This window comes from Lycium barbarum, chromosome 4, assembly GCF_019175385.1.
Source record: "Lycium barbarum isolate Lr01 chromosome 4, ASM1917538v2, whole genome shotgun sequence".
Taxonomy (NCBI): domain Eukaryota; kingdom Viridiplantae; phylum Streptophyta; class Magnoliopsida; order Solanales; family Solanaceae; genus Lycium; species Lycium barbarum.
In genome coordinates, this window is record NC_083340.1 from 658,777 (window position 1) to 801,411 (window position 142,635).

Here is a 142,635-nt window from a genome sequence, read left to right on the forward strand (position 1 = left end):
CTTTTTTTGGGACTGAAGAACGCATCCAGTGGCTGAGATTTAAATCCGTAGATTACACAGACGGTTGTGATTTCGTCTTGCTTCCATTACTAAGGGCGCCAACTTTCAGTTGCAGCCAGCATTTTTCACAGGTCTTGTATCCCTTCTCTCTGAAAATTCTCTCCTCTTTCTCATTCCTTTTCTTCTCTCCTCACTCTAATCCTTTTCTACCTCTTCAATCCAGGAATTACAATTGAATAGAAGGAGAGTGATCGAGATCCATTTCAATGTGTTTTCTTTAATTCATTGAATTGTAATTTGTAGTTGACTGACTTGTAATTTGGATTGAGTCTAGTAATTCAATTTCGCACTGATCGGTCGATAAACCTACAATTCTGTTAAATTGAATAGCGTGAGCATAACAAACAACTATAAAGGGATTATCAAAACCAATAATCACATCCATAAACAACACAAATACGTGACTGGATTCCGTCAAACCCCTAATATAAAGGAGGAAAAACAAAAGAACAAACAATGAGTGAATACACACTGCGTGCAGCGGGCAACGTACCCCTTTCATTTGCCTCAAACTTATATAATTAAAACCTTGTAGTTTATATATACACACCAAAACCGCACCATTTTCATAAAAAAGAGTGGGTGTAGTGGTACTCTGCACTCTGACCTACAAACTTGAAATCCTGAATTCAACTATGAGGATGAAAGCTCAACTTCAAAGTTCAAAACAACAGTGAAAAAGGGGGCAAAAACGAACTTTTGGTAGAAAATAAATGCAGAAGTAAAGAGTTTGAAAGAATCACAGAAAACCCAGGAGAATCCAAGTGTAATAGCTTATATTACTAGATTTTCTTTCGTAAAATCTTCTGGCAATCAAGTAGGAGCAACGACGAGGTCAGCCATCTCTCTCTCTCTACCCGCCCACCACCCCTCTGTTGTTCTCTTGGAAGGTGGCGGTTGGATCTCTCAAACATCCAAGTCCAGTAACTTCGTCTGAGCCCTCATACAATTTGCTGTGTCCCGTACAACTTTTGTGGGTCTAGACAAAGGTACATCCAATACAGAAAGGGCACAGCAAACTGAGACATTGTTTTTTAGGTGAGAAGCAACTTGCTGAATCTATAGCAGTGAATTTCCAGTGCATAGTAAATAAACCAATAACATTCTGTTAAACAACCTAAATGAAGAAAAACCTCATGCACCTGTGTGTACAGTGGCCCGAGCCATAATTTTATAATCAACAATTAATCTACTGGTCCCAGAAAGAGAAGCCACCCTCTCTCGTAACTCTTCTAATTTCAGGTTTTTTACGGAAATCCCTTTCTTTATCAGCTTTTTCGAATTTGACCCTCTCTTTGTTCTCCTGACTACATGTTACATTATTCTCTTGAACCACCCAAGCCCGAAGCATTTCATCTATCTTGGGCTCTGGCAGTAAACCTTTTTGCTTCATTTCTTGATAGTATTTGTATGACTCCTCCAGTTTTCCATTCAGAAAGAGTCCATGTATCAGCACTATATATGAACTTCGATCATGGTCCAAACCAATCTTGCTCATCTCATCCCACAACTTGAAAACATTATCAAGTTGGCACCATCGGCAAAACTTCCGGATTAACATTATATAAGTGTCATGAGTTGGAATACAGCCCATTGAATTCATCTTTTGCAAATGCTCGAATACTTCTTCCCCTGTCCTCACGCTACGAAGCAATGCATGGTAAGTTCGGACAGTAGGATGTATGCCGCGTTCAATCATCTCATTGAAGACCTCACGGGCTTCATCTAGCAATCGAGCTTTGCAGAGAGGCATGATCAATGAATTATAAGTGACAGTGTTTGGAGTGAGACCATTCACTTCCATCGTGTTCATCACAATCCTAGCTTGTTTAACCAGCCTGCCTTTTGCAAGAGCATGAATCACAGCATTATATACTTTAACATCGGGTGCAACCCCACACAATTTCATCTCATCGAAAAGCTTAAGCACAACATTGAGTCTGCCAGCCCTCGAATAGCAAGACATGATACTACAATACGAAAAAACATCACGAGGAATCCCTCTCTCCTTCATCAACCTCCAAATCCTCTTTCCCTCACTTAAATCATCAAGGGCAAGACACCATCCACTGAGAATGATATTCAAACTCTTAGTATTCAACAGGAAAACATTCTTATTGCAAAAAAGCAAGTGCTCCGCGTCTTTTACATTCTTGTACCGACAAAGCGCAGACAAAAGGTCTTGAAATTCTGCAATTCCAACTTCCAATTTAAACCGTTTAAATGCGTAAAACGTACTAATAGCTTTTCCCACATCATGTACAGCACAATATTTCCTTATCATAATCAAGAGTGTCTGAGAATTCACAAGAGACGGTCTATTGTTTCTACCTCTCATTTCATCAATCAATGACCACGCAGTATCAAACTTCCTCATTTTGCCAAGTATAGATATCATAGAATGATATTGACGCACACAATGCACATAACCTGTTTGTTTACTTGCCCAAACGAAGAAAGTGAATGCAACTTCCCAATTATTCCGTACACGAGAAAGAACCACGGTAACCAGATTATGTGTGGGCCTTACACCACATTGCTCAAGTTTGTTATGCACTTGAGCAGCATGGATTCCGGGTTCTTTCAAAATGGCTTCAATGGTTTCAAGATCTTTAGCTGAGGGTCTGTCGGAAACAGTCTCTCTACACTCCTCAGACCCCACTTGCGGGATTACACTGGGTATGTTGTTGTTGTTGGTTTCAAGATCTTCTTGGGAAAAATTAGAATATGATTCTTTATAATTGTCACTACTATCTTCTTGATCATAATCACTTCCATCATTTAAATTGCTTGAGGAAGTAAAATTACAAAACCTGAGTCCAGAAATGAAGAAATTAACCCTATTAGACTTTGAGAGAGCACTATGCAGGAAACTCAGACCACTGGTGGATTGAGGAAGACAAATTAGCTTATTTCTTGGCAAATTGGGATAGTGGTAACTGTGAATCCCACGAAGGAAGCAGGAAATTACAAGTCTTGAGTTACTGTATTTCATCATCAAACTGTACGACGAAATTACTCAATGAAATTTTTTTACCATAAATGACTGCGCACTATGGTGAAGGCTGTGGTACCGCGGAAGCCCATGGCAGGTTGACTCGATTTACCAAAAACACACTCACCCATGTGATGTCCCAAAGCATTTCATTTTCCCCTTTTAAACCGAGACCTATTGACGTTTTCTTGGGAGGTTTTCTAGGGAGCTTTGGATAATACTAATCTAACCCGTGGCGCTTTGGATAACATTCTTTTTGGGACAGATAAAAAAAAATGTACCACATAAATGGGGTCAGAGGAAAAAAGAGACTTGTTGTTAGGAGTGGCTGAATATTATTTGGGGCCTAAAGCCAAACATCAATAAGTGTCTTAATCTTTTTTTTCACAAAAAAGAGAATAGAAAAAACTTTCTTATATATTTTTTATTTGAAGTCAAACTTTCTGAGGGTACAACAACAACAATATACCCAGAGTAATCTCACAAGTGGCGTCGGGGGAGGGTAAGATGTATTCAGACCTTATCACTACCTTTGGTATAAACGTTATTTTTGATAGACCCTCCGCTCAAAAGAAATGTATCCAACGCACGACTGTAAGAAAAGTAAAATAACAAAATAGCAAGATACAAGACAAGTGCAGCAACAGATAGTAATATACATTGGAGAATAAGAAACTACGTGATAACTAAACAAAGTTACAAAAAGAAGAGAGGAGAGGAGGGGCCTAGCACCCAACCTCTCCCACATAAAGTGCTACAACACTCAGCTACCTACTAATCTTCTATCCTAATCTTTGACCTCTATACCTTTCTATCTAAGGTCATGTTCCCAAGCAGCTGAAGTTGTTCCATGTCTTGTCTAATCACCTCGCCCAATTCTTCTTCGGCATATCTCTACTCTTCTAGCTCCTGCCACAGCCAATCTCTCACACCTCCTCACTAGCACATTTTTGCACCTCCTCTTCACATGCCCGAATCATATCAGCCTCCTCCTAATTTTGTCTCTCCTAGTCTGCTCACACATCTATATAGCATAAGAGGGGATTTTAGAATACTATTTGAAATAGAAGTTTATAAATGTTGCTAAGATTTAAAATAAAATACTAATAAAACTTATGGAAAAGAAGATAATAATTTGTATAAAAGGAGACTTCAAATGCCATAAAATTTAGAAAATATTGTTAAGGTTTAAATAAAAAAAAAGTGTTGTTTAAAATGAAATTTGTAGAAAACATTATAATTCGCATAAAAAAGAAACTGCAAATGCCATATAAAATAAACTTATAAATGTTACAAAGATTTTAAATAATGATGCTAATTAAAATAAAAACTCGCATGAAATGTATAAGCAAAAGAAGACGTGGGTTTGCATAATGCCTTAACAAATATTTGAAACAAACTAAACGATGATGCATTGATCGACTTTGCGTTTTAGAAGTTCAAAATATTCTTTAATTCCTATTTTTGCATGTTAGTGATATTTCAAAAATTCTCAAGATAATAATATGTGAATCCTTTAATTTAGAATATATACGGTCATGTCATTTTTTTTGCAAATTTATTATTTCAAAATAAAAGCGTGAAGAGAAGGGAATAATTTGTGAAATTGATTGTTAGTTCTCTCTTAAGTTAACTACCCATAACTAAGACTAGTCCACTAATTCATCTAAAAGTTCATCTAAATTAAGAAAATAACACAAAAAAAGAGTTAGTCATACAATACGAATTAAATGCACAAAATAAATAGAGGGATATATAATTTAAATGGGCTCGGCCCATTTTGAGATTGCTGTTCGCTGTTGGCTGCTGCTGGGCTTCGGCCCAGCAAATTTTTTGTTACTAGGCTGCTGCTGCTGTGTGGGCTCAGGCCCAATAATAGTGACTCGAGAGGATTTCGTTGGGCTTTAGCCCAACATCGAATGCGGAAGAAGACGAGTCCGAGGGACTCGTATGCGATGGTCATGCATAAAAATGGAAAGAAAAGGATTAATATATAATCCAGGAATAAGGTTAGACATACAAAATATAAATTTAAGCAGTTCAATAGGTTGTGCATATACTATGTATGTTTTAGGTATATCTTATGTAAAACATCTACTGCTTATAACGCCACATGCTGCTTGCATTCTTACTCCTACTTCCCATTCTAACAATTAAAAAAAAAGGGCAGAGTATATGAATATAGAGCAAAGACCTCAAATGCTTGCATAGATCAGGCCAAACCAGACCATACGTATTCAAATCAGAGGAATACAATTCAACATTAGAAAATAGGCAAACTTGCAGCACCACATTTACTAGCCTCAAAACAGATTAACAAAACTTTGCTGACCACAAACCAGAACAATCAAAGCCAGATAAAGTGATGACCAAAAAAAGCATATTGAATTTCCTTCAGGTAATATTGCCGAACAACTAATTTAGCTTCTTACGACCATGATCTATCTTCAAAATATGAATTACTCTTGGCCAGGCTTCAACAAATGGGTTTATTTTCCAATTGAAAAATCAGTAAAGAATAGTATAGATCACCGAATATTTTTTGTCCGAGAAGGTCTACATATTAGATCACTGAATATTATTAGCAGAATTGATTGAACAAATGTCACAACAAACATTACTCCTCGTGAATGGATATTGACAGACAAGTTGACTTATAATGTGAAATATTCTTGACGTGAGCTAAAACGAGCATTATGCGCACTTAAACCCGGAAGGAAAAAATAAGAAGATATCTTTTAATATATTGCAAACTAAAAAAAAGTGATTCTTTAGGAGGCTTCCTCACATTTTACTACTTTGGTCCAGATTTTATTAGCCTTGCATTTAAACTTTCCAAGTTCCTTTTTTACAGCCAAACACACACAGCTTTCCCTTTTATGCTTACTAAGGCTAAGAAAACACTTAAACTTTCAAAACTCCTAATCTGTTAAGAACAATGACATCCCCCTCAGACAAACAGGTCAATACCCAGCCACGAACCATTTTAACCAATCTTTTATCATAAACAATCAGCACCCCTATATGGATAAGCAAATCAGCTCTACAACAAACAATCAAGCAATGTTTTATTATCAGAGGTACTCATCTGATGTAAGCTTTATGCCCTTTTAATCTGGTTAACTAGTTATAGTTCAATCATGTTTTTGTCCATCCGATAGTCTCAAAAACAGATTCTCGATGCCATTTTGTAAGATAAGGAGAATAGCAAACACTTTGAACACCTACTGACAGTAAAACCATATTCTTTCCATGTTGAAGTAAATTTTCAGGAAATCAAAGTCATTTGTTACCCACAATTGACTGAAACAGACTGAATACTTAATACTAACGCGTTTAAACCTTTTATGGTATTAGTAGCTCTTTTGATCAGACCATAGTACCACATCTATCTTAATAACAAACCAGCAACCAATAACAAAAAAAAAACACATTTTAAGCAAATAATAGGCAGGAACTAGACTAATATGTGCCTTGCTGCCAATTAAAAAAAACAGCAATATCTAAATCTTACTACACAATAACTAACTGCTTAATCCTAACAAGAACACCATATAAATCATGATGAATTAAGCAAAATCAAAACAATAAATGCCTAATATAAGCAGACTAGGGCCAACATAATACCTAAGGCGTATTTAACTGAACCAGCTAAAAAAAAACAACTAAATCATGCTTAATATATTAGGCTATAATAACACATAAGACACATTGGACTGTATGAAACGAAGCTAAGCTAATATACAGGATTCAATAAACTAGGCTAAAACTAACATATAAAACAGGCTTAATTATTAAACTGAGCTGACACCGGAAAGCATATTTCTGGTAACCGAACTGGCACATAAACACATATGTATATAGATAACTAAAAAAGAAAAATGCGAAATGAATAGAAAGGGGGGGGGGGGGGGGGTACGGACCTTTTTCTGATGCAGCGAAGTGGGTGCGAAGTCTCAAATCTACCTTCGTACACTTCGGATCTACGTTGAAACAGACTCAAATTCTTGATTTGTATGTTCTCGGATCCGCGCACATACCAAGAGTAAAATAGAACGAAAAAAAAAGGTGATTTGAACTTGGATTCGATATCAAGATGAGATCACTACTGCTGGAAAAAAAAAAATCAGGGATTTTGGTTCAAGATCTGGTATGTTTTTAGGGCTTTCCCAGGCTTTCAATAATTTCTCCCCGATGATTCTTCTGTCCCCCTATCAACGAACTTGAAACGAGTATTTATACGAAACAACTAGGGTTTGCTAAAGAGAAAGGGTGTGAGGAGAGAGAAGAGCGGGGGACAACGTGAAGTGGGGGACAGGGCATGGTGGGGAGCGGAGAAGAAGGAAGAAAAGGGGGAAGTGGGAGCGCGACAGAGGAGATGAAGGGGAAAAGAGGGAGCGGGAAAGAGGGGTGCGGCGGTGTGGAGTGAAAGGAAATAAAGGGGAAACCCTAAAAAGGGTTTCCCTTATTTGGATGAAAATGGATCGGACCCGGTCCATTTGTGGACCGGGTCAAATTTTAGACTGGGTATTAAAAGGATAGACTAGTGAATTAAAACATGGACTGGTCTAAAAATTGAGATAAAAAATATGGTCTAGTCCAAAAAATATTAGGAGTTAATCGGACTTTGATTTGGGGTCCGGTAAGCCAAAATACGGACTGAGTGCAAGAAATAGTTTGACTTCTAAATTTGAATAAGAGACCCATTTTGATTAACGATGTACTAAGGGCGCCAGAATGTCACCTAATAGGAAAATGTGTAATTATTAGGACTCGGGTAATAAAATTATTTGATGTTGCAATAGCCGTGCAATAATATTTTAACAATAAACAAACGCTGACTTTAATTATGCAAAAAGAAATGAAATGCGATACGTATGCGTATGTAGACGTTGGTAAAAGATGCTGAAACGTAAAATCACACTGATACTAATAATAAAAGTAACGACTAATGATGCCAATAATAATAATAGTACTAATCGTTATAATGATAATAATAATAATAATAATAATAATAATAATAATAATAATAATAATAATAATAACGATAATGGTAATAATAATAATAATTGAAAATAATAATAAATTAATAATAATAATAATAATTAATAATGATAATAATGGTAGTAGTGACGGCAGTAAAGATAATGACAGTATAATGAAATGCCGGCATTAATAAGAGCTAATAATTACAGTAAAAATATAAATGTATATTTTTTAATTTTCCAAAAAATATTAGGAGCGTAAAGAGGCATTTCGGAGGAGAGGCGGGACAAAATTGGGTGTCAACAAAGAGTAACCATCCTAAATGCCCTGTAGCCTCCAGTTAATAGATGTGGCGCGCAACACACCATAAACAAGACTCTACTACACACGGCTCGTAGACACTTCCCAGGACTGAACTACTCTGATACCACTTTTGTCACGACCCGGCTAGGGCCATGACGGGTACCCGGGGCTAACCACCGAGCACCACTCGTTCTATTACTCATTCTGCGTATAATCGTATTTCTTATAATCATAATTGTAGGAAAACCATTTTCATTTGAAACATATTTACTTTATATCCATAAGCTCTTCGGCTATCAAAATCAAAATAATGTATATACATACGAGGAGAAACTGTGAGACCATACTACCCACACATACGTATATACGAGCCTCTACTAGAGTAATAGACATATGGATGGGACAGGACCCCGTCGTGCCCAAAACAGATATGTACATGAAATAGTAAATCCATGGCACCTCCGGGATAATGGAGTTCTCTCAATAGTCTGCTTATCGGCCTCTATAAATCTGGGCCGCCTCCCTGTCTACCTGTGGGCATGAACACAACGTCCAAAGAAAACGGACGTCAGTACGAATATTGTACTGAGTATGTAAGGCATGAATGAAATGAACATAATAGAGAAATCGTAAGATGAAAATATAACCTACGTGACTTTTAAGGGTGGATACCTTCCACGCCTATATCACATATAATCATAGTACATGTATCATCCTAGCACATACATCATCGTATCATATATATATATATCATAGTACCGTATCTGTTCATACACATTAGACATTATCCGTATTCGGCCACGTAGTGGCTCAACAATATCACATACACGTCTTTCGGGCTTTTCATATATTTAAATACATAGTAGTATCGTACCCGACCATATAGGTTCGGTATCTTACGTACCCAGCTATAATAGGGCTTGGTGTTATGCGTACCTGGCCCTACCAAGGCTCAGTATTGACCGTACCTGGCCCTACCAAGGCTCAGTGATATCCGTACCTGGCCCTACCAAGGCTCAGTGGTATCCGTACCCAACTGCAGTGGTGCGCGTGCATCATATATATATATATATATATATATATATATACATACATATTCTACCCGGCCATATAAGCTCCAGGTTTCGTAATAGCCATACATAGACACATATACATAAAAGCCCATAAACATCTTTAGCGTCATCGCTATCATCATCGTCATCATTATCGTTATCAATATTATCGTCGTCATCATTATCATTATCACTTCGAAAATCTTTTATCATCACATGCATCTCATAAGCTTATCATAACTCTTCATAGAGCATACATTTGAACTTAAGGACAATTTATGAAAATCATATCATAATCGTAGCATGAACTTCGTAAAAATATCGTATAATAGGTTTTATAGTCTCTAGACTTAGGCTCATCATCACCATTATCGTATCTATGGCATATCTCTTACCTTTATCTCATATGAAATCCCCTATGAACATAGACTCGTAATTTTTCGGAACATTGGTCCTAAGACATGCATTAGAGCTTATAGACAGTCTAAAACAATATCGGGGTGACATAAGGTCGAGAGCCCCCAATTATATTATGGAGTGATCGTATTTATCATATCCCACCTTGAAGGAACTAACATTTTAAGATGGGTGTACGCCATGAACAACATCAAGGGATCGTAGATAGGATCATTAGCTTCATAGACATCATATCTTGCTTTAGAATTTCTAGGCTTAAACTTATCATCATGATTATCACATTCATGACATATTTCTCATCTTTATCTCATAAGAAGCTCATTACCAACGTTGACTCATAGTTTCCGGAATGTAAGAAAAATCATGGAGAAGGAGGGAAAGTAATATCATAGGAATCATACAAGGATCATTAGCTTCGTAGGAATGTCATGTCATGAGCTTTAGGACTTCTAGACTTAGATTCATCACTAGAACTATACTTGGCATCATTAGTTTAATGAACAGCTTATATTACTCTAGGATTCTTCATACTTATACTCATCATCGTCGTTATCTTGCTCGTATCGTATCTCTTTTCTTTATCTTGTATGACGCTCTTTATAATCGTAGACTCATAATTTTCGATGTGTAGGAAAATCATGGAAAGATTGAAGGATTCATACCATAGGAGTCATGCCTTAGAAAGAAAGGGCTAGCCTTACATACCTCTTTCGTTTAACAATTTCCATTGCTTGATTGTTCTCCTTCAATGCTCACGTTTCTACCTTCAAGAGAATTCACATTCACATTAGCTAATCGATTATATGAACGTGCTTACTAAAACTAGGGAAAATTGGACAGCATTTCCTTTGTTTATACAACCTTTCCCATATCGTATATCAACTCCCAAACATTTATAATAACGTTCACAATATCATAACCAACAATCTTCATTCATCCACACTACCCTCATTTCACAATTCCACTTCAATTTATCCATAATCATGGTCATCGTATACTAGTACGTTTTCTTGCATATAATACCCATCCCGTGTTCTCAATAGCATTTATAACATACTTACAATCACAACATATCAATATTCACGACTCATTCCAAACTACTACTCAAAATCTCATTATTCTCATGTTTATGACCCATTTCCTATATCCTTCTACAATCCAAGTGTTTCAACTTTCAAACACCTTAAACAACATGGGAATACCATAAATCTTACCTTAGATAGTGTAGGAGCAAGTTTTGGATGATAATCTTTCACTTGAAGAAAAACCCTAGCTTCAATCCAATGGGGTTTCTTGCCTTGGATGAACTCCAATGAGTTTCTTACACTTGATTTCCTTGGTTGATAAATTTAATCACTAATATCTCTTGAATTCTTGTGGGAGAAGTGTTTTAGAGAGTTCTAGAGAGAAGGAGAGTGAAGGGGAAATGAAATGAAATGAAATGAACTTGGCCCCTTATTAAATACCCAAAATCTGTCCTAACACATTTATATGGACACACATACGGTCCGTACAATTTATACGGTCCGTATGTGTGACCGTATAATGGTCCCAGCGGAGGCTCTTCTATGGACAGGTTATACGGCCATACTTACGGCCCGTATCTTTTGTACGGTCCGTATAGTGGACCGTACAATTCGCAATTTTCCGAAACTCGTTCTCGTCGACTCGCTCGATCTCCAATCCTTATGGAACCTTCTTGACACTTGTTTAACACCTCATTACCAATCTAAAGGGCATTATATCTCTTCTCCCAAGCATCATTAAATCATCATTAACTCGTTACTCGTAAATCCTTTCCGATACATCTCGTATGTCTTGCCTCCTCTTGGCAACTTTCTTCTCTTACTTCGAATGTCTTTGAAATCTCATTTAGAATCATCAAATGTCATTTCTTACTTATGAAAACATCGCATACGTCGTGCCCTCCATCAGTCTATTCACTGTGCATGAACGAATTTTTTTTTCGAGGTGTAACAGTTATAAGGAGTGATGATAATATATTTCTGTCACAGGAACATTATGTGGAGAGACTTCTTAAGAAGTTTGAATGTTTTGAGGTGACAACTGTGGCCACTCCTTATGATGCTAACTCTCAATTGAAAAAGAATAATGGTGACCCAATTGCTCAGTTTAAATATGCGCAGATTATTGGGAGTCTGATGCATTTAATGAATTTTACAAGGACTGATATAGCCTATGCTGTGTGTAGACTGAGTAGATATACTCATAATCCCAATCGTGAGCATTGGTCTGCATTGATTAGATTTGAGAGGAACCATGAATTATGGTATTATGTATAGTGGATTTCCCTCTACTTTAGAAGGGTATTGTGATGCAACCTGGATCTCTGATTCAGATGAGACAAAATCCACTAGTGGCTATATGTTCACCCTTGGTGGGGGTGCGATATCGTGGAAATCAGCTAAGCAGACGATCATTGCCAGATCAACTATGGAGTCAGAGTTTGTAGCTCTGGAGTTAGCTGGTTCTGAGGCTGAGTGGCTGAAAGATTTCTTAGCGAATATCCCTTTAATAAAGGATGAGTTGCCTCCTGTGTTTATGCACTGTGATTGTCAAGCGACAATAGCTATTGCAAAGAATAAATCTTATAATTGTAAGAGCAGACACATGAAATTGAGACATGATGTCGTTAAACAGCTATTGAGAGATAGAATAATTTCCATTGATTATGTGAAGTCAGAAGTGAATTTGGCCGATCCTCTGACTAAACATGTGGGAAGAAAATTAATTCTTCAAACCTCAATAGAGATGGGGTTAAGGCCATTTGATTGTCAATAAAGATGGTAGCCCAACCTATGTGATTGGAGATCCCATGAAGTAGGTTCATACGGGTAATAACAAGTCAATATTGGCTTTGCGCACTTAAAAGAGAGTGTTTGAACTGCTACTAAATGTGAGGATGAGTTATTAACTCTTAATGAATTCATAGTCCTTATGGATGGTGTATTTAAAGCAGTGTACACTTGATGAATTCACCTAGATGAGAGTGAAGTTGGGCCGCTTCTATGAGACGTTGGCCTAGTCTCTAGAGCTCTCATGAATAACCAGGCACGCGCATGGCCTAGGGCGCAAAACCGCGTTGAACAGCAAAATTACGAAGTCGAAATGTGACAGATAAAGTCTCTGACTTACGATAAGAATTATTTGTTCATAGAAATTTTATATTTCAGCAGTAATTCTGTAAGTTAAATTTTATTGGTCTAAATTTGATTCATAACCCAAAAGGCACCAAACCTACTGCATTTCAGACATGCAAATCCAGCAAGTTTACTTTTTTTCCTAAAAATCTTTAAAATAGTGGGGAGATTGTTGTAATATTTTAAAGATTTTTTAACACTTGGCAAGAAAGACCAAGTGTCATTGGTATAAATTATGGTGACATGTTTTGTAATGCTGTCAAATTTACATGAATTTTACAAGGATGAGTCTCTATTTTGATGGTAACTTTTTGCCAAGTGGATGGACACTTGTCCATAAGCAAGTCTATCTTTAAGCCTATAAATAGGCTCACATTTCCTCTTCGGAAAACACAACCCAAGAATAAAAAGATATCCTCCTTTCCTTTCTTTTATCAACTCACGTCCTCTTCCTCTTTTCAATATTTCCCATAAAATATTAGTTGTTCGTTTTTTCTTACTTCTTTATCTATTAAGCTGGATTTATTATTCATTTTGCTGATTTCTGTATCCTTTAATAATTAAATTAGAGAAGAGCTTGTTTAATTCGGGGAGATATTTCAGATTGCTGAAATAATTTCTTAGGACAGTGTCTAGCACGACTCAAGTCAGACTGTATATTTACTAAAATATTATCGTAGTAATATTTAATTTTTAGTATTGTTATTTTGCTAAGTAAATAATATTAATTATTATTGTACCGGTTTTATATTGTGGTTTTCCCAACAAAAGAATCTTTAAGATTTTTTAATATATTTCTTGTGAGGTAGGTTAATACATAATTCTCTTAGTCTAATACATTCTAAATATATGTATCTAAGAACTTCTCTTTAATGACTTTTAATTTTCTTCTACTCAAATGAAAGAAATTAAAACGAAAAGTAATCAAACCAAAAATAAGGGGAAAAGGACTTCTATTTCATTTCCTTTCGTCGTTCTTCTTTTTCTTTCTTTTTTATTATTATTAACCTTCATCTTAATTTTTCATCATCTAAATGAACCCCATGACCCTCTTACCGACTTCCTTTTAATCCTCTCTTAAATATTTTTTTAAATTATTCTCTCCCTCTTTCCTGATGCTAGTTTTGTCTGCTACTTCCTTCAACGTTTTTTCAGAAGAAGCTAATCAGTGAATAGGAGATATTACTCACGTCATTTTTTCTATACTACTATATCCTTCTAATCTAACCAAAAGAATTTGATTGTACCTTATCTCTTTGTTCTATCTCCACTACATCCAAGCTAAATTTTTCTTGCAAATTTAATGCGACAATCATGTGGATAGTTCAGAATTTACCATTTGATTCATTTTCATTGAAAATGTGTAAATTATATTAAAAGTAACATCCGCACTTACTATTATTGATTTCTTATACCTTCACGATTAAACGATAAATATGCTTACACACCCAGGTAAAATATATGAAAGATATCAAAACTTCCATGCTATTTGTATATTCATCAAAAGTAAAGGAAATGAGAAGTATAAATTATTTATAAAACAAATAAGACAATTGATATCAGAATATACGTGACAAACCTGCTTTCTCATACCACTAGAGATGGAAAATGAAGCTCCACTTCCCGGTCCCAAAACAACATGAAACAAACAAAAAAGGAGAATAACATCAATTAAGACCCATAATTATTTGCCAAAAACAGCAAATTAATGAATTACCAAAGAATAAAAATAGTGTAAATAAATCTACATCCACCAAATCAGAGTAATATCCAAAGTATCAATGTTCTAGGTCAAATTATAAAAACACAAAGAACAGAAAAAGAAATCCAAAGGAACTAAGAAAACTGTTTGAATGGAATTCTTGGGTACCATATGCTTTTTAACTATAATAATGATATGTACTAAAGTAAAAGAAATCCAAAGGAACTAAGAAAACTATTTGAATGGAATTCTTGGGTACCATATGCTTTTTAACTATAATAATGATATGTACTAAAGAAGGTGATAAATTGAGTAACGGTAAGAAAAGAAAAAAGGAGAAACGCCTTATGCAATTCATTCTCTTTAGCTATTTATTTCTATCTTTTCCTCCCACTCTATCAGTTGCCTTAATTGTCCAAGAAATAATCCCAATAGACACCGCATTAAGAACAAAGAATGCTGAAAAGATATTGATAAGTCGCACCAAACTGGAGTTCTTTTCGTAACGTACATTAATACACTAAATGATGATCAATATTAATGTATTATTTCCATTTAGTTAGTAGATTATGTATTAAAAAAATGCAAAAAAAAAAAGGAGAAAAAAGATAAATAGAAATGGTGGTCATAGAGAGGTGTCACATCACGTTGTCTATGTCTAGCTTTATATTATATTTAGATTTAACGACAATAGAGAGGAGACTAAGTTTTTGTTAGTTTAATAATCATCTGGCATTTGAAATTTATTGGCCGGATTAATTTAGATTTACATGTGTTGGGCCCATTTATGGGTGAAATGCTCCCTATAGAAAATTATACATTCTTATTTTTCAAAACTCGAACCAGATATCTTTGTTTAGATTAATGAAGAGATCACATTCATCTCATTAAATTCTTTGATGATGAAGAATATATTAACTTTACAGATATATCAGTACAAGTTGGGAGAAAAGAAAATCCCCTCACCCCTCCACCATCCATAACAAGTGGCGTACCAACTTTATGTGTCCAATATCTTGGGTAGAGCCAAAAATAATGTGACCTAAAGTTAATTTAAAGAAGAAGAAGAGATCACCACAAATCATACAAATCCTACGTATACTTTATTACGTTCCTCCCTTAGCCTTAACATATGTGTCTACAAATAAAAAGAATAAAAACGAGAAAATTAGGTTGATAGCCCTCTTGTGATTTTCAATCACTAGAATTTACCATTGTTTATCCAATAGTTTAGCTAAAATCCAATTTCCGTCCACATTTCTACCATTTCCACCAGAAGAATTATTTTTCTTAAAAAATGAACCCTGAAGGTTGAAAGGCTTATAGGTAATTATGAAATTCGAATCCTAAATGATCCATGAACTGAAAGATGGTCCAATATACATTTTAAACGGACCTGATATTCCACGACCCACAACTTCAAAACAAGCCCAAAATCTTACTGTGCAAATGTTCTTGTATTATTTTTCCCTACGATGTTCTTGTATTTGCAGTGGTCTATTAATTGACATTTGATTATTGAAACGATAGGAGCACAAGGACCACAGACAATTATCTCTTTTCTTTTTATGGGAAAAGTAAAATATTTACATGAAAATCCAATTGACAAAAGAAAATTAGCAGGGAATCTACAATTGAGCAGCTAACTTAGTATTGCTCCGTATATCTAAAATTTTAATTTTAACATAAGTGAATTACTTCTAATGAGAGGTTTCAAAAGGAAAAAATTTGAGTTGACGGTGGTCTCCTCTTTCATGGTTCATAATCGGTGTTGTTGAGTCTGCAGTTAAGGGAAAATAGCCAATTCTTTGAAAAAGAGTTTCGCTCAGGAATCCCTTTTAGGGAGGTTTAAACTAGCCTTTAAATCCTATAAAAAATGAAGCTTACCGATCTGAAAGTTTATGGAATTGAAAAATAGATGTCAAATACATATTAAACAATACTAGTGGAAATCGTGATCCAACATTTAAAAACAAATTTTAAAGGAAGCGCTTCAAAGAAAAGGCAAAAGACATGTAAGGCTGCGGCCTAAACAAAAGCGAGTCCGGAGCCTAAAGGGTATAAAAATACACGGTATTTACCAAAAGGGTATTTACTAAAAATACCCTTTAGGCTCCGGACTCAAACAAAAGCTATCATAGTTATTTAGGTGATTTTGCACGAATAGTTAGCTTGATTATAGGCATAAACTTAATGACACGCATTGGATGCTTACATCAACCAATAGACGCATACATATGTTTGCGATATAAATTTTTATCACTTAACTATGACTACTTAATTTATATTTTCATCTTACTAAATCACTCGATCATGACAAGTTTAATTGATTTGTTGTGAACGCTCCGTGTATGTGAGTATTTATCATTAATTTTATTCCTCCACAGTTTACGCCAAGCACTGTTTAAGATAAATATAAATCAATTTTAATCCAATAGTTTCAATACAAGACTTCTCGAACAGTTTTTTGTTACTATTAAGTACTACCTCTATTCACTTTTACTTGTCCATAGTGCTAGGGTTTGTCCTGAATTTCTTATCTTATTTGAATTCTACCATAATTGTGTTTTACTTCAAAAGAATTTTTTGATAGAAAAGGTTTTCTTTATGGAAAAGGACTCTACTATATCTATCCTATTTTTCGGAGGAGAAGCTTTGAACTTCTATAAATAAAAGATTTATTATTTTAATACACAATAACATCCATAATGTAGTCTTAGAGAGTTTTGTTTAAAGGGAGATTTTTCTCTCAAAAGATTAATTTTATGTTTTTATATTATTTTTTCATACGTGGATCAATTGTTCAAACCATATCAATATATTATGCCTCTTTTTAGTATAGTTTTCGTGTTGTTCAAGTTTTGCAACTGTTAGCTTCCGCATGACGCCCTGTTATTTCGATCCAACACATAGCGGACTTTACACTTCTTTTTTCAAAAAAAAAAAAAAATGAATTGCATATTTTACTATAATGCCCGTAACTATTAGCATTTCAAAAAATCTTGAGAAATGATATGGAGATTTGTTTTTGTTTTGATTTGGAGATAGTAGTTAATATTAAGAATAAAGAAGAAAAAAGTTTTTTTTTTTATATTTTTAACATAGTGAACAAGTAAAACTGAACGAAGGGAGTAAAAAGTTAGTACTCTATTTATTTATGTTTCGCTCAATTAGATCATTAACTTTTCATCCAAAAATAGGGTTGTGTAAAGGGCCAAATATACCCCTGTACTATCGAAAAAGAGTCAAATGTAACCCTCGTTATACTTTGGGTCTAATTATACCCCTACAGTTATACTTTGGGCATAAATATACCCTTCCACCGTTAAAATTGACCAAGTTTAATATTTTTAATGAAGAAAATGGCATGTGGCATGCCATCTCATTGTCCAAATCCAATTTTAACCGTCCCTCTTTCCATGTCTTCTTTCACCATTTGCACCTCCCCTCCACTACTACTACACCACTATACCCACCACCATTTTCACAAATTCAAAAAGTGGAAGAAATCAAAATGCTTCAAATGACTCATCCCAATTAACTGCTTCATAGATGTACATATTTTAGTTTTTCAAAATTAGCTATATAAGCAGGGTTATAATCTAAAAGGGGTCAACTCAGCCGCAAGTGACCAGTGTTACGTAATCATACCATTTATAACAAGGATGAATCTAAATAATGTATGGATAAGTCATCCAACACAGATACCCTACTGTCAAAGGCAAAATTTATTTTAATCAGTGAAAATTATTGCTAAGAGATTTGACTTTGGAAGGCGCGTAAGATATTAGGAGCTGTCATATTATGTCTTTTGTCTAAGAGAAACGAACTTGATTATAACAGCGTTGAAAGGGGGGTTGATACTAATATTCGTAATAATATTTATTTAACAAGGTGAAAATGATATAAACTGCTTATACAGCTAATTTTGAAAAACTAAAATATGTACATATATGAAGCAGTTAATTGGGATGAGTCATTTGAAGCATTTTGATTTCTTCCCCCTTTCGAGTTTGCGAAAATGGTGGTGGTTATAATGGTGTAGTAGTGGTGGAGGGGAGGTGCAAATGGTGAAAGATGACATGGAAGGAGGGAGGTTAAAATTGGATTTGGACAATGAGGTGGCATGTCACATGTCATTTTCTTCATTAAAAATATTAACCTTGGTCAATTTTAACGTTGGAGGGGTATATTTATGCTCAAAGTATAACTGTAGGGGTATATTTGGACCCAAAATATAACGAGGGGTATATTGAACTTTTTGGTTACTACAGGGATATATTTGGCCCTTTTCCGAATTTATTATGCATAGTAAAATTAGACCACGTAAAAGTTACTTTCACTACTCTACAAGAGTATATGATTTGAATAGTGTACTACTTTTATGTTAACTGTTTCTTTAATCATTCCGCAAAAACCAAAACAAACTCAAAACAAGTTGCACATAAGTACACACCAAGTACAGCGTATATAGCCCGACCAAATTGTGATAACTTGCAACAACTTGAGGAACAACAAAGAAAGAGCCTTAGCACGCGGCATATCAAAACTCTGTTGGCCAATCCGCCTCCTAATTTGTCATCTTCCTTCCTTTTTAATTTCGGTAAAATTTGTCTTATTGTCCCCTCCACCTTCCACGTCCCTTTGCATTTTCTTTCTGCTGACAATTAGGGCCTGTTTGGCCATGGATATCATTTTTTGAAATGGTCTTCTGATATAGAATTGTTATTATTATTTTCTCCATTCTAATTTATGTGAAAGTGTTTGATTGAGTAAGTGATTTAAGAATAAAACAAAGGTTATTGAAACTTATGGTCTATAACAAATCACATATATTTGTGTGGCTATAAATTATGTCATTAAACGGTAAAATAAGAAGTTTAAAATTAAATTGCTACTCCACTAAATATGGAAATGTGTCATTTTTTTGGAATTGACTTAAAAAAAAAGTGTAATATGAATTGGGACTGAGGAAATATAATTTTGCGGAATATTTCAAATTCTGCAAATTTCAAATACTACATGTTTTATATTTTTCACTTTAAATCACTCAAAAAATTCAATAGTTTTCCAAGTTGTATTTATATCCAAACATTTTCTAATACTATTTTTGAACTTTTTCTAAATATGACTTCCTCAGCTCCAATTTATATGAGGATTGACCTATTTGGGGGAGTCAAACAACTTCTTGTTTGACTACGATTTTCTTTAACTCTTTTCATAAATTGTGAATTATTAATTACTTATAATACTTTTTATATAATTTTTAAATATGTAAATTTTATTATATAATACTCGACGAATTTATGTTTAAAATTGCGTCAAAAAACTTGTTTAGCTCAATAAATAAGTCTATCCTCATATAAATTGAGACGGAGGCAATACTTTTTTTTTTTTTTTTTAAAAAAACACATTTTTTTATATCCAAACGCGCACTTATCAAATTGTCAAAACCGTGTGCCCTCCAGTCCTCACGCCCCAAGATTCGTTCTAAAACAAGCGTCGCCCCCTTCCTTAGCCCCCTCACTACATAAAACCTCAACCTCATAAATTACGTATGCTTCATTCCACAACAACTAAACAAAAAAACAACTACTGAATTAGTCTCAATCTCTTGAACATCTGAAACAAAAATTAGTCCAAAATGTGTAAAGGGTTTCAGCCAAACGAGAAAGATCGCTTGAAAATCAAAGGCTTTTACCTCCATTTATCATTTTCATCACCTACAAAAAATGTCCCTGTACCCGATTATCTAACTCTACATTATCTCCCACGTATAAGTGAAAGTCCATTAGAGATTAACGACTCAAAGATCCGATCCAATTCACCCGGTTTCGTTACGCTCCACCGGGTCGTATCAGCTGAGAAGGTAACAACAAAAGGTGTAATTTACGGAAGTAGGGATAGAGTTAAAGCAAGTGAAGGAGTAAAATTCGAGATATTCATGGGTGATGTTAAGGTTATAAAAGGTATTTTCATGAAAGATTATGAGAGGATTGAAGAGAACTGGAGAATAGATTGTAAGTGCGCTTTGGAAAACGATGATTTCCAAGTGAAAGGCGCGGAAGTGTGTGTGGCGGTGGAAGAACACGCTGCTGTGATAGCGGAGAAGGTGGAGATGACGGTGAGGAAAAGGAGATCATCACGGCGGAGGAGCTGTTTTCAGAAATTGGAGGAGATTCCTGAGCAAAATGAGTTTGAGTTGGATACTTGTTGCTGCTCGGAGTGTGAAGGTGAAGAAGAGGATTCTGACGGCGGCGACACGGCGGAGATGGCGGAGGAGGGAGTTGGGTGGGCAGTAGATGTAGGGATATGGGTGATGTGTCTTGGAGTGGGGGTTGGGTATTTGGTCTCTAGAGCTTCTTCAAAGAGCTTAAGAAGAAGGACATTCATATTATAGACTTAGCGCATCCAACTTGTTTTAAGACGAGGATCCCAACTTGTTATTATTCATACGGTTTTTTCTTGTAATTTCTAACAATAGGATGTTGCAGAAAATTTTGTACATATTGAGAGTGATCTTGATATGGTTAATAAATCCAATTTTTAGGCCATTATTTACACTGATTTCACTGGCTTTACCATATTTAAGAGTTAATACTAGTAGTATTTTTTATCCATTTTGATTCTTCAAATAATTAATGAAAATGTATACTTTTGATTTTTTGTTTTTGAATGATCACAAACTTATCAATTATCAATTGCTCCACCATTTAATAGTTCATATCTAATACTGTAATTTCTTACATAAAAACATTTAAAATTAAGCATTTTCACTAGTTGAAGGTTAAGTATACTCAGTTAGGTATTAGTATAAAAATTAAAGTTTATTAATAATTGAGTGAGTAAAATTACTAGCCCTATTCGAAAGACATGGGCGTCAATCAGAGTTCGTTCGGTATTTCTTAAAAAATTATAATCCCAATTCTTGGGCGATTAATTTTCGATTAAAATTATAATCCCAATTCTTGGGCGATTAATTTTCGATCATTTTACTTTTAAATGTCACCTAGAATACAATAATATTAAAATGTCTCTTGAGATCCAACTCATTCACATACAAGGAAAACGCATTTCATTGCTTAAATTCTTCTACTGCTTTAAATCAATTGCAAGAAAGGCTTACGGTAATAGTACGATAAAATCTTGAACCTTGTTTCAAACTTTCAATAGGAAGGCAATAGTGAATAGCCAACATTAGGTTTGGCCGTCTAGTAACGTCTACTAATTGCTTAGTTACTAAGTGTAATTGATTATTCTTTTAAATTAAATTCAATCCACTAAAGGCCCAACGTTCACTGGCGAAATTCTTTTTTATATTCGAAACATAATCTATAAAATATATTTTATAGATGAAAATATCACATATTTATTAATACATAAAATATATTTTACACGTGTAAAATGGTTCGGTTCGAAATTTTTTCTACTTTTTACTTTTTATATATTAAAAAGACTGCCCTAATTGTTCGAGACGGTTATAAACTTAACTAAAAACCCACAATTTTATTGGAACACTATAAATCGGTTCCGTATGATTAAGCTCATTCGTTTTTTCAATTTTTGTTTTACACCCCTACGAAGAGCTAGAAACACATTATCTCGTTTCTTCTTGTTGTTCATTTCCTTCTTTTCGAATTCAAGGAACTTCTCATAATACTTCTTATTTTTTGTCATATAAAAATATATTTAGATTCTTCAATTATTCAGGGTGTATATGTAAATCTCTTTAATTGTAATTGAGCATTTTTTATTTCGGCAGACTATATGTATGAGTAATTTGAAATTTACAGATAAATTTAATTTTTTTATTAAAATAACGATGAGAATTTTCATCAGATAGTTAACGATCCGTGATAAATTTGAATCTTCTTCATCTTAAAATGCATTTTTTCTGCTTAAAATATTGTTGTTTGAACACTTGCAATATAAAATGGACAAATTCAGCTCTTACTAAAATTTAAAGGAAAGATTTTGGTATTTAGAGGAAAGATCAGATGGAGGATAAACAATGATTTTGATATATATATATATATATATATATATATATATATATATATTTGTATAAGTTTTACTTTTCCTGAAGTCAAACAAGTAAAATTACGAGTTTCAAAATTACGAGTTTCTTCACATACCACGTGGATCTACGATTTAATTGATTTTAACTTATCTAAAACTGAGACGTTATTATTTTGTACTTATGTATCTCTAGTTAATTTTTACATCTCCAGAAGTCAAACAGGTGAAATTACGAACTTCTTCATATACCACGTGGATCGATGATTTAAATGATTATGACTTATTTGGAACTGAGACATTATTATTTTGTACTTATATATATTCTAATTAAGTTTTACTTCTCCTGAAGTCAAACACGTAAACTTATGAACTTCTTCACATACCACGTGGATCTATAATTTAATTGATTTTAACTTATCTGGAATTGAGACATTATTATTTTGTACGTATATATTTATAATTATGTTTTACTTCTCTCAAAGTCAGACAAGTAAAATTATGAGCTTCTTCACCTACCACGTGGATCTATAATTTAATTGATTTTAACTTATCTGGAACTAAGACGTTATTATTTTGTACGTATATATTTCTAATTAAGTTTCACTTCTCCGAAGTCAAACAATTAAAAATTATACATACGCGATTAGCCAAAAGAAAATGAATCATTTCTTTCTAAGAAGAAGAATGTACAACAAACTAGCTTGGATTATAAGTGATAAATAAAATTAGATATTTGAACAAAAATGGTCACTAATTCACTACTGCACGATTGAATTCTCATTTTTTCTTTTCGTTTTTGCTGCTAATTCGAAACTCCTTTAATCACAGCACGTGGCAAGGGTCCACGTGTCATCACGATGATGCATGTATCCACGTCAGCGTCTCTACATCACCCAACTTATGATCCGTAGCTCAGACCCGAATTAATATCCGGATACCCGTATCTGATGTGCTCCTTCGTTCATACATATATTTCTTCATTCATTTTTCTATCTCTTTTCTCATGATAGTCAACAGTAAATTATCGCCTAAAATTTAGGGACCAAAAAAAAAAAAAAAAAAAAAAAAAAAAGGAAGAAGAAAAAACAAATAATATTAAAACAAAATATTTACCAATAATAGCCTAATAATTCGGAGATTTGTAATAGAATAGCTGTTTTTTTTTTTTCTGAGCTACATTTCAACTGTTAACACATCGCCGATGCTCTCCGTTAACTTTAACAGTCATTTCTACCGGTTTCCATAAACGGCGACTTATAATTCATCAGTTTCCATAAACGGCGATGAGAAACTTTTCGGCGAATCCAAATGATTACAAGCTTCTAGAAGAAGTAGGTTATGGAGCAAGTGCAACTGTTTATAGAGCGATCTATCTTCCTTTCAATGAAGTGATTGCAGTCAAGTGCTTGGATCTCGATCGTTGTAATAGCAATCTGGTTTGTTTCCTTTTTTCTCTTTTTTTTTTATGCTTAAGTAAGGTGTAGATATGTGTTTTTTTTTGTTGTTGAGTAATTTGACTTTGACTTGATGTTTTGCTTTTTGATGTTCTAGTTTAGATGCATTTCTAGTGTATATCTTAGTGGATATATGTGGTGAGAGGTGCAAATTTGGCTATAGAGATCATAGAGTTGAACGGACGAGGATTCAATTGTGATTTCCTTGTTTTGCTTTGCGATGTTCTAGTTTAGATGCATTTTTTGTTTATCTTAGGTTTATTTTTGTGGTTAGAATTGCAAAATTGGCTATGGAGATCATAGAGTTTTAAGGACGAGGCTTCAATTGTGATTTCCTTGTTTGCTTTGACTTACAGATTGGTTGATGTTTTGCTTTGTGAAGTTCTAGTTCAAATGTGTTTTCAGTTTATTATAGTGGAAATATGTGGTTAGAATTGCAAAATGGCTATGGAGATCATAGAGTTGAAAGGACGAGGCTTCAATGTGCTTTCTTGTTTGCTTTGACTTGCGGATTGGTTGATGTTTTGCTTTGTGATGCTCTAGTTTAGATGCATTTTCAGTTTATCTTGGAGGATATATGTGGTTAGAATTGCAAACTGGCTATGGAGATCATAGAGTTGAACGGAAGAGGCTTCGATTATGATTTCCTTGTTTGCTTTGACTTGTCATAGGTCCGTGTTAGCCCCAAGTGATGTTGATCAAACAAAGTCAATGATTTTGTTTTTACTGGCCTTGTATTAATATTATATTGTTGGAGCTCGTTGGCACTATTACACGGACAAATATGGAGCGAGAGTTGATTTACGTGTAACCAGATTACAAAGTACAATCAATTGTGATTTCCTTGTTTGCTTTGACTTGTCGTAGGTCCGTGTCTTTACTTGATTGAACAAAGTCACTGATTTGTGTATTTGTATTGGCCCTGTATCAATTTTACACCGCTGAGAGTTCTTTGGCACTAATGCATAGACAGAAATATGGAGCGAGAATTAATTGTGTAATCAGATTACAAAGTATAATTAATTGACTAGGCTTACGTCTGAAGTGGCAGCTGGTTTTATCTACCGATAACAATAACCGGCTTTGGAAGCTTTAAATCTTTTTCTTTTGATTGGTAGAAGCTTTAAATTCTCTTTTTGAACTCTTTTTGGATTGTGCTTTTATGTCAAAGATTCTGGTTAGCTAGGTGTTCCGCTGATGATGTATGCATCTGAAGTTCTCTTCAAGGGCATAAAAAGAACATATAAGATCTTTGGCTATTTTGAAATGCAATTTGTTCCACGTTTATGGCAATTCATTTCCTAATTTTACTTTCGTTGTTGGGGATCTTTTTAAATAGAAATAATATGCTACAAAACTATTTAGCAGGGGAAAAAAAACAATTCGCACCTAGGTAATTTTTAGTTAGATCAGATAACAAAGGATAAAAAGTGACAGAGGGACTTGTATTGAGTGACACATTGATCGACAATGAAACGGACAACAAAACTTTACAATAGTGACCTTTATCTGAGAAGCCCATGGATTCACTCTACAAATACCATCACATTCCAGTACTTAAAATGAAATCACATCATCCCTGTCACCATTAATCCTATTTTATGAGGGTATTCTAGCTATCAAAATTTGGTTAGCGGATTTCTCTCATCAAGTTCTTATTTGACTTGTCGCTAGTAGAACACGACCATATTCATCTATTTGGAGTTATTATATGCAGTAATGAATTGATCTTTGGATATCTTTTCCTTCTTAATAAGGTTAATACAGAGTTGGTACAAGCAATTGATAGTTCCCTTACTATAACCAGCCCGAGGAAAATATTTGAGAAGAAGTATCCCTGAAAGTAACCATGACCATCTGTGCTAGTTCTATTTTCGTGCCACCCTGTATTGTTGTGCTTCTTTCACTTGTGATAGTAGTTCATTTTGGTAGGTTGATCAATGCGTTCAATGTAAGCACCTACCAAAATTTATTAGGTCAACGTTATCAAAGGCAAAAAAGGTAGAAAACTGTCAAGTGTTTGCTGATGTTTTAGCTTTTAGCCAAAGCATGAGCTTTAGTGTAGTAAGGCGCCGACGAGAAAAAGTACAATATGAGATAAGTAACTAAACATATAAAAAGTAGTTATGTGGGCCACAGAAGTGGAAAACTACAATTACATAGAATATACAGAGTAAAAGCCATATCAACAAGTTCAAATCTATTTTAAAATGTATGATCTAGAAGCAAGCTTTTATTCAGATTATTGACAGATCTATTTTATACTAAAATTATGATTTCATAGTTTCTAACATGCTCATCCATAAGTTGCTAATATATCCTTGTGGCCAATGAAGTGGGTGCAAATCGCAGAGACCAGGATTTAAATCCTAGTAGAGACAAAAAAACACTAGGTGATTTCTTCTCATCTGCCTAAACTTTGGTGGTACCCGTGTTGAAACTTTGGTGGTACCTGTGTTGATGGGAGGCATCAGGTACCCGGTGGAATAGACGAGGCGTGCACAAGTTTTCCCCAAAACCTCCCTTACCAAAAAAAAAAAAAAATCAGATTGCTACTAATACTTTTTTATACTTATCAGAAAAAAAAAAAATTAACTTATAAGTTCACATAATATATCAATTTGTTATCTATTTTATCGTCATCTTTAAGACCATTTGGCTAAACAACATTATTCAAAATTCAATTAATTTGAATTTTAAGGACTAGATCATATATTCTCTAATTGGAATTCTATATTTTTACTTGATTCCTTAATTGTTTTTTTTTTTTTGGTGTGGGCCGGGGGGGGGGGGGGGGATCCCAAACTGGTTAGGATCAATTATATGACTCCTCTTTATTCATTCAACTCTATTCAGGCTCAGTTTTAATAAAATTTTTAGACAAATTATAGAGGTTATATTAAACTGGGTATTTTCTAAATCTCACTTTTTCCACTCGTACATGTCTCCACCGAAACAAAAAAGAGAAGTGAGACAGTAGCAATTAAACCTTAATCGCGCCATTTGGATCTTTTCCGTCCATAGTCTGTTTTCAGCAAGTTGCATGCATTCCGAGAGAACAATAACAGCAACAACATACCCAATGTCGTCCCACAAGTGGGGTCTAGGGAGGGTAGAGTGTACGCAGACCTTACCCCTACCTTGGTAGGTAGGGCGAGAGAGTGTAAGTCTTTTGAGAAAATTTCTCTCAACGTTATTTGGTCTGCATCAACTCCTTTGGAGGAATAGAAGTGTCAAGGAAGGCTTCTTATAGTTACAAGTTGAGGTGTCATGTTATAAAGACTGTTCTTGTAATTGTATTTCTATTTAGGTAGGATCATGCTGCTATTTTGCAATTGGGGGTTGAAAGAATTTTACTTCTCCACAGGATGACATACGCAGGGAAGCTCAAACGATGAGTTTGATAGACCATCCTAATGTGATAAAGTCATTCTGTTCATTTGTTGTTGAGAGCTACCTCTGGGTGGTGATGCCCTTCATGGCTGAGGGGTCTTGTCTACATCTCATGAAAATAGCATATCCAGATGGATTCGAAGAATCTGCTATTTGTTCTATGTTGAAGGAAACTCTAAAGGCGTTGGAATATCTCCATCGGCATGGGCACATCCATCGAGATGTTAAGGTTTGTTAAAACTGATGTTCCCTTGTTTCTGATCCTCAAATTGTGACACTTGTGGTTTCTCTACCACTTTTCTTATCGCAGGCTGGTAATATATTGCTGGACACTAATGGGGCAGTAAAGCTGGGCGATTTTGGTGTTTCAGCATGTATGTTTGACAGTGGTGATAGACAGCGGTCTAGGAATACCTTTGTAGGAACTCCGTGCTGGTGAGCATATACGCATCCTTTCAGTCAATTTCCATCAATAATTGTTTCTATGCTAGTTTTTTCATGTTCTACATGTCCACCAAATACTTCTATTTTGTAGGATGGCACCGGAAGTTCTGCAGCCTGGAACTGGATATGATTTCAAGTGAGTTTTTTCTGTCGCGGTGTAAGATCTTTGATGATTTCATATTTTATGATGTAAATTTTCAATTAGTGGTTGACTGAGAGCTATTTGAGAAAGCTGAAGTCTGAATTCCATTGGAAATTGTATCATTGGATTACGTTAATGAATTTTAGTGCTGAAAGCTATTAAGTATATGCATTTACTCCTGTCGCTGAATTCTAATCTGAATTATCCTCTTTAGTATTGTTTGAAACTAAAACTGGAAGTATATTAATTGGTCACTAGATAATGCTAGCTAGAGTTTACGTAGACTTATTCATGCTGTAATGATGAAGCTTCTTTCATTCCTGATGACATGTTTGTGAGCATTTTAATTCATGTAATAAGCAATTATGGTTGATTAGAAATTTGTTTTTGGATATGTGGTCTTTCAGACTTCTGTCATATAAATTTTGTTTAACTTGAAGTTGGGTAAATCAATTTACGTGGCACGTAGAGTACTATGTGATTTTTAGTTTATGTATAAACAAGTCTAAATATTTAATGACTTAATCTGGTAATTTTAAGTGCTGAAAGCAGTTATCAAACATGCTCTAAGATGAGAATTCTGAATTTTGGCATAAAGGTCTACATTTTTCTTCTTGTCTAAATGATATGTTTGTGTACTTATACAGGGTAATTCAAATATTTATATTATTGATGCTATTGACACTAATTTTCTTCCTTCTACAGGGCTGATATTTGGTCATTTGGAATAACTGCCCTGGAGTTGGCTCATGGTCATGCACCATTTTCAAAGTACCCTCCAATGAAGGTATATATTTATTTCGAAGAGGGGTCAACAACAATACTTTAACTTGGTGCTTGAGTATGTATTATTTAAGTTACCCTCGGTTCTCTTGCCACAGGTACTACTGATGACAATACAGAATGCCCCTCCTGGACTTGATTATGACAGAGACAAAAAATTCTCTAAGGTATTTGCATATGTTGCTCTGCCATTTCATTCAACTGTACAGCCCAAAGGAAAAAAAAATAATAAGTGCGGTTTCATTTGCATTTGTACATGGAGATATTTGCATATGTTGCTCTGCCACGTGCTTCAATCTCATCTTGTGTGTATGGAAAACAAAAATGGTTTTTACTTGTCGTAACAGTCATTCAAGGAAATGGTTGCAATGTGCTTGGTGAAAGATCAAACTAAAAGGCCAACCGCTGAGAAGTTGTTGAAGCATTCTTTTTTCAAAAATGCCAAGCCTCCAGAGCTTTCTGTAAAGAAACTCTTTGCTGACTTGCCACCTCTTTGGAATCGAGTTAAAGCCCTCCAGGTATTTTCATAGTATGGTTGTTATAAGGGTGCTCAATTTTCCTACTTAGCATCGTCTAATGTTGCTTGATGAAATTCTTGCAGCTTAAAGATGCTGCCCAACTAGCTTTGAAGAGAATGCCTTCTTCCGAGCAGGAAGCATTATCACAGGTTTGTGGCAATTGTTCTATCAATGACATTGTTCATTAGTGCTCAATGGCTATACCATCTAAGTTCGCGTGCATTTATTTGTTGCAGTAGCTGCAATACTATTCTTCTGTGAGCGAAAATGCCATTTTTCTCTAAACTTAGTTTTCCATCTTTGATGAGAAAATATAATCAGCCTCTCAATTATGAATTACATATCTTTGGATCTCCATTTTTCTCTTTTGAACTTTGTGCATTCCATGAAAATCAAAGATATCTAATTGGTTAGAGTGTATAATTGCTAATTATAACTGTCAAATTCATTCTTTTGGTTCTTTTATTATTTTAGGGAATGTTGTACTTTCTCTTCTTGTACACTTTTGATCCTTTGGACTTGGGGATAGTTTGTTGATGATGTACCTCCGGTTTCAAAAACAAAACCCAAAAAGGATGGTGACAGTGTATGCAAATAATGTTCTTATGTTCTTAGCCTAACGGGTTGCTACTTGCATTGTGTCTATGGCCCCTTTTTTTAAAATCTAAAAGCAAGTAAAAGCATTTCCTTCATTTTTTGCCCTTTTGCAAGTGCCTACTTTGTGCATGTAGGCTAGTCTTTCTCTTTTCAAGTTTCTTTTTCTTTGGCATCTGAAAGTGAACAAGGTGGGGAGTTGCCTTCTTTAGAATTTTCCTTCTGTTTTAACTTTTTGTTGTTCTTCACAGAGCGAATATCAACGGGGAGTTAGCGCCTGGAACTTTGATCTGGAGGATTTAAAGCTTCAGGCTTCACTGGTATGTATGTGAGAGGCATCTCTTTATGTCTGATAAAGACGCTCTTTCACTTTTGCTCCATGAATTTTGCCATCCATATTTAGTTGTCTCTTGTTTGCTGTGGCAGCTACAGGAGGATGATGAAATACAAGAAATTAAGGAAGAAAATGATACCATGAAAGCTTATATGAACTACAAGGTCTTTGCCAGTCTTTTTCTGTGATATTTTAGTCTATTTTCAATTTATTCACATCGGCCTGGAACTGTTCTCTTATTTGCAGGAGAAATCTATTGCCATACAATATGCTGGAAAATCAACCCCTAGGGAAGATTCTAATGCCAGGTATATTCCTTTTCGTTTTGGCCAGGCACATAGAGTTAGTCGTAGAAAGATATCAAATTAGTAGCTGTTAATTTCAAGGGGGAACTGACGCCTTGTTTTGAATTTCCAATTTTTAATGAGGTTGAATTCCCTGTATTGTTAGGTGTTAGAAATAGTTAAACCATTTTGGACTAACTATTCTACTCCCACTGCTGCATTTAATAAAGTTGTATTTTTTGGATGCGGAGTTTAAGATGTTAATTTGACTTATATATTATATTGATGGAATAAAGATTAAAGTAAGGCCAAATCCATCGGCAGCCCCTTGTGGTCGTCAAGATTTTTCACTTGAACACCTCAAGTACTCCTTGTTCCATCTGGACACCTCTGGTGGGGCCCCGCTGTGTCATTTAAGCACTTTTTGCACAATCAGCCAAATATGTAAAATGTGTGTAACACACTCGCCGATGACGTGGCAAAATGACAAATTAAGTTAGGACATGTGGTGTTTGATCAAATAATAATATTAAAAATAAATTTTGAGAAAAAAATAATATTTGAAAAAAGAAAAGAAAAGAAAAACTTATTTTCTCCCACCCAATCATATTATACACGCACCTAAATAATTACTACAAAAAAGGGTTTTGACCAATTAAACAGATCTATTTAGCATACTACCCCCACCCCCCATAGTCGTCTTCTCCGCCATACCCCTCCTTTTCCATCGTCTTTTCCGCCACCCCCCCTCAGATATGATCGTCTCCTTCGCCGCCCACCTCCTATTCCTTCGTCCTCAGAAAAAACAAAGGAAGTCCCCACCACAAAAATCATTTTTTCATTGCTCCAATGACCCATCTTCTTCTCCGTAAGAATATTTCCATACGGACCGCTGTATGAAAAATGAATTGACAGCATTGAATTAATCAATCTGAGAACTTTAAGAACAAAATTAATTACCCATTTGGTTTTCTAATCAACATGGGAACATTAACCAGCTGTAGTTTCAGTACGTTGAACTTAAGGTTCCGTATGAATCCTCCAATTAGTTGTAACTTCAGTCGAAGAATCCAAATGAAGCAAATGTTGAAATGGAATTTTGGTAGATTGATCATTAGGTATAGCAATAATGGTGGTGGAAATGGCAGCAATAGCGATGGTAACAGATTTGAGTCGGAAAATCCTTCCTCCATTGAAGGGGTAAGCTTGGTGATGGTAGAGAAAAAGAACGAAGAAGAAATAAAAGAAAAAAAAAATCTGTTTTTGCTTTTCACGCGCGTGTTTTCTGTGAAAGTCACGCAAGGTGCCAAGTCAGCAAAAAGTGTGTAAATGGCAGAGTCGGGCCCTACCACAGGTGTCTAAATGGAACAAGGAGTACTTGAGGTGTTCAAGTGAAAAATCTTGATGACCACAAGGGGCCGCCGATGGGTAGCATGATACTGAAAATATCATGTTTGGAGTTCAAAATTTGGATACACAAAACGAATCTTTATCATAGAATGTTGTGAAAGACTTATAGACTATATTACACAATGTGGTCAAACATTTTGGACTATCCCACAATACTAAGTGCGTCATACAAATAGAGGCGCAGGATGTATGTGTTTTCATGTTTAATATTGTTCTGAGAGTCCATATAGATGTTTTTAAGTTAGTTTGTTCGTATTTACGTGGAGAAGGGTAGAGGGGTGAGCCATTATCCACCGAGTTTCAAACCACGCGTCGCCGACCCTCAGGTGTTTCTCGGTTATAAATAAAAATAAAAAATAAAAAATTAGTTTATCCATGATATCCTCTCTTCTGTAGCGTATATGTTTTTTCCTGTGGAATCAAGTACAAACTAGGTATTCTCAATGTAATTATTTATCTTCTTCAGAAGATAAAAAAACATCAGCATATTTCATGAGAACTAACTGGTCTCTCCTGGGATGAGTATTAATAATGGTTTTGTCATCATCACCAAAATATGATAGTTTAGGTAATGGTTATGCATGGGCTATGATTATGTGAGCCAGTAGTTACAATTTTATTTTTGGTCAAGGTAGGCCTTGGAGTATTATCAATTTATCGTCTCAGTTTTAATTTTCGTTGACACATTTTGTTCCCAGTGAGCAAGAAAGTGTTGGTGAAGTGCCATTAGCTGAATATGAGATCAAGAAGGGAAAAGGTTTGGAAAGTAGTTTGCTAGATCCTGATCATTGGGAGAAAAATGGACTGAAGAGGAATACATCAAAAACGGAGTTGCCACCCCTAACCTCAGACAAGGATGCTTTACCGACCAAGAGTAGAACGCAAACACCAAAAGCTCGTCAAAGTCAAAGCGGACCGCTTATGGCGGGCGTTGTACTTAGTCAGTCGGCATCAGAAAGAGCTCGAAACTCCGAAAGGTTCTGTATGACTCATTGTTTTATGGTTCTACTGTAATCTTACATTGCACCAAGACAAATTATTTAAGGAAAACAATTGCCCCAAAACTTTTAAACTATGAAGCTTCATTAGTATTCAGGAACCGAATAGCCTTTCTTTCAGTCCATTTTCAACTGTAGGGTGAAAGGATATTGATGAGAACTGATTGCTCAAACTTGGTCTCTCTACCATATCTGGAAGGTCCCCTATTTTTTTTAAGAATTTTTCTTTGTTGGAACATAAAAGATTTCCATGACAGAAGGAATTCTCACAGGCATTTTCTCTAAAATTAGTTCGGTGGATACATTTTATGGAGGCTAATTGCAGTGTATAAATAATCCAATAACATTCTACTGTAGTTCATTGTGCTTTATTTGACCATTTGCGTATCGAAATATGACTGTTTGTTTGGGCTACTGTTATCAAAATGAGAACTTTCAGTGAGGTAGCTTATGTTTCTCTTGCAGAAGTGAGATTGAAAATCAACAACCAGGAGATAAAGCCCATCCAGTGCGAAGAGCACCCAGCTTTAGTGGCCCTTTAATGCTTCCAAACCGAGCTTCAGGAAATAGTTTATCAGCTCCGATTAAATCATCTGGGGGTATTAATGCTTTCAAGACAAGTTCATTTTGCTATTGTGTGTATGACTGACAATGGTTTATATGAAAACTCTAGGTGACATGCTAACTATAGGCAGAGTTCGCTTTGCAGTAATGATTATTTTTATCTGTTCAGGATTCAAAGATTCTTTGGATGACAAGTCGAAGCCAAACTTGGTCCAAATAAAAGGCCGTTTCTCTGTAACATCAGAAAATGTAGATCTTGTAAAGGTAAATCATATTTTTTCATACTCTTTTCTTTTGGATGACTATCTGCTAACTTAAATATGTATGTTAGGATATTCCGTTATGTACAGTTCCGCGACGATCTTCCCAAGTAAGTGGTGTGGTGTTTCCTTCTCAAAACAACTGAAGTATTTCATTCCTGCAGTATCTTTGACACAAGATTTCTTCTGTGATTCCCAGGGATCACCACTTAGGAAGTCTGCTAGTGTTGGAGAATGGCTGGTCGAATCTAAACAAATGGTGTGTGTATTGTCCCTTTCTTTGCTGCTGCAGTTAAATGATGTGAATATGTGAAAACTTGAGCCCCACGCTAGTGGTGCTATTTTGTCTTAACCAAGTGAAAAAAGCAGTGAAAAAACAAAGAACTTATTGGTTTCAAGACGGCCAAACTTACGGGGTCTTACTGGGTTCTTGAGAGCTATAATAATACTGCATTTTTCATAAATTTTCAGCCACCCTGTCAACCGCCCAAGGAACTTGGCCCTAATAATGTTCCTGCTTCAGTTCTCATGCCTCACCTGCAAAATCTCTTTCAACAGACGTCAATTCAACAGGTAAGGCATCAGTGTGTAATAGGGATGCAACATCTGTATTCCCCCCCCCCCCCCCCCCCCACCCCCCACCCACCCACCCACACACAGAGGAAAAAACCCTAGACAAAACAAAAACAAGAAATGTGTGAAATTCAAGATTAACTATCCAATTCTATTTCTCTGTTTGTTCTAACTCTTTATTTCTACTGCATTTGTTATCAGGATCTCATTGTAAATCTATTGAGTAGCTTGCAACAATCTGAGGCAGGAGATTGTAAGTAAACATTGAGGAAGAAATGTCTGATGTCCTTATGTAAAGAAATATGTCTACCAATAGTAACATGGATTCAGGTTTACTTAGATTGAAATTTCTTATTCTGTCTCAGCTTCTCAAAATGGAAAGTTATCTTCCCAACAGCGCCCAGAAAACAATGGAACTGTAAGTACATGCCTTTGATTTGAAAATATGCTAGCTTTAGGACTTTTAGAAACTGCAAATGTTTATGTGGAGCTACATAAACATTTGTCTTTTATCACACAGCAGCCGTTCATTTTGATAAAGACACTTCCGTTTGCAGGTTGAAGCAGCCGTTTCTGAGAGGGAGAAGCTATTGCTAGTCAAAATATCTGAGCTTCAGGCTAGGTCAGTCCGCTGTGACACAAATCAACTGTGGTGCATGCTTCTCACATTTCTATGTAGAATTTTTAATTAAAGAACTGTTCTCTCTACTTTGCAGGATGATTAATTTGACAGATGAATTAACTGCAGAAAAAACTAAATACTGGCAGGTGAGTGCATACTCAGTTTCTTTGATGCAAAGGTCTATCTAATTTTAATTGGATTGAATAAAAAAAGAATAGACAGAATAGAGGTGTGTTGGGTTAAACAGACACCAAATACTTTCAGGGTTAGGACCAATTCGTGGTTACCTTCACATTCTCCCATTCCTGATTTAGGTGTCAATTGGTTGAACTGAAGGAGAAGAATATTAAGGTATTAGTCTTTAGGCTTGGTGTCAGTTGGGTGAAATGAAGGGATGATAGAAAAGAAGAGAAAAATAAATGTACAATTGCCAAGAGCTTTGGGTACAACTTTGTTAGTAGAGGTAAAAAAAAAAGATACGTGAAAAGGAAAATAAAGATATAATTCTAATGGATAAAATTGGATAACATGGAGCGCAAAAATTAAAAGAGTGGTGAAGAAAAGAAAATCCACTGCTTTCTAAATTCGTGAGTACCAATTGGGTGAGATGAAGGGGTAGAGTGGGTAAAGCAGCAATTTATGATCATTTTCTTTCAATTTCCCGATCTTCCCAAAGAATATATCTTTGCAAAAATATGACTAGTTTCTCCATATATTTTTTAATATTTCTTTTCCTCCCAAACATGAGAAATAGCATGGAAATGTTTCCATAAACAATAATTATTATAATAATATTTATAATAATAATAAAGCGCCAATTGTGTGGAGATGTCTCTCTTTTCCTTGATGAGAATCAGGTCAAAAAATTAGGTTAACAACAATTGTGAGGAGGGAGGGACGGCTGAACAAGAGAGGTTTATTAGCAGTATCCAAGTGTGCGCTCATTTATTAACAATGATTTTTTATCTGCTACCAGTTGCAGCAGCGGTTGCAATGTCAAGGTGCGGAGAGGATGGGGACAGAAGAGAATTGGAATATTGATGACAAATGATACTTTTCATGTGTAAACACCGTGTATATTCAGGTGTCTATTTGATGTTGCTAGAACAGGCAATTTTGAATTCTTCACTCATCTTTACAGACTTTATCAGCGTTGTTCGCTTTTGCAGGTTGAAGTATAGGAAGAGGCAGAGTGTACTTATTCTTATGTCGCTGAATCATGCACTTGTCCTTGTTGAATAGCTCGTGTGGAAGAATCCATCTCCAAGTGGCAATAAACAAAATAATCAGTGCATAGATAATTTCTTCATTTGTTTGACGAGAGTACGAGCTGAAAACAAGCTTCTTGTGCATATTCACGTCTTCCAATCCGAGGGATTATTTACTTAGATCTAGAAGATTTTGGAGAAGATCTCAGCGGGGAGAGGAAGGCAGAGGGGTGGGGGTGGAGGATTCAATTCCTTCCAATTTTATTTGTAGATCCTTAGTTTATGTTGTAGTCAGTCTGAAGGTAACATTGAGTTGTAATTTTGTAACCTATATCATAACAAATGTCACCATGAGATGTGTTAAATAATGCTTTATAGCTTCACAAGCATCCCTCAAGCTGGTCGATGCCTAACATACTTGTGGCCGCTGCCAAATTGCCAATTGCATAAATGAAGAGATGGATCTATTACTGTTGGATCCCATTGAATCTAAACAACTATAGTCATTTGTGACTTGTGAGTATGGCCTTCTAATTCAAAAATAATTTTGTAAATATTGCCGTCTTAGAACTGTTTAGTATTACATTTTTGTGGAATCCCCGTTAAACTCATTAAAGTGTTCATTAGTTCTTTTTTGTCCGAATGCCATGTTTATCAGCTAGCTCTATGTTATCAAAATAACTAGGAAGCGATAGCCTGTGCTGTGTGCATGGGCCCAATATATTAATTTCACATAGATAACCTGTTTCTAAGTATTATTTACAATTATTTAGGGCACTTTCGCTTAATTAAATAATATAACAAAATTTTATTAATGAATTGTGCTCCAATCTTCTTCATTTTAGGCCTTATGTCAGAGGTATCTTTCTCTCCCCTGTTCTCACCAAGCACATCTATGGACCCACACGCCGATAATATATTTGGCACTCAAAATCATAACCGGAGAATATATATATATATATTTTTTTTTATCCTTAAGCCTTTGAATTTGAAAGCAAGACCTAAAAAGCTGGCTACACAGGAATACATGATATGTATAATGGAACTGCTACAATAAATTTATAGAAAACTTTATCTAATTATCTAATTAAGTAATCACAATTTCCTCAGACTTCTATAAAATAGCTGTAAAAAACGATAACAAGTTACAAGAATCAACTAACAATATCTATCTCTGAATCTTTAATGTAGTGATTTTGTTCTAATCGATATTATTAGACTTACCTATAAAAGAAACCAGAAAGAAAAATTATAAGCAGGTTTAGATGATTCTTGGAAAAGTAATTTGAAAAAACAGAGTACAGAAAAAGCATCAACAATACACCATCATCCAAGTAGTAGCAAAAAAGAGTAATACTGTGATAAGGAGTGAATAAATTTAGAAGGGGTATAAAAGTAAAGTGTAAAAGTTACTGCACAATACAAATACAGGTGAGAAGCCCACATGAAAAGAAGGTATTCCAAATGACTATAGTAGGAGACACAGAGAGTTATAGGCGGCCCCCACATAATCACAGGAAGTAGCCAATCCGTATTTGCCTAAGCAGGCATGTTGACGGAGAGGAGCTAGCAACTCCCTCTTATAAAATAAGGGCTCGTTTGGTACGATGGATAAGCAAAAATAGCCCTGAGATAAAAATTAGTGTCGCCTTATCTAACGTTTGGTTGGAAAAAAAAACTCGGGATAACTAATCCCGGGATTAGTTATTCCGGCGGGATTATAGTGTTTTTTATCGCACCTTGAGGGTGGAATAACTAATCCCGGGATAACTTATCATGGGACTAGTTATCCCGGGATAAGTTGTTTCCAACCAAACGAGCCTTAAGAGAATTTACATTTATTTCCCAGAATGCTGATGCTAAAATATGCATTTTGGGCTACAGAAAACTAAATGCTCTTAAACTAACAACAACAACAGTAATCCCACAAGTGGGGTCTGAGAAGTCTAGTGTGTACGTAGATGTTACCCCTACTTGGGGCGGTAGAAAAGCTGTTTCCGATAGACTCTTGGTTCAAGGAATGTTTTTAAACTAAGACAAAGATATAACTGTACATTTTAAATAGTTCAAGGGTAAATTGATCCATTTTGCCTTGTTTTGGAAGGGAGAGTAATTTTTAAGCTAGTATTTAGCACGTTGGAGGGCAATCTTTGAGCCAAATAAAACCGTAAAAGGCATTTTTGAGCCATAGACGTAACCGAGAGTAAATTTAACTCTTTTCCCTTTAGTGAATAAGTTAATTTACGTCGTAATGTTTGTTCAAAAGTTTATTTGTATAGCAGTGGACCCGATTTGGAAAATGAAAGGCGCCAACCAGGACCCATAAGATATTCCTTTTCTTATTAAGTTGGCACTGTTCTCAAAACGTACAGCATTCACGAATCTTTTCCTAATAATAAATTAATAATCCCATAATAATATTAATAATCCTAACCTAATCCCATTACCAAAATTGTTAAAAAAAGAAAATCCAATTACGAAACACTTGGCCGGTACAGATTAGATGCTGCAGTCGCCGGCGATGAAATCTGTGAGTTCCACGTCAGCAGCTGTACCTCTCTCTACTTGTCTCTTACCAACAACTCTGCGACCTCTATATCGAGCTCGCCTTCACAACAACCTTAATCGGGTAATTCACTTAATTATTATTCCCACTTCTATTTCTAATCTCATTTTAAGTTAGATAACAACTTGTTGGTATAAAAAACGTGTATTGGAATAAAAATAAGCTCAATAGAGCTGAAATATACTTCCCCCATGCCCAATTTATGTGTCCCTATTCGACTAGACACGAAGTTTAAGAAAAAAAAGAAAAAATTTTATGGTCTAAAATAAGCTTTACGTATTTGTGTGACCATAAATCATCTCAAAGAGAAATTTAAAGTTAAATTATTTTTAAATATAGAAAAGTGACCTTACTTCGGGGATAGACTAAAAAGAAAGGTGTGTTGTATAAATTGGTATAGAGAAGTATTAAGGATTCAACTAGTTTGAGATTAAGGCGAAGTATATTGGTTGATATATTGCTAATCTCAGTTTCATCGTGAAGTTTATTAACTTAATGATGATGTATTGTTTTTGATTTTTCGAATCTCATTTTAACTTAAATACCAACTTGTTGGGATTAAAATGTGTACTGGAACGAAAATGATACCAATAGAGCTGAAATATATTAAGGATTCAGATAGCAGACTTCAACTAGTTTGGGATTAAGGCGAAGGATGTTGGTTGATATATTGCTAATCATGGAGTTTATTAACTTAATGATGATGTTATTGTTATTGATTTTGTAGAGAAGATTGAGAAATGGAACTTGCAGGGCAGAGTTTGCAAACGATGCGCCTTATGCGGTCGCTATCGGTGCTTGCATTTTAAGCTCGTGGGTTTTCCCAACTAAGTACTCGGAGGATGACGATGGTGAATCTACGATTGATTCTGCTGATGCAAGGTTTGCTGTCATGGGAATTATCAGCATCATTCCATATTTTAATTGGATGGTGAGAATTTTCTCATTGCATATTTATCATCATTTGTTCTACGTTTCAAATTTAGGGTTTAGGGCTGAGGAAGGTGAAGAGTTGTGGTAGTTTGACAATAACTCAAAAACAATCAAACCATTTAGGGGATTGAATGATTCATATAGCTGAGCCCAACTAACTTGGGATTGAGGTGTAATTGATTGATTGATTTCCTGGTTTACTTTGTAGAGTTGGGTCTTCGCGTGGTTGGATACTGGGAAACCACGTTATGCTATTTATGCTCTTGTGTATTTGGCTCCATATTTAAGGTACAGAGCTCTTGTGTTTCTTGATGATAGTTTAATATCATGCCCTGTCACCATCCTGAATGTGTTTTAAGGAATGTGTTACAAAGATATCATTTAGTTGTATAGCATTTTGCTCAACTGGTTATTTAAAAAGCTAGACAACTTATTTGAACAGGTTAAAATTTGCTTATTCTGGATTAAGTTGTACAGCATTTTGCCCAACTTATTAGCTAAAAAGCTAGACAACTTATTTGAACAGGTTTAAAATTTGCTTATTCTGGATTATGCTGTACAGCATTTTGCCCAACTAATTAGCTAAAGAGCTAGACAACTTATTTGAACAAGCTTAAAATTTGCTTATTCTCAAAAACTTTTTGTCCTCTGGTTTCTATTTGCTATTTTGCAAAAGTTATTCTCACATATCTGTGATGTTTCTGTTGCTCAAATTAGTGTAGTTGTAATTATCTTGTGAACTTTCTGCTTCTTCCTCATCAAATGTATGATTTCTAATTTTCTAGAATATGAATGAAATATAACTTTACCTGATAAAAAGATTATGATTTCTAGAATATTTGGAAGTTCTCCAATAACAATTGCTTGAAGATTAGTTTAGATTTATTATTAAACCTGTTTCTCATGGAGCTTGACTCAAGATACGAAGAAAGTATATTATATAATTCCTCAACAAACAATTGACTAGGTTTTCGTAATGACTTCCTGTCAACTACTTTCTAAAAAAAGCCTCTCCATCCGACAACTGATGTGCCTAACAAGCTGAGAAAACGCTGCCTGAATACAGGCTCTGCACGGACCTGAAGATTTTCCATATGTTTATACAATCTTTAGACTGAACTATAAATCCAAGTGAACTGTTATAGTACTCTTGACTTTGATAAGCTAGTTTACATGCATTTGTTTGCTGGTATGAATCCATTTGGCCTTTATATTTATAACCAAGAATTTCATTCTGATGCTCTTTTATCATATGCAGCACCAATCTGTCTCTATCTCCTGAAGATAGCTTGGTACCCATTGCTAGCATCCTCTTGTGCATCTTCCACATTCAGGTAGTATATCTACACTCTCAAACTCGATAAATCAATTGTGCTGAGGTTCTTTGATACGATCCTGGATAGCCCTGCTAGCACAAAGTTTAGCGCGGGGAGAATAGAGCATCTCAACTGTAATTTTTGTTTCCTTCCAAAAGTGGGAGTTCTTGAATTTTATTTCATGTCCTTAGTTGGTTTAGTATTTCTTTCCAAAAAGGGACAACTTGTTTTTTTTCCTTGGTGGATTCTACTTTCCATATTGTTTCCCTAGTTTATTTTTTTGATGAAGTAAAATGTTGTATTGTTGGCATCAAGAAGATGCAAAGGTTACAAAAGAGATGTTAGCTCCGAAAACAATAGATTCTATAAGCATTGGGATCTAACCAAAAGCAAATGAAGGCTACGATGTCAAGCTTAGAAAGCCAATAAAATCGACAAAAGAAACTACATCATTTACAGGAGCATAATTACTCCCACTAAAAGCTGTAACAGACACCTAGCCTTAAGTACTGAGTTAGTAGTTGAAATCCCATCAGAACATCTTCTATTCCTTTCTATCCAAACACACCAAAAGATACAGCTAGGAATTATTTGCCAGATGTCTTGATGGCTTTACTGACTTTCCATGAGTTCCAGCTTTCAACTGCTTCCTTAATATTCAGAGGTAGTGCCCAATTAAAATCAAAAACTGATACGAACGTGTGCCAGAGATCAGCAGCCACAATGCAATGCAAAAAAAGATGGTTGATAGATTCTGAGCTTGACTGGCACATGTTGTTTTCCTAGTATAATAGGGATGTTCTTTTGCTTGTTTTTATTTAATTCCTTTGTTGATTCGAATAGGGATTTAATAGCTTATAAATACTTGGTAGTCTCACTGTTTAGGGGGAGATTGGCTATTGTGACTACAAACAAAATTGATTAGTTGGAGACCTTATAGTTTGAATTGAACTCGAAAATTACTTTTAAGTAGGGGTGTCAAACGGGCCGGTTGAGCTGAAATTGGCCCAATCAAAATGGGCGTTGGCTTAACATTGGCTCAAAAGTTACTTGGGCTGAACTGGGTTGGGCTGGGTCATGATCCGCCCAACTTGACCAGTTTTTTTGAAGGGTCTATTTTCTAGAAAAATATTTTTCGTGGAATTTTTTCTAGAATACATTTTTCGTGGAAAATATTTTGAGGAAAACATTTTCCGTGGAATATCAAACACACCACGTACTTATTAGATACATGATACAAGAAAAGTGAATACATAGAAAAAAAATAAAGTAAATCTCAAGCAATAAACCCAAATTTAAGTAAATCTTAAAAACGGGCTAGTATTGGGCTAAGTTGGAGATCAATTTAAAATGGGCTAAAATCAGCCAAATATGAAATCATCTTGAGCCCAACCCATAAAATTTTGGGCGGGTTGGGCGAGCCATCATCTTTTGGGCCATATTTGACACCCCTACTTTTAAGCTTGATTTTTTGATGGAATTGATTTCTTCCTGTAATTTTTGTATCTTTGGTTCTTTCTTGTCGTTCTTTTAGGTGTGATTGATTTCATATATCAACTGTTATCATAGCATTCAGTTAGGGTCTGAGACTCTTTTTGTTCTTCAATTTCTTCGGTAATTTCTATAATTCTATTTTATTAACTAGTTTATTACTCTGCTCTGTGTATCCTGAATCGTATAATCCTCATAGAAAATTTCATCTGGTTCCAGCTGGAAGCATTCAAAAAAGATGACTTCCAGGTATTGGATAAATTTACAGAGACTGGAAAGCATATGTCAGAAAAGGTATCAACCACGCGAAGCACTTACTGGCACATGTAAATGATTTAGAAGTTTATCATTCATATCTAATCTTTCAAATTGTCTTGAAGGAGGAAACATACGATCTTAAGAAGTTGCCTTCAGCAGATGAGATAAAGAGGTGGGAAATTTCTAGAAGACGTGAAAATCCTGAGCACTTGAATGAAGATGGAGAAGATATTAGTGAAAAGAAGTAGGGGTGGGCGTTCGGTTTTTCGGTTCGGTTTTATCAAACTTCGGTTTGGCTATTTCGGGTTCGGTTTTTTGAAGGTGGACACCGAATACTGAACCAAACTAGTTCGGTTCGGTTTCGGTTTTTTCAATTCGGTTTTTTATATAATATTAGAAGCGATTCCATCGACAGTAATTCATATTCTCAAAAGCAATAAAACATAAAATTGATAAATTGAAATCAAAATCAAACAAACAGGATACACAAGAACAGAAAACTATAATCATGATATAGGATTACTAGGTGTTATGTACATACCGTAAGAATAATTAAGAAGTGTTATATATATACCGTAAGAATAATTAAGAAAATACATAAAAGACATACATTAATTCTAAAGACACATCCTAGTTACCTTTCTTTGTTAAGGATATTTGATTTTCTCAATTGATGTGGAAAATTAGGCATACAAATGCAAAAGAGGACTTATTACAATTGGTTTTTTTTTGCTTTAAACTTAAATGGACCTGGACTATTTTAATTTTTTTTTAGTAATGTATTAAATTTCGGTGCGCGTTCGGTTTTTCGGTTTCGGTATTTTTACGGTGGACATCAAACACCGAACCAAACTAGTTCGGTTCGATTCGGTTTGTTGAAGTTTTGGTTCGATTCAGTTTTTTGATTTTTGATATTTATGCCCAGTCCTAAAAAGAAGCACTAAATTTGCCTGTTTAAGGCTGAGTTTTGACGAGCCCAACGCCAATCCTTGGAAGGAGCACTATCATACGCTGACTAAACAATAAGCAGTACACACAACGGATTGATCTTGACGTGCTATGATTCAACTCTGCACCAACTATCTAAATGGTCTCTTATCAAGATTGGACAAGGGTCTACTATCTTTTCGCAGCTGTAGTATGACTGCTTTATCTTAGTATTCTAGTGGTGTTGCTGGGTTTTCCCCACCTCGTGCTGTTTCTCGTCTTGGGTTCTATTTGGATCACTCCTGATGGTGACACAGCTGAGTGTTGTATTCTTAGTATTTTTACGCTGAATTGTGTAATTTCATTGTGAAGAGCATTTGTCAGTTGTATCTGGAGTATTTTGATCTGCAATTCCTTGATTCTCTTGCATTTGCAGAACATTATTTAGCACTGTTTCATAGTTATCAATAAGGTTTAAGAGTGATATGTATGGCTCTACTGAAGCATTTGCTTTGTGCTAGTGCAATAGAGAAGTTAGAAGACCCAAGTTTAGAAATATGGACTAGGATGAATATTATTATTAGGTTAGAAACCTTTCTTGCCCTTTCAACAGCAAAAGCTAGTGGAGTGGTTATAGATATACTTTTTAATCAAATAACAAAAATTTACACCGTAATCCCACGCAAAATATCTGTAGTTTAGGAAAGAAATTTAAGCACAATATATTTTGCTAATTGGAAATGTTTTGCGCCAATACAATGTGAAATTTACACTGACAACAAATCACCTATCCATAAGGGAAGGGAGTAATGTCAAGCCAATTCAGTTTGGTTATATGAAATGTAATTATATTCTTAATCTTGATATTACTATTAACTATGTATATTGTTTTGATTTATTAAAAGAGAAGAAATATGCCTGATAAATTGGATGATAACAATATACATTGGCAAGGTAATAATTAGTTAATGGAATCCATGTCTTGATCTAGAGATTTATGATACACCTTTATGAATGTCTAAAAGTTTTTCATGTGTAAATCCCGTAGGTGAATTTTGTATCTGACAGATGAAATAAGTTAACCGAAAGTCTAAAGGAAATAATTAATAAATTAAATTAAATTTAATTAATTAGTATCTGAATCTTAACATGGGGAGTTAGTAAAGTTTAATAGAAGAATTTCAAATTTGAACTGAGGAGTGCGATTACGAATTTTTAGTGGGATATTTGATAATTTATTATGGTAGGACTAATTCAAATATTTTGAATTAATTCTATAATAGGAAGGAGAATGTGTGTTTACTCATACTTGAAGGCTAGTTTCGTGGTCGAAGTCACGCTTCAAAAAATAAATATTATTTTTATGTTTGATTAAAATCTATATGCTATCTATGTTACATGCAAGCGGTCCTGGCTATTTGCTTTCGATATTTATGCCGGTACTAACAAATAAGTCTGCATTTGAAAAATGTGATTTAGAAGTTCTGTTTCACGTGTGCAATTTTGCATAGATAATTGAGCCTAAACGCTTTTCAGGGATGCGTTTATAAGTAAACAGCTACATTTGCCAATAAGACTATTAAAAGTTGAACCAAAATAAATTTAAACTACTAGTACTTTAGAATACTAATGATTATGATCAATCAAATTATAAATGATCACTTGCATCTTAATAATTAAAAATTAAAGTGGCAATAATATTACTCCCTCTTTTCAATTTATGTCATACAATTTGAATATGAAGAGGGAATAGTAATATTGTTGTCACTTTAATTTTTTAATTATTAACATCTAGCGTGGATAAATTTTGCATGTGTTCGAAATTTAATTTAATTTTATTAACTCTGAGCGCTAATTCAACCCCTCCCCTTCCCTCCTTCTTTTTTCTAAACACAAGGCGGGCCTGACAATTGGCCTCAGAAAGCTTAGTTACATTGCATTGTGTTGTATTGTATCGTATTACATTGCATTGTGTTGTATTATATCGTATTGTATTGTTTTGATCAGTGTTTTAAAAGGCGGGGACGCTAGGCAAGGCGTTTTACGCAGCACGGGGCGTAAGTCTCATGAATTACGGGGCGTATGTCTCATGTATCTTCAATTTTATAATTTTATTACTAAAAAAATAAGCAAATGTAAAGTTTTCATTAAAATTCTGCAAACAAATTCAAATAAATCACCAATAATATAAAAAGAATTATTATTTGACAAATGTCACAACACAAAAATGATAACAGCCTAGATAATCTTTAAAATGAAATATTCATTCACGTCATCATCAATCTCCAAATCTATTAGTCCTTCCCACCATCAACTTATATTGACACTGACTTTTATTTATATATTCAAACAAGGAGAAGGTTAAAAGCGTAAGAGCAATGACAAAAAAATGGATGAAGTTGATTCAGGAACATAGTGCTATGAATCTTTATCACATCAATTTCAGACATAATCATCTAAAAAAATTATTTATGGCCGTGTTATTTTCAATTAGAGTTGCTTTATTTATTTATATTTTTTTAAAAAATCACTACAACATGATAACAAAAAAGTATAAATGTCATTACAATAATAATAAAAATAATAATGTATAGCAAAATACTTTTAAAGCAATAAAAATTAAATTAACGCCCCAGGCGTATGCCTTTACGCTCAGGACTTAAGCCCTAAATTCTAGGGCGTATGTCCTATGGATCTACGGCTTTCATTTGCGCTTCGGAGAGTTTTTGGTACGCCCTGCCCCGGAAAACACCTCTGAAAACACTGGTTTTGATGAATACAATGTTTGACTAGATTGTATTGTTTCCCGTCATATCAACAATTTGAAAGATAAATCTACAAGAAAAGTTGCGTATGGGATAGAACTACCATGAAAAGGTAGGATAAACGATAAAATCATTAAATAATAAATATAGAAAAAATGAGAAAAAGAAACTAGTTAACGATGCCATAACACCAAATCGATGATATGACATTACATTGTGTTGTATTGTATCGTATTACATTTCATTGTGTTGTATTATATCGTATTGTATTATTTTGATAAATATAATATTTGACTAGATTGTAGAATAAAGAATAAAATAAAATAAAGAAAAAATGAGGAAAAAAAACTAGTTAACGACGCCATAAGAGAAAAGGACCAAAATCATCCATAATGTTTGGGTTTGGATCAAAATCATACATATTCTTTCACATGGTGCACTAATAGTACATTATGTTTGCATAAGTGGTGCACTTTTAGTCACAATCCCAAATAAATTTAACGGAAAAGAACAAAAATGCCCCTGAACTTTTAGAAAAGGTATAAAACTACCCTTTATTCATCTATTTTGCTAAAACTACCCCTCAATTCAACTTTTTGGCTCATTTATTCCCCTTGACTAACGGACAACACTAATTTTTTTTTTTTTTTAAAATTAAATTGCACATGACATTTTATTACTGAAAAATTGATTTATTCTTTTAAAAAGAAATCTGAAACCTTGGAATTTTTTTAAATTTGGAAAACTTTTTTTTAACGAGTAAAACCTTGACTAACGGACAACACTAATTTTTTTTCTTTTCAAAATGTGAAAAATTGGATTTTTATAAAAATCTGAAAAAATTAAATTTTTTATGGAAAAACTGTGTTTAAAAAAAAAACCAGAAAACTATATTTTTTTAAATCTAGAAGAAAATTATGGAGTATTAGTTTTGCACATTTTACTTAAAAAAACAATCAGTTTTTCAGATTTAAAAATTGAATTTTCTAAAAAAAAAATGGGGTTTCCACCCGTTAATTTTTTTTTTCCAAACTTAAAAAAATTCCACATGTTTTAATGAAAATCCAATTCTATTATATATATATATATATATATATATATATATATATATAAAAGGCTTACTACATTTGTTTTTTTAAAGAAATGGATGTTGAAAAATTATTTTTCCTTATTCTACAAATAACGATTTTTCAGATTTCTTTTTAAAAGAATAAATCAATTTTTCAGTAATAAAATGTCATGTGCAATTTAATTTTTTTTTTAAAAAATAAAAATTAGTGTTGTCCGTTAGTCAAGGGGAATAAATGAGCCAAAAAGTTAAATTGAGGGGTAGTTTTAGCAAAATAGATGAATAAAGGGTATTTTTATACCTTTTCTAAAAGTTCAGGGGCATTTTTGTTCTTTTCCGTTAAATTTATTTGGGATTGTGACTAAAAGTGCACCACTTATGCAAACATAATGTATTATTAGTGCACCATGTGAAAGAATATGCATGATTTTGATCCAAACCCAAACATTATGGATGATTTTGGTCCTTTTCTCACGACATAACGCCAAATCTATGATATGACAATAAAATTTTAAGTAACATTAAAGCAAACATTTGACCTAAACAAACAATATAATACGTAACAACCATCCAAACAGTAGTTAAACTCTTACATTTCCAGAAACCCTAAAAAGGTTCTTCATTTCTAAATCAATGGCGGGAAGCAGCAGTAGTAGTAGTAGTGATGCAACGGCAAAGCTAATACAAGAGCTTATACTATACGCTGCAAGTGCAGCATTAAGCATGGGTCTGTTATTCTATGGGCTTCGCAATCTTGACCCGAATCGCGAAGCTTCTAAAAAAGCTATTGAATCACGCAAACAACTCTCTAAACGCTTAGGTCGCATCCTTATACACACCACTCCTTATGAGGTATATACGTTACACATCCTCAATTTCACTATTTTTTTTTTCGGAAGAAAATTTATAACTACATAAAAAATTACTCCCTCTGTCCCAGTTTATGTGATACATTTTCATTTTTTAGTCTGTCCCAAAAACAATAGTACATTATTATATTTAGAAATAATTTAACATAAAACTTTTCCACGCAAATATCTATGACTTATTTTAGATAAGTGTATGCTGTAAATCATCTTATAAAGTTAAATTGTTTCTAAATATAGAAATGTGACGTTCTTCTTGGGACAAAATTTAAAAGGAAAGAATGTAGTATAAAATGGGACGGAGGGAGTAGTAAACAATTAATTGAAAATACTTAAAAGGGATATTTGTGAAAAAATATGCTTGATTCTCAAACAGTAGTAGTTTACAGTGACATTTGATGATGTAAATTGGGACAGAGTGGATTAAGGCTTAGTCGTGATACCGTGTGATTCTTTTTTTTGATAACCTTGGTGTCTGAGCCAGCTTGCACGCATTCCACGGAATACTTGCTACCTCCCACCAGCAACATGTACTGACCAAGGCTAGGACAGGTGAGAAGAAATCACGTAGTGATTTTTTGTCTCTATTGGGATTTGAACCTGAGACTTATGGTTCTCAACCCACTTCACTAACTACTTAGCCACACTAGGTGATATTGTGCTTAGTTATGATGCTGTGAGATATTGTGCTAAGTAATGATGTTGTGCTTACATAAGGTCTAGTGTTTCTAGGAGCCGTTAACATTTCTATAAATTTGCATGTCTTAGATAAATTAGGGGACCTCTAGTATCAGGGAACTAGAAAGTTACAGACTATCAGCATGAAATGTGCCCAAATAAAGTGGCATGGCAGTGTAGAGTTTATTGGGCGATTTGATCTTTTTGTTTCATTTATTGTATAAACATTTAATTTTGATCTCTATTCACGCTTTATTTTCACCAAAAAAAAAATAAAAAATCGAAACAAAATTTAGAACTGCCCAAAAAAGTACTTAACAGTTAATTGAAAATGCTTAAAAAAGATATTTGTGACAAAAAAAAAAAATGCTTGATTCCCAATCAGTAGTAGTTTGTAGTGTCATTTGATGATGTAAATTAGAAATGAGTGGATTAAGGCTTAGTCGTGATACTGTGGTTAGTTGTTTTTTATAAGCGAGAAAACACCCCGGGGCAGTGGCGAAAGGTTCAAAACACGATGGATGATGGACCCGCCCTTCTTCACTTAAATACCAGGATTTTGTTTGTATTGTGTTGGGGTTCGAACCTGTAGGCTGTAGTGTGCACCTAATCCACACATCACAAGTGGAGCTCTTACTACTAGAGTTATGATGTTGTGCTCACATAAGGCCTAGTGTTTCTAGAACCCTTAGCCTTTCTACAACTTTGCATGTAGTAGGATATTTGGGGAATCTCTAGTATCAGGGAACTAAAGAATTATAGAATATTGGAATGAAATGTATCAGGGAACTAAAAAGTTATAGACTATCGGAATGAAATGTGTCTAAATATAGTGACATGGCAGTGTAGATTCATGACCGACCCCGACTAGTTTGAGATTGAGGTGTAGGTATTCTTGGTAACATTTTACAGGATATGTTGCATCGTTTCTTGTGGTTTGATTTTCTTGGGGGATTTGGTCTTTTTTTTCCCTTCAATTTGTTGAGTTATTCTTTGCAGGATATGATTGCTGGGGATGTTGTGAATCCAGACCGCATAGATGTGGAGTTTGATTCGATTGGGGGACTGGATGGTATTAAGGAAACTTTGTTTCAGCTGGCCATTTTACCTCTGCGAAGGCCGGAGTTGTTTTGTCATGGGAAATTGCTTGGTCCAATGAAAGGGGTTCTATTGTATGGACCACCTGGGACAGGGAAGACAATGCTTGCTAAAGCGATTGCCAAAGAGTCTGGTGCTGTGTTCATAAATGTCAAGGTTTCTACTCTAATGAGCAAGTGGTTTGGTGATGCCCAAAAACTCGGTGAGTATTTCGAATTTCCTTGGCAAAGCTAAGTTCGTTTGAATTAGAAGTCTAATTGATTTTCGTTCCGCCTTTTAATTGAAAACTCCAAATTGATTTCTATGATCTATTTGGTTGGACAATAAGAAATTGGAGGGGTTGATTCAGCATGCTAATAAAAGAAAAGAAAATACTTTCCTTCCACTCCGAGGAAGAGATATATTGCTGAAACTAATTTTTTATTTTTTTTGGCTGGCTTTCTGATTTTGATTAAGGAGCTACTCCGCTGTGCCTTAAAGTTTCGTGGTGGCACTAAAAGGAAGAAAGCCGAGAGATTTAGGAGCTTTTGGAGGTGTTAGGTTTTAGGAAGTGGGATTATGGGATGCAACATGCTATCTTCCTTCATGAGTGATTTTGAACGAGGGCTTGACTTTTAATTGTTAACAATTGCAGTTACTTTAAAGTCGGAAGGAAGAAGAAGAAACTGGATAAGACTAGACTGCATATTCATTTTCATAAGCATTCACTAGCTCTAATGTCTAAGCATATGACCTTTGTTTTTCTCTTTTTCCCTTCCTCTTCCTTTTTACTTTTGGCAGTTGCTGCTGTTTTTAGTTTGGCCTACAAGCTCCAGCCAGCTATAATATTTATTGACGAAGTTGACAGTTTTTTGGGCCAGCGTCGTGCAACGGAGACTGAAATGCTGACTAGCATGAAAACTGAGTTCATGGCCTTGTGGGATGGTTTTACTACTGATCGTGAGTGTAACAATCTGCATTTGGTTTCTTTTTTGCCTTAAAGAAGATTTTAAGAAGTCCTGTGAATAGCTAGTTTCTTTTTTCCAACTGCTCATACACAATTCTAGCTTTACTCATGGAAATTTAACCAGTCTTTGTATTTGCACATTCGTGTCCTCTTTGTTTAAAATATTTCTGTAGTATCCAATCATGATGTTTTAGAAGTATGCTACATAATTCAGTATGTTGTACTTTGATTGATATACAATTCTGTTTCAGTAGTTTACATACTATCTTTATGCTGCACGATACGGACATATTTAGCTGCTCTGATAGCATGTGTTACATTAGCTGTTAGTACATTATATAACTTATCCCCTTTTTACCCCGTGGTTTTTGTATGAATTGTTTGCAGAAAATGTGGTCCTGAATCTGATCTCTCCTCTCTCAAACTCATCTGCTCTAAAGAAACTTAGGGAGTCTCTTGTTCAGCATTCATTTGACTAACATAATAGTCATTGAAACTTATAAAAATTTGGTGTTTGATGAAAGCTATACCACATATAAGTCACAAATGAACGAAATTTCCTTCATTGCAGAGAATGCAAGAGTAATGGTCCTGGCAGCAACCAATCGCCCAAGTGACCTTGATGAGGCAATACTTAGACGCTTTTCTCGGGCATTTGAGATTGGAAAGCCTTCTCCTAGTGATAGAACAAAGATACTGAAGGTAGTTTTGAAGGGTGAGAGAATTGAAGATCACATAGATTTTGATCGGCTTGCTGGCGTGTGTGAGGGGTACACTGGTTCAGATATTCTCGAAGCCTGCAAGCAAGCTGCTTTTATTCCTCTTAGGGAGTATTTGCAAGATGAGAAGAAAGGAGAGCAATCACAGGTGGCTATACACACACACACACACACACACACACTCTTCCGCAAATTGTTTTGTTCTTTGACTATTATTATCTGTGCATTTTATTCTGACTTAGAAAAACACATGTTTCTGTGCATGTTAAGGATTTGCCCCCCTTGATTTGTTGATTATGTTACAGGCACCAAGGCCATTGTCACAGTCTGATCTAGAGAGAGCTTTGGCTGAATCAAAGAGGACCAAGGTTGCTGCTAAGAAACCAGCTATTCTGAGCTTTCGGTTGGATGATTATGAGGTTCACTTCTACTTTTGGATTATATCAAAATGTTCATTTGTTAAAGTGTGGATCAATAGATGCTGAAAAGTGAGATTTTTGTTGTCAAGAGTATTTTTGACTATTCCTTTTCTTCAAATAACAAGATATTTTTCATCCTTTCAGGATTTAGACTGAGCCTGGCTCCAGCAGTATTGTGGTCAAGTTGATGAGATCATTCTTTAGGCGTTGCCCGTTTTTGAATATCAATGCTCTAACCCGTTTAGGAATATCAATGCTCTAACCCGTTTAGGAATTGGAAGATATATAGGTGATTTAACTTCATTGTTTCATGTTGTAAATACCATGAAAAAGTAGTCATGATTACAAGGTTCCGTTGCAGCACATTCATCTGGACTCGTCCCATAATTTTTTGAAGACTTTATCATGTACTATTTTTGTTGTCAAAGAGGAATTGTCTTTGGAAGTATCAAATCATTGCTTTATTTCTGATGAAACAAGTCCACTGTGAATGACTTAGCAATATGTTACTAGATTTATGGATAATTGCAGTGAATGTTGCTTACAGACAGAAGTTCCAAGTATAATTCTATTTAGAGCAATTGTTACAAAGTTAATTTACTGTATATACACTTACAAATAACAAATAAGCAACAAGGTGTTTAAATTTGATCGGTCTCTGAAATTGATCTATCGACGGGAAAGGGGCTCAAAATCCTCAGCTTAAAGCATAAATCCAGGCCAACTCCAGCAAAAAGGAAGATCAAAAGATTTTCCGAGACATAGACTGCGCCATCAAGAGCATGAGACCAGAAGCTGGCAGCATCCAACTCGAATGGTGGTCCACCCCCAAGTGTAGCAAGGCCTGCATTGAATGAAACAGAATCCTTTAACTTAAAAAACCAAATTATTGTCGAAACTTTCTTTGGCAAGACCAGGATCATATGTACAGCCCAAATCCAGAATGATTTATAACAAGGCAGCAAATTGAATCGAATAGTATGGGTGCATCAGTAGCACTGGTTACATCAACGGAAGTATCCGAACTCTTAAGGAATAACCTTGAGAACATCCTTTTTCAGCTAATTGAACCCTTGATCTAATCAATCGACCAATCGTGTATTCCTCAAATCTAAACTTAGTTGGGGTAGGCTATAATATTGGACCCTTAATCACAAGTAGGAGAGGCAAATTGGCGGGTTGGATCGGATATGGGTGGGTTGAAAGCGGATAAAATATCCGACCCCCTTCATTTAGTACGGGAAAAAATGGGTTAACCGCTGATAATATGGATATCCATATTATTCAGGTGAGAGCACAAGCTAAAAGCCAAATACGCTTAGACTTCCAAAAAGCAAGAACTCATGAAAAATAACAAGCAAATAAATGGTTATTGATAATATGGATATCCATTTTTAGTGGATAATATGGATAATATTCATATTTGATCCATTTTCAAATGGACGGTTATCCAATCCATATTTGGGTCGGATAGGATAGTTGCTTGTTTTTCTTAACCATTTTGCCCGTCCTAATCACAAGCTACAAAATTCCCAAGACTTTGGCTAACAATTCCTATGTTAAACCCTTTGAGAATTACCGAAGAAAATGGAAGGAGAAAGGCGAAACATTACAATGTCTAGCATGAGAGAATAATACCTTTGACAACGCCAAATGCTGCAGATGTTCCTGACTTGAGCTGAAAATTGTCCAAGTCTCTTCTTACAGCATAGCGGAAGGTTACACCAAACAAAGCACAACTAATAAAGGTGATTGACAGAGGGAGTATTAACTCCGAATTGCTGGTGATCCGACTTAAGGAAATGGGAAGACCTGCAAGTGTGCCAACAATTGCAGAAAGTGAAGCTGCTTTTATGGATTCAACTCTTTCCTCATCTCTATTCACTACATCCCCGTCTGTTGCATCTCTCCTTCTAGCATCACCACCAACGTTGAGGGAACGCTCAGCTTCTTCAATCATTACTCTTGCTTCTAAAATATCTTTCTGGCATTCTGCAATCTTCAATCGCATTAACCAATCAGTACCTTAACTATTGCAGAGAACATAGCAACAGTTGGTCAAGAAAAGCTTTAATAACATCTTTAGAACATCTGAAACACTAAGAACAATGTAACATCATTCTTAAGACGTTCAGACACTTGAAGCACACTCCTTTTTAAGGTGCTAAAACATGTCAACCAATCATTTAACTATGCGTCAATCCTAAAGTAATAAATGTCAGTTCTAAAAATCCTTTGTATCCATTATGCTCTATTTAGGCAAATTAGAGGTTCCCTAAAGTTAGACGTTCTGTAAATCTCACTTTTATACCTGCATACAAGGTGTTGAAACATGATTTTTGTAAATTTGGACTGCGGCCGCTTGAGAGTCCCGTTTGCCAAGTGTAACTTAGTAAGCAGTTTGTAAATACTCCCTTATGATACTGCATCAGTTATTTTGAGCACATAATCAAGTAACTCAATTATGTATCGAAAAGCATAGAATTTATATATACAGTCTAAAGCTTCCAAGTTGAAGTGCCAACTAAAGCACCACACTTCCTTATTTGATGGCATGAATTCACATCATTGCTCTTGATTTTACCCAAGTCAAGACGACTGCTCTGTGGTTAGGACGAACGATCTATGCATAATGACAAAAATGTGGGACCGAATAGTAATGCCCGTCAATATAAAAGGAATGTCTAAAACAAAGTTCTCCTTCCTCTCAATAAATCAATCTAGACTAGTACGATACGATACAATATGAGACAACAACATACAATTGAACAACAAAGGTCCGCATGTGCCCAAAAGCAATGATTCACTTGTTCCTTTGTACATAAAGTTAGCTAATCGTATTGCACATATGTTTATTCAATCAAATTATTATGCAAGAATAGCTGAGCGTGCTAAAGCAGAAATAATTTAGGGAAAATTACAGCCAAATGGTATTCGGCCACCTAGTTTACAAAACTATGTACATAGTGTATACTTCATAATAAATATACACATACTATATATACCTATATATAACATATACATACCTATACACAACATATACCGCCGAAGTGTATAGGTAATGTATACTTCAGCCATGTTTGGTAAACTAGATGGCCGAAGGGTACATTTGCTTAAGCTTCCCAAAAATTTAAGAGTACGTAATGAAGGAGAAAAAAGATTTAACTTATGTACACTTACAATGTAGAAATTTCTTGCAGTATCAATGTATCTAAGACCAGAACTAGTATATACTATCAGAATATAGAAGTCAAACTGAAAAAAAAAAAAAAAGGACCTTTACACAAATAGCCAGACAAATTCACTGTTTACTTTTCCTAGTCTGTATACAGTACATAGATCATACATATCATACATTGATTATACACGGTTATAAACATGGTATACTTGGATAATACATATATTATATATCTGCCGGCTAATTCAACAAAAAAAGAAAAAGAAAAAGAAAACTGACCTCAGAAGTTCTAGTTTCGAGCTTTGTGATATAATCTTTTAACAATTTAGCTTCCAATTCTTGTCTTTCAATTTCAGCAAGTTCTTTCTTTGCCATTTCTACCCTTTGTGTTGCTTTTTCCAACCCATCAAGCAAAACCCTGTTTTCTTCTCTATTCAAAAGTTCCTCTACTCTTTCATCCACCATACCAGTCAATGCATCCTTTAAACTCCCTTTTTCACCATTTTCTGAGCTACTATTATTATTATTATTATTGGTGCAATTTATAGTTAGAAATTTTACACGTGAAAATGAACATGTGCCTGAGAAATTTATTGGAGGAGATATTCTTTTGGTGAAGAGGATTTTTGGGTATGGAAGTAATGAGGAAATTGACGTGTTCTTCATGGTGGATCGATGAAGAATGTGGTGAGCTTTTCTTCTTATCTTCTTGAAAATAAAAATGTTGGACTACTTTGGTCTTTTCACGAAATATTCTCAGAAAATAAAAAAGATAGATTTTTTTTTTCTTTCTAAAAAGGCAAATATTCCATTATAAATGTTTTCTCAAGAATTAATCTAAAAACATAACACACACAGACACACACAAAAAAAAAAAAAAATATCACTAACCAAAACCAAGTCAAAACTTATGAAGATAAAAAAAATCATCCGCGCTTTATGATACTCATTTGGTATATATCAAATATCGACAAGGTATCATAGATAATTGATTCATTCCTTAAAAATAACTCATTAGTCCTCAAAATTGAGCTTAATCTCTTTTTTTGTTTGTATTTTTTTTGTAAATTCTTTTTTCTGAAGGAATAGATCTATCCTTTATGGTACTCTATCAGTATATGATATATACCATATAGAACTAATTCATTCCTTAAAAATACTTATTAGTCCTCTATGATACCACATAATATGTATCATATATTGACACAGTATCATAAAGAACAGGTTCATTAATTCAAAAGAAAAAAAAAAGTCAAGCTTAATTTTTATATAATTTTTAACAAGTTTTACTTATGAAAAGTTAAAAACAATTGATTCATATTTTTTTATATGAATTTTATTATTATTTAAAAAATAGAAAAATTTATAATAATTGATGTTAGAATGACCAGATCTTTAGCTCTCAGTGAAAAAAATATGAATTTCCAACGAGAAGTAAATTTCCAGAAATGATCAAAATGATTTCAGAAAAATTGCAAACAACATGTGGGCCCAAGAATACTTTTCCTTTCTCTATTACTATTACTACTTAATATAAGTGAGGATTCAAGTTTTTTGTAGTCCTCACAGAAAATTTGATCCTCTAATGTTGTGACATGTAAAGATCTTATTTCATTTATATCTCAATTTACGCTAAATTTGAATAGATTTCAAAAGATGTTATTGATTTGCACAAACGTCGTCACGTTTTTACTGACTTCACTACTTTTCAACTCTTGAACTGAAAGTTCACACAAAGTATAAAGTAGCATTTGTTTCATATATTGATTAAGTATAAGTACATTACTTCAAATGAACCTTGGGCTAGCTATAAAACGTACCATGTGCATAAAACGCATGTTAAGACTTAATTCATTATACAAAAAGGCGGATATATCAATGGATTACTAAAACCCGTCTCTGCACCCCTTTCAGCGATGGATTAGCTACGAATTCCAATCAGCATATAATATCGTCGTAGCTACGAATTTAGCGATAGTTTTGAAAATCTGAGCAGCGAAAATGCATGTTGGAACTGATCATTGTGTGTCGGAATGGGCCACTTCAAATAGGTTCATTGCTTCAGTCCAGAATACGATTAATCCACCATATTACATATTTCAGGTTCTGGTCTGTGTCATACTGATTAATTCTGTTGTCATGTGCATCCACTGCCTGTTAACTTCTTAACACACGTGTACATTTTTCTTAATATTATTAATTAGTAGTAACTTTCTTTAATTTACAAAGTTACTATAGTAGCAAAAGGATGATGCATAAAGTATAGCAGAAACATTGCATAAAAGATATTTTATATTACAAAGTTACTATGTCAATTTTGACTATTTTTTTGTTAGACTGTCAACTGTATTTTTTTTATCTGGACTTGGAACTAACTATGTTTTGCGCGACAGCATAGTTGATAACAAAAAGGTATAAGTACCTGATGTGTATATAAGTCGGTGGAGAGAGGTCTTAACAATGAACAATTTTCAAAAGCTATCAAACTGCCAAAGTTTAGGGGAATAATTAAGGGCGGAAAATAGTTTAGGTGTGAACCAATTGCACCGCTGCCAAAATCAGAGGATTTTTGGTATTATCACTAAATAAATTGAACTAGTCAGAAGGAAAAAGTGGAATAAATAGAATGGGAAAGTAATACTTAAAATAATTAGATTACTTATAAGTTAATTAGGACAAATTTTAAAGTCTAAAAAATTAGGGAATGTATTAAAGAGGAAGTGGCATTAATTTACTCAATCAATTCATCCCTGATTTGGCTTTCTTCATTGTTTTTTCTCTAATTTTGGGATTGGATTAGACCCCATGACCAATGACTATAAGGTGGTTTGGTTTCGGTCCTTCTGTGATAACATCACATTTCTCACCATCCCTCGAGCATATGCAGCCGTTTATTCCTGTTCGAGGGACTCGTGGAGAATCCTTCAACCTGAAAATTATGAAATCCTCGTATATGAATGCAGTATAGAATCCCTTGGTACTGCTTATCGGAATGGAGCTTATTACTGGCTGCTAAAGCGTGAAATGTGCAACTGTAGCATTCTTTCTTTTGACTTTCACAATGAGTTGTTTACAGAGATTGGAGGGCCAGATGCTCCGCGCTTCAACCATTGCAGTGAGGAAATGATATTGATGACTCCATTGCCATATTGACCGAAGTTGACGCAAATGTTCATGATATATGGGTAATGATCCAACCAGGGGTTTGGAACAAACTTCTTAGCTTTCATTGCTGTCATTTTCGCAACTGAAAGTTCTTGCCTGGTCTCCTGTGATATTAGGACCGAGGAGACAAGGTATCTTGGATTACGACGAGGGTGGTTGTTCGATTCAGCATTATAAGGAGACCTTAGTAACAATTAAACAAGGGAATGGAGAGTTGGACGATTGCAGTTTAGCTGACATATTTGACTCCTCGACTATGCTTTAAACAAGGAATAAAAGGAAGCATGGTTTATACAAATTCACATAAAAAGGAAAAAAAGTTCAAGCAAATTTGTGGTTCTTCTTCACAACACAACACAATTTAATAAATAACAGGGCAGCCCTCTTTAACAATCCCTCTAGCTGTTGGACAAGAAGCATAAGGACACCCATCAAGATCATTTCCCCACCAATTAACTGTTATGTTCTCCAAGCCTAAGCACATATATATAAGAACTGCCATAAATGCCAAACCAGCATCAAGTGCACCCGAAAGAACATAGTTATGACGCTGCCACCAATCTGGTCTATATCGATAAACAACAAAGCCCGACAAGAACCCTACGATAATCCAGGTCGTGTAGTTCACAGCCGTGGCAGGTGGCATCATCCCAGTGGCTCCTATTAACACTGGCATGTTAATGAGTTTGATCCATTCTTGCTTAGGGAAAGCTCTGGCTGCTAACCACACAAGTACTGGTGCTATCGCGCCAAATAAGAAGAACCAATTCACCATCCCATAAGTTCCTAAATCTCCGAAAATCCTTCTTGGTGCAATCAAACCCCAAATCACTGATGCATCATAGAACACATGATCTGAAGGACAAGTCCACACGGTATTGGACAATGTCTTGTTGCATATGTCTGGAATCGTTTCCATTAACCACCACGCTGTTCCCAAATACACGAACCCTGCTATTAGAGTCCCTACTATCTGCATTGTCCATTTCCTATGATTGTAAGCATATATATGTATATATAAAAAGAATAAATTAATTAATCAACTAAGCTCAGGTTTCCTACAATTCACATTGTCCATTTCCCATAATTGTAACTTTGTAAGCATTAACAGGGGCAGAGGCAAAATTATACTATGTAGATAAGATAATTTTTTTTTCCGTAAGTTGTTGAATTGGCATAAGTTTTTTTTCTTAATCTCCTTGTTGAATTCCTGGCTCCACCACTATAAGCATATATAAAGACACTTAACTTGCAACAAGGTAAAATATATTAATTAATCAACTAAGCTCAATCCAGAGTTAGTATAGGGATCGGCTAAATGAATTATCTTCCATTCTACTATATTTAAAAAAACGACAAAGCGAGTAGCTTACCTGAGCCATAAACATTGTTCTTGGAGGAATTTTCATGTAATGGCCGAGCTTGAAGTCTTGGAGGAAAGTTATAGCTTGGTTCATACTTATGTAACCATAAACCTTGAAGCACATGTTAGCTACTGGATATCCTGGATAAAGGTATCCTATGATATACTCCGTGATAATATTCAACCCTGGTGTCTACAATGGCCATAAATACAAAAAGAAAACAAATGGAAATTAGACTATTAGCATCGTACACAAAAGAATAGAAGTATGTCCAACTGAGCCCATTGCTCAAATTGTCATTCAACTATTCGAAATTATCTAGTAAAGTCATATTTCTTTTGTAACAGAAAAGTCACGTAACTATGCCTATAGCAATCAGATGGTCACTCTATTATAAGCATAATTAAGTGACTTTTCTATTACAGACTAAAGAGACATGACTTTACTAGGTAATTTCAGATAGTTGAGTGGTCTTTTGAGTAATGGACTCATGTCCAACTCCAAGCATATTTACCTGGTTGGTAATGGCAGTGATGATTCCTATAGGGAGGGTAAAGAAAATGGCAATGACACAAGCTAGGAGAACTCCCCACCAAGGTAACTGAAGTTGCTCATTGTAATATTCACAAGCAAAGACAGTAAGTGTAATGTTCGCGACAAGAATGCACCAAAACCACCACTCAGGTACTTGGTTATACTTGCTCATTAGTCTAGTGTGTATGTCCATTTTCTTCTCTTTGAAGCTTGATTTGCTTTGCTCCCATATCTCCCTGCAACCGAAAAATTCCTTATAACATAATTTTCTCTTTTTATTGATGTATTAACTTAACAACCTTCTACCTCGGAATTAGTCATCGGTTATCTATTTCTAAACATGTATATATACCACGCCGAATTAGTACAACAACTACAACTAGGATTTCAGTTCCAAGCAAGCTGGGGTATACCATATCCTCTATTTAAGCTCGTCTCGAACCCAATATTTTACAAAATGAAAAAGTACTAGAAGTTCACTACATTTTCTTCTAGCATATAAATCTCTGACATGACTAAAAGACTTATAGAGACATAGGAAGAAAGTAGACAACATATTCCCATTGTGCCTCTATATTTGATTGGACTGGAAGAGAAAATACAGGCATTGCATTAGTACAACAACTATTATATCAAACATTGTTCATACCTTCCGTGAAATAAGAGAACATGCATGACAGTAGCACTGAGAGCAGCGAAGCCAACTCCATAAGTAATCACGAAAAATGTACTAAGATAAAGATGCCCTTGCCGCTCGTAGGCAGCAATGTCAAGATGGAAATTAGAGTCAATGATACTTGATATGTTGTAAACTTGGCCAGTGGATGTGAACAATCCAGAAGAGAAAATTGGGAATGTTTTGGCTTTAAAGACATCTAGCCAGTAACAAATGGGAGTCAAAACATACATAATAAAGATGAATCCAGCAGCAACATTAGCTGTAGCAAACCACGGGCTTGCTAATGGGCTTCCAAGATAAGAGGACACAGAGGACCAATCAAGGCCTATAGCTCCAATGCCAAGCCCTTTTAGGCCCGAACCGAGTTGTTGTGCTAGCACTGATTTGGGAAAGATCCAACATATCCATGACAAAGATGTCAACATTGAAAAGAGATAGCCAGGGAAAACATAGTACGCAAAACTGCAGATAAAGGCTATTAAGAAGAACTGAGTACGTGTTAGCCCTCCTTTGGGACGTTCTTCTATCTCGTGTAAAGCCCTGCAAATGAAACTCTATGTTAAACTAAAAATAGCCGGTAGATGTATTATTTATGTATAATATGTGATATATATTGGTTTGTGAATCAGCCTGACTATTTGTGTAAAGATCCCGAAAACATATTCATGTGAAACAGAGTAGTCCCCAGTGGGACGTCGTCGTTGTCAAAAGGTTATAATTTGAATCATAGTGTTACGAGTTTGAATCCTACTACTGCTGAGTTCTCGACGTTCTCCATTTTTTGGTTAATTATATGAAGAAGTTGCTTTAAAAAGTGAAATAGTCTGAGAAATAAATATTAAGTAATGAACCATATTTTCAAAGAACTTTGGAATGTTGGACTCATTAAATTTAAATCATGAATCAAACTCTGCAAGTAATGATTGTTTCTGATAATGCAAAAATATCTATATGCTAAGCAAAGCGTTAATATGTTCAAGTTGTTACCGCGAAAATATTTAAAAAGCCGTTTTCTAATGCAAACACAAAGTCTTTTCCTAAAGTTTAGAATTAGCTACTCCTCTATCTCAATTTATGTGATACTTTTCGTTTCTCGAGATTCAAACTGTACGACATTTGACCAACATTTTAAAATGTAATTTTTTACCAAATTGATATGAGAAAACTTGCAAATTATAGTACTTTTCATCAGGGGCGGACCTATGTTCAATTTAGTGGTGCTTCAGCACCCGTTAAACCCGACGCATACTAGGTATAGTTATTTAAAAATATAGAAAATTTGATATAAAAACTCAAAAAGCACCCTGGAAACAAAAAACACAGTTGGGTGCTTTGATTCCCAGGCGGAACTTTAAAGATTTGGGTGGCTGGGGAACCTGGGCTCGAACCTCTGCTAGGGATTTTATTTTTATTAATTTTAATGAGGCACCCACGATCCTTAAATCCTGGGTCCGCCACTGCTTTTCATGTAGTTTTCAAATATATAAATTTTAATCTTAAAATATTAAGTTAATCTAATCCAATTTAGCTTCAAAGTTTAGTCAAATTGACTCTCGAAAAGTAAAAAGTGCCCCATAAATTGAGACGGCGGGAGTAATTTTTTATGTTGCATTTTCTGGATCCAGAAAAGATCCTTTGACTGCATGAAAAACGTGGATTTTTTTAATCTTGAGGGTATACGTAAGTGGATCTTTTTTAGAGCTCTGTCTGCAGTCTCGTTGACATGTCATTAGCGCTAAGTAAATGTTTTTTCTGGAAAAGAAAATTGATATCTCTAGAACGTACCTAACATAATGAAATTTGCATTTGCTAGTCTGTATAAATCTTCTAAGTATTTCATTTTCTTCATAATTCCAAAGGATATTATTTTCACAAAAAAGCAACTTAATCTAACTTGTGGGGTCCAAGTGTCGCTGTCATAATTATCAGCCTCGCCTACCCCTAAAGAATAATCGCTACAAGAAAAATAAATAAGGGGGTAGGGGAGGAAATCAATCAAGAACAGTGCCAAAAATCTATAGTCTGGCAATGCATATTTCATGTTAAAATGTTACTACTACGATTTAACTATATAAAATTTTACTCCGACCAGAGGTCCTTTACATTATTAGTTTATTTTTATATGTGCGAAACCAGAAGTTCTAACAAGAGAATTAAAAAAAAAAAAAAAAAAAAAGTGCAAACTTGCTCGGTGAATAAATGCACTTAACTATGAAGGAAATTTAACAATTTATATTTGTACAAAATAAATTCGTTTTTTCCCATATTTGTATAGTGTCACTTTTTGACGAAAATAATTCCATTAAATTCCCTTCGACACACTTAGCTACGCAATTGATTTTAACATGTTGTAACACGTAATGTAACGACTTATTCAGCAGGTTATTAATATGAACGGATACCTTTAGAATTTATTTATTACATATTAGATAATTTAATAGTGTAAAACCGTCAAGTTAAACTAAGAATGTTGATGATTAAGAAACTTGCCTGAATAATGAGACTTGGACAAGATTGGCAGGCCACCACATGGCTGCTGGCTCAACCAAATACCTTCTGAAAATTCCAGCCCATCCAAATCCGAGCACCTACCATTCACATCTTCAATGTCTTATCAACAAATTACAGGTTTAAATTATATACACCGTCTGTGTAAAAAATATTTGTATTATCAGGTGAGTAATCTGTCTTATTTTTAGGATTATGAATCTCATATTTTCAAAAGCCTTACCAGTAGATATCTTTTGATTAACCTAATAACGTAAAAAATTACTTTCACACTGATGGTGTATGTAATTTAAACATATTATAGTGATAAAAATGATTACCTGTGTTGTGATGACAACAATAAGAGAAACAAAGAAGGTAATGTTTTTCTGATAGAAGACTTTAACAGCAGTGACAACATGAATAGCATAAACAGTGCCAGCACCAGAGTTTGCAAAAATGGTGATGAGGACATGTTCTTTGACATTAAAAGGGCCTGGATTTAAAGTGAATTCCCATTTAGACCCTTGCAAAAATACCCTTTTGTGATCTTAGCAGCCATGAGTTGGCCTAAAGGAACAACAGCAATCTGAGCTGAAATTGCTGTAATTGTCAATGGCTCAGTTCTGTACCAAAAAAACTGGTTCAAAAATGACAAAAGAACACAAGAAAGTGTGCCTAAAAACCACATTCGAAAAGTGAGAACTGGTAATGAAGGATCATCAGTGATTGGAACAGTAAGTGCCACTTGTTTGATGGGTGAATTTTCTTCTTCATCATCATGGTTGACTTTTGATTTTGAGCTTGATGCAATGCCATGATCATCAAGATTGGATACTGCAAAACGTAGAGTTTATTTTGGATTTGTCAAAGATCTTAAATTAAGCTATGTTGCTCGGATTCTTCAGAAATGGTGCTGCTGCATGTGTACGATCCTTTAAAAACTGTTTGTTTTTGGAGGATCCGACACGAGTGAACAGACATTTTTGGAGGATCCGAGCAATACTGGAATTGAGTTGGACAAAGAGAAAGATTCTTACAAAGAGGAGTCTTGATTTCTGCTGGAGATTCTTCCATTGGTTTAATTTGTTTCTGTTTTGGAGGTAATTTTGTGACAAGTGATATAGCTGGATTAGTTCCTCTACCTATATGTTTGCATTTAAAATTGGGAGATTCCTTTTTCTTTTTCTTTTCTTATATAATTTTGGATTAGGTGAACACGTGAATAGTAAAAACGGAAAATATAGAGAGAGAAGAGCCTATTGTGGATTAGATTCAGTTGAACCGTATGCTTGCATTTAAACGTGGAAGAAATCTTTTTTTTTTTTTTTTCAACCTAACCTACAAGTGAAGTCATGATTACTAATACAGTAGTATAAAAAAAAAAAAAAATACATTTATCAAGGCCACCATATAAAGGTAATTAAAGATAATTACACATTATTTTTAATACCAATAAGTTCGAAAATAAGACACCAACCTTCTATAACAAAGTAAATTGCAACCACCAAAAGTTATGGTTGGAATTCAAGTACCCCTCTATCTTTAACAAGAAGTTTCGCGCTCGAACCTAGATAATGAAATCACCTTTAATCAGACCTTAAAATGTGTGGCGAGCACTTGATAGAAAATCAAAAAACATACTACAAATTATGTTATGTAGATGGTGTAAAAATAAATTACACGGCTAATATCTGATAGAGTACAAGAACAGTCCTATCTCTTTCTTTGAAAAGTTGACAGTTTTTGACAACTAAAAGTAAAAAGTTGTGAGTGGTTAGTAAAAAGGGAAAAAGGTTAAAAATATCCTTCTACTTTCATAAATTGGCTATTTTTATCCTCCGTTACAAATTGGGGCCAAATATATCTCTATCGTTAGCAAAGTATTCAAAAATACCCCTCATTCTAACATATTCCCACAAAACAAGCCTAGTTATTGGAATTGAGTGACATGAACGCCACATGACATTTAACTTATTCTATGTGGTGCTTACGTGGCACTTTTTAAAAAAACAATCTGGAAAATTGATAGAAAAAATAGCTTTTATTAAAAATCTTTTTTTTTTAATTTTATAAAACATTTAAAAAATATATATTCTCGAAAATTGGATTTTTTAATTAAAAAATCCAAGAAACTGTAAAGTACTTTTAAAAAAAAAAAAGTGTCCTAAAAATCTTTTTTTTTAAACCTAGATTAATTTTAAAAAAAAACTGATTTAAAAAAATCATTTTCCATATTTTTTAATTAAAAAATCCAATTTTCCAAAAAAAAAAATCTATGAAACGTAATAAAAGCCATTTTTTTCAGATTTATTTTTAGAAAAATCAATTTTTCAGATTATTTTAAAAGAAAACTGTCACATAGGCACCACATATAATAAGTTAAATGTCATGTGGCTTCCATGTAATCCAATTCCAATGACTAGGCTTGCTTATGTTGGAATATGTTCGAAATGAGGGATATTTTTAAATACTTTACTAACGGTAGGGATATATTTGGCCCAATGTATAACGGAGGATAAAAATAGTGAATTTATGAAAGTAAAGAGGTATTTTTGACTCTTTTCTCTAATAAAAAAGAGTGATTTTTTCCTTTAATTTGGAGCAGATACCTACCAGATTCAAGAATGCTGTACTTTTGGATCAAGTTGTGCCACGTCATATGTCTTCAACAAAATTCAAAATCCTCTTTTACCATTTTCTTGGATCTTCTCTTCCAGCTTGTTGGGATTCATCACAAAGTTATTGGTCCTGTCAAATAATAAACTTCTCTTCATTTTATCTTTGGAAATATCTGCAGCCCATGCATGTGATGGTGACTGCTGTGGCCCATTATAATAACTTAAGCAACTTGTATTTTGTACTACTTTGTAACGTGAATGTCTTAGCGAAAACGACGACGTAAATAAAAACTCTTAAAACTATATGTACAATAAAGTAGTACTGTCAACCGGTTGGAACCGGAACCGGTTATGGAACCGGTTAGAAAACCGGCCGGTTCCGGTTTTGGCGCCTAACCGGTTCCGGTTTACCGGTTGTAAACCTCAAACCGGAACCGGTCCGGTTTGGAGTGATTAAAATCTATTTTTTTTTTGTTTTTTGTATTATATATGTATATTATAGTATTTATTTGTATATTGTAGCTATATTTTCATATGTTATACAACTTTATAATTAAAGTTTAAATATTTACTGACTAACAGCCTAACAGCAAGTCACCAATACAGAATAGTGCTTTTCGTATACATATATATGTATAACTTAATATATATACTATACATACTTATATATATGTACTATATACTATATATACTTATATATATATGTATAACTTATTATATATACTATATATATGTATAACTTAATATATATACTATATATATGTATAACTTAATATATATACTACTTAATATATATGTACTATATACTCTATATACTTATATATATGTATAACTTAATATATATACTACTTAATATATATGTACTATATACTCTATATACTTATATATATGTATAACTTAATATATATACTACTTAATATATATGTACTATATACTCTATATACTTATATATATGTATAACTTAATATATATACTAAATATATGTATAACTTAATATATATACTATATATATGTACTATATACTATATATAGGTATAGCTTAATATATATATATATAGATATAACTTAATATATATACTATATATACATATCTACTATATATACAATATATACTTAATATATATACTATATATACAATATATACTAATATATATACTACTTAATATATATGTACTATATACTCTATATACTTATATATATGTATAACTTAATATATATACTACTTAATATATATGTACTATATACTCTATATACTTATATATATGTATAACTTAATATATATACTAAATATATGTATAACTTAATATATATACTATATATATGTACTATATACTATATATAGGTATAGCTTAATATATATATATATATAGATATAACTTAATATATATACTATATATATGTACTATATACTATATATAGGTATAGCTTAATATATATATATATATAGATATAACTTAATATATATACTATATATACATATCTACTATATATACAATATATACTTAATATATATACTAAATATATGCATAACTTAATATATATACTATATATATGTATATATATGTACTATATACTATATATAGGTATAGCTTAATATATATATATATATATATATATAGGTATAACTTAATATATATACTATATATACATATCTACTATATATACAATATATACTTAATATATATACTATATATATATATATATATAACTTAATATATATACTATATATATGTATAACTTAATATATATACTATATATACATATCTACTATATATACAATATATACTTAATATATATACTATATATATATATATATATATATATATATATATATATATATATATATATATATATATATATATATATATATATATATATAACTTAATATATATACTATATATATGTATAACTTAATATATATACTATATATACATATCTACTATATATACAATATATACTTAATATATATACTATATATACAATATATACTTAATATATATACTATATATATGTATAACTTAATATATATACTAAATATATGCATAACTTAATATATATATATATATATAAGTATAACTTAATATATATACTATGTATACATATCTACTATATATACAATATATACTTAATATATATACTATTTTTTTTTTAATTTTAACCGGTTCCGGTTAAAAAAAAATTGGAACCGGACCGGTAAATTAATATCCGGTTAACCGGTATAACCGGTTCCGGTTCCGGTTCCGGTTTAACCGGTTCCGGTTACCGGTTAAACCGGTTACAGTTTAACCGGTTGACACCTTTACAATAAAGCAAAGACAAAAGTTGATGTGACTGAACGAACATAGATAAAACGGAAAAGAGCTAAAATTATCCCTGAACTTTAAAAAATGATTCATTCATACCCTTCGTTATACTTTAGGGTCAATTATACCCTTATAGTTATACTATGGGGTCAATTATACCCTTCTGTCTAACTGTTGCCACGTGGCATCATCCCAGCCCTTCAAAATTATTTTACCCTCAAATATTTTTTTACTCACTAAAATAACTCAATCCGACCCGAATTTTTTTTTTTCAGCAAAAATAATACGGATAATTTTTATATTTTTTTCTGGAAAAATTATCCGTATTATTTTTGCTGGAAAAAAAAATTCGGGTCGGATTGAGTTATTTTAGTGAGTAAAAAATTATTTGAGGGTAAAATAATTTTGAAGGATTGGGATGATGCCATGTGACAACAGTTAGACAGAAGGGTATAATTGACCCCATAGTATAACTGTAAGGGTATAATTGGCCCTAAAGTATAACGAAGGGTATGGATGAACTATTTTTCAAAGTTCAGGGGTAATTTTGGTCCTTTTCCGTAGATAAAAATAGTTTTCTAAATTAGGAATTGTGTTCAGGAACTTGAAAATAGTTATGATCATGGAGCTTCAAATTTCACATGTAAATCTATGGTAATGTCCTGCTGTCCTAGAGTTTCATTTAGTAGAATTTAAACTCTATGATAATATGACTATTTTACAATTACATGGACAAAAACAAGGCTATTTGTGGCTCTTTGTCGATTAGAGATCAAAATGGTAATTGAAATTATTTCACAAAGACTTATCCAAATAAGAAAAAAGGGAAAACAAGCACGCTTGGAGAACGCATGTAAAGAGAGCTGTAGATTGTGTTCCGAAAAAAACGAATTTATGACCACTTTATAATATTAATCGGTCAACTATCTCTCAATCCCAAATTAGATGTTCCTACTGAATTATGAATCTTTTCCACTCTTTTCAGGATTAGAATCATCATATAGGAGTATTAATTAATGTTTATGTAGAACGTCAAACTTATTGCAATCTTAATCATGTGCTTTAGACTGGAAATGCATTCAAATGGACAATTAGGCGGAATTTTATGGCCATTTAATTAAGCATTAAGATGTGAAAAAGTCTTCTAAATCCAACGTTCCTTGTTCTTCAGTTGCAACGTGAAGACATGTTTTCCTCTTAATGCTATTTAGAAAGAGTGGTACTTAGAGCCCGTTTGGATGGACTTATGACTCTTGACTTATAAGTCAAAAGCGATAAAGTTAGGAATTTTAACTTATAGCTTTTGACTTATTTTTAAACATTTTCTTATCTTACTCAAACACTTCAAAAGTGGTTAAAAGCTATTTTGGCTTAAAAGCACAAAAAATAAGTCAATCCAAACAGGCTCTTAACTATATATTCTTAGCATCTTTATTTTAAAATAACATGACTTATTAAGACCCTGATCATAATAACTCTTTTAAAATATAATAAGACGTGTGAAACTCTTACCTTTACTAATTAAAATGAATATTTTTGATACGTTGCATACATTTTGTTTACATATCAAAAATCTTCTTTAATTTTTTTAAATAGTGCTTGATCAAACATCATTGAAACTTTATACAGAATGGAAGAAGCAAGTTTCACCCACAGTAAGCTTCGAAATTTCCAGCTCCCAAGCTACGTATTATAAAATCAATAGCCGATTTCGATCCTCAACATTCACAACAAAATTCAAATCGGTTTTTCGCAAACAACAAACCAACAACAGGGGCAAATGTAGCATTATGATACTTGGTTCATCTGAATCCAATACTTTTTATACTGTAAATTTCACTAAGATGAAACTTGTAGGTGCTTCCACAAAAAGCAACAGGCTTAATGAGTTAAATTGCGCCGCAATTTTTTTTGGCATTGGATTGAGAATCAGGCCCGACGATCAGGGGTGGAGCTACAATGTTAAAGGGGGTACGATTCGGCTGAACTCAATAACTTTTGCATAGACCCTGTATTTGTACTAGGATTATTCAGTAAAGATTAATGATATTTACTTGGTGAACCTTCGTACAGAAATGAGCTAATAGTTCAGTGGTAGGGGTGTTCATGGTTCGGTTTGGGTCGGTTATTGGTTAAAACCATAACCAAATCAATTTAGTCGGTTTTTAAATGTCTAAAACCATAACCAAACCATGTAAAATAATAACCACCGGTTTGGTTATTGTCGGTTTGGTTCGGTTTTTCGGTTTATGACTAGCCGTGACAATTCAAATATTCTCTCTCTACATTCTTCAAATTTCTTATGAAGCTCTTTTTTCCTCACGGCCCATAAGGGTGAACTTTGCTGCATATTGAGGGAAAGACACGCTGTTGGCAAATCAGGTGGACCAAACTTGCAACGCAGTTTAGATTCAAAAGAACAAGTCAAACAGAGGTTTCAAAATACAAACAACCCTTATGCTTACGACTTATTAGAGTTGGGCTTGGATTGTTGGACATATTGTTTTAAGACATGGGCCTTAAAAATAAGTAGACCAAAATTAAATTAATAATTAAAAGGTATAAAACATATTTAATTATTTATGAAAAGCTAATATTATACATATAAATAATTATAAATTTTATGTATATAATTATCGGTTTGGTTCGGTTATTTATTCGGTTATTTTTTACTATAACCATAACCAAACCAAATATTATCGGTTTTTCAAATTTAAAACCAAACCAAACCAAACTAAACCAAATGTCGGTTATTTTATTCGATTTGGTTAAATTTTCGATTTGATTTTGGTTTTAACCAAAACTGTGAACAACCCTATTCAGTGGTAATAATAAGGCTAGCAAAGCTCTCTTTTCCCCAACATGTGGGTTCAAACCACATTTGCCAATGTTTTTTCTTTTTTGCTAATAAGCAAGATTCTCTTTCTAAAATTAGAAGAAAGAAAATATATAATACTCCTTCACCTCTTTTCCTTTGGGTAACTTTTTTCCTTTTTGCTATTATACAAAATTTCTTTTTAACACTTTATTTTTAACAAAATATAAATTTGACAAGTAAAAAAAGCTAAAAGAATGTTACTTTGCTGCTACCATTTTTTTCATCAGTTTCTTTCACAAACCTCAAACTCAAATCCAAAGTCAGATTTTCAAAAAAGTTAGGATTCCAACTTTTGTTGCAGATCACCACTTCGTCGCCCCCGTCCGCTAGAGAGCGGACCTCTGGCTGGTGACTAATATTTTTATAGTGTTTAAATAGTTTGTCGTTTTTTTAAATATATTAAATACCAATACTTGCTTGTTAGTTTGGCTGTTATACATTAGCTTGAGATCGTTGTCCTGTCTTGTAAAATCTGAACCCCCAAACGTCAAATCCTGACTCCGCCTCTGCCGACAATGCACGGATGCTAAGATCTTGGCAATAATTAAGGAGTGCGTTTTGGTTTGCCATGTTAACAAAAATAACTACATCATAAAATATATAATGGCTAGTTAATAGTAGGGCTGGGCGTTCGGTCGGTTTGGTTCGGTTTCACAAATTCGGTTTGATTTTTCGATTTTCGGTTTGTAAAAAATGGAAATCGAAACCGAACTGAAATAACTTCAGTTCAGTTCGATTTTTGCAATTTCGGTTCGGTTTAGATATGCAAACTTTTCCACCGCCACAAGTAGGAGTTTGGACAATTTCTAGCAATTTTTAACAAACATAAGCTAAAACTAAAGCGATGTCTGCTAAGTTCACAGGAAACAGTACTAGACTACTAGTACATCTGATAGGGTCAAAGAAATCATAGGCCAAACAGAGAAAGGAACCAACAACAACAATAACCCAGAGAAACCAACCACCCTTCAAGATTTCCCTTTTCTACTCTTTGAGTCTCTGTTGGCTTCATTCTTCATATATTATGTGTATATGTAATTATGTGAAGTGAACCCAATATATTATGTATATATGTAATGTTTCATAAAAGCTAAAATTTGATTTTTTGGTTTAACCGAATTAGAATTTGCATACACCAAAAATCGAACCAAATTGTAGAAATCTCATAAATTAAAATCGAACGGGACCGAACAAACAGAAAAATCAAAACCGAAATTAAAAAAAGTTCGATCGGTTTTTTCAGTTTGAACCGAAATATGCCAGCCCTAGTTGATAGTAGTGTACAAGAAAAAATAAGCATCACATAACTTAATATATCGTTTGGCTGGCCTCATTATGTAGAAATTTGAGTATTAGATTATGTGAAATAGAATGTGAAATAAGAATCATAATTATCTCTACGTTATTATTTAGTGCATTAATTTATGGTTTTTGCGTAATTAGTAAGTAAATCAAACAACGTTAAATTTAGATGCATGTTTCCTTTCCACTTAAAATATAGAGAGAGACGTACACGTACAATCACAAACCACGATCAATCAATTATAAAAAATAATTTTAATACCAAAATTTTCATCAATATAACAACTCCACTTGTCATCCTAAAATGTTGGACACGATTTGGAACTTAGCAAGTCTGTGAGGTAACAGTATTCCAAATAATGTTGACTTCAAAATACTGAATTACCATTTGGACCCTACGAAGATCTTGAACAGAGCTTCATGCTTGTCGTTTTCCTGTATATGGCCTTTCTTGCGCAATGTATGATTTTTGGAGATTTTGGCCTTGTCCTAGTACAGCACACTATTTCGAAAATATATGTTACTTCTTTAAAATTTAAAAATAATTTAATTTAAAATTTTAATTTATTCTTAATAAAATAATTATATCTATTCAAATATTTAGGATTTATTTTAAATTATAATTTTTCGTAAGTTTTGCATCTAATGACATATAAATTGGAACGAAACAAATTAGATCTTTGGCCGATACGTGGATGCTCCGAGCACATTCAAATAAAGAAAGCATAGTGCACTCAAAATATGATGTCATTTTATCCTTATACCTCCAATTTAGCTTGTCATCTTGTCTGATCAAATCCCACAAAACTCTACTTGATTTCTCTCGCAGAGACACACAAGAAGCAATTGAACAATCTTATAGTATCACTTTGCAATGACACAATGACAAGGTTTTGCCTTTAATCTCTTAATTACACATTAAATTGTTAATCATTCCTCCATTTGGTTTGCTTTGTCTTTTGCCTTTGATTGCAAGCAATTTTTTAATTTTATTTCTAGCTAGTTTCTTCAATTGGGTTGTTTTCTTTTTCCTTTTTTTCTTCATATGGGTGAGTATTTTTCTTTGTATGTTTTGTTCAAAAAATAGTTTTTTCTTTTTGGGGTTTTCCTCTTAAACCTTGGTATATTGTATAAGATCATTACTCAATTGATCATTACTACATTTTGCTCTATATTGATGGTTTGTGTTGAAGTGTTAAACAGTGTCTCTTATTAGGTAGAAGGAAAAAGACTAGGTAAAAAATAAATTGTAGAAATTGTGGAGTCTTGGTGATAAAGGTACAATCTTTTGGTTATTCGCTATTTACACCGCTTACACCGTGTCCTTTTCCCTATTAGAGGCGAGCTAGAATTTTGAGTTCATGGGTTCTTAATTCTAAAAAAGACAACTTAAAAGGTTCTGGATAAGTTTTTTATACATATTAATTGAATCTTTTAATACAAATACATAATCTTTATACATCTTCCCTTTGCATTTTTGCAAAGAGGCTCTGTTCGATGTTTGTGTTGTATAATTGTTATTATTCAGTTTTGGTAGATGAAATTCTGTTTTAATTTGCTGTTATCTCAGGACATAGGCATATAGCTGCTCTTATTAAACAGTCGTGTGTTTGATCCTATTGTCGATGGCTGAGGTGATCGGCCCAAGATTATATAGTTGCTGCAATTGTAGGAATGAAGTTGCACTGCACGATGATGTAATTTCTAAAGCATTTCAAGTGAGTAACTCTGGCTCTTTTTGTTGTTTCCTTGAAAATATGATTTGGGGCTTTGAATGTCATACTTATTCTAATCATATATTGTTCTTCCTTTTTTTTGAAGATGGTAAACAGTATCATGTATTGTTCTTCCTAGAATGCACAGAGATTAAAATGTTAATTTGTACTTGTCGTAATTTAAAACAAGTTTAAATTGTTTTATGATCTTTGTTCTCTGCTACAGTCAGTTTGTTAGCCAGTGTTAGGAGTGGGAGGGAATTATTGAGACAAATTCAATAAGTTAGGCGCATTTGATTTTTTAAGATCTATGTTGTTGCTACAGTCAGTTTGTTAGCCAGTGTCCATTAGTTGTATATAAGGTTCAAACAGTTCCATTGACTCACCTATTTCCTTCTCTATATCACTGCTAAAGCAATTATCTTGTTGCATATGAGAACACCTGTGCCTGTGCCTCAAAATGAGTGGGCGTATACGGTGTTCAAAGTTGAGTTAGATATTTATTATTCTTGTTTTATTTGTCATTAGGGAAGAAATGGTCGAGCATTTTTGTTCTCTCATGCGATGAACATTGTTGTTGGGCGCAAAGAGGATAGACAGCTTATGACTGGTCTACATACAGTTGCTGATGTTTATTGCTCTGACTGTCGCGAAGTGCTTGGGTGGAAATACGAACGAGCTTATGAGGAGACACAGAAGTACAAGGAGGGCAAATTCATACTTGAGAAGTCAAAGATTGTCAAGGAAAACTGGTAGTCGTGGATGATAATACATGCTCATTTTGTTAAATCAATGTTGAGTAATTCAAAAGGTCAATTCATTGTTGCCAATAGTCTTATCTCAGCTTTTATTTTTTGTGTTTGTTGTGCGATTGGATGAAATATCTGAGATGCTGTAAAAATCCTGTTAATAATCTATCTTGAAAATTAACCGTGTAAAATATCATATTTATCTTTTGTTGGTTTCGTTTAGCAAATGATAGCTGAGTTATCGCAAAAGGTCCATGGTCTGCTACTTGATTTTTTACTGTAATTCATCACGAGAATTTGTGAACAATGTCAGTTGTTGCCCTTCAAGCACAAGTTCATAAGAATTTTCAACTAGTGTCTTCTAGCTACCCTTTTTTTAATGATTATACCAGGGGCCTCTAGTGTCGATTTCATTAATAGCTCGTTATTATCTCACGGTACATATGGTATGAAGTAAAATCAAACCAAAACCTTATAAACTGCTTAAGCCATTAGCTTCAAAAAAAGAAAAACACTTTACTAGAACCAAATTCTGAAATCCATCATGGGAGTACCTGAATTGTTTTTCGTGATATACTAGTGCCGAAGTGCAACATCGAGTTCCTGAGTTCTTTGTTAGTTTTAGAATTCATCAGTTTTTGGGGGTTCAATGATGTTGGAGAGAAGGTTGGGTAATATAATGCAATTGTAAAGGAAAGCCACTTCACCTATGCATCTCAGCATTAAGGAAGAAACTTAAGCAGTTGCCTTATCCAATCCTTCTTGAGTTCCAAATTGCGTTGATAAGGTCTTTCTTAATAAGATTGTGACATGATTAATTCCCTGGTGCATAAAACATCCATTACCAGATTAGCAATGTGTTTAATATCATGTCAGTAATGAATTTGCTTCAGCATGGCAGAAGGTTCCTTGAAAGAAAAACCTGTATTTTCTGATGCAGATCGAATGATGGCTGACATGAATAATTCTATCAACAGCTATAGAAAATAGCGAGCGTAAATCAAGATAAGGCGCTATAATGAATGTATTGATTGAGTAATTGGCATTGAATACTGATCGATCCAATGACTACTACTAAACTAGAGGCTTTGATGACCACTTTATCTCATGGAAGTTGGCTAATTACAACCTAAGAGGGGGGGGGGGGGGGGGGGGGGGAAATTGGATGATGATACACAAGCAAATAAACAAAATTGAACCAAGGAACACATTTTCATTCTCACGCGTTTATGCATTTGCTCCACGGCTATATAGTGTCTCAGGCTTCAATCAATAATATTCCAAGAAGAAGAATAACACTAAGTAAGAACCATATGTAAGAAAATAAAAATTCCAAATCATAAGATCACAGCAAGGAGTTAAAAGGCAGTATGTTCTCGGTAAGCAACTCAAAAGTCAAACGCAAATACTAAGCTTGCAGAGGCTCAACTAGGAGCACATATACAAACAATCAATTTCATTAGCAATGTTGGGTAGTTTGAAAAGAAGAAAATAAGAACAAAATAGAGAACACACAATTTCCCTAAAAATAAAATAGAACTTCTCTTGCTAGATAAAAGATTTATAGCAAGGAAAAAGCTATGTACATGTTTTCTATTTACCAGTCCACTCCTTTCTAGCATTTTCAATTGCCTCCACTCTCATTCTCAAGAGTTCACGACAAGAATGTTGATACTGCATATTGATGGCATCAAGTTCCAACTTGAGATCCTGCAATTGATTTTTGTTATTTGCCCCGTCGATAAAAGAGAGAGAAGAGAGGCTAGAGATGAAATCATTAGATGTGGCATTTCGCGAGCTATCAAAGGAGATCCCTGAATTTTTGGTACAGTCACTCATCACAACATCACCAAGACTACCCTCATTGTTGTTTAGAGCACGGATTTTGGGACCTTTGGCGCATTCTAACTCATTGCCAAGAGATCTTAAAACATTTTTACACTCCACATTTGAGGCTGATGTACTCCCTTGATTCAAAGATGTAATGCCTAGTTCTCCAATCACATGATCTTCTATTATCAAAGTCGAATCGTTGGATGAGTTATTCACTTCAGGGGAACTCCCAAAAGAATATTTCTGGCTTGTTGAGAGTTTGGAAATGAAGTCGGCAATCAATTCTGCTATTGTCGCCACATCGTCGTTCGACAACTCAAGCTCCTCTGCCATCTCACTAGCTATTGACATCACGGTGTCAACATCAATACAAAATACAAAGTGCACATGCCTGATCCGACCTGTCAAAATCAAAAACAAAAAAGAGTCAAAACATTTTGCTTGCAAATACTCGATGTATTATTCTATTAGAATGATCAAATACCAGTCAACTCAGCAATTCGCAGTGAGAATGCAATTGAATGGTCATCATGCTTATCACCGTGTAACCTAAATTCGTTTCTTTCATTACGTTTCACGAAGTCTAGATTAGAAAACTGAGAAGATCTGGTCTTGTTTTCTATGCACATGTCACTCTGTAACTTCTGTGCAAGGTCTACGTCCATGAAAATTGACTTTGCCAGACTTTGTGCTTCAGACACAACATTTGAGGGCTGAAAATGATCACCTATGGGGGTAATCAAGCTTTCAGATGAAAGAAATGGGTCTTCCAAAAGTTCAACTGCACTCAATCTTATGGATACCGGGGCCAAACATTTCTCCACAAATAGTTTTACATGAGGATCTGTTACTTTCGCTAAAGAAGCTGGCTTTATTCCCTGAAATTGAACATGTTTCTAAGCATTGCAATTATTTTCAAGTAAAACAAAGTAATAGTTGTAAAACTTAAAATAACTAAAACTCACCGACGTGACTTTTTTATAAATTTGTGCTTGATTTCTACACTCATTATATGGATATTCACATGTTATTAGCTCCAAGATACACATGCCAAAAGAATAAATGTCAACAAGTTCATTATATTCTTCATCATATAGCTCTGGTGCCATAAATTCAGGGGTACCTGACAAAGAGAAAACACAAATATTATATAGTAAGAAGGGTTAATGTATCAGTTTTGAAGGGACCAAATGCAGCAAGTCCAAGTCAAATAACTACCAATAACACTTCGAGCAGTAGGCTGCTCCATAATTGTTGCCAGTCCAAGATCTCCAAGTTTAACTTCTCCATTATTTCCATTGATAAATATATTGTCACATTTCAAGTCTCTATGTATAACTGGTGGATTGTGACTATGGAGATAATGTAAACCTTGGAGAATTTGTCTAGCCCAATTTTTAATGGCTTTTGTGTCAACAGTCTTGTGCTTCCTCCGATATCTAAAAGGGGTGGAAAGCAAAAAGATAGATGAATAAAAAGATTTGGAGGTTGCATTGAAGGTAAGGGGAAATATGCAAGAAATATTGGACTCACTGCCTTAAGCTCCCTGAACTAAATAATTCAGTGATCATATTAATGCTTTTGTTCACATCGTCCACCCAGGAGGAATACAATTTTATAATGTTTTCATGCTTCAACATTCTCAACAAATGAACCTCCGAATATATCCTCTCCAAATGTTGAGGTGACTGCAAAGCATCATCTATGCAAATTTGATTCCAAGCAACTTCTATTCCGTCAATTTTGTCGAACGCCTTATAGCTACATGTGAAAACATGTGAAAATCGCTAAAGTATTGAAAATCAATAACGATTACGAGGTAATAATAAAATGCAAGAAAATAACAGGAGATGGGTGTAGGAGCCATACACAGTCTTAAATGCTCCACTTCCCAAGATTTCATTATACTGGAGGAAGAGAAACAAAAAGAAGGTGATAATACCACCAAAACACACAAGATTACATAAATGAAACCAAAAGTAATTAATATCATATGATAAACAATTACACATCATTTCTCAACATAATGTATAATATTGCATAAGAGCAAAAGAAAATCATAATGAAATTGAAACTCCAACTCAGTCCCTACCCACGTTACAATTTTGTTTCAATATAAAGCCCCACTTTTGAATCAAATACACATCAAATGATATAACAGCCTCAATGACAATTAATAAAATTACCAGCTTAAAGCCAAATTTTAATAAAAGGGCTAACTTTTTTTAATAGAACTTATATATACACTATACAAAAAAAGCTTTTGTGATAATATTATTATTTATCTTGATAATGTTAAATTCAACTTAATAAGATGTTAGTTATGTGTTTGCAATATATTACCTTGGATCTTATAAAAAACTTACTTACTTATATGAGGATTTGAGTAGTTTAACTTAAAGTTCTAAAACATTACTACCGTTAAAAAACAGAGGCCCTTGAACAACCCTTTGCAGAAAGGCAACCAGAAGAGACTTTCTTAACCGACCTCACTCTTAAATCAAATGATACAACCACCACCATTTACTAGCATTGACTTATAAAATTAAATGAACAAAGTACAACAAGCAGGAATAGATAGAACAAGAAAAGAAAAAAAAGCGGTAGTCAGTTGGTAATCAAATATGATGCTAAAAATAGAAACCTGGCAAATATACAGAGAGACCAGAAAGAGAAAAACATAAGTACCCGAATGTATCTCTTGTCTGGTGATACTTCAACAACCTCAGCCTCATCAAATTTAACTTTGTCAAACCATGATATATCGGAATTCATCTCTCAACGACCACACAAAAAAAAGGCCAAAAATATTTACACGCAAATAGGAAGAACTAACTGAAATCAAAGAAAGGGTTCAGAAAATGCTTCACATGCTACTGAATATGAATCAACAACCCTTCCAAATCGGAGTTGGCGTTGAAAGAACTCAACTTTCAGCAACATTAAAGCAAAACCTTGAACCCCCATTTCCAAACAATTCAAGTAATTAACCACACAAAAAAGAACTCAGTATTGAAACGCATGTAGCTAGACTAATTAGGGCAGGCAAACAAATTTAAACCCTAAACCTCAAGTCCCTAAAATCCCAAAAAGAGGATCATAATGAAATCCTAATCTGTTAAGGGGATTGAAAATAGAGAATTTAGGGGGAAAATTTAAGTGAAGATTGTAATTGAATTGAAAAGCGTAGAAAGGGAGGAATGAAGAAGAAAAAAAAAGCAGCTAATGGGATAAGGGTTAATAGTTTGTCAACTTTGACAACTAAGCTTTTGCTTTTTACATAATCAAGTAGCTAATTGCCGTTGATTTAAGGTATAATCAGCCACGTATACAATCTTAACGTAGGTAATGGCTGGTAAATTGTATAATTTTGGATCTGTAGGCAAGAAGGTTTCGTGGTGTAGTTGGTTATCACGTCAGTCTAACACACTGAAGGTCTCCGGTTCGAGTCCGGGCGAAGCCACTATTTTGTTTTTCTCCAGATTACTGTGAATTGAAGAAAGTTCTGGTCTTTTCTGCATCATCTTTTCGACAACCAGCTTGCTTGCACCTCGGCAAATTCCAGCAGCGTGTTAAAGTATTTTGGATCATTTTTTATGATGATGGTATTCAAGAGTCAACCTCACACCAGTTCAAGTAGTAGCAAAAAGCAACACCCTTTCTGCCAATTCGCTTGTTTTGATGTCTGTTCATGACTATAAAGTTGGGTATCTCAAGTGATTAGAGGACAAACACTTCCCATAATCGATTGGTTTCCTTTCCAACGTATCAAGATTACTGCTAGGGATTTAGTTTTTCCTTGTATAATTGGTCACAAATTACAAATGGGTACCTCAGTCCTACTTAGTTTAATTGTTTTATCCGAGGTACCCATTTGTAATTTGTGCTTTCCGCATTTTGGTATCTAATACAAGAGAAGAATCTAGCTTCTATTATGATTTACGTGATTCCAATAGCTTTTGCCGACTCTGTGTATGTACATATTAGGAAATCAACTAATTATCTATAAATATTTAATTTCTGCATTAACCACTCCCATGATTTAAATAGCCTTTACCTTTCTTCCATCAGCTATGTAGTTTGCTAAAATTTTAAATGTTAAGAAACTTCATATGAATAAGCTGCTAGATTAAGTGGTCAACGATCTTGCACCCAATTGCAATTTGAACTAGTATATATCATGGCATTCAATTATCTCTTAGCAGAAAGTCAACGAGAAAGTAGTAGAAAATTAACTAGGGCACAATAGACAACAATGCATCTAATTGAATTCATTGTCAATTCTAATTGACATACAAACATTGTCAACAAAAGTTATTATCTCTATACTCTACCACAAGATTTTCATGTTCAACATGTTGTTCTCATGAGTTCAACTCAACAAAAAGACTGGCTTGAGGGTGTAAGCCAGCTTCTTTCAGAGACAGAGCGAGCTTCTCTGAACCATAGACTGTGCGGGGAAAGTTGGACACGAGACTGTATTTTTCAACCTCCAGGCATCCAAGAGAATCAACATAGTCATACAGAGATTGTAAAGTTTTAGTACATTGAAATCTTCTCTCTTTGCGCTCACCATTAGGAAACCTTACCAAAACCTGCAGGATACAAGAAACCAACAAAGAATTAATCATCTGAAAAGTAACAATTTTTACTGCATTTAAGTGCATTTTACTCTCATGTTTCTTCACTGCGCACTCAAAAAACAACCACATTTCTACGGTTATAACAGACTGATGCACATGTAAATAAAAGTATCAAGACCAAGATGATTACTTGAGTAACATCAGGACCCTTTTCAGGTTCAGGGCCCAGTGACTGTAATTTCTCCTCGCGCATTTTAGCCAATGCAGCTTCTCTTTCAGCAGCTTCACGGGCTGCTCTTTCACGAGCCTCGTCTTCCTCCTTTCTTTTCCTTTCAGCTTCAGCAGCTTCCCTTTCCTGCCGCTCTTGCTCTTCTTTCTTCTGACGCTCTCTAGCCTGGCATAGGACAAACAGTTCAGTAACACGCCATTTCTTTTTCTCCCCTTTCCAATATTGAACTTTTAAAGCGTATTTAGAACCTAAAAGTAGTTACCTGATCAGCCTCGAGTGCAGCACGATAAGCGGCATCCTGCTCCTCCCTTAAACGTATATTATTTCTCCTTTCTTCTGCTTCAAGCCTGGCAGAAACAAGCACAGGTGCACTTTCCTCGAGCACCCTTTGCAGTGCAGTGAGCAATTCTTCAGGAGATTTTGGTCCCTCCACCTGCAAAGTGTTCATCAGATTATGATAGACAAGAAGACATCATAGTAGAGAGGTCAATGAAGCAGGCTTGATAGAGAAAGCCAGTCTAGTAAGTTCGCTGCTACGCCAACACATCAGATAGTATCTGGTATGAATTTGCAGTTCTTTTAGCTAAACAAGGCAAATAAACCTTTAATTGGTTTTTAGCAACAAAAGATAAGCCTCCACAGCTACCTTAGTTATAGAGATAGCTAGGAAGGATTAAGACAACAGAAAAGGACAGATCTAACATAAACCACAGGAAAATCTGCACGTGATATGTACTCATTGAATGACAAAAACATTCCCTGTTATGTCAAATAGACTAGGCTAAACCGTTAAGCACAAAATAAAGCAGGGCCGAAAGCCAACCAGTGCTAATCGATGTAATGTTTTTTAAGACACTTACAAGAGACAGAAAGAGGGATCCCAGACCGCACTCGATCGGGATGTTTGGTGTTAAAACTATAACTTCTAACATCATGAACATATACCAATTAACAGAAAACAGGATAGTCAAACAAACTTTGAGCTTGAAAGAAACAACGAAGCATAAAAGAGGATTAGGAATTGAACCCCAAAAAAAAAAAAAAAATGGGGAGAATTTTGTCTGCAAGAGGTAATCAGCCTGCTTCTAAGGACAATCATTTTAGTCATACCAAGCGCGCACTCTTTTTACTTATCAGGAAATACTAGATCTTTGTTCCAAAATGATGAAACTTTTGTGACAGTTTCCTTTTCCCTTTTCTTTGAGGTGTCAAATTTTTAGAAACCAGCAGAAATAAAGCAAATTACTTCTTGATACATATATGCCCTGATTCATTTATTAATTTCATAAGTATATACGTGGTGATACCTATGCAGGAAGCGGAAGGTTTAACTCCGGGTAGGGACAAGGTGACATAGAAACATAGGATCAGCCAGAGGCGGAGCCAGGATTCGAAGTTTGTGGGTTCGGGGTTCTAATTCTTTAAAGTTACTGGGTTCTTAATTGATAATTTGTACATATTTGACAAATTTTTTAATACAAATATATGGTTTGACCAAAAGCTACTGGGTTCGGCCGAACCCGCAACCGAAGGGCTGCCTCCGCCCCTGGGATCAGCCATATTTCTCTCTATTTCATCCAAGGTAATAATGAAGCAACAAAAAGAGGGAGAACGTCCACAAGTCATCAGCATATCTAAATATCAGAATATCATCTCAGTTAAGCATGCAACAATTGTATGCACTCGAGACACACTCTAAGTCTACACATTATTCAAAAGCAATTTCCAGATACTCACTAGTATAACAATATGACAAAGTTTAAAGTAAATAGGCAGACAAACCTACTTGCAGTTAGATAAGCAACCACATCTTATATCCGATACTCGATTTGATCCTCTTGAACTAACCAACATTCCTACTACAAAAAGTCTCTCGTTTCCTCATACTTCATTAACAGAAGAAATAGCACATATGTACTGTGTGTAAGTAAATACATTCTAGGCGAATCCATTAGGCCACGCTTAAAAGATAGTTTCACTGCTCTTGTTACTTTTTTTGAGGAAACAAAACAAAGTGCAGGCCTCATGATAGAGGCTTGAGTGCTTGACAAATTCAAGAGTGTCCGCGCTAAATTCAGGTAGGTCAACTAACTGCTCAATGTCGTCGTTGCTTTGTCCCGGTCCAATAATGTCGACCAAAATCCTTAATAAAATCATGCAATCCATAACAATATCGTATTTTGACATGCATTTCCTCCCACAGTATATAGGGTTCTTATACACAGAATTAACCAATATAAAAGGCTGTTAACAAGTTAAAGAGGACTCCATCACGCTAAAAAGATGCAGACTTGTGGAAAGCACAAACTTCAAGGATTATTTCCCAGGCAATCCCAAGTTTGTCCAAGATTATGCTGATTGCTTTCAAGTTAGTGACCCATATTCAGTCTAGAATCATAGTTTCAAATGCATAATATAAAGCTAGTCTTTGACTAAATAAAGCACCTTTTAGGCCTGGATTTAGTATTGCATCTACTTCAACCAAAATAGTTCCTTCACCGTATTATACAGCATACAAGCCCTTTCTATATATAGTTCACGCTACGAGCTCTAACTTGAGAACGAAACAAAACAAACATATAGCTCTTTTACCTGCTGAAGCAATGCAATCCTTTGGTTTGTCGCAGCCATTACAACCGCACAAAAAGGAAACCTTGATGCCTTCAAGCTATTACTCATCTTGAAACCTTCACTAGCTCTAATACTCCCACCCCAAGCAACAAAATTCTCGTTGATAAATGCTACCAATGCTTCATTGCACAAAGTCCTTTCACAAAACATAGGTGTATCTGGATGCTCAGGTGAATGTAAATACACGAAAAGCAGCTTAAACTCATGCCTAGACCTCTGTAAAGCATCCATAAAACCTTCAGCAACAAAATTTGGCCTTGTACTCCCAAAATCCCTATCAAAACTATCCACGAAACTCATTGCCTCCGCTGCTGATGCAGATACAGATACCAAAGGTGAAGAGGATTCACCATTACGTCCCGAATTGAGACCAATCATTCGCAGCGAATAAGAAAGTACACCACCTGCCGCCCATACACCAAATCCTACCGCACCTGAGATTAGAGGTGACAAAAGTTAAGACCATAAAACCATAACCCACCCAACCCGCCCAAATTTGGGCTGATATTTAGCTCAAATTGATGCATGAGAAGTCTTGTCAAAATATTTCCAAAAATACATTAATAAAGAAAAATAATAATTTTATTAGTTACTAAAAAAACTATAAAAGAAGAAATAAAACAATTCAAACTTAGTGAGACTTGGAAGGGTTGGGTTCTGACCCGCTTTTTAGCCCATTTCAACTCAAGTAACTTTTGGGCGAGTCCCGCCCATTTATTAACTCAACAACTTTTTTCCTCCCCAAAACCCACCCATTTGCCACCTCTACCTGAAGGGTCATTCGCACAAATGACCCTATTTCGAGGTGGTCTTTAATTATTGCCCCTCAAATTTGTGGTCTTTAATTTTTACCCTTTAGCATTTCGGCACGGCATAACTTAGATTTCGCATCATAACATCCACACAAGTTATGCCAGAAAAGGCAAGACTTTCAACATTTAACCGGAAAAAAAATCTACGCAACTTATGCCGCATAACTTAAATCCTACATAACTTGTGCCTAGCGAAGCAAAAGTTCAATTTCCGATGATAAAAATATTACAGAACTTATGCACCGCAAGATAAAGATATTACATAACTTAATTCCTACATAATTTGTGACGAGCAAGGCAAAAATTCAGTTTTTCGAAGATAAAAATGTTAAAAAATTTATGCAAGCAAGTATGGATACTTTCATTAAATAGCAGCAGGTACAAAAATTAAAGCCCAGTGTGTTTGAAGGGCAATTCGTGCCAAAAAAAAAGGGCCTACCTAAACAAAATAAGCCAATAATCGAATAACAAGAAACTACAAGAGTAATACATACAAGTAGCAACTAGAATAAAAGGATAAGCGAGACAACACTCAACCATTTGTCACGTGTACCTGAAATTAACCCTAGACTACCGGAAATGATGGAAAAGGGAAGAGTAATAATCTTCCAAGCTAAGGCCGGTGGTCCACCGGCAACTAAACCAGTTTCCGGCGGGGGTAAATTCGTAATTGTAGGTAATGTATTGGAAGTAGTTGGTTCGGATGCATAGTGAGGGGTAGAATGGTCATTTTGAGAAGTAAAAGTAGAGATCGCTAATTCGAGATCCCAACCATGTGCGGCAAGGATCTCAGTACACAAATCAGCGTCTTCTACACCTGTGATCGCTTGAAAATACGCTATTTTATCAGCTACATCACCCATTTTCTTTGGTTGTGTTTTTGCTTGCTATGTGTTCATTGGGAATTTCGATGATTGGTTTGTATTTGTTATGTGATGTCAAGTGTTCGATGAAATGATTATTAGAGAAATGGGCGAAACTTCTTTTTTGCACTGTAATGGACTATCGTATTGGCAATTGGGTTTCCTTATCAGTTTTACGTGACGTTGTGATGGATGCGTGAATTGTTGATTCTACTTTTATACCCAGAAAATGGGCTCTGACTACCTCGATATTACAAATCTGCCATTAATTCCTAACTATACCAGGAAATTGTATAATACTCCTTCAGCCCCATTTTTAACTGTGATTATCATAGTATAATTCATTAATCTATCCTGTTTAATAAAAGTAAACTGATTATTTCCTCTTCAGTATTGTGACATTTTTCCTTAATATAAAAGGCATATAGTTGAAAATAATTGTTAACTTTAATCTTGAATTTCTAAAATAACAATTATATTGAGACATTTTTATTATTGCGCTAAAGCAAATGTTAATTTGGTGGGGTGGTGGGTGGGAGGGGGGAGGGAGGAACGGGGGAGGTGTTACTTATTCTTTCACAACTTTCAAAGTTTGGATCTCTCTCTCACTACTACGTACATCGAACATTTACAAGTAATACAGATTTTGTATTTTCCATAAAAGCTTTTTTCCTTTTTCTTAAAATGGAATTGTTTCAGAGACTCATATGAATAAAGTTCCAAAGAGAAAGTAAATAGTACAAAACTTCAGGCAATGATGTAAAGCAAAAACTCCATGATCTGAACCTAACATCTTTACAAGCATCATTGAGTACTTCTTGTGTTTTCTGCTGCAGCTTAGCTTGTCATGCAGAAGGAATAATCAAGTTATTCAACCTCCTTAATCAGAGGCTTACCCTCAGTTTGTACTTTCTCCATTTTCGGAATGCCCGTCTTACTCCCTATAGATTCAACTAATCGCCTCTGCTCTGCCTCGACAATTGCTGCTAAGGAAGACCATGCTTCTTGTGGCTGCTCGTGAGCCCAACACATTATAAAATAAACCTTCCTTTCCGCAGACTTGAGCTTTGTTTTGATTTCAGAACTCCTGGATTTACGCGGCTTCTCTGACTTCAAATCCTTCTCTGCTTGTAGAATTAGCCTCCTTAGATCACAAAGCAAACAAACTAAAGCTGGTCCTTCAAGATTAAGAAGGGTAATTGTGTCATTGATTAGTCCCAACGCGAATTGTAGGCCACCCATGTGTCTGAAGGCCGGTGAACATGTTTGCTCCATGCAATGCGATAGAGCTTCCAGCACTGTCTCTGGCTGCCCACCTTGACCAAGAACAGAAGAGACGCTCAACAAGACCGTGGCTGATCCTATGGGATCTGATTCCCAATCACCATTGTAAAGGCGAAGAGTAAAGCAATAACTGTACACGATGTCAACAAGGTGAACAGCCAATAAAGGGGATGGCCCGGCCGCACTGAGCTTACTAACTGAGGGTAACGGAGAGTCGGGGCCCAGTGGAATGTCGTGCAAAGGGTCGTCAACAGCTGTATCGTCCCTCACAAGTGGCTGGACTAGTTGAGTTCCATCCCGACCAAGAGATATGTACTTGGCAGAAGGCTTCAACCACCATGGCTCCCATGGCTTAATCAATTTGCTCAGCTCTCCTGAGGCAACAGCCCTTTGAAAATGTTTCTTTTCTTCAGTAGATAAATCTTCAAAACTTATCTGGTTTCCTGTATACACCACCCGCAACCAAAGAACTTAGCTTGAATAAAAGCACAAAGGAGAAACCGAAATAGCATCAAAATCTGATATTTCAGGAACATACCAGATAGAACTTTTTGAATAGTTTCCTCAGACAACAAGGAATCTGATGCAACAAGATCAACAAGGGAAAGTTATGATTAAGAATTTCAGCAATAAAAACTTAACTCATTTTGGCCTCTATAGTAGTGTGTTATGTCAGTTCAATAAATTCACAAAGTAGGCATTTGGCCATAAATTCCAGATATAACTTTATTTGGAATTTATGAAGTTGGAGTTGGAAAACAAGTTTGGAGCACTTTCCCAAATTTGGAATCCAACTCCAAGTTGGATCTGAAAATTTTATAATCGAACACTGCTTTTGAAATAAAGTGAAAAATTATTCCGGAAAAAAGTGAATCATTCTCATGGCCAAACGGCTCCTAACTATGTGAAAGTATGAAAATATATAAGATTCATTTCAATATCCACATTGCAAGCAATGTGATACATGAATACAACAAGAATCCCTGAAGTATAACTACTTGAGCAAATCGAATCCTCCTCATCGTAAATTACAATAAAAGCCGTATCAATAAAGTTTCTTCTTTTATTGTAGAAAACAAAAACCATATTCCATATTACTCCTCTTAAAATGCTAATAATAAATGAAAGGTCGTTCTGAGGAAACGCATCAAGCAGGACTATATTCATTATTGCAGAAAACAAAGCAATGCTTACCATCTTCATCCATGATGTCTGCTTCATCTTCCGAGTGGAATCGTTTGAGTATGTCCAGCATTTTTTGCTTACTTCCTCCATCTGGTTGTAAGTGCTGTAGTTCCTCCATGACATTCTCTCTCATAAAGGATTCAGTGCAACGAAGACTATGAGACTGCCAGCAATACCATTATAAAGAATCAGGAACGGTGGAACAATAAATTCATAGACATCACAGGCTAAGAATAACAACTAACAGCATAGGCAGACAAGAAAAAGAAAATGGAATTGCAAAAGATAATCCTTTTTTCGAGCTTCATCACTTACAAGGAACAAATTTTTCACTCACCTTGTAACAAGGAAGAGAGCAATAACGGGTATTACATCGAGGGCAGGTATACTGCGAAAATTGCTTTTGACAACTGCACAAAAAGTAAGCATTGCTGTTATTTTAGCCACAGTCGCTCACAATTTTGATAGACAAGAAACTTGAGAAATTAACTGATTTCAATTTCCCCATCATATTGAATCAGCAGCAGGAAATACAGTAAAGGAATCAATGCAACCACATGCATATGCAAATCACTAACGTTTTAACATCTACAACTTTTCTTTTGGTCTTAGCAAGATTACCTCAGAAACCTTAAGGTCATATGTATTTAATTGCTAGCTTTTTGGTGCACCCTGGTCAACTTAATGATGTAAATTCCATGACAGAAATGATAAGATATTTGCACAATCTGTAACTTTTGACGTACTATCTAGCATAAAATACACCTTACTTATCCACCCAAAAAAAAAAAAGGAGATTACCTCACAAACCTAGAGTGCTCACGTGCCTAGCATTCGTAGAATGTAAAATAGGCAGGTCAGAATCATAAATGATAATGAAGTCAACATACTGAAGAAATATGTAGGTACAATCCATGTTAAATGAGCTCAATTCCAGGGATTGATTCTTCAAGCATAACGTGGAAGTCGTTCTCACCCGAAATAATCTTTTCAACCTTCATTTATCCCGTAATGAAGGGAAAATAACATATTGACCTTAATATCATAGGCGGAAAGTATTCAATTTTTATTTTTAATCCTTTGTAGGGAGAGATTTGAATACCCCAACAATGAACCTTTTTCAATATTCAGGTGGACTATTCAGTAACATATCTAATTGTCACTTCGATCGCTCAAAAGCTAAGCCTGGCCCCGCCATAATTGTGAAAACACAACATGTTTCTATGATAGGCATCATTATAAGCGCTCTATTATCCCTGAATCGGGAACTAGTCAAATACGGTATTAAGGCACAACGGAAAGTCCACCCAAGATCTTCCAGATAAGCTCCTACACAGGTTAAGGAAAATAAAAGGCATCTTTTGAACCCATTAGGTATCCACCTGAAGTTTCAAATTAGTAACTTTGTTGCACTGAGACTTTACCAATGTATGATTTCATTTCTTATCTAAATGAACTCCACATTGTTGTCAAAGCATTATATTACTAATTTATACAATCATAGCCCAATCAGTGGCATACACTCGCAAACTAAAACTGACAGAATAGTGAAAATCTTCCTTCAACTCTCAAGTTCCAATCACGTATAAACAAATCAGGCTCCAACAAAGAAATCAATCAATCAACTGAACGCTCAATCCTAAATTAGTTGCGGTCAGCTATATGAATCCACTTTATCCATTTAGCTCTATTCGTCCATTTCATTCCAAAAGCTAATAATTTGTAACAAAAATGTTGTTTCCTTAATATAAAACTTACACATTTGACCGCTGGCCAAAAATAACTACAACTGCTAGCCATATATACCAAAAAATTAGACTAGTTATATATAAAAGATTAATATATAAGAAAAGTTACATTTTTTCAGCTATTATTTTGGTAGGTAAAAATCCCAAAAAAAGAGCATAGTTTGAAGACAACAAGTGAAGAACCAAAATGGATAAAACCCCCTATTGAGGGTTGAGCATAAATTACTGAAAATTGAAATAACAAAAGCAAGCATAAGAAACTGATATGATTGAGATTAAAGATATTAATAATACTTACACCCGACATATTATATGGGATGACGAGTTCAACTGGGACGAACTTGAAGCTGCCTCGGATGTTACAATTGTCTCCGCCATTAGGAAAAATCTAAAGCAATTAACTCAATTAAGATAAAAGGATTTTAACACTTCCTCTGGAAACCCCGCGAAGAAGACAGAGCTCCAGTGGGATGGGCCATTGCAGTTTTGCAAAACGGGCTCAAAGTTATTGGGCCACGAAATAATTGGGAAAATTGCAAGAATAGTTAGTTAGGACGCCTATTTAAGGAATAGTCCCAATTTATACAAGTATTTAAAGTTTTGAACTGTCCTATTATCTGGGGAGGGTCTTGTGCTTTGATTTCTGCTATTATATGTTAGTTCCTGTATTTTAATTATTCTATTTTATTTGTGTCGCTTTTTGTATTTTCATTTCCATATCGCCTTGAATTTCTTAGCCTTATCTGACCTCTTTTTATGTTTTTTATTAAGCCGAGGGTCTTTCGAAAACAGCCGTCCTACCTTGATAAGAGTAAGGTCTGCGTAAAGTTTTGAACTGTCCTAGGCAAATTGCAGTACCGAGGTTAAAGAAAAAGCAGGAAGAGGTTTGGTTTGAAGTTTACCAAATCTGGCTAAACTTTAAATGATTTTAAAAATTGAACATGTTTAAAATCGGTTACTTGGTGCCATTTCTACGAAATAGTTGAATTTTTTTTTTTTGGTGATTGTACTGTTCTATTATGGTTTTATAGAACATAATGGCCTAGTTGTTTTTTTTTTTTTTAACTACTTTGAATTGTTTGTTCTTATGTCAAAAAGTCTAAAGGAAACAGTCTCTCTATCTCCCAAGATAGGGGTAAGGTCTGTTGTAGTTTGTTTGTGACATATCAAACTTCACATTTTCTACAACAAATAAATATTATCTAACACGTAATATTATTATGGCATCCTTTTCTATTTTAAGACTACATTTGTTTTCATTAAGATTAAGACGTCTGAATCTGAATGCATATCTGAATATTAAGATGTTGCATCTAGATCTGAACACTAAATGATTTGGACTGTTAGTTTTTTCAACATCTAAATATGCATATTTTATTTATATTTAAACAATTAAACCTAATAAATATACAATTCACTAAAATAGTAATCAAATATAATAACATTGAAATATTAGTAGCAAAGTTTTGTACCCACATTCTTCAAGTTAAACAGCCAAAGTGATTATGAAATTTGTCGTAATCCATATAGTACATGTTATATGTACACACTTTAACAAGAATCACTACAAACAATTTTCATAAGGCAATTACAAACTAATCGAAAGAATAAGTACTCTCAGTAGAAGAAAACACCAAACATACGGTCAAGGAGACAGGCTATTGAATTGAAACATTTATTTGAGTCGAAAAACCTTAGGGGTAAAAATCTCAAACAACACAACTAATAAAACAAACATTTAGCTGCTCTGTGAAAATACCCTCATTAGGATCCATTAGCTCCCTCAAAAAACCTCATTAGCTTCCTCTCAACAGACGTTTGCTTTTCTTTCCAACCTTAAGTTAATACCGATTTGTTTGTTAATCTAAAAAAAATTAGAGTCGACATGAGAGAGATTAATAGAAAGATAAAATAACATCGGTCCAAACAAGTTAATCAATTCATCCAAACCCACAAATTTTTCAAACCCTTCATCTATTTTACCCTCTATCAAAGAACTCATTAACCAGAAGAAGTATAAATTTGACAAAATAATAGGCATAGAGTTGTAGAATTTTGCAACTTTTCAGTTAAAAGGTAGAAGAAATCACTGCCGGGGAGAAGAATGGCTTGTTGGGTTGATAGTTGAAGCAAAGAGAGAGAGAGGCGTAAAGTTTTTCTTCCGAAAATAAAAAACGAGCCTTTACCAAAAAAGGAGGCGTGTTTTGACGTCTGAAGGAGATTCAGACCGAATAAGACATATTCAAATTAATTAAGAGGATTTTAAAATTAAAAAACAAATGCACTTAATGGGCTTGGATCTGAATGAATCAGATTCAGACCCCCCATTAAGTGCAAACAAATAGGGCCTAAGACTACTTGTAACTTTTTTTCTTTTTCTTTTGGAAAATTTACTTGTCATAGCTACCTGTAAGATTTATTTATGAATAATAACTACCTTATTTTTTATTTAATTTTCGTAGCTTTATTTTTCCAAAATTACATTTCATAACTGGTCTAGTAACTTTTGAAATACATGTACCTCTCTATTCTCCCTTACTACACATTTAAGATTTATCATCTTCTCCAAATCCTAAAAAAAAAAAATAATCCCTCCCGTCTCTCTCCTTCCCCTGACTACCGCCTCTCTCCCTCCCTTACTCTATCTCCAGCCTCTCTTCTCCTTCCCCTCACTTACCCCTCCCTCCCTCCTCTATCTCCACCACCCACGCCGCCGTCAACACCACCACCACTATTACTACCATCTCCATCTTCAAACTTGAAAAAAAACCTTAAGGTTCTAGTTCTTCAGATCTGAACTCCATATGCTTCTGTTCTATCACCTACCCTAGATCTCATTTTCTCTTACAAATCAGAAGAATCCCACAGTCGTAGCAACAGCCATGGTCGACGACGGAGTGAAGCTTTATTAAAAAGAGTCATGGTCGACGACAGAGTGAAGGTCGATGACGGAGTGAAGCCATGGTCGACAACGGAGTGAAGGTCGATGACAGAGTGAAGCCATGGTCGACGACAGAGTGAAAAAAAGAGCTCTAACAATGGTGAAGGACGACAGAGTGAAGCTTTATTAACTAGTCCAATGGAAAGTCTTTATCTCCGGATAACGTCCTTTTTGTAGCAACCTGAGACGACTCGCTTCTTTCCCATAAGAACACCATTGATGAGAGTTGTGGAACTTCATGCCCACCAAGTGTTTGATAAAATGTTTTAGTATAATTCAGTGTATTAACAAACAATATATTTAATTTTCAGTATATTTCAGTACATTATTTCACTGTATTTCAATGTATTTATCTTTTTCTGGTGTAAATATAGTGAATGTTCCAAATATAGAGCCTATTTTTACTACACTTTGTTTTCACGACTTTTGTATTTCGCTGTCTTTCAATGTATTTCTGCATTTTGTATTTCTAATTTATGAAACAGTTTCTGATATATTTCATTGTATTCCATTGTATATACGCATACTACAACTTTATATTTATTAAACAATAAACCATATTTCATTATTTTACAGTGTATATTTTTCTGTATTTAGAAGTTTTTAAATCTTTAGTGGTTTTTGAATTCAAAAAGTTTTGATTGTGATAAAAGTTGAGAGAGATTCGTAAGCTTTTATGGAAGAATAACTGTTATGCGTGATTTATGGGAAGTTTTAAATTGAATCTCATAATTTTAAAAAAAAAAAAAGTTGTTCCATAAATAGGGCCTGATTTTACTGTTCAGTGATTTGTGTGATATGGTTGATTTAATTTGACTTACTGTTTAAAAAAAAAAAGAATATTATGTTCCAAAAATATAGCCTATTTTTTCTCTCAGAATTTTTTAAAAAAAATATGTTCCAAAAATAGAGCCTAAATTTACTCTAACGTGTTTTGTATTTCTCTGTATTTCGCTATATTTCACTGTATTTCAAAAATGCGAGATACAACTGAAATATAGCCAAAAGCAGCTACGAATTGTAAATCTTCAACTTGTAGCTATAACTAGTTAGAAGCTATTAAAAGAGAGCTATTTGTGTAAGTTTCACTTTTCTTTTCACCCCTACTCGGGAAAAAAAAAGATCAAAGAGTGATTTCTCAATCTTTATTTATTTCTCTAATGACTCGAAACACATTTCATTGCTCAAATTGTGGCGCAACTATTTATTTTCTTATTTTATGTCTGCAGCAGGTTGGACGAGGTGGTGTTCAATTAAGCAAGCCTCACTAGTTACGACAAAGGTTAAACTATAATGAAAATACAAAAATAGGAATTATGTCAAATGGATAGTTAGCAAATTGGATAGTTTTAGTACAGCATGAGCATTTGGTAACCTGAATATAACAAGACCTATGAAATCACGAGCAAAGTTTATCTAGTAACAGTACTAATTTGTGATACTCTTGATGACTGGTTTGTTTTGATCATCTCAGCATCCTCTAGTTTGAATTTGGCCATTTTGGATAATTCCTCAACTGCATCAACAACCCTTTCAATCCTCGTAGCAATTTCGATCACTAACGAAGAAAATGTGGCGGTTGGTATAATTTCAACCAGAGGTATAAAATTACTAGTAGTTCTTATAACTGGCTTTTCTTGATCATCCTTCTCATTCTTGGCCCCTCTTGGCAGAATGAGTAATCCTGAAAGTTGTTCCATTTTAATTTCCAGTTCTTGAATCGCAATATTCTTTTCTTGTATTAACATATCCATTCTTGAGGATTTTCTCATAGTTTTCATGTTTAATGCTAACTCTTTTAATATCTCAGCTGTCCTTGAACTTACTTGTTGGCAGGTGTTAGTAAGTTGCTTCTTCAAGAACTCCAAAGCCTATAAAACGATGAAAATTTCCGCGTTTTAGTTAGGTAAATGAACAATAATGGTTGTAGACTTTTATATATTTTAGCAGAATTAAGAAGGATTTATTAAGAATTCATGTTACCTGATCTTTTTGATTGATGCAGCTAGTTAGTGCCTCAATGCAACAGGCACAACTGCGCATCGACGCGCTGATCTTAAGGTATTTTCCCCATGGATGTTGAAAGTTGAAAAGGCCATGTGCTGGCTCCCATCTAGCAAGGTTCGCCTAGCAGATAATTTCATGTTATATCAGTAAAATTTGAAGTAACTTGGAGTTGATTTGGATCAATTTTGAAACAAAAACGTGTTGGTGACACAAATCCTAACGGATCGCCACTATTTCAACCGCAATTGCTGAAAAGATTCTGGTGATTTGTCAGTCCATAACTTGTTGTTAAGACAAGTCTTGGTTGATACCAAATAAGGACTCATGGCAATCACCAAGAGTTTGCTTAGAAATCCTGACGAATCACCATAAGTCAAAGAGGCAACCGCCAGGAGAGTGCTTCATGTTTCTAGTGCGGAGGCTATTTTCCCAAGACTTTTGTTAACGGTGACAAATTTTAAATACTAGCACCGAAAGATGTTATTTGGGCAAATCAGCCATTCACTAATAGCCATTTTAGGACCTCTATTTAAATTATTATCGAAATTTATAAAATAGGTAGAGCAAAAGATACTACTCCCTCCGTCCCATAATAAGTGTCACCTTAGCCACAAAACGCATATTAAGAAATCAATGATGAAGTGTAAAGTTTACCAAATTACCCTTATGTAAAAAATTATTTTTTCCTCTTGATGATTAAAGCATGTACAAGTAGTCCATCTTTTGACATTGAGAATCCAACCATCATTATTTAGAGTACTACTACTTCTTTTGCCTCTTACTAGTCCTATCTTCCATAGGCCAAAACTTTCATTTTCACGTGAAACTCAAAATTTGACATTGTGAATCCAACTTTTGGCCTTGAATAAAGAAACTTGTCATTTTTTGTCCAAGGGCAAAGATGGAAATAACTAGTCAATATATGCATTGGTATCCTAAGGTGACACTTATTATGGGACAAAAAAAAAATTGGCTAAGATGACACTTATTATGGGACGGATGGAGTAGTATGTAGTTGTTTCTGTCAGGAAGTTCTAAAATTCTTATATTGATGTTGACAAAAACTTACCATTGTTTCTTCTGAGGCCTTTGAATTCAGCATACACTTGAAAGCTAGCATTTTCTTAGTATTGGTTGTTGTGTCTTCACTGTCTCTAAAATATTCAGCTACACAGCCTAAAATGACAGTTGATATCAACTTTTAAAAACAGTATATTATGACATTTTTGTACTTATATCTAAAGTTTAGGCAAAGAAACACTTACAATCTAAGGACTCAGCTAGCTTTTCCAAGTTACTAATGACAAGTTTATGGAGCTCTTCACCAGCCCATATTGGAAATATGAGAATGCTTGTAATAACACACAAGGAAGCTCCGATGATGATAGTTGATAATCTCTCGTGAGCCATGTTCAACAAATTTGCAACGCGATATCCAGATATTGAAACCAAAGTGAAAGTCAGGATGAAGATCATAGTGCCATAATCAAACCGCGCTTTCACTGCAGGAATGAACCTTGTGAAGGTTGCTGTTGAGGCTAATTCAGTGAAGAAATTAAAAAATTAGAACAAATGATACTACTAAGAAAAACATAAATTAGCGACAGACAAATATGCTGTAGATAAACAGCAAAATCCGTTGATATTCCTGTTTAGCAACGGATTAGGACAGATTATCAAAAAAATCTTTTATCTACGAGCAATTTAGCAACAAATTACCGACGAAGTATCGTAGCTAATTCCCATTTTTTTTATTCATTTTCCATATGCAAAAAATACTGTTTTGTTTACAAGGATCACTCACCTAATATGAAAATGGAAGCTCCCATAATTATAGGCTCAAACCTTTTGCCTGATTGATCGGCAATCCAATGGATCCCTATTGCAAGAAATCCAGCACAAAAAGTACCAGTAGCTCTGTTTAAGCATTTGTAGAGTGTTGCACCTGCAATTTTCTTGAAATTTTAGCTATCCATTTTATTTTAACTATAGTCAGACCTCTCTATAACAGTCATCCTCTATAAAAACACATTTCATTATAACAACCATGTTTTGTGAACATTTCACTATAGCAACCAAAAATATCCGAACAAACAACGTTGTTATAGAGAGGTTTGACTGTATATCAAAAAGAGTAAAAAGAAGTAAACTTTTAGTACCTACCTACAGTGTATTCAAAAACCACCACAACAGTCATAACTGCCCACATTGCGGTTCCTCCAACACCATTATACAAAGGTCTAATGTAGTAAAACAACGACACAACGCTTAGAGCAATTCCGACTTTGACACAGTGGATCACCTTTCTTGGTTCATTCTTTCCTATATTCCATGATTTCTCAAAGAATCTCCAGACTACCAAGATTAAATTTTTCAAGAATCGTTCCAATGAAAGATACATTCTTGTGACAAGGCTCGACTCTGTTGCCAAATTTTTGGACGTGCCATCAGCCATCCTGATCCTCCACTCTGTATTCATGGTAATGCAATATAGCAAAAAACAAGCATACAGCTAAAGAATGTTGTGAATGTTAGTACTTCTTTAGTTGCTTAATGCCATGCACTACTAAGAATTGACCTGAACTATATTAATGACTTGTATATAAAGATGATGCTGAGGTAAAACTTTGGCCACATAATTAATTTAAAGATTTTCAAATATTATTTAAGTAGATCATGACTCAGTTGCATTTTTCATTTTCACTCTTATTTATTGTACATGAATAATCTAAGCATCACATATTCATAAAGCAGTGAGTTTATAAGAATAAATTTCTCCCAAGATAGAAGGTCTAAAGAAAACCACAAGTACCATTACAGTTTGGCTGATAAGTGGTCCAAATAAAAAATCAATTTCATAAAACTAAATGTCATCAGTTTGGGTTTATTAAAACAGCTGGTGGTCACTAACTAATCCTTACTTTAAAGTATGGTTTAGGTCATCTCAGTTGTTTAATATTAGCTTTCTAATTATAGTAATCCTTTCAGTTTAGTGCTTCTCTCATCAGAATCCTCTTTCTATCAGTTTCTGGCATTTAAATTATCTAGCAAAGTCATTTTACTTATGTATTTGAAGTTTATAGTCTACTCCTGCCATCTGAATTTAGGTGTCCTATGGTTGTATTCTCATTTGAGCTTGTGATTTTGACAAGCAAGCGCATTTGGTATTGTGGTATGTATCATAGTACCCTCCCACGGTACTGACCAGTGTCCGATTCCCTGGTTGCGCAATTGGTTTCCTTTCCTTTTTGTCTTTCAGAAAGAGCCTCTCTACCTTCACAAGGTAGGGGTAAGGACACACCACCCTCTTCACTCCACTTGTGGGATTACACTCGTATATTGATGTTGCTGGAACAGAATTTATTTACAGCTGAGGAGAGGAAAGGTTCCTTTTTCTAAAGGTACACTGAGGAACAGATACCCTGGAGCCTAGCAGTCAATAAAGTGGGTGAAAATAGAAATTATGGGAGACTAAGGCTCAGATACTTGGTGGAACAATTGAGGTGCGCGTAAGCCAGCCCGACACCACCATTATCAAAAAGAATAATATTTACATATAAAATAAACTATAGTGAATCTAAAACCCTTTCGGCATTGGGGTTCTACCAAATTTGGAGAAAATTAGGCCATGAATGACTCATGTATGTTAGTTAATAACTTAATATGGCTTTTATAATTCAGGTTTCAATTGGTTTCTTCTGCTTTAACTTGAACTGGAACAGTACTTATCTCCACTATTAATGCACTTATTAGAGAGAAAAATATATGTATCAGAACTTATACACATTATCAAAGTGCCAAAATCTGGTTCCAGACTTTTTGTCTTTCTTCATGTTTCAGCAATATTACACCAGTCCTTTTCAAGCATCCGTATTATAATTAATAGCTGTTAGAGGATTCATGTGTCACTATTTGATTAGTGGAACATAACCATGAACTATTTCTTCTATAACTGAGAAATATTCAAGAGTCAGTGGCGCACAGTTAAAAACTCGATAGATAATGAATTTTTTCCCCTTAAATTCACTCTTTTGAATTCTCTATGTGCAGACCTAAAATAAGTAAATAAAAATGACTCCTCTGTACCAAATTAAAGGTTTTAGGTGATTTTGATTCTCATAGCCACCCATATAAACAAAAATTATTTTTACACGCCTCTTCTAGACGAGGTGGTTCGATCAATTCTACAAATGATAGCCTGCAGTGAAATGAAACCAGCAGTTCTGAAGAACCAGAAAGGTAGATAAAGGTAAAACAAAGATCCTGATGGATGTTCAACAAGGTGATGCTTGTCTTTATATGTCAAGCAAATACAAATGTAGTAACATTTTTCAGTAATTCATGTTTCATAGTTAGTTACAGAAGAAACAACAGATATTGGAAAAGAAAAATCAAAACTAACCTGTAACTACCAAGTCAGTCAGCTTCAACATATAAACAAACTCTGCCAAGAGAGAGAGAAAAAAAAAAAGAAAAAAAAAAAGATAATCCTAAGGGGTAAGGAACACTCTTTAAAAGGGAAAAACTCTTTGAGACACCTTCCTCTCAATATGCTCCTTCACATGTCCTATGTCACCACAAAAAAATAGTAACTGCAACGTTCGCTATAGTACACATCGAATTGTTTCAGGTAAGCTGCCAGATATCGGCAAAGCTGATTTTGGGCAATCATTCATTAGAGCTTTCCTTCCACTGGATATATTCTGAAGATGATTATTCAGACCGACTTCACTTGCATTCGTCAAGTGTAAAAGATGAACAAGGGACGAAAAAATCTCGTGCCTTGTTACTAGCCTGTTTCCCTCAGCCTCAACCACAAAGTGCGCCCACATCTTTGTCTCACGGGACTCCATCACTCCCTTCAATATGTTCAAGCCAAAGCCTCGGATTATATCTACCATCTCCAGAAAGAAACCCTGTTCGTTGCAGAGTATCTGAGCAAAAGAGTACATATGGTACAAGGTTTGTTAGATAAAGGCTCTATTATATCAAAACTCAGTTAAATGACCAGGTTTATAGGTAACAAAAAACCATTACTTACTTCGATAAGCATCTGACCAGGTGTACTAAGGTCCTCAACTATCAGCGGACAGACCATCGTTTGATCACCAATTTCACATGCCCATGTAACTCCATTGCCATTAGACTTGCAGTTCAACCGAATTTTTGAATCCTGCTAGTTGATAAACATGTTCTTTAGCACTGAGAAGCATGTCTATCTTTTTAACTGCTCAAAGATATCAAGGTGATGGATTATTACCTTCAAATCTTCAGTCTTTTTAAGTCCTTCAGCATGTTTAGTGACACCTTGCAAGAAAAGCAAGTGCTTTACTGTTCTGTGCAATAAGCGATCGATGCTCATCTGTCAAAGAAACAACGGAAACATGAGTTTTTCTTCGTAGAACTATTAAGAGCAGAAGCACTTTCAATGAACCTTTAGGGACTGTTTGGTTGCTGGTAGAGTTATGCAGTTATTACAAGTAGGCGCCTTAACTTGTATAAAGTTGACACGTAAACACAAATGGTGACGTGGCATTAACGTGTTTTTGGAGGTGTCTAGATGATCATTTTGTGAGTTGGAGTGTTCAACTGACAAAGTGGAGACTAGTTGAGGTGCCCATACTTTCCAGCCGAGGCCATGTTTGAGGGCCTGTTTATTTATTATGCCTTTAGTTATTCATGTAGTATTAGTTATTTTAGTTATTCATGTAGTATTAGTTATTTTAGTTATTCATGTAGTATTAGTTATTCGGCTATTCCATCGTATACCCTGCATAAACAATACAAAGATTCCCTATAACTTATACATGTATTAGTTACGCGGGATTGTAAGCTGGTAACCAAATACCGTACTTGGTGTACTAAATTTTATACATAGCAACTAAAATTCTACCGAAGATGGTACTAATTATGCTGATTTTGATGCGTGAATAACTCACTTCCTAACCAACAACCAAACAACCCCTTAATGTTATTTCTTTGTAGTCATTAAGCAAAACATAGAAAGTTTGGAGACAGTACCTTCTCGCCATTAGGGATGAGCCCTCGCAACTCTGATAGGCGTTCATAGATCAGCTGCCGATCTTTAGGAATAGGCCGAGTCCCTGGTTTAGCCTTCTTCTTCTTGGTAGGCTTTGAGGATTTTTCATTGCCTTTGATGCTGCTGCATCTGTCTCCAATTAATGTACTTGCATCCAATTTTGTGATGACCTCACTCGTAGCTTCGAGGTTGCTTATCCTATCAAGACCACATTCAGGCTGCACCAACTTTGTATGTTTATCAAAGCTAGAAAACGCAAGGGGCTTTGGCAGATAATTACATCCTGAAGAACTTCCAATTTTTCTTCTCTTATTTGTTCCAGACAACTGATCATCGGAAACGGATCCAGCAAATGAACAAGAGCCGCTAAAGGCGCCACCATCCAGAAACTGGTCTAGTCCCAGTTTGGAGAATAACCTGTTAGCTGGCCTAGATCTGAGTTCACTAGCATTACTAAAATCAGTTATTTTTTCAAAGGGAGACATGTTTGAACAATCCCCGCTTTCAACAGTGTTAAATGCATTGGTGATGGAACTTTGAATTGAAACAGAAGCATCATTGACAGTACTAACTGCTCCGTCACTCCTCTGGTTGGCGGGATATTGAATTTTATATCCATTTAGAGGGCCAGCGGTATCCTGGTTCACCGACATTGTGCAATACTGCTCGGTGGTCTTATTCTCATTTGCAAATACTCCAAATCCACCTAAGGAACCGAATATTGTACTCTCATGAAAGCTTTGAGTTGCACCCGCGCCATATTCAAAATGGTTTGGCCCTGTGGGAAGAACTAAATCAAAATCTTGTATGCTCATATCTGATGGGAGATCTTCCCAGTTTGATGTCAGACAGGAATCCTGGAAGCCGTGGGCGTCGGTAAAGAAATCAGCAGATGGGAACGTTGCTTGCTGTAGTTGAGTATCAAATTGGTTGCTACAATAATTGAACTGACTCACATCAGAAGTCATTATCTGATTATCCGCATTGCATGTTACCGATTGAATGAGATCTTCTAGAAAACTAGACTCCGTCATAAATTTGTCATTGTTTGCAGTTGGCAAAACATTGGAATTCACAAAATGCAGATTCTCACAGATTGATGCAGTCGGTGATTCTCCCATCCCCTGGAAAAGTTTTCTTGCTTGATCCACAAAACATGTCCTCTCTGGAAGCTGCAGAAAACATACATAAGGATTAGTGTCGAAGTTCGTAGCTAATTCCAGTTTTTTTTTTTGTAGGCAATCAAAGTCTCGTGATATGATCTCATGGTCAGATCAGTGAAAGAACACTGGAGATGCTATGCAAACATTGACATTTAGTTACTTCAGATATACAGCAGATGAACAGGATTAGGAAATATTCAACTTAAGAGAATATAAGTTGAAGTTTCAAATTTTGATAAAATTAGCATAGATCAGTGAGGATGCCCCTAATGAATACCTTCTTTCTAACAATAGAAGTGAATGCCTACAACAATATATTGTAATTTTCTATAATTCGTTTCCCCTTCACAATGACTAACAAATTATTGAAAGAATGTGCCAAACGCGTCCCAAAAGTCGATTTTGTAATATACTCAGGTTATTGATTATAGACTACTAACCTTATTAGTAGAACCAAATTGCAGAACACCCAATGGTTCAACTGAGATTACAGCAATGGTCTGCAAAATAACAAGAAAATCATCTGTTATCAGAGTGAAACAAACATTTGCAGGTGCTGGAATAGCAAAAGGCAAACCAAGAAATAAAATAAGTACCTTGATCCCAGTTGAAAATTGTTGCTCAAACTCATTATCATCCTACAAAATGAAGTTACAATTGCCAGATTTAAAAATTAGCAAAAAACTCTTATTAACTTTAAATAAATCTGCTTTGTAAAGCAAGAAAACAAAATTATTACCAGGAATAAGTTGGAATTATTGGATGATCCAAATGGAATATGCTTTTCATTATTAGCATCTGAAAACATCCATTTGTGTTTCTTAGTAAATGCTGCTTGGCCAATTATCCTGTAAAAATCATATCATCAACATTATGATTATGAAAACTTGTTAAAATGCTTTAAACTATTGAAATTGTACAACTTTATTTATTTTTATTTTTTTGAAGAAAGATTTCATTTTGCAACATACCCTCCACCAAGAATATGGACTTGTAGAAGCATATCATCAATCACAGATCCCATTTGTTCCTCATAGTATGCATCTTGCAATGTTAATAATCTGTCATGCAGAAGATTTCATTAAAAAAAAAAAATCAAAAGTTTCTTTTTCTTTCATATAATATCTTTAAGTACATCAAATCGAAACATAAAGAGTAACCATATTCATAAGAAGTCAGAATACACTAATTATGTGACAAAAGCAAACTCTTTTTTGCCTTCAAGACTATGGAAAAGAACTTCAAGTCATAAAAAAAGTTAGCTTTCCTCTAAAAGTCTAATGCTTTAATTTCATTAAACCTGTTAAAAATTTACAAAACCAATTTGAATTTGGCAGAAGAGACTGAACTATACATAATATATTTTGCTTAACAAATGAACAAGGACAAGAAAAGGGAATATGGACAAAAAAAGGAATTAAAAAAATTATATGATCCAAGATATTCATGTCATTTTCTATTTGGCAAATACAGTGCCTAGGAATAGAAAAACAGGAAACTTACATACAAAATTTTCAAAAAGAAAAACTGAAGATGAATTTCAAGTTGAAAAAGTGATTTTGACCAATTTTTTAAGTGAAAAGTTTTCATCCCAATATTTCAACTTTTTTTCAAGTTAAATGTAATATTCAAACATAACTCAATTTTCAAATACTATTTTCAACTTTTTTTATCCAAATATCATGTCCAAACGCCTACTAAGTAATGCCATATTGTTGTATTCGTGAAAATACAAAACCATAGAGAAACACAAGAGTTGCAAGTCATAAGCAAGGCATGAAAATCAAGATTGGCATAGAAAAAACTTCCCCTTTAAAAGAAAAGTACTTTTAAGTCCTTTGGAGGAAAAAGGAGGACCTTCATTACAATAGTTTAAAAACTACAAAGAGCAAAAAACAAAAAGAAGTAAAGAGAAAAATGTTGAGAAAAAAAAATACTTACAAAGAATTTCTCTGGTCAAATCCCCAAAAAACTCCATAAGACCATCCATAACTTCTACAAAGGCTCTTAAGTGTCTCTTTTGCCATAGTATCACACATTTTACTTCTTGAGGAAAAAAAAAACAAGAATGCAACTTTGCAGCAGCAAAAAAAAAACTTGGGTTTTTATCCCACTGTTTAAACAGCTAAGATCAAACTGATTTCAAGTAAAAAAGCAGCAATCTTGGAGCCTGTGCTTACAGAAGAAAAAGATAAAAATAGTAACACTGCAAAGAAAAAATTAAAAAGAGAATATTGGTGGGACTAATGAGATGTAAGATACTTGGGGTCTAGTTATATATTGTTTAAAGATAATTAAAAATAAAGATTGGAGAGAAGAAGGTAGTTGGGGGGGCAAAGAGGGGACTAGACTTGACTCTTGTCTATGCAAAAGAGTAAATATAAAGACCAAAGTAGAAACAGAGATTTTCCTCTTTATTGCTAAGCATTTACTGTGTCTTTTTTGTCTTTTTCACTATATGAAGATTTTTTTTTCTTTTTTTTTATAATAAAATCGGAAAAGGATCAAAAATATTTTTAATGTGTTGAAAATGGCTTTAATTTCGAGTTAAAATGTTCACCCACCACATGTTGGATACCTATTGCCCTCAATGCTAATTTTCGAATTAAAATATCCATTTTTTTAAGGAAATATCAAATTACATGTATTATGTTTTTTTTTTTTTTTTTTTTTGTATAGACAACTAGTACGAATCATTTTCTTGTGGAATGTATTTATGTTTTGGCCTTCCAATGCTATTATTAGGATTAAAATTACACGTCATGACATATAGGAGTATATACTTATTTGGTGTACATTTACATCTCTAAAGGTAGATTAGCAAAATATTTATTGACCAAAAACAAGATGAATATTCTTTGTTACTATAAACTGTTTTGAGAAAATTTACTAAAATGGAGGAGGGAAATCCAATAGTGAGGAGATGCACTTTTTTATCCTTTAGGTTGATGAATAAGCTAGTTTGAGAGATCTTGAGCTAATTCAATATCAGCTAATTAAAATGGTTCAAGTGCATAAATGTATTTAATGGTAGATTTTTTAGTTAAAAATCATAAATTGCATTAATATGCTTATCTTCTTCAACCAAAATAAAATCATTTTGGTTATGTAACATAATTGTCAAACATAAAGGCACTGATACCTTGAGTCTAGAGAAAATAAATGGTGATTAATTAGGATTTAAGTCATAGCACTATCAGTAAATTTCAATCTTTTGTTATCATTTTCACCAAATTATCAAAAAATTTACTTATAATTACCTAATAAGTGATATGATTGTGTAAATATTAGAACTTAAAACTCTTTTAATTAAAATTCCCTTTAATCTTAAAACTCTTTTAATCAAAATTACCTTTAATGTTATCATACAAATGCATTTTCTTTCACTGGACATTAATTTCTCTACAAATTTATACCCCATTGATAAGTTCTTGGACGAAGGCCCCTAGCTACCAAAGTAAAAGCAAAGAATAAAGGGGAAAAACTTACTCGAACAACATGCGATATATTCAAAACTGTGTTGTTTTATTAGTAGCACATATTTAGGTAGAAATATATGATTATTGAACCATGTATTATTTCAAAGGTGTGCGGTTAAGTGCATAAAAACTTCATATTAAGTGCAAGGTATGCAAAAAGCCAAAAACCGTATTAAGTTAGCATGTTATACAAATACATTAGTAACAAATTATAATTATGTGATAAATTTTGTGAAAAGTCACTTATAATTTTCCCTTAACATATCCCATCTTTTCACAGGCTACTCAACTAAACAACAAAAAAAAAAAGTTATAGCCTATTATACAATGACAATAGAATTAGTTTTTTTTTCTATTTCTGGATCGACCACAAATTTAATTAAAACTCACTAAAGTAGCTAGGTCATAATAAGTTTGACTCTCCCATCTGAATGATGTATCTATAGTGGTGTTTAGTCAACTAAAGAAGAGAAGTGTATACATAATTTTCCTAGTTCAAGAGCTTTTTCGAAAACTCTATGGTCTATACTCTACTCATGCATGTTATGATCAATATTCCTCTTAGATACCCTCTTTGGGACCTCTCAGAGGTAATCAGTGCTGAAAAATATTCTTTTAGTGCTACTTAGTTAATTTTATAAATTAGAAAAAGTTAATTTTATAAATAAATAGCTAAATATTTGAGTTAAAGTGCTGAAATTTGATTAAAAGGTATTGATGGACAATTGTTCTATAAAAATAACTAACATATACTTAAAGTTTGTTCACAAAAAATGTAAATTTAAACGCGTCTGTATGAGGAGAATAATGAACAATGTAAATGGAATGGATAAGAAGTAAGGAGGTCTATTTTGGGATTAATATTTTAAGTATTAATAGAGATAAAATAGTTAAATATAGATTTGATCAAACTAAAAATACTTTTAAGCTAGTAAGCAATACTTGTAAGCGAGTAAACAATAAGTTAAGAACGAACAACTTAAATATTTTAAGCTGATTTTAACTTGTAGTAATAAGCATCTTGAGTATTACTCATTGCATGAATAAGGTGTGCTTATCGAGGGTGGAGCCACAATACAAGTTACGGGTTCGGCTAGATCCAATAATTTTATCTCAAAGCCTCAAACCTTATACTTGTTACAAGTTACGGGTTACGGGTTACGTAACAATACAAGTTACGGGTTCATTTTAATATGTACAACTAATCTTATTTAGAACCCAGTAAGCAAAATAAATTATAGTTCATACCCATAAATTAAAAAAATTGGCTCCGTCTTTGTGCTTATCAACGGTTAATCAACTGATAAGTTTAGCCAAACATCGTGATTCGCCTTTAAAGAGTGAAAATTAAGTAGAAGAATGATAATGCAATGCAGCGGGCTGGAAAATATTACGATAATGACCGACGCCATCTCGGGAAGTTACGTTGATGGTGTTTTTTGTGGGGCGAGTTGTGTAGAGAGGTATGTGTGGGGTTTGTAGGGATGCAAATTCTGATACAGCCTTCTGCCATTGTCTCCACTCAATAATTCCCCCTCCATCCATCCTCATTTCTTGAGCTCAAGGATGAAATGTGGCCTGCAAACAGAATTACATCAACAACATATCCGATGTAATTTCACAAGTGAAGTCCGAAAAAGTTAAGATGTACGCAGATTTTACCTTTAATTTTATGGATAGAGAGAGGCTTGTTTCTGATAGACCCTCGGCTCAAAAGAAACATAGTATATTGCAAGAGAAGGCCTGCAAACAGTATGGTGATGAATTTTAGATTTCCTTAGTTTTATTTATAAATTCTTAAAAATAATTACTTCCTCTGTTTCAGTTTAAGTGTGTTAGTTTAATTGGGCACATAGTTTAAGAAATAAATGAATTTTTTTAAATCTTGTGGTCTTAAACTTGACATGTAAAATATTGGAATTAAAAAAAATTATTAAATATAGAAAGAGACACACTTTTTGAGACAAACCAAAAAGAAAAATAAGACACTTAATTGGGACGTGAGTACTTATTAATTATATAAGCTAAGGGGAGAAGATTATAATGTTGAAAATCGCAATAAAATGAAAATTTAAGTATTCAATCATCTGAATTATTAAAATTCATTTTATTTGACGAATGATTTGCAGAGATAAAATAGTTACCTTATATCTCTTTCTCATTATATTCTTATTTATTATTTCATAATCCTATTTTTTTTTCTTTAACATATTACATGCTATTCTACTCTACTCCACCTTTTATGCTATTATACAACTCCACCTCAGAATTAATATGATGAATCATGACAAGGGTTTTCTGGTTTGATGATCAGTCAAACAGGAATTAATATGACTAACATATTTTTTTATTATTGATTTAGCTTGATGTCTTGAATGAACATATGATTAATTAGTATTCCAAGTATATGTTTCATTTAGAAATAAGAGAATATTTTAGCTCGTCAAGGTATCAGAAAAAACAACCGTTGACACATGCATGCATGTCGCGTATATAGCTATTCATTTTTATTTTTTTAACAATAATAATAATTATTATTATTATTATTTTTGCATAAATCAGGAAAATCATTGACACTGAAAACAAACCATTTTGGAAGTAGCAGCCAGATGATGAATTGATGATAACCTGTTTTTACTCTTTTACCTCAATAAAAAGTAGTGCCGCAGTCAAAAACCCAATGAATTAAACTCCAAATTTACTTTTGTCTTTGTCTAATGTCACTTTGAATACTCCATCATTCCATTATATATAGTCATTTAACTTTTCGGATGTGTTGTCAACCCTTTTTCTGCTCTTTTTTCCTTTGCACAATAATTAAGCAAATAAGTATCATAGAAAGTTGTAATGGGCTGATAAGTCGGGACAGATTCTAGATCTGAAATTTATGTATTTCGAATTCTAATCCCTTGGAGTCATCGGGTTCTAAATTTGTAATTTTTACGTATTAAATATATTTTTACGACAAATATAGAGTTTGGGTCAGAAATATTAAATTCTACCCAACCAATATCTTAAATGATACAACCACTCCAAGTGGTAAGCAGTGATAGAGGCAAAAAATTTCACTAAGGGGATTTAAAATATAAAGAAGTAAATATATGAAAAGGTCAAGAGGGTTCAAAACCTACTATATACACATTAAAATAATGTTCTTGTATATTTAGGGTAATTTACCAATGGGCTTCAGATAAACCCGGTCTTGTGGTGCCCTAGCTTCACCCATGATGGTAAGTATTCTTCCATCCTTAACCTTAGGTTCTAGGTTTGAGGAATGAAGTCGCTTTTATTAGAGAACATTTTAATTTTCAAAATGACGAATTAGTCGGGTTTTAAAATGAATACCGGACACTGAAGGAGGAAAAAAAACAAGTTCACTTTCCATAAGTTGAACTTTCCATACAAGGATCAACCACTATTGCCACTTTTTTTCAAGGTTAAGGAAAATCCTTCTATCAAGGGAAAAAGAGAGGAATAGGAAATAGAAAGTTTGTATCATAGGGTATCCAATGCACACAATATCTAATAAAGGGAACATGTATTATATTTGTCATGATACAAAGAGGAGACTCTAGTGCACAACTTAAAAAGGGACTGGATATATTGGTCCCCAATGCAACATCTTGATCTGTATAGTCTGAGAATATTGACTTAGCCACTCGGGTACTTACACCCAAAATCTACTCTTCACTAAGTAATTAATTAACACTTTAAGCACACCCAAATCTAATTGATCTCCATTTTGCTAAACCAAATCAGCTTTTCAATTATCTTCTTGGTTAATGGTAATCTTTTTGTGATTTATTTTTGTCAAACCTCAACAAAATTCACTGAGAAAGGAACCATCGATCCATATAGTTTAATACTTTTGCAGACCACATTACCATTTGCTTTACAATTTTACGTTAGTGATACATTGTCCTAAATGATCCGATCGATCTGTTTACTTTTTTTATTCTTTTTTTCCTTCAACAAAATATCTATTACATGGTGGAGAGGTATAGCTAATAATAAGGGCGTAACTTTAACTCTTAACCAAGCTCATCAAACAAGTGTCATGTAAGCTCATCAAGGAAGCATCATGTTCAACCATCTCCGGAGCCATCCTCCACCCATCACCTGGTCCTCGCAATATGCAGGATATATCACTTCAAAATCCTTTTTTTTTTTTCTTTTTTTTTTTTTGCTTCAAGTATGCGATGTAACTAGAACAGGCTCGGGTAATAAATAGTAAATTTTCAAAGTATAGCTAAATCTGATAGCAACTAACTAGTTAGTCGTCCACTATCAGGGGTTGTGACGGAGGGTAGATATTCCTTCATTTTTAATCAAAGATCTTGGATTTGAGCCTCTGGGTTATGATCACCTTTGGTAAGAAACATTTTACCCACTAAAGTGAAGCGTACCGACGCAAACTCGGATCAATTAGTCAGACTTGCGAAGCGGGTAGCGTACCCCAGGCGGAAACAAACTAGCTAGCTAGTCCATCTACAACTCTTATTGAAGCATCAAAATCATATTAGGAAGATTACATTGACTAATGAAAGAGTGTAAGACACTCTGAATTGTTTGTTTACCTCCCACTCTACAATAGCAATGATAAGTTACCCTAACTAGCAGCCTCACCCAAAATTCAGTGGGCGGTTGCCTAACCAAGAGAATCAAAATAAGACCCACGAATTAAAAAGACTGATTGCATAAGCAAGAAAAGTTGAATACCATTTACTTTGTTTGGATCTTTACTCTTTAACAATTTCTATGGATCACATCAGCACCCTTCATCTTTAGGTAACAAAGCTTATAATTCAATGTCTGCTTCAAACACCACACGCTTCATCATCACCGTTGACACCTAAGTCAACGGCATCGAAAAAGTTATCTATGCTCCTTTGTCTTTTCTAATTCCCATCATATATAATTTAGTCTCTCTATTCCATAAAGGTACAGGTAAGGTTGTGTACATCTTACCCTTCCAGACTGCACTTATGGGATTACACTGGGTATATATGTTTTTGTTGTTGTACATAATTCAGATTAAGGCAAACTAATACATAAAACAAATAAATAGATAAAGAAAGAAAAACTAATTAACTTGTTGGTAAAAACAACTTTATTCCTTTATTTTCACATACTACTACAAGAACTTAAGTTATATATTTGATAGTATACATTTTTTTCATTATTAGTGCAGTCTTATCGATTATAGCAAGTTGTTGATCTGTTGTGCGAATTACAATATCAGGTGGTATGTGAGGTCATGTTATTATAGGTCAAACTTAATCTCATAATTAATCTCATAACATCAAAAATCTCAATTTATAGTTTCCATATGCAATATTTAGCTACATAGACTGAAGGGTGGTTAGGTGAACACTCTTCGTCGAAAATATTTATACCGTAAGCTAAAAATTATTATAAATATATAATAAACTTTTTAATACTTTTAGTAAAATTCCTGAATTCGATTTACGTACTTATAAAACAAAATCTTTTTAATTATATGGAAAGATAAATATTCGATTGATATGGAATAAGATACAGATGTCCAAGATTTTGGTTAAACAAAGGCATAATTATATTTGAAATCTCATGAAGATTCATCGTTTTAGTTTTTAGGAAGCATAGGACTCAAAAGAAGTCTTTTCTGTTATGCTAACTGTTAACCAGAATGATGATCTCATGTTTTTTTTAATTGTACTTTACAGCTTAAAATGACACTGAGATTTTGGAATATAGTATATATTTGCTTTTGCATGTTTTAGCATGGACCATATGAAAGTTGATTTAATTTTGACTTTTAGTGAAAGATGCATCGGGAACCATTTCAACCATCATTGATCATTCAAAGCAAATGTGATGAGAAATAACTTTGTTAGACCATCAATTTAATTAAATTTGTTATAACAGTTTAGTTATCATCTTCATCAGATTACTAACCAATTAATGCTTTATCACTTCACCTATAATACACATCTTATTATATAAATACTTTGAGACTTGAGTGACCATCTGAGAAATCAATCTCTAAATACTTTTAAAATCGTCGATGCATGTTATATAGAATTTAAACTCTAAATGGAGTACCAAGTTGCAAGTGTCATCTTTCATATAAATGAAGTGAATAATCAGAGGCAGATCTAGGATTTCAAGTTTAAGAAATTCTTACGAAGCTCAAGTTACTATACAAAAATCACTACGTTCACAATTAAATATTTATAAACATTTTGCGAATTTCTTAGTACATAACGAATGTTACTGAATGATTTGAAAAGCATGAATCAACCTATGTTTGAGTTAAATATTTATTATAATTTCTGTATATCTTAATTTTATTTTCAAAGTGAATCAACCTATGTTTAATTTAACTCTAAAGTTGATAGTTTTCGATAAAAGTGGCAAATAAATTAGCTAGGAAGTTAAAAGGAAGAAATTTCAAGGACAAGGAGTAAGGTTGAAGATTTCTAAAGATACAAAATTGTAGGTTGACACATCCCTCTCAATGAACTTCACAAAATCCTACTAGACTCTGTGTCAAATCTAGGATACGGACCATATATAATATAGGGTCCATTCTATTTGCCTTTTCCTTTTATTTTGCGGCACTTATTAAAAATCTTGCTGTACGAAATGTCACTGCCAATTATTCCTTACTAGTAGTGTTATTTATAGTGATGAATATTTGGACCAGCTTATCGGACGGATAATTATGCTTAACGGTTCAGTTTATCGGTTTTAAATGTACTAATCCGCTAGCCAACCGATAGTCTCTTGATAATTATCTGGCGGTTATTGGAAGGTGTATCGGTTAAATCTAAGAGACAATGAAAATTAAAATTACAACATCTAGTCCAGCTTTCACCGAGGAAATTAAAATTACAGCTTGATATTCGGGATTGAGATTACAGTTTCTCCCTCTATAACGCAGTGCGTTCTGGCAGAGGTGCGAGCACTGCCATTTTCCAGAAAATGGGGTTTATTTCTTTTAATTAGTATCACAAAAATAATTAATCTTTGCATTGTATATAACACTGCATATTTATTTCATACAATGCTAAAAGCTCCTATAATCTGCAAAGGTTACATGAAACATCCAAGGAATGTAAATGATTGTATCTATTCCAAGATCAAATATTGATGGGTTTACTATGTTATGATGGGATCAGTGAATCCCATTTACATATATTATCCTCATCTTCTCGGTACATTAGGACCAATATCTTGTCAGCATATTAATTTGTCTTCTCTGTGATAAAACATAGAGTTTTGATAACTGGCAATAACGAAAAAAAGTCATAGACAATAAGTGAACAGAATAATGTAGCTTTATTTAGGGTTTACAAATTGATACTTGATGTATCAAGGGGTAAAAATATAAATATGATAATTCTTAACGGGTTAATTGTTTACCCGATAAGGAAATTGAGTAATCCGCCCCCGCACCGGCAAATCGTTAATTATAAAATTTTAATCCGTTCACCAACCGTTAATCTGATAACTCAATACCAATAAGTCAATTTTGCAGTTGGATTATCGGTTATGGTTCAGTTTTGAACGGCCCTAATGAATATGACAACTTGATTGTGTGGTGCTCGTGTACTCATACAAAAAAAAATAAAAAAAATAAAAAAAAAATTAGCTACAAATTCATTGTTAGTCCATTACTAAATATAATTTTTTTGGTAATTCATTGCAAAATAGGATTAGCAACTAAATTATTTTATCTAGTGACGAAATTTCCCGAAGCTGGTATTTTGTTTTAGTGTTATTGCCTCCCTTAAACCATAATATCCCCTAAATAATCTATGGCGCCAAAATTAAATGACTTTCATGGTTTCATCTTCTGGCAATAAGCCCTTCTTGGCCAAATTATTACAATATGTGATATTTTTTGCAAAGTTCTTTCGTTTTCCAGTGGATTATTATGTCGTTATCAAATAATGCAGTTTGAGTTTTGCTTCGTTGAGGAAGACAGCCCACTATAACAAAATCAGATATCGTGCACTTCTTTCATCAATTGATAGTTTGATACTAACTAGTTAACGTTAGTGTATTTTAAAAGCTTCTTTTTTTTTTTTTGCTTTTTTTGTTGGTAAAAACACAAATATTATTAATACTAGAAATTATTACAAATCATAGTAGGTGCTACTAGATCACAGGAGTCATCAAGTCGAACAAATTAAATAGTTAATTTCTCTTAGGAAAAAAAACATTTCTAACAAAATACTTCCCTTTTTTATCACATAGTCAACATCGCGTTATGAAAAAGAGGGAGGACTAGCTGGCGGAAAAGAATGTTAAAATTGGCTCGTTTTCTTCCTTGTTTGGCTAGAGAGTTTGCTACTAAATTCTGCTCCCTGACTCTATGGGTGATGTTCGAGTATCCATACTGTTGCTTCATTAACCTGCAATCACGAATTGTTTTAAAATAATTTGTATGACAACATTATATAAATACCTCAATAACCTCTATGAAGTTAACTTCGATTTCAATGAATATTACACACATATGCCAATAAGACCGAAATCCCGTATATATGTATTAATAGAGCAACAACATATATATGTTGTTCGCAAGAAAATATGAATAGTTAAGGGGTGTAAGGAATTTAAGCTATTAAAGTTTTACTAGAAGCAAGAAATTATTTTAATGTGGTATGTATATAGACTATTATTTACTGCATTTAATTTTTTTTATTGCGAGCATAAGTTTCAACGTAAAATAAATATATGTATTTGATAATTCTTTTACTATATTTCGAATTTTTAAAAGTGATGAGTTCGTAATAGCCTTATAGCCATATATGGTGGATCCACACTGCTTTTAAATGTGGGAAACAAAAGCTGCCAGTGAGTTCTTGACTTTTGGTTGACATTTGAAAGAAAAAATAAAGAGATGAAGGCAAAAAAAAAAAAATTGGGCCATAGTTTACAAAAAGCCTAATAATCCTTCTTCAAGTTTTTGTTTCATGATTGCACTTTATGTATGAGAAGATTCCTCTAGGCATAGGCGGCATGAGTGCACCATCAAATTTAATTAAATTTAAGTTAAGGTGTAAATTTTTTTTTACTTCAGTCACCCAAATGATATTTAGTATTTACAAATAAGTTTAGCTTTTGAAAATGTGAAACTTATAGTTTTAAAAATAAGACAAAAAAACTGTCACAACAGATAAAGTAACATAATGGTGCAAAAATTTTTAACACCTACGATAAATATAACTTAATCTCAAATTCCCAACATCTAATTATCCTACATTTTCAGTAGCATGTAAATTTTGAATCATTTGCCATCAAACGAGTGATAGGATGTATGAGATCTCTTTATGCTTAACCTGATGTCATAAATTAGAACATTAATTAAAATAGAGAAACATCTTGTAAAAAGCATTTTCCCCTAAGATGAATCTTACACCACAAATTGAATTAATCGAATCGATGAACTACGGTCTTCTAGCGTAAGATGGTTATATAAAACAATCTTGAACACTTACATATCCCCTTTAGTACGTGTATTTTTAAAATCTTTTTATATAGTATGGACTATTGTGATAGAATAAATGATCATTAATTAATGGTGCTAACATCTCGATGAATTTCATCGTACTTGTTTTCAGAATGTTACTCAAGTTAATTAATTACACCAAATGTTGAAGTTATAAGTGACCTATATCTAGAGATAGGTGTGTATGAGTGCATTTTCAATAGTGAAGCCCGACATCTAATTATCATGCATTTCATTTGCATTTAACTTATCCTTCACGATAAGTGGTTTTATTTCTTTTTTTTCAATCATCCGATATAGCATTGTGATAGTCTGCTAGAATAAATAGTAAATGCTGCTAATAACTCGAAGAATTTCACCGTAACACTAGTTTTTTAAAGTTGCAAGTTAATTAAACTATATGTTTGAAATAAAAATAAAAAAGAGACAATCTCTAACGCATTTGAGTAGATTAACAAGATTCTCTTAATATTCATTTGCGATGTGTTACATATTTATGCTTCACTAATGGCCAAATATATATACACGGTCCTTCGAAGTTGGTTCCAATTTTAAGATAAAAGCTTCACGGGACACCTTATTTAGACACGGCTATTTAACGTGTGTATCCAGCTTTTAAAGTTATTTGTACGTCTACCTTTTGAAATAATTTTGGGCATGTGGAGTGCAAAGTTAGGCTTCACAAAAATGTCTGAAGTTCAAGCATTCTTACCTGAAGTTCAGACAAAAAATTATCGAACTTTAGCAATATGCAAAGGGGAGCTTTGGCGTAACGGGTAAAGTTGTTGTCATGTCACGAGGAGGTCACATGTTCGAGCGGTGAAAATAGAATCTTGCAAAAATGCGGAGTAAGGCTGCGTACAATAGATTCTTATGATTTGATTCTTTCCAAGACACCGCGCATAGCGGAAGCTTAGTGAGCCGAGCCAGAAAACCATATGCGCCAGAATTTCGTCATATAAGACTTTGGACGCCAAATGTTGAAACTATTATGAAGTAAATTGACTTGCAAATTTTTACACTCTATGAATGTGACTTAAATTTTGGTCTCAAAATCGGGTCTCTGTGCACTTCGGCCAGCTTTAATTTTAACACCTCAATACCTATTGAATACTCGGACTACAACTAAAGTGCATCTATTGAACACACACAAAAAAAAAAAATCTATAAAAATAACACAATTTGTTTCAAGTTGTATGAACAGAAAAGATCATTTTTCTCACCTAAAGACATTTGTTAACAAAAGGCTTGGATGCTAATAAGGTTGCTGGGAGGCACCAATGAATCAATGATGAATTAGCATATTCATCACAAAGTTCAAGGACCGTCAAAGTTCTGTAGCAGTATGCAGACAGGCCCTTGATAATTGATAGGTCCATCAAAATGGGCCCTCGGAAACCAACAAAAGCCTCTATTCTGTCCCAGAGAATGTCTACCATTTTGCCTCCTCGTTTTTTGTTCTTTTCTCCTTTTTCTTCTTGTTATTCTTTTTTTTTTTCACTTTCCAAATTTAGTTCTTTTTTCTTTCTTTGTCTTTAGTTAATTTTTTCCTTAAACAATTATTAATTTAAGTTTTTTATTTCCTTTTTAATGATAATCTCTTATAACCATACGGATATCATGTCATGTTGAACTTCACTAATTTAAAAGAAAAATTCCTTAAACTTTGTACAAGTTCACATAAATAAAAATGAAGGAGTAACATTTACATGAAATAATGATTTTTTAACCGCCTTTTAAAGATAATTAAAATTACTTAAAAATTGGCATTCTTAAAGCTATTCCTCAATATTATTCTTTCAAGTCCAGAAAATGCATGTAAAATCCCCTTTTTCTACAACTATAACTATTAGAGTACAACCTTAATTTTACTTAATTATTATTCCTTCTCTCTAGAAAAATGACATTATTTCTTTATTATTATTTTCAGAAAATGATACTATCTTATCTATTAAGGAGAATATTTTATAAATACACAAATATTATGATATATTTAAAATTAAAATCACAAATTTCAAAATCTTTCTTTTTTTTGTTAGAGTCCAACTAATCTAATTACATCATATAAATTAAAGTGGTGGGAGCAATAACAGAGAGAGATATATAATCTTTTAATCTTTAATTAGAGATCTTGATTTGACCCCTAGTTATAAGAGTGTTTTACCTCTCCTTAAAATATTTTTTTGTGTGAACTCAAATTTAATCGATCTTCAAAAGCACAGAACTGAACGCGAACTCAGGGAAAAAAAAAAGGTCTTTTTGTTATACTATTTTGATTACAATGGCCCAAATGAGATAAATTTATATGACTATTTAAGCCAAATTTAATAATTTATACTTATTTAATGTTATTTTTATCCTTTTTTTCTTAAAATTTATCTAAATTTAAAATTATAAAATATAAATTATGATAAATTTTACATAAATATAATTAAATATAAATCAAATTGATATGACAATTTAACCACTCTAAAAAAAAATCACAAAAGGAGTTTGTAAGAGTAACAAGCAGACATCCTAGTAAGGAGTAGGTTTAATTAGCAGTCTTTAATCCTACTTAAGACCGATTGGTACCTCGAGAGCTAGTGTTTCAGAATTCAGACAACACGAGAATATTGATCGAACGTTTTTGCTTTTCGAGGTGTTACATGTCGGTGATAATGTAAGCAAAAAGTACTGGGCTAGGCTCTGGGCTGGCTCAGTAAAAAATAAAAACTGACAATTGACAATGAGTTTGTTTACTTCTTTTTTTCTTGGGATGGGCCCACAAGTCATTAGTTGGGGGACCACTAACTGAGATGATGATGTTGTCGTGGGGCTAATTATTGCCTTTGCAGGCTTATAATGGGATCAGACACACATCATCACTTACCTCTTTCTTTCTTTTTTTCTTTTTTCCTACTAGTCTACTGTGGATTGCAATTACTAGTCACAACTATTGGCCTTGGGCTTTGTGTTGAGTATTCTATGGTTGAATGTGGATCCAGCCCATTTATGAGCATCAAACAGTTTGGGTAGTCCAATTTTATTAAAGGAAAATTTAATTGTCATGGTTATCTTTAAAACCTATTTATGAATAATAATTATTTTTTATTTTTTTTTTTTTTTTTAGCTAAAATATTTTTTAAATTATACATCATAACTAGTATCATGTATTTCACAAGTTCCTCTTTTAAATTAATTTTTTTTTACCTACTAAATCTACCTTCTCCCCCACCCCTCTCTTTCTCTCTCTCTCTCTGTTTCCCTCTCTTACCCTAGATCTCGTTTCCCCTTACCCCTCCCTCTCTCCTCCATCTCCACCACCAACGCCGGAGCTCAGGTGAAACCCTCATCTGAGTGTCCTGCCTTTCCTACTCTAGTCTAGTCTTCAAAAAAGTGTTGACGTCAAATATAATTACTACATAATTTATCATTTTTACTATTGTAATTAGAAATCTTCTTGCGTCACTCTCCCCCTTAAGTGCAAATTTCAACAATTTTGTATGCGATTCAATGTGTGTATAAAATAAAAAATAATAATACCACATCACAGCTTGCCTCACCGGATCCGCCATCTTCACTACCACGAACTGTACAGCCCCCACCGCGAACTCCCGCTCCACGACCTTACTGCCGCCCTCCCCCTCTCTCTCACCCTATCTCCACCAACGCCGCCATCTTTTTTTGGTGTAAATATAGTGACATTTTGTATTTCATTTGTATTTTTTCGAATAGAGTGTATTTTTTTATTCACCAATCATATATGACATAGATTATAACCAAAAGAATATTTGTAATAACCATAAAACAAATATCTCGCATATAAAGGGTATTTGGACTTGGTATCGACTTAACACGTCTATCTTAATGTGTTAATCAATAATCATTTAGCAAAAACATTAATTGGCTCGTAAACATTATTACTTACTATTAAGAAGCACCGGTTGGTGCTTCTTTTTCGTCATCCGTTGTGGATCCTCCCATAAAAAATTTAAAAAAAAATATTGGGCCCCATATTAAACAGGCCCATAAAAAAAATTATAAAAAAAAATTGTGGGCCCCATATATATTAAACAACAACTGATATTAAAAGAAAATTATGAGCCCCATATTAAACACCATCCAGTATTAAAAAAAAAAAAAAAAAAAAAAAAGTGGAATCCACCGCATCCAAACTCACGGGAAAAAAAAAGTGGACCCCGTATTAACAAAATCAAGCAATATTGAAAGAAAAAAAAGTGAATCCCATATTTAAAAAACAAACAATATTAAAAAAAATGTGGGCCCCATATTAAACACCATGCGTATTCGTAGCAAACACTAATATAATAAAGTTTTAAATACGGAGCACAAACTACAATGTTATATTAATCATGTTTTGAACATAGTATCCCATATTGACAAAATCAAACAATATATATAAAAAAAAATGAATCCCATATTAAAAAAATAAACAATGTCAAAAAAAAAAGTGCAGACTTTGTATTCTTAGCAAACACTAATATAATAAAGTTTTAGATACGGAGAACAAATTACAATGTTATATCAATAGTGTTTTGAACATAGTATATATAAAAAATAAAAAAAAAATTGGGCCCCATATTAAACACCATCCAGTATTAAAAAAAAAAGTGGAACGCACTACATCCAAACTCACGGGAAAAAAAAAGTGAACCCCATATTAACAAAATCAAGCAATATTAAAAAAAAAAGTGAATCCCATATTAAAAAAACAAACAATGTTAAAAAAAAATTGTGGGCCCTATATTAAACATCGTGCGTATTCGTAGCAAACACTAATATAATAAAGTTTTAAATACGAAGCACAAATTACAATGTTATATTGATCGTGTTTTCAATATAGTATCTCATATTGACAAAATCAAGCAATATATAAAAAAATTGAATTCCATATTAAAAAAATAAACAATGTAAAAAAAAATGCAGACTTTGTATTTTTAGCAAACACTAATATAATAAAAATACGGAGCACAAATTACAATGTTATATCAATCGTGTTTTGAAAATAGTATATATATATATATATATATATATATATATATATATATATATATATATATATATATATTATATGCATAAAAATAGTACAAACTAATAATGTCCTACTAAATAACACCGAGCAATATAAAAAATAAAAAATAAAAAAAGAAGTAACTATATAAAGCATGGGTTTAGACTCATGCTTCATCGTCCATTATCCTTTAAAAAAAATGATGGGCCCCATACTAAATAACACCAAGCAATAAAAAAAAAAAAAAAAAAAAAAAGTGGAACTCGCCACATCCAAACTCACGGGGAAAAAAAGTGGATCCCATATTAACAGAATCAATCAATATTAAAAAAAAAAGTGAATCCCATATTAATAAAACAAACAATGTTAATAAACAAATGCTTAGAAAATCAAACAATTAAATCAATAATGATAGACTCATTGTCACATGCGTATCAACCCATTAATGGGAGCAAATGAAATTATTGTACAGTAACATACTTAAAATACTTATATATTAAAATAAGATATAATTTAATTACTTTTTCATTTTTTCCTTACTCTAATAAATGTGAAAATAATTGTGGGCCCCATATTAAACACCATGCGTATTCGTAGCAAACACTAATATAATAAAGTTTTAAATACGGAGCACAAACTACAATGTTATATTAATCGTGTTTTGAACATAGTATCCCATATTGACAAAATCAAGCAATATATAAAAAAAAAATAAGTGAATCCCATATTAAAAAAATAAACAATGTAAAAAAAAAAAGTGGAGACTTTGTTTTCTTAGCAAACACTAATATAATAAAGTTTTAGATACGGAGCACAAATTACAGTGTTATATCAACCGTGTTTTGAACATAGTATATATATATATATATATATATATATATATATATATATATATATATATATATATATATATATATATATATTATATGCATAAAAATAGTGCAAACTAATAATGTCCAAAAGGGTGGGCCCCATACTAAACGACACCAAGCAATATAAAAAATAAAAATAAAAAAAGAAGAAACTATATAAAGCATGGGTTTAGACCCATGCTTCATCGTCCGTTGTTCCTTAAAAAAAAGGTGGGCCCCATACTAGATAACACCAAGCAATAAAAAAAAAGTGGAACTCACCACATCCAAACTCACGGGAAAAAAAAGATGGACCCCATATTAACAGAATCAAGCAATATTAAAACTTTATTATATTCTATCTTATTTTAATATATAGAATTTAATTACTTTTTTATTTTTATTCTTACTCTAATAAATGTGAATAAAAAAAATATATCAAATGGAGATCAAATAATGAATAAAGTAAATTAGTCAAATTATAATTCTAATCGACGTTTTCTTAAAAACCATCCAAAAGACAACATGACAAGTAAAATGAGCTAAACCGAGAATATTTACCAAAAATTAAAAAATAGTATTTCTTCGTTTAAATAGAAAATCAATTTCTACTTTGTTTCGTTTTAAACATGTAAAATTAATTTAATAATTTGAATTAGAATTATCTAAATCAAAATTTGATAAAAAATAATAAGTATTTTACAGCTTTAAATTAATCGAATTAAAATTGAAAGTATCAACTGATGCTTAAATATTGCTATTGTTTTATCTCAAAGAGAGGAAAATAATTTCCCTTTAAACAAGTCTTCTCTTTTAAAAAGTATTAATAAATTTTCGTAGCAAACACAAATAAAATAAAGTTCTAGATACGGAGCACAAACTACAATGTTATATTAATCGTATTTTGAACATAGTATATATATATATATATATATATATATATATATATATATATATATATATATATATATATATATATATATATATTATCATTATCTAAATACAACTACATATACATAGATACAGTATAATCCGAAGTGTTGGACGGGCATAGGCCAACTAGTTAATATATAAAGCTCGCCAACTTCAGGAATAATCTTTCTCCTCTTTCTTTTTCTTTTTAAACTAAAACGGGGTACATAGTTTTAGAGGTATATCAAAAAGAAGATGAAAAAAAACAAAATAACTTGATCATTTACCTCAATTGAACCTTCACTGGTCGATCTAGAAAGGTCGAAATTAGAAATTAAAAAGAGTTTCAATTCTTAGACAACAATACAAATTGAAGTTTGATACATAAATAATTCAAAGGAAACCACGACTTCAGTTACCATATATCACTTTGTGGTCCTTTGATGATTGATAAACATATATCCGTTAAATATTCCATGGATATCCTGTAACTTGGTTTCATACTAAATAAATATTAGAGTAGTATATGATGTACAATTACTTGACTAATACTTAAATAGTCAATTTCCTAAAGTAACAACTGTCGGTTTGAGTAGCTCCAAATTAGAATCAATAAAATATTCATACTTGACTTTAAATAAGGTGACAAAGTATATAGTTTTCGATTGCCATCTTACCATAATAATTAATTGACCCCACAATAGTTCTTCCAAAGCAAATTCAGTGGTCATTTAAAGCACCTTTAGTTAAATTTAACTATAGCTCGAAGTTTTTGACTATTAGTTAGACAATGTCTTTTTCGTGTAGTGAAGATTTTTTAAAGTTAAAGTCTATAATCTATAAGTAGAAAATGGTCCATTTTCTGATTTGCCGGTGATATTTAGCATTTATTCAAATAGAAATAGAAATAAAGTACACTCAAACCTCCCTATAATAGCATTATTGGGTCTGGAATTTTTTTGCCGTTATAGAGAATGGTTGTTATACACCTATAACAACATTGATATTTAAATAATATTTTACTGTTATAGGCAAAAAAGATGCATAAAATCTAATTTTTCATTTTTAATTGTCAAATTCTAAGCTTAATCACAATTTGTATAATGAAGGAAAATCTTTTAATGATGACTATAAATATTCATACGATATTTTTTGTCATAACTATTTTATTAAAGGATCAAATATTTGATCAAAATCTCTACACTTATTATTGGCAATCATAGATATTTTATTTTTATAAAGATGGTTAATTATTATATTACCAAAAAAAGAAGATAGTTGTTATATGGGGGTTAATTTTAGAAAGATTGTACTATTATAAATAGTCTGTTTGGTCAAGCTTCTAAAAACAAATTATTTTAAAAAGTACTTTTCAAAAAAGTACTTTTGGCTAAAAGCAGTTTGTGTTTGGCCAATTAATTTAAAAAGTACTTTTGAGCAGCAATTAGTGTTTGACTAAGCTTTTAAAAAGTGTTTCTATGTGTATTTTTCTCAAAAGTACTTTTAAAAAAAGTGCTTTTGGGCAAAAACTATTTTTTTTAGCTTCTGAAAAACTGCTTCCACTACTCCCCAAAAGCACTTATTTTCTCCCAAAAACTTGGCCAAACACCTCACTTTTTTTAAAATAAACACTTATTAAAAAAATAAGTACTTTGGGGAAAAATAAGCTTAGCCAAACAGGCTAAAAATTGGTTGTTGCTGTTATAGGTGAAATGCTGTTATAGAGAAGTAAAATATACCATAAAAATTCGATTTCGAAAAAACTTGACTGTTATAGAGAGTTGCTGTTATATACGGATACCGTTATAGAGAGGATACGAATGCCGTTATAGAGAGGACAAGTTTTTGGAGTATTGGTTTGTAACATCCTCAAAACGCACAAAATCTAATTATAGTTTACATGGCTTCCCTCTTTGTCAATTTTCAACTAAAACACACGACCGACCATCGAAGTCATGCTATTATTGTATTTTAGGAAAAGAAGAATGAAATTATTATATCTATTTTCCACCGCTTACCATTTTAAGTACTTCATTCCATAATAAGTGATTTTTTAGACTTTTTATTTTTTTTCAAAATAAGTGCTGCTTTAGTATTTCAAAAAGACTTTGGGCAGGTTCTTCCAAAATTACCCTTATTTAAATGGTCAAGATTCATTAACTACCTTTTTTTTTTTTCTAGAAAGTAGTAAAACTTAATTAGAGGTAAATTAGTAAAAACACTCTTAATTTTCTAGGAGAGTAATTTCTTAAGAAGTGTGCATGAGCCTAAAAAACCACTTATTATGGAATGGAGGGAGTGCTATTTTGTTGAGTGGTATTGTTAAAAAGGAAAGAAATGAACAATGGTGATTGAAAAGATTATTTACATGTTTTACCAAATTGAATATAAATATCATCAAAAAGTTTGGTGGATTGGTAAGCATCTTTACCTTCTTAGCTAAGTATTTCGGGTTCAAACCTTAAGATTAGAGTTGATTTTGAAAGGGAGTGTTTGACTCTTATTTTTTTTTTTGGGCATAAATTTGAATTAATCAAGCTCCGAACGAGGTGTTAATTTTTTTTTTTCAGGATAAAGATTTTTTTGGGCGCTATCCTTCATGTGCGCACTGGGTAACCTGCTCATTGTGTCTGGCTGAGAAGGCTTTTTGGAGAGGGGAATCGATCCTAGAACTCCCATATGGGAAACTATTCACCCAACCCTTGCACGTAGGTGTTAGATATTGGGTGAGAAAAAGGAAAATATACATACATTTAATCATTGATTACATAAAATAATGCGTGCATAAAGAACAAATGTCTTAACAAGCAAATACTTATCCACACTAAATATTTATATCGAATCAATTCAACTCATCATAATTAAATAATTTAATAAAGTAATTATAGTAAAGTGCTAAAAATCTACGTGCAAACACATGTCATATATGTGAATTTGAAATTGACATAAATAATAATAGATGCAGGTAAGTTTTAACTTGTCTTAATATCTATTTATTCAAATGAAATAGTAAACATAACTTTTTACCCTTCAAATTATACCATCTTAACCTTATCCATTTCTGAGATATTTTTTCTCAGAATGATTTTTTAGAACCTGTCAAAAGAGAAGAAGGAAAAAAAAAAAATACTAAATGAAATAGTACTAGTAGTTAAAAAAAAAAAAAAAAAAAATGAGGAACGTCAGGGGTCGTACCATCAAACCCAGGGGCTATAGACTCGTCGTTTGATATTCCATTGATCAATTTACAACTTGGATTATTCAATCCCCATTTTCTTGAAATCGGTAATTTGGAATTGAATTGGGTAATATGGCGAATTTGTATGTAAGGGCAGTTCCGCCAACGGATCTGAATCGGAATACGGAGTGGTTTACGTATCCCGGTGTATGGACGACTTACATATTAATTCTATTCTTCTCATGGCTCCTTGTTTTATCCCTCTTTGGTTGCTCCCCTGGCATGGCTTGGACCATCGTTCATCTTTCTCATTTTCTCGTAACGCCTCTTTCCTATAATTGCTTTCTAATACTTGTTGTTGTAATTGATTTGAGTTAGGTCTAGCTTGATTATTTGATTCTTACATAGATGGACAGGCCAAGTGCTACACATTATTACTATACTCTTATATTGGTTTAGAGTATCGAGTTTATGGACTGTAATCTCTTTCACCACTTGAACTACCTTTTAGGATTGAGTTTGTTTTCATTAGTACATGGTATTAGAACCAGACCTATCCATGATATCAGTGTTAGAGTTCTTCTGTTATGTTATTCACGCTCTACGTATCTAGTTCTAATCATAGTTAGAGGTGGCGAGATGGATGTTAAATTCCCATATTCGTTGAGCATTTTCATGGCAATTAAGATGCGTGCCTAAAGTTTCTTTTCTCTATTTGGTCACCAATGTGCGGTGTAACAAGTACATTTGTAACTTTGGACCTTTTGTCAGATGTGGATGGTTAATACTTTTATTAAGATTGCTAATTCTCATGTGTTCACTAGCAAATAATTATCACTGTTTACCTATGTTATATGCTCTGAATAATGTTTGTATGCATAATTCTTGGGCATGCCCAAGTCTAGTTGATGATCTTTACCTTCTTCTCTTTGGTACCCATTTTTTTTTTTTTTTTTTTTGTCTGTGTGCGTGTGTTATTTTTTTCTTTTATATGGTGTTATAACATGGTTAGTAGATATCTACTCTGGATTTTATCTCTCTTTGTGAAAGACTCTGTCTTCTCTATTTATCTGCATTTCATTTATCACTAATTTCCACTTGAAGAAGGGAATGCAATTTGTACATAATCTAAATTTATGTGTCTTTACAAACTTCGCCTTGTCTATTTATCTTCAGGTCACATATCAATGTTTTCACTGGAAGAAGGGAACGCCATTTTCTGATGACCAAGGTATCTACAATAGGCTGACTTGGTGGGAGCAGATAGATAATGGGAAGCAACTTACACGCAATAGGAAGTTTCTAATGGTTGTCCCTGTGGTGCTGTAAGTAGTCAATTTCAGCAAGTTAAATTTGATTTAGACTTGTAATGCTATCAACAAGTTCATGCTTGCAAGTGTAGTTGACGTGTATATGAGCTCTCCTACTGGACTTGAAAAAGCTTCTTGGTTGCACCATGATGCATTTTACAACAGGGGTTCTGATCATTGTAGAGTACATGTATAGGAATGCATAATGCTCTTAGGCTCTGATTATGCAGGCTTGGTTAACTAAAACTTCCTGTGATTCATTTTATATGAAATTATTATACTATTTGCAAAGTTAACAATTATTTGGCTGAGATCTCAGGTTCAATTCCCAACAGAGGCAAAAACACTAAGTGATTCCATTTGTTCTAGCCTTGTTGGACAGAGTTAACCGATACTTGTTGTTGGTGGGAGGTGGCAGGTATCCCATGGAATTAGTCGAGGTGCGCAAGCTGGTTGCAACACTACAATTATCAAAAAAAAAAAAAAAAAAAAAAAAATCTGGCTGAGAAGTTAGAAAATAGAGTGTAGTAGTTAGACAAATTAAGCATCCAAGCTTGTGGAATTGTTGATCGTGTAGCGGTTGAATGAAAAACAACATGGATTACTCACAAATCTATGTTATGAGCAGTACATTCATGCATAGCTTCCATGGTTAATTATATTAGTCCAAGTGTGAATTACACAAGTTTGATTGCTCTATTTTTAAGATAGTTTGTGGGAATTGGTGTTGCACTAGCATAACTAAGCTTTTGACTTTTACGAGAGGCCGAGAGACCAAGGGAGTCATTCAAATGGGTTGGGTTTTAGTAATAGCAAAAATAATATATGATATAATTCCTAGTTATCAGGCTGTACTGGAAGCATTTTTCTACTAATTCTTAAAAAGCTTCTCCAACAAAGCTTCACCGCAACCTGAGCAAATTGATCTAATATATTACTACTAAAAAGCGTTTGAGGGAGGAATTGGTGTTGGAAATATTACCTCAAGTAAGTGGATAATATGTTGGATAAAGAGAGGGTAGTTTAAGTGGAAAGCACCCTCCATCTCAACATTATAGGTTTGTGTTCGAGTCACCATGTTACCATATTAAAAAAAATAAAAAAAAAACTGGCTAATGTGTCTGATTAAATCTCGTAGTTGGTTTTTTTTGGGGACTCTTATAGGATAGGAAAAAATGGCTTCACAGCCTCCTAGAGACTGGCATATTAAAGGAAGAATTAACACACAGAATATGATGGCTAAAATGGTGGACTACTGTACGATAGGAAGAGATCTAACAAGCTGAAGGGGCAAGTTCTATAAAGTGGTTGTGGCACCAGCAATATTACGTGGTAGTGAATGTTAGCCTAGATGAATGTTTCTAGTCGTTGAATATCTCTTAAAATCAATGCAAGTTTAGCTAAAAATAAGATCAAAGGTTCTGTATGAGTGATGCCAATTAGTTGGAACTAAGGCTATTTATTATAGATTTAATGTCCGTGTAGGGTTAAGTGTAAATTTATATATCTCTAGTTTTGGAGAACCCCTAATTTGCCTTAATTATTTATTATTGAAATAAACTTGACCTGAATAGAGCGAAATGGATATTAAGGATTTCACTAGCCTACTCCGGGTAGTTTGAGATTGTTGCATAGTTGATTTACATACCCTAATTGTAGTATAGTTTAGGAGGAAGTTGGTTTCACCTAACTTTTAGACCTACATATTACATGGTGAAACCAAAATCTGGCAGTTTTAGAAAGTGTTAGGCTGTTACCTATAATGACTAAAGCAGAACTGCACAAGGTACATCTGGATATGCCATGGCTGAATGACTGTGCGAGGTTTCATGAGCAATTATTGAGGATTCACAGCTATTTGCCACTAATGGACTTCTCCCTAAGGTGGATATACAACTGTTTTGAGCTCCTCATTAGTGCTTATGACGTGTATGAATTTGTTGAGAACCCAAATGGTCCACAAGAAAAGGAACATAGTTCTTCTCTGAAAGCATCATGCAAAATTTTCATTTGATGAAAGTTAAGTTTCGGTGGACCTATTACCCAAAAATAAAAATAAAAAGATAATGACTGTAAACTTTTGATGAGAAAAGAATTATTATGGTTTGCTTTATAACTGTTGGTAGTCACCATCCAAAAGGTTGTCTATACTCAAGGTTTAGAAGTTATAAATGTAGTAATGTACCATTGACCCTGGAAAAATTACCTAACTTGTGGAATTTGAAGGAGGAAACTCATAGTCTTGTGGTCGCAAGTCTCAATCTTCGCTCTTTGAGAGCTTCTCTCTGGAGTGCCAGAATCGAGTTTTCTGAATGTGGTTCTCCTCATGAAGCTTGAGGTTTTGGATGATTTAGAAAAAGCGTGTCACATAATAAGGTGCCGTTTGGCCATAAATACCAAAAACTTTCACTTTTTTGGGAATTTTTGAAGTTGGAGTTGGAGTTGGCCATAGTTTTTGAAATTGTAGTTTTTGGTGAAATGTAGTGTAAAAAAGTGGAAATTTTTTGAAAAACAAGTTTTTGTTTTGTTTTTAGTATTCTGGAATACAACTCCGGAAAAAAGTGAATAATTTTTATGGCCAAACGCTAAAAGTAAAAAAAGTGAAAAAAAAAAATCGGAAAAAAGTGAATAATTTTTATGGCCAAACGCCCACTAAATTATTTTCAAAGCATTACTGATTAATTTCTACCTATTAAACACTAACATTTTGCAGAGATGGCTACTACTTTTTCAATATTTTAAGGAGGAAAAAATATGGTTTATTCATTAGAAAGCATTATGATTTCGTCGTTTTACAATATGGATTGTTGTTTAGGAAGCTCGCGAGTTCTCAATGAGATAGAGCATTAGGAAAAAGAACACACAGTCTGCTAAAGCTCAGCTGGCTCCTGAAACTTGTGTTTGTATTATAACTTACATTGTGAGTAGCACCTGGAAATATTTATCTTCTTGGTTTTATAAAAAAGTATGTATATACCTTTTTGGGATTTGATCTTCTTCAGTAGAACAAGCTTCATTGAGGTAGTTGAGTTGTATGCAAAACAATTCCAGTAGACAGTGTTCATTGTTAGAAATAGAAATCAGAAATGGTAGAAAAAACGATGAGAGAGTGTTCAAGGACATGCACACACCAATTCCACATCCTTGTTTGCATAGTGTTTTCTCTTTAAATATATTTCTGTGGATCTTTGCATTTTGAGAATTTGTCTTGGATTATGAAGTGCAGTATGAAATGTCAAACTCATTATTCATGCAAATGTCAAATTCATAATTCATGCAAGTATATGTTGTAGCAAAGCATATTGTGTTTGGGCTTAGTTTTTTTTTCACATGTTGGAGAAGTGGCTGCTCTGTGTATCTTTCTTCCACATAATTTTTGGCTGTCCATTGGGGGATGGGATTTCTTACAGAGTGGTTTGAGACACTTACTTTAGGGGTTCATCAGAATAAGCTGTGGGAAAGGGATGAAGTTTGTGCATGTTTTTTTGAGCTAGTGGTTCTTTGGGGTGGAGGGGTGGGGGTTCTGTGGTTGGCATGTTTATTACTCCCTATCTTGAAATATTTATATCGAAAGTATTTTGCAGCATTCTCTTCTTATTCATCCTTTATTTTTATTAGTGATGAAATTCTCCTTTCCCCTCCTTGTATTACTTTCCTAGATATTGGTCTCTTCTCCTTTATTATGAAAGAATAATTAAAGAGATAACATCCTCTCTATCTAGACTCTTAATGAGGTGAATGTTTAGGCATATTGTTTGGTGCCTAATTGAACAATACTGAATCATATTAATGACACACGCATACACTAGCTTATGCACTGTCAGTTGAAAAAGGAATTATTGAAGGCTAGCTAATGCTGAAGCTCAGCAAGTGGAAAAGGGTGGTGGTCTCATTTATTGTACCAAGAATCAGCAACTAGTGCAGCTTTTGTATTAATGATGTTGTTGGACATTGATTTGTTTGCCATTCGCCTTGTCTGTTCCACCAACTATACGATGAACCTCTTTTTCCTTTTCCCCTTAGAAAAAAGACTCTTTATTGTAACTGGTATTGTTTGTAGTTGTCTATTGTCTAACTTGTCCCCTTTTCTGCGTGATGCCTTTGCATTGGTGTTCTCATTCTTCTTTCTTTTCGCAGGTACTTGATAGCCTCGCATACAACTGATTATCAACACCCGATGCTGTTCTTCAACACAATTGCAGTTTTTGTACTGGTCGTTGCCAAATTTCCAAATATGCACAAGGTTCGTATTTTCGGGATCAATGCAGATCAATGAGCTGGGGTTCAACTGAATACATACCACAGAACAGAAATAGTACTAGTTTGTTTGCTTTTTAAGCATTATGAGTAAAACTGGGATGCCTCTGTACAGATGCATGTACTGGAAAGGGTAATCATTATTTTGTAAAAGAAATCAGCTTGTTCTCTCTTTGTATGAACTGTTTGTATGAGAATGCTGAGATATTGATTGAGTTATGATATTACTCTTGTAACCCATTGTGGAAAATAACTCAATTTTCTTGAATCACATCGTTCATGAGCTTGATAATATCGATGAAACTACTATGAAGGCTATGAGCATACAAGTGGTTAGCAATTTGAAGAAAATGATCTCCAATCTTATTGTATAGCCCCGAATCAAATTGATTGGAGTCAGAAGTGGAAGAAATCATTTCATCTAATAAGAACTGTTGGTTTAGCCCAATTCCACGCTGGGACAAATCAGTTTATAAGCATTTTTAGCTTATGTATGCTTTCAGTAAACATCAAAAGTACTTATGAGTCGAAAATCATTCCAAAGGCATAAATCAGGCACTCCTCAACTTAGGTTTTTTCGTGTAAAGTTTGACCAAATCTCAAAATGTCATTTTCAAAACAAAACTTCTAACTCTCTCCCAAGTCCATTTTCGTGTTTCCACTATCAGAAAAAAGACTCAACAGAAAATGTTTCAACTCCTGAAAAGTTTAGGGGAAAAACCAGCATATTATTGAATTCTGTTAAGAGACCCCAATTTTCACGGGATAAAAAAGATTCATAAATGTGCAAACTTTTTGTTGTTTTTATTATCCAACATCCACTAGGACACCTCCTAAAATGGCCACAAGAAAATGACCCACGAACTAAATCCTTGAAAAACAATTCATCTATTTCAGGCTTTGATTCTCCACCGGTGATTATGCACAAGTGAGTAGTGACTTACAGCAATTAACAAATCTTTCTTTTAATAATTGTAGCTTCCGAATTCATTTGCACGCGCTTTAATTAATTTCACGAGGCACCTGCTATCTCCCACCAACACAAAACTAACGGAATAGTATTTGCTATCTACTTCGAGTAATTACCTGTTATGAGTAACTCTATCTATCAATCCTTAAATAGATGCAAAGAAAAATCACATAGTAATATTTTTACTTCCGCTAAAATTTGAATCTGAAATTTCATTAGGGATTCGGACTTAAAACTTCTCACTTTCTCCTTGATATAGGATAAAATAATTTAATTAAATGAAGAACATATGATAAATGAATATTTATGCAATCAACTTTAACTCGTTTAAGATCGAGATTTGGTTATTGTCGTAGGGCAAAATTAATGGAATTTTTGTACAAGATTTATATAGTTCATATATTAATAATTTATTACTGAATACTGGAGGCTGTAGATCTGGAGTAAAGTGGGAGTGATTATTCTTTTGCACGAATATCAAGGGGAATGTTTGTGGATCCCACATTATGACAAAAAGAAACTAAAGATTGTCAGGTCTATTTCTTACTCCTTAATTTATAAGAACATGCGTATTGGGTGCAATTATAATCCCATTGAAACTGCTACTTGGCCAGCTTCTTCATTATGAAGATTAGGGTATATATAGATCGGGTTAGTTCGAATTTTTTAAACATCAAATTAAATTAATTGAGTTGGATTTTTAAATTTATACACTAAACCAATAAAATTCGGGTTTTTCAATCTCAGGTTTTCTCGGGTTATTCAGTTTCTTGGGTTTTTCGGATTTTTTTTTCCGGAATAGTCTTGATGCAAAACATATATACTTTTACTTCAAATATTTCTTTAGTCCTAGTAAGATACAACTATAATTAAGGTGTTTCTTAAGAAAATAACAAAAAAATATGAGAAGAGTGATGACATTGTATTAAAATATTCAACAAAAGATAATAAAATTGGTTAACATAAATATTGCTAATTAATAATCCATAAATAAAATGATCATAATCTAAAAATACTAAGTCATACTAAAATAATTACATAACAAAGAAAAAAAACTTAAGTTATGTATTTTCACTCTGTAAACCAGTTATGCAAAATTAAAGAATAGATATCCAACATTATTATCATTCCTAGTGGTAAATTGAATTTCTTTTGTTAGCATCAGTGTTGAATTGGTTTTGGTTTGAAATTTATTTGAGTTATTAACATTCATAGGATATAAAACTTATTGACATTCAAAATTCTAAGTTCAAGCTTGAATAATATGATAATAAATAAATAAAAAGTACGAAAAAATTTAAGAAATATTTATAAATTACATTACAAATAAATATTTTTATGTATAAAATATTTAAAAATTGAATACATATAATGTCGGGTTGGTTTGATTCGGTTTAACTTTTTTTAGCTAAAACCAAACCAAACCAATATGGTCGGGTTTTGTTTTTTCAACACCAAACCAAGTCAAACCAAACCACTAGTCGGGTTTTTTTCTCGGTTTGACTCGATTTATCGGTTTGGTGAGATTTCTCGGTTTACTTTATACACCCCTAATGTACATGATAATCAATAGGGATTATTTAAATTACCAAAGAATAAAGAAAACAAAAAGGAAAGATAGAAACGTCGTAGCAACAATTTCTCTAGTGTGAATGTATATGGACGTGCTGAAAAAAAAATGTATATGGACGTAAGTAGTAACGCGGATTCAAGATTTATAATTTAAAATTTAAGAATTCTAAAATTTATTGTGCATACATATTCAGTAAAAAGAATTAACAATACATATTCCCTTATGTACCACTTAACCAAAAGAAAAAGTAAAAAAGGAAGAATAAGCAAGGAGTGTGTCTTTAACATCTTCCCACTTTTTCGAGCAAAAATTGCTTAATCATGGTTTAAAAATAGAAGAAATGGTTTTGCCTCAAGAGTTTTGATTTAGAAGTAAAAGTGCAACACAATGTATGAGTTAAGCACACATCACCCATTCAAATTCTAGCTAGTAAAGCTTCGTATTTAAGGGGAAATAAAAGAGTAGAGAAACAAATTACTTTCTGCTAAATTCAAATTTCGTGTTAGTTGTACTTCAGAAATTTCTCGATTATCAAAAGATTAAAACAAGGTCACATACACCTCCTTTCACCATGAAATTAAAAGCCTTTTCCCCCTTAAAAACAAGTTCTCAGTAGACCAAATTAAATGTACGTGGTGATAGCACTAGAATTTGATCGATTAAATTGCACATGCACTCAACTAAGAAACTCTAATAATTAAAGCCACTATATACTGTAATTAATCAAACCTGGCCACTCTTTTTAATTGTCCAAAATCCCTGTCCCTATGATATGCTCATGGCTTTAAGTCATATACAGCCATTTGAAGTGAATCAGAACCTGACAACCTTAAAAGCTTTCTTGGGAAAAGAGAAAAATAAAAACATAGGTAAAACTATATAATCATGAAATAAACAATGCTTATATTCATAAAGTAGGCTGCAAAAATGTACTTGCAGAATTAACAAGTTTCTCAAAGCTCAATTACAATATAATACATTTATTTTTCTAATGGCATAGAACAATTAACATTAATAATGGGATCTCTTTGCCTTCTCTTTGTGATAGTAGAATAATATGATCATCATCTCATGTTATAGGCATAAAATTTTGTACCCTCCAAAAAATTTGGGCTTGATTTCTTCTTCCACAATATAGTTCTTACCCAATATCAAGTCATATATATAAACTCACGATGAAGCAAACCTATAATAAGCTTCAAATAACTTCCCACCAACTAATATAATTCAAAGTAAATTAATGACAACTATACTAAAAATGAAGAAAAGATTTAGGAGAAATGAGAATTCCTTTTAACCTATGAGTTAATTTTGAAGAAATTAAATCCAAACAAGCCACCCACCAATAAACACTACAAGAAAAAAAAAAATTTAAAAAATTAAATCAAGATTTATAGTCCAGTGATATCAGTGAGAGTCGTTCACGCAGAAAGTGCGTGGTCAATTCTCATTGTACCCTTCTCACTTTCCTAATCCCCCAATTTGATAGTAAAACTTTTTTCCTTAAAAGAAGAGAAACCCCATAAAGAAAAGAAAAAAAAAACCTTGATAAATTATAATATAGGATATTTTTTTTACCAAGATCCTCCTCCTCCTCCTAACATCCCATTCCAATATCCATTAGTAGATTGATCTCCAACATGCTGATGATGATGATCTCCATTATGCTCATTAGCACCATCACTTGTGTTATTATTTGTGCTTGAAACTTGCTTTAGACCTACAAAAGGAAACAAAAACCTTCCACTTGTATTTGTCTCTTGGAGATTGTTGTTTCCATAGGCACTATGAACGTTATTTCCAAGTCCATGATCCAATGAGAAATTTAGGGATGGCAATGAAAATCCCGAAGAGTTATAAACTGACTTTGTCTCAGAAATTGGCATTGACATGAAGGAATTATTCAATCCCCTTGATGTGATCCCATTAAATAACTCCATTGCTGAAAGTTGAGATGGAGGAGAAGCGGAAGAAGAAGAAGATGGAGGAGGAGGCAGAGATGAAATATTGGGACTATTGTTGTCCTTGTTACTGCCATCATAATTCGGTACCTGTTCATTTTGGACGAATAAAAGTAGAAATCAGAGAAGTGATTCTAAACAAATTATTGTAACTTGAACAGTCGAGCAGTAACTTTAAGAAAAATTATTACTTTACCAAAGCATGTTGTTCTGTTAACTTGTACACTCACGTATAAATGTACAGTCGAGACTTTTCGATTATACGTATTAATGTTTGTTTTGAATGAGGAAGAGTAGAAATCAAAATAATTCTGAACATATAATTGTAACTTGAATAGTCGACTAGTAACTTAAAAAAAAATTGTAACTTTACTAAAACGTGTTATTCTGTTAACTTGTACACTCACACGAACAAATGTACAGTAAGGACTCTTCGATTATACATATATACATATTAATGTTCGTTTTGAATGAGGAAGAGTAGAAATCAGAGAAGTAATTCTAAACATATTATTGTAACTTGAACAGTCGAGTAGTAACTTCAATTTTTTTTTTTTATATCTTTACTAAAATGTGTTGTTTTAATAACTTGTACACTCATACGTATAAACGTACAAGAGAAACTCTTTCGATTTTACATATTAATTTTTGCCAACTAGTTTCGAAAAATCTAAGCACTCGTTACAAATTAAAATGAAGAACACATTAAACTTTAATGTTACCTGAATTAGCTCAGATATAGTCTTGAAATCAGATGAAAAACCCAAGTTGAGATCTCGGCTCCCTTCATGGATGATCTTACTAGGGTTTTGATCATGATGATGTTGAGGTGGTGGTGGTGGAACAACCAAATCAGGAAGTTTTTTCAAAGGATTAATTATAACATGATTATTTGAATTATAAGGGGAAGAATTAGAGGAAGATTTCTTGTTTTTCCTTGAACCACCACCAACAGGAATATTTCTAAGAGATCCACCTGCAGTCCAATATCTTCTACAAGTCTTGCAGAAATACCTTGGCTGAGAAAGACTATAGTTGTTGTAATAACAAAACTTTGTGTTTGTTGAATTGCACCTTGGACAGTTCAAAGCTTGGTCTTTTTGCGGCCTAACTAATTTTCTTTCAGCACAATTAGGTTTTGATGAGCCATTTGTGTTTGGTATTATCTCTTCCATGGGCTTCACCACTATCTCCTATGAGAAAAATAAAATAAAAGAGGAAATTAAAAACAATCAACAACATTAAATTCTTATCAACCTATAATTTCAAAAGTATGAATCAGTATAATGATTTTTTTTTCCGCCGTAGGTGACGCGTATAATGATTCAGTACTTGTAAAAATGAAAAAAAAAATATATATCAAATTTAAATCTTAGATCCGACTCTGAATTTTACTGCTCATATCTAGCAAGAGCATCTACTAGCTAGTAAGCACCATAAAGATTTTCAGATGAATGCTTTATACTAAGTATGATAATAACAAATTTGATCTTTTTTTTCACTTTGTCAACTTTTTTACAATCACATATATAGAACAAAAAAGAAAAAGATAAAGAGTGTTACCTATATATGATGAAAATAATTATTGAAAATTAAAGATAAAGTGGGGAAACCATCATCTTTCTCAAAAGTGATGCAAATTTCAAGCTAGAAAATTAAAACTCTAATCCAACAAATACCAAAAAATAAAAAAATAATTGATGAGATCAAGAAAAACAAAGGAAATATACTCTAGTTTAATACCTGAGGCCATTGAGCAGTATCCATTGATGATGAAGAAGCAGAAGAAACAAAGAACAAATGGTGTTTTTTTTTTTTTTTTTTTTTGTGTGTGTGTGTGAAAAGAAAAAGATGAGCAGCTTTATGAGCAAGTTGCTTTAAAAGCAGAAAAAGGAATGTTTGAGAGGGTTTGTGGATGTTGTGTTGCGCTTTATGTTTGTGGGAGAAGAGAGAGACTGAATGAATAAAATGACATCTTCTTTATTTAACTTATTGACTATTTGTTTATTAGTAGTAGTTTTTTAATTTGTTAGTGGAAGAATATATGCCTTTGCAGATATAATATTTTTATATGTAATGGTGGAGTTATCTTTCTGACTAGAGAGGAGCCTGTCATTAAGTCAAATTGGTCTCCTTTTAATATAATTCTTTAGGCATGTGAATTATATCCAGTAAATTTACACCGAAGTAATTGATCAGCAAATAATGGGATTTTACAGTTCGAGTCTTGAATTTTATAGAAGATTTTTGGTTAAAATGAGTTTGGGTTTAATATTTTTTATTTTTTACTTAAAAATCAGGTGTCACGCGGTTGAAAGTGGATGGATAAGTCTTTTCGGTTTGAGTGACATTTTAAGTAAAAGTTTTTTAAAAAAGATATTTTTTCTAATACAAAAAACGGTAACTTTATTCACCTATTTCTAATAATTGAGTAACCACTTAAACGAAGAACTCATATTTCTCTTCATTAGCTTTTAACATCCAGCTTTAGACACTAATAATAAGGATAATCTTTTCCCTCAGAAAAGTGCCAATGCTTTTAATATGGTAATAAGCATGAATAATCATTGTTGTTATAAAGTTTATATATATCCTAGTAATAATTGTGTCAGCAAATTGCATAGTTACTTCTTTTGACTGGTTCATTACTAGTTTGAGAGAACAAAAAGAAGGAAAAAACTAGTAGCTAGATGGATTCATAAGAACCTAATCAGATTCAGATTTTCTAGTTACCCATTGGATTTATTTAGCTAGAAAAAGAAGAAAGAAGAAATGAAACAAGTAAAATGTTGTTAAATTTTTTTAATCAAGACTAGTAATTTGTATGCTCAAAGTTTCATAACGTGTCACGACCCAACTAGGGGCCGTGACGGGAACTCGGGGTTAACCACCGAGCACCACTCATTCCCTTACTTATCATATTCATATCATAAGAAAGTCATTTTCTCATTTGGAAACATAATCACTTTACATACATATATTTATATATATACATAGGTCTTTCGGCTATCAAAATAATATAAACATATACATTAGAAACATTGTGAGACCATACTACCCACACCTGCGTATCTACGAGCCTCTACTAGAGTGCTAGACATAGGGACGGGACAGGACCCCATCGTGCCCAAAATATACACAAAAGAATAATTAAAGGCACCTCCGGAACAATGGAGTGCTCTCAAATTAGCTACTAGCTCCTACGAGTCTGGATCAAGATCACCTCTCTGTCTACCTGTGGGCATGAACACAGCGTCCAAAGAAAACGGACGTCAATACGAACATTGTACTGAGTATGAGAGGCATAAATAATAATAATACGTCAATGAGAGAAAGGAAGCATCAAATGAGGAGCAACTGTAACTGACTGTCAATTATAAAAGAAATAATGCATGCTGGCTTACTTCATAATCATCATCATATCATATATACATAAATGTATAAGCTTCCCGTCCATATAGGTACGGTGTGATAATCATTAGCCTGCGTCCAGGCCTCCCGCGTCCGGGGTACCATCTCATGCCGCCCACTAGTGGTGTCTGCCCATGCCATCTGGACATGGTGTATACGCTGCCCGCCTTAGCGGTGTCTGCCCGGCCATATAGGCGCGGTGTGATATCATCATGTACATCTCATAGACTTATCATAATCTTATCATACTATTATCATAATGCATGCCTGGGAACTCAAAGACAACTATACTTTATCGGGGTGACATAAGGTCGTGAACCCCCGATTCCATTATAGAACATTTATAAGTATTCTGCCTCACCTTGAAGGAAATAGTATATAAGGTGGGTGTATACAATAAACGACATCATTAACTATATAGGAACATCATATCATGAACTCTAGAATCTTTAAACTCAAGTTCATCCTCATCATTATTGGGCTCATAATATATCTCTTATCTCATATAGCTATTCATGAACGTAGACTTTTAGTTTTCCGAAATGTAGGAGAATCGTGAAGAGGAAGGAAAAGTCATGCCATAGGATTCATGCATAGAAGGAAAGGACTAGCCTCACATACTTTTTTCGTTTTACTAATGTATCACTTGCTTGTTCTCCTTCGATGCCCACGTTTCTACCTTCAAGAGAATTCACATTAACATTAGCTAATCGATTACTTAAACGTGCTTACTAAAGCTAAAGAAAATTGGGCAGCATTTCCTTTATTTATACAACTTTTCCCATATTCTATATCAACTCCCAAACATCCATAACAACATTCACAATATCACAAGCAACAATCATCATCCATCTATATTATCCACATTCCACAATTTCACTCCAATTTCTCTATAATCATGGTCATCATTCATTATTGCATTTTCTCACATATAATACTTATTCCATGTTCTAAGTGTCATTCATAACACATTTACAATCACAACATATCGATAATCATGACTCAATCCAAACTTTTACCCAACAATTTCACTATTCCCACATTCATGACCCATTTCTATATCTTTCTACAATCAAAGTGTTTTTAACTTTCAACACCTTAAACAACAAGGAATGATCATAAAACTCACCTTAGATGATTGATGATTAAGCCTTGAGTGGGCATTCTCTTCTTGCACCAAAACCCTAACTCACTTCCCTTGAGATTTCTTGGCTTAGATGAACTTTGATATGTTTCTTACACTTGATTTTGTGGGTTTGATGTAGTTGATCATGGATTTCTCTTGATTTCTTGTGGATGAATAATGGAGAGAATTCTAGAGGGTTCTTGAGGTGTGGAGAAGTGAAATGAAATGAATTAAAATGAGAGAGAGGGTCCTTATATTAATGTTGAAATCTGTCCCGACCAGAACATACGGACCAACATACGGTCTGTACATTTTATACGGGCCGTATGTCTGGTCCAGTGAGGACCCTTATTCTGGGCAAGACATACGGTCTGTATGTTTTATACGGCCAGTATGTTTGGCCGTATAATGCCCAGTTGTCCGAATCTCAATCTCGTCAACTCGTTTGATCTCCAATCCTTATGGAACCTTCTTGACACTTGATTAACATCTCGTTACCAAACTAAGGGACGTTGTAACTCTTCTCCAAAACATCCTTAAGCCATCATTAACTCATTACTCGTAAATCGTCAGCATATACCTGAACCTTCCTTGGCAACCTTCTTCCTTTACGTCAAATGTCTTTGAATCTCGATTAGGATCATCAAATGCTATTTCTCGCTTATCGAAACATCGTATTCGTCGTGCCCTTCGTTAGCCTATTCACTGTACGTTAATGGGGAGTTTTTCCAAGGAGTAACATAATGATCCCCTTAATTACGTACATTTTGTTATTAATCTGTATTACGAAACAGTAACTTAGCAAAATTTCCAGAAATCAGTAACTTTACAAAATCAGAAAGTATAAACCAATGTAAAACAGAATCTGGAAAAATAATCAGAAAGAGTATACGAAAATATTTTTAAGGAACAGAAATCCAGCCCACTGAATGCACAGTGTGTCCTTAAGGAAATTATTCCCCTCAAGTACCCGAGGTTGAATGTGGAATATTTCCTCCCATGATAGAAGGATTTCACTCACCGGTGTATTGGTACCAAAAACTCCGATGTCAGGCGAACCACTTAACGGCAGTATATCACACAGAAGTAATTTTTTTAAGAGAGTAGAAGAATAGAGAATATCATAAAATTCGTAAGTAATAATATGAATATTAATAGGAATTTATAGCCATTAATGCGCTGGTTGGGAAAAGGTTTGCAACTTTTCAGAAAGGTTTGGGTCAGATACGCGGATCCGGGTCACTAACAATCCACAGTTTTTGGTCCGATTTTTACCCTTTTGGGCAAAGGAACTTGGACCTTTGCTAAACACCCCCACACTTTAAAATATTTCAAGTTGGGTTTTCTTTCTTTCCATAGTTCATATGGAATAGATTGTGTTTTGTTGTGGGCACCCTGTTGAGTATTCAATTAGCTGTAAGGAAAGCTTCCCCCCAGAAGCTCTGCGGTAAACCGGAACTTATTAATAAAGCATTCATCATTTCCTTTAATGTTTGGTTTTTCCTTTCCGCAATTTCATTTGATTGTGGTGTGTAGGGGGCAGTAGTTTGATCAATAATTCCATATTCTAAACATATCTCTGCAAAAGGAGATTCGTATTCTCCACCCCTATCACTTCTAATCATTTTTATCTTTTTATTCAATTGATTTTCCACTTCGTTTTTGTATTGCTTAAATGCATCAATTGCTTCATCCTTACTATTAAGCAAATACACATAACAATATCGATTGCCATCGTCAATAAAAGTTATAAAATACCTTTTCCCACCACGAGATGGTATTGACTTCATATCACATATATCTGTGTGGAATAAGTCTAAAGGATTTGAACTCCTATCAATAGACTTATATGGATGTTTAACAAACTTAGATTCAACACAGATTTCACACTTTGATTTATTACACTCGAATTGAGGCAATACTTCTAAATTAATCAATTTTCGCAAGGTTTTGTAGTTGACATGTCCTAAACGAACATGCCATAAATCATTTGACTCCAATAAGTAAGACGAAGCTGAATTCTTATTAATACTGTCAACAACCATTACATTGAGTTTGAAAAGGCCCCCGGTGAGGTAGCCCTTTCCTATGAACATATCATTCTTAGTTTCTTACTTATTACAATTTTCTCACTAACCAGCACGGACTTAAACCCGTTTTTGATGAGTAGTCCGGCTGAAACTAAATTCTTCCTAATTGTTGGAACGTGCAGAACGTTGTTGAGAGTCAGCACCTTGCCGGAAGTCATCTTCAAAAGTATCTTCCCATATCCTTCAACCTTGGCTGTTGCAGTATTTCCCATAAACAGTTCCTCTTCGGGTCCAGCGGGAGCGTAGGTTGCAAATGCTTCTTTTACAACGCAAACATGTCGAGTAGCACCATAATCAAGCCACCACTCCTTTGGGTTTCCAACTAAATTGCACTTCGATAGCATTGAACACAGATCATCCACGTCATCATTCTTCTCCAC

At 33.7% G+C, this 142,635-nt stretch overlaps 14 protein-coding genes, 1 non-coding gene and 1 pseudogene across 21 annotated transcripts; 7 read left to right on the top strand and 9 right to left on the bottom strand.

Annotated features, from left to right (window-relative positions):
• Positions 1–419: 419 nt before the first annotated feature.
• LOC132634718 (pentatricopeptide repeat-containing protein At5g15010, mitochondrial-like) lies at positions 420–3,273 on the bottom strand. Its single transcript, XM_060350741.1, has one exon. The coding sequence runs from the start codon at positions 3,056–3,058 to the stop codon at positions 1,250–1,252; it is 1,809 nt and encodes a 602-aa protein (XP_060206724.1). The 5' UTR covers positions 3,059–3,273; the 3' UTR covers positions 420–1,249.
• Positions 3,274–20,212: 16,939 nt separating this feature from the next.
• On the top strand, positions 20,213–21,243 carry LOC132634719 (uncharacterized). Its single transcript, XM_060350742.1, has one exon. The coding sequence runs from the start codon at positions 20,321–20,323 to the stop codon at positions 21,074–21,076; it is 756 nt and encodes a 251-aa protein (XP_060206725.1). The 5' UTR covers positions 20,213–20,320; the 3' UTR covers positions 21,077–21,243.
• Positions 21,244–23,710: 2,467 nt separating this feature from the next.
• LOC132634720 (serine/threonine-protein kinase BLUS1) lies at positions 23,711–36,773 on the top strand. Of its 2 annotated transcripts, XM_060350743.1 has the most exons (23): positions 23,712–24,131; positions 27,517–27,771; positions 27,853–27,977; positions 28,078–28,122; positions 28,834–28,915; positions 29,010–29,078; positions 29,259–29,429; positions 29,513–29,578; positions 30,275–30,343; positions 30,450–30,521; positions 30,604–30,665; positions 32,750–33,028; positions 33,515–33,648; positions 33,783–33,877; positions 33,945–33,983; positions 34,073–34,132; positions 34,345–34,446; positions 34,648–34,699; positions 34,812–34,864; positions 35,004–35,068; positions 35,163–35,214; positions 36,045–36,152; positions 36,238–36,773. In XM_060350743.1, the coding sequence occupies exons 1-22, from the start codon at positions 23,979–23,981 to the stop codon at positions 36,117–36,119; spliced, it is 2,175 nt and encodes a 724-aa protein (XP_060206726.1). In that variant the 5' UTR covers positions 23,712–23,978; the 3' UTR covers positions 36,120–36,152; positions 36,238–36,773. The 2 variants fall into 2 exon arrangements, with proteins under 2 accessions (XP_060206728.1, XP_060206726.1); XM_060350745.1 differs by lacking the exon at positions 33,945–33,983 and having other exon boundaries at positions 23,711–24,131.
• A 1,872-nt stretch (positions 36,774–38,645) lies between these two features.
• LOC132634721 (uncharacterized) lies at positions 38,646–43,258 on the top strand. 2 transcript variants are annotated; one of them, XM_060350747.1, is made up of 6 exons: positions 38,646–38,905; positions 39,570–39,773; positions 39,984–40,063; positions 41,034–41,109; positions 42,782–42,876; positions 42,963–43,258. In XM_060350747.1, the coding sequence occupies exons 1-6, from the start codon at positions 38,780–38,782 to the stop codon at positions 43,006–43,008; spliced, it is 627 nt and encodes a 208-aa protein (XP_060206730.1). In that variant the 5' UTR covers positions 38,646–38,779; the 3' UTR covers positions 43,009–43,258. The 2 variants fall into 2 exon arrangements, with proteins under 2 accessions (XP_060206730.1, XP_060206729.1); XM_060350746.1 differs by having other exon boundaries at positions 38,648–38,905; positions 42,802–42,876.
• A 4,875-nt stretch (positions 43,259–48,133) lies between these two features.
• On the top strand, positions 48,134–52,806 carry LOC132634722 (uncharacterized). 2 transcript variants are annotated; one of them, XM_060350748.1, is made up of 6 exons: positions 48,135–48,453; positions 50,145–50,445; positions 51,024–51,182; positions 51,761–52,056; positions 52,214–52,327; positions 52,472–52,806. In XM_060350748.1, the coding sequence occupies exons 1-6, from the start codon at positions 48,235–48,237 to the stop codon at positions 52,481–52,483; spliced, it is 1,101 nt and encodes a 366-aa protein (XP_060206731.1). In that variant the 5' UTR covers positions 48,135–48,234; the 3' UTR covers positions 52,484–52,806. The 2 variants fall into 2 exon arrangements, with proteins under 2 accessions (XP_060206732.1, XP_060206731.1); XM_060350749.1 differs by lacking the exon at positions 51,024–51,182 and having other exon boundaries at positions 48,134–48,453.
• Positions 52,807–52,877: 71 nt separating this feature from the next.
• On the bottom strand, positions 52,878–56,225 carry LOC132634723 (uncharacterized). Of its 2 annotated transcripts, XM_060350750.1 has the most exons (4): positions 55,785–56,225; positions 54,639–54,750; positions 53,966–54,319; positions 52,878–53,171 (listed from the first exon to the last, which is right to left on the bottom strand). In XM_060350750.1, exons 1-4 carry the CDS (start codon positions 56,169–56,171, stop codon positions 52,969–52,971), a joined length of 1,056 nt encoding a protein of 351 aa, XP_060206733.1. In that variant the 5' UTR covers positions 56,172–56,225; the 3' UTR covers positions 52,878–52,968. The 2 variants fall into 2 exon arrangements, with proteins under 2 accessions (XP_060206733.1, XP_060206734.1); XM_060350751.1 differs by lacking the exon at positions 54,639–54,750 and having other exon boundaries at positions 53,966–54,326; positions 55,785–56,219.
• Positions 56,226–58,898: 2,673 nt separating this feature from the next.
• On the bottom strand, positions 58,899–65,006 carry LOC132634724 (oligopeptide transporter 7-like). Its single transcript, XM_060350752.1, is given in 8 exon segments — positions 58,899–59,643; positions 60,044–60,226; positions 60,549–60,804; positions 61,218–61,787; positions 63,738–63,835; positions 64,076–64,281; positions 64,284–64,571; positions 64,775–65,006. Coding segments are annotated over 8 exon segments (2,250 nt in total). The 5' UTR covers positions 64,812–65,006; the 3' UTR covers positions 58,899–59,031.
• Positions 65,007–73,515: 8,509 nt separating this feature from the next.
• LOC132638037 (protein yippee-like At4g27745) lies at positions 73,516–75,653 on the top strand. Its single transcript, XM_060355030.1, has 3 exons — positions 73,516–73,728; positions 74,409–74,556; positions 75,082–75,653. Exons 2-3 carry the CDS (start codon positions 74,464–74,466, stop codon positions 75,307–75,309), a joined length of 321 nt encoding a protein of 106 aa, XP_060211013.1. The 5' UTR covers positions 73,516–73,728; positions 74,409–74,463; the 3' UTR covers positions 75,310–75,653.
• Positions 75,654–76,697: 1,044 nt separating this feature from the next.
• Positions 76,698–80,826, bottom strand: LOC132634726 (probable serine/threonine-protein kinase WNK10). Of its 2 annotated transcripts, XM_060350753.1 has the most exons (7): positions 79,824–80,826; positions 79,005–79,042; positions 78,669–78,896; positions 78,354–78,574; positions 78,101–78,258; positions 77,620–78,013; positions 76,698–77,536 (listed from the first exon to the last, which is right to left on the bottom strand). In XM_060350753.1, the coding sequence occupies exons 1-7, from the start codon at positions 79,908–79,910 to the stop codon at positions 76,896–76,898; spliced, it is 1,767 nt and encodes a 588-aa protein (XP_060206736.1). In that variant the 5' UTR covers positions 79,911–80,826; the 3' UTR covers positions 76,698–76,895. The 2 variants fall into 2 exon arrangements, with proteins under 2 accessions (XP_060206736.1, XP_060206737.1); XM_060350754.1 differs by lacking the exon at positions 79,005–79,042 and having other exon boundaries at positions 79,824–80,824.
• On the top strand, positions 80,525–80,598 carry TRNAV-AAC (transfer RNA valine (anticodon AAC)). Its single transcript has one exon. It is a non-coding gene; the product is annotated as a tRNA-Val (tRNA).
• A 455-nt stretch (positions 80,827–81,281) lies between the features above and the next one.
• Positions 81,282–86,444, bottom strand: LOC132634727 (plant UBX domain-containing protein 10-like). Its single transcript, XM_060350755.1, has 5 exons — positions 85,944–86,444; positions 84,540–85,012; positions 82,210–82,380; positions 81,909–82,112; positions 81,282–81,730 (listed from the first exon to the last, which is right to left on the bottom strand). The coding sequence occupies exons 1-5, from the start codon at positions 86,251–86,253 to the stop codon at positions 81,500–81,502; spliced, it is 1,389 nt and encodes a 462-aa protein (XP_060206738.1). The 5' UTR covers positions 86,254–86,444; the 3' UTR covers positions 81,282–81,499.
• A 493-nt stretch (positions 86,445–86,937) lies between these two features.
• On the bottom strand, positions 86,938–90,927 carry LOC132634728 (uncharacterized). The gene is made up of 5 exons (XM_060350756.1): positions 90,769–90,927; positions 89,060–89,132; positions 88,732–88,885; positions 88,076–88,117; positions 86,938–87,980 (listed from the first exon to the last, which is right to left on the bottom strand). Exons 1-5 carry the CDS (start codon positions 90,846–90,848, stop codon positions 87,121–87,123), a joined length of 1,209 nt encoding a protein of 402 aa, XP_060206739.1. The 5' UTR covers positions 90,849–90,927; the 3' UTR covers positions 86,938–87,120.
• Positions 90,928–94,839: 3,912 nt separating this feature from the next.
• LOC132637051 (aluminum-activated malate transporter 10-like) lies at positions 94,840–97,897 on the bottom strand (annotated as a pseudogene).
• Positions 97,898–99,685: 1,788 nt separating this feature from the next.
• Positions 99,686–105,327, bottom strand: LOC132634729 (transcription factor bHLH155). Its single transcript, XM_060350757.1, has 9 exons — positions 104,563–105,327; positions 103,593–103,682; positions 103,361–103,469; positions 103,218–103,259; positions 103,062–103,121; positions 101,440–102,630; positions 100,679–100,780; positions 100,460–100,591; positions 99,686–100,352 (listed from the first exon to the last, which is right to left on the bottom strand). The coding sequence occupies exons 1-9, from the start codon at positions 104,658–104,660 to the stop codon at positions 100,023–100,025; spliced, it is 2,154 nt and encodes a 717-aa protein (XP_060206740.1). The 5' UTR covers positions 104,661–105,327; the 3' UTR covers positions 99,686–100,022.
• A 20,170-nt stretch (positions 105,328–125,497) lies between these two features.
• On the top strand, positions 125,498–131,416 carry LOC132634731 (uncharacterized protein C119.09c-like). 2 transcript variants are annotated; one of them, XM_060350760.1, is made up of 3 exons: positions 125,498–125,764; positions 126,734–126,882; positions 131,005–131,416. In XM_060350760.1, exons 1-3 carry the CDS (start codon positions 125,690–125,692, stop codon positions 131,141–131,143), a joined length of 363 nt encoding a protein of 120 aa, XP_060206743.1. In that variant the 5' UTR covers positions 125,498–125,689; the 3' UTR covers positions 131,144–131,416. The 2 variants fall into 2 exon arrangements, with proteins under 2 accessions (XP_060206743.1, XP_060206742.1); XM_060350759.1 differs by having other exon boundaries at positions 125,518–125,875.
• A 3,103-nt stretch (positions 131,417–134,519) lies between these two features.
• On the bottom strand, positions 134,520–137,619 carry LOC132634730 (dof zinc finger protein DOF4.6-like). The gene is made up of 3 exons (XM_060350758.1): positions 137,372–137,619; positions 136,351–136,821; positions 134,520–135,718 (listed from the first exon to the last, which is right to left on the bottom strand). Exons 1-3 carry the CDS (start codon positions 137,393–137,395, stop codon positions 135,242–135,244), a joined length of 972 nt encoding a protein of 323 aa, XP_060206741.1. The 5' UTR covers positions 137,396–137,619; the 3' UTR covers positions 134,520–135,241.
• Positions 137,620–142,635: the final 5,016 nt, after the last annotated feature.

What these genes read in the sequence shown, in the direction of transcription:
- LOC132634720 (XM_060350743.1), top strand. Translation starts at nt 23,979, where the DNA reads ATGAGAAACTTTTCGGCGAATCCAAATGATTACAAGCTTCTAGAAGAA. An exon ending in GGAACTGGATATGATTTCAA is followed by an intron (nt 28,123 to 28,833) that starts GTGAGTTTTTTC and finishes TTCCTTCTACAG; the next exon opens with GGCTGATATTTGGTCATTTG. An exon ending in GAGACAAAAAATTCTCTAAG is followed by an intron (nt 29,079 to 29,258) that starts GTATTTGCATAT and finishes TTGTCGTAACAG; the next exon opens with TCATTCAAGGAAATGGTTGC.
- LOC132634731 (XM_060350759.1), top strand. Translation starts at nt 125,690, where the DNA reads ATGGCGAATTTGTATGTAAGGGCAGTTCCGCCAACGGATCTGAATCGG. An exon ending in TTCATCTTTCTCATTTTCTC is followed by an intron (nt 125,876 to 126,733) that starts GTAACGCCTCTT and finishes ATTTATCTTCAG; the next exon opens with GTCACATATCAATGTTTTCA. An exon ending in ATGGTTGTCCCTGTGGTGCT is followed by an intron (nt 126,883 to 131,004) that starts GTAAGTAGTCAA and finishes TTCTTTTCGCAG; the next exon opens with GTACTTGATAGCCTCGCATA.
- LOC132638037 (XM_060355030.1), top strand. Translation starts at nt 74,464, where the DNA reads ATGGCTGAGGTGATCGGCCCAAGATTATATAGTTGCTGCAATTGTAGG. An exon ending in TAATTTCTAAAGCATTTCAA is followed by an intron (nt 74,557 to 75,081) that starts GTGAGTAACTCT and finishes ATTTGTCATTAG; the next exon opens with GGAAGAAATGGTCGAGCATT.
- LOC132634729 (XM_060350757.1), bottom strand. Translation starts at nt 104,660, where the DNA reads ATGTGTGATACTATGGCAAAAGAGACACTTAAGAGCCTTTGTAGAAGT. An exon ending in AATTTGGTTCTACTAATAAG is followed by an intron (nt 102,631 to 103,061) that starts GTTAGTAGTCTA and finishes TGTTTTCTGCAG; the next exon opens with CTTCCAGAGAGGACATGTTT. An exon ending in AAAAGACTGAAGATTTGAAG is followed by an intron (nt 100,592 to 100,678) that starts GTAATAATCCAT and finishes ATCAACTAGCAG; the next exon opens with GATTCAAAAATTCGGTTGAA.
- LOC132634728 (XM_060350756.1), bottom strand. Translation starts at nt 90,848, where the DNA reads ATGGCGGAGACAATTGTAACATCCGAGGCAGCTTCAAGTTCGTCCCAG. An exon ending in GCTCTCTTCCTTGTTACAAG is followed by an intron (nt 88,886 to 89,059) that starts GTGAGTGAAAAA and finishes TATTGCTGGCAG; the next exon opens with TCTCATAGTCTTCGTTGCAC. An exon ending in AGACATCATGGATGAAGATG is followed by an intron (nt 88,118 to 88,731) that starts GTAAGCATTGCT and finishes TTGTTGCATCAG; the next exon opens with ATTCCTTGTTGTCTGAGGAA.
- LOC132634722 (XM_060350748.1), top strand. Translation starts at nt 48,235, where the DNA reads ATGGCGGGAAGCAGCAGTAGTAGTAGTAGTGATGCAACGGCAAAGCTA. An exon ending in GGATGGTTTTACTACTGATC is followed by an intron (nt 51,183 to 51,760) that starts GTGAGTGTAACA and finishes CCTTCATTGCAG; the next exon opens with AGAATGCAAGAGTAATGGTC. An exon ending in AGAAAGGAGAGCAATCACAG is followed by an intron (nt 52,057 to 52,213) that starts GTGGCTATACAC and finishes ATTATGTTACAG; the next exon opens with GCACCAAGGCCATTGTCACA.
- LOC132634730 (XM_060350758.1), bottom strand. Translation starts at nt 137,395, where the DNA reads ATGGATACTGCTCAATGGCCTCAG. An exon ending in ATACTGCTCAATGGCCTCAG is followed by an intron (nt 136,822 to 137,371) that starts GTATTAAACTAG and finishes TTTTTCTCATAG; the next exon opens with GAGATAGTGGTGAAGCCCAT. An exon ending in CTATATCTGAGCTAATTCAG is followed by an intron (nt 135,719 to 136,350) that starts GTAACATTAAAG and finishes CAAAATGAACAG; the next exon opens with GTACCGAATTATGATGGCAG.
- LOC132634726 (XM_060350753.1), bottom strand. Translation starts at nt 79,910, where the DNA reads ATGAATTCCGATATATCATGGTTTGACAAAGTTAAATTTGATGAGGCT. An exon ending in TACTGCTCGAAGTGTTATTG is followed by an intron (nt 78,259 to 78,353) that starts GTAGTTATTTGA and finishes TCTCTTTGTCAG; the next exon opens with GTACCCCTGAATTTATGGCA. An exon ending in TTTATAAAAAAGTCACGTCG is followed by an intron (nt 78,014 to 78,100) that starts GTGAGTTTTAGT and finishes GTTCAATTTCAG; the next exon opens with GGAATAAAGCCAGCTTCTTT.
- LOC132634721 (XM_060350746.1), top strand. Translation starts at nt 38,780, where the DNA reads ATGCTGCAGTCGCCGGCGATGAAATCTGTGAGTTCCACGTCAGCAGCT. An exon ending in TTCCATATTTTAATTGGATG is followed by an intron (nt 39,774 to 39,983) that starts GTGAGAATTTTC and finishes TTTACTTTGTAG; the next exon opens with AGTTGGGTCTTCGCGTGGTT. An exon ending in GAAAGCATATGTCAGAAAAG is followed by an intron (nt 42,877 to 42,962) that starts GTATCAACCACG and finishes ATTGTCTTGAAG; the next exon opens with GAGGAAACATACGATCTTAA.
- LOC132634727 (XM_060350755.1), bottom strand. Translation starts at nt 86,253, where the DNA reads ATGGGTGATGTAGCTGATAAAATAGCGTATTTTCAAGCGATCACAGGT. An exon ending in GGATTGCATTGCTTCAGCAG is followed by an intron (nt 82,381 to 84,539) that starts GTAAAAGAGCTA and finishes AACACTTTGCAG; the next exon opens with GTGGAGGGACCAAAATCTCC. An exon ending in AGGGTCCTGATGTTACTCAA is followed by an intron (nt 81,731 to 81,908) that starts GTAATCATCTTG and finishes TGTATCCTGCAG; the next exon opens with GTTTTGGTAAGGTTTCCTAA.
- LOC132634718 (XM_060350741.1), bottom strand. Translation starts at nt 3,058, where the DNA reads ATGATGAAATACAGTAACTCAAGACTTGTAATTTCCTGCTTCCTTCGT.
- LOC132634719 (XM_060350742.1), top strand. Translation starts at nt 20,321, where the DNA reads ATGTGTAAAGGGTTTCAGCCAAACGAGAAAGATCGCTTGAAAATCAAA.
- LOC132634723 (XM_060350750.1), bottom strand. Translation starts at nt 56,171, where the DNA reads ATGAAGAACACGTCAATTTCCTCATTACTTCCATACCCAAAAATCCTC. An exon ending in TCGAAACTAGAACTTCTGAG is followed by an intron (nt 54,751 to 55,784) that starts GTCAGTTTTCTT and finishes TAACTGATGCAG; the next exon opens with TATCATAAGGGAGTATTTAC. An exon ending in TTTCAACACCTTGTATGCAG is followed by an intron (nt 54,320 to 54,638) that starts GTATAAAAGTGA and finishes TGAAGATTGCAG; the next exon opens with AATGCCAGAAAGATATTTTA.